A 144,179-nucleotide genomic window follows, 5' to 3' on the forward strand; every position below is an offset into this window, starting at 1 on the left:
AACATATAGTGTAGCATTATGGCTGGTACTGTTTAGAAGCTACAGCAAAAATGCATACCATTTTAAAGGCGATCAGAAAAACTGGTTTGAGCAATGAGATGAAGTTCCAGTCAAATTGGGCACCAAAAGCCCCTAGAGTGCAAGAGGCTGGAGGCCTCCTGTGCACACAGGGAGCTGCAACCCACCGCAAAATGGGACCACAGAGCTTTGATGCTTAACATCAAGTCTCTGAACACCTATTTACCTACATAAATAGAGGACATCACCCTTGGAAGAACTCAGTGCTCACAAAGCCTGTTGGAAGGCATTCAGACACCATGGTGACAAGCACCGTACTGAAAACCTCACTAACTGGAGTCAGAAAAGTGAGAGTGAGGGTGAACCCTTCCTGTTATTTACTCCTGTAGCAACCCTCCCATTGAGTTTGATGGCCTGGATTTCACCTCAGCTTCCTAACGTGATTCAACTTTTCCCTCGGAACAGCTGCCAGCTCAGCAGCCCAACCCTCCCAGGCCCCTGGCTCTTGATTTCTGCAGCGCTCCCTTCACATAAAGTTTCCTGCAGCCTTTAAACATCAGCCCTCCGGGTGCGTTTTGGCCCTACATGAAAAGGAGGGGGTTCACTCGGTCTAAAAGCACTATCTGTAGACAAGCTGGGATCCCAAACCCGCTTCGCAGCCTCCGACACCCTACTGATGCTGGCTGATGTTTGAATGGGACACAGGGAACTGATGTCATCACCTGGACCGACGCGACAGCCCCACGGGGAGCGCGCCAGGAGCCCACCTCCGCAAAGACCGGCAACGCGGAATCTACGTAAAGGTAAGGCCGCGTTCACTTTTAACAAATTCCTCTGCGGACAGTGAGTGAGCCCAGTATTTTCTAGGGTAAATTATGGAATTTTCAGTCCATTTGTCACCACTTGAAAGTAACTGAGAAAATCCCTCAGTGTCGCCTCCAGCAGCAGTTTTGGCCCAATCAGGCTCTCTCCGCCGCAGAAGAATCATAGAATGGTTTGGGTTGGAAGGGACCTTAAAGATCATCTAGTTCCAACCCCCCTGCCATGGGCAGGGACACCCTCCACTACACTAGGTTGCTCAAAGCCTCATCTAACCTGGCCTTGAACACTGCCAGGGATGGGGCACCTACAACTTCTCTGGGCAACCTGTGCCAGTGCCTCAGCACCCTCAGAGGGAAAAATTTCTTCCTTATATCTCATTTAAATCTGTCCTCTTTCAGCTTAAAGCCATTGCCCCTTGTCTTATCACTATATACCCTTGTAAAAAGTCCCTCTCCAGCTTTCCTGTAGGCCCCCTTTAAGTACTGGAAGGCTGCTATAAGATCACCCCGGAGCCTTCTCTTCTCCAGGCTGAACAGCCCCAACTCTCTCAGCCTGTCTTCATAGCAGAGGTGCTCCAGCCCTCGGATCATCTTCATAGTTCTCCTTTGGACTCGCTCCAGCAGCTCCATGTCCTTCTTGTGTTGAGGACTCAATCTTAGCTATTGACATGCACTTGTCTTAAAACATAAACCAGGAGTGAAAATGAGGAGTGGGAAATGAATCAGATCAGTACTGCAAAAAAATTAATTACAGCTAAAAGAAAACTGAGGCTTATGAATGAAAAGTCTTAGATGATCTACCTTCATTGTCATGAATCACAAGGAAGAACCCGTGCAAAGTGTCAAGTTCATCACCGAGGCGTTCGCTTTTTATTTGCTCAATGCAAAAAACCAAACAAATCCTCCTAACATCCTCTCAACATGGATGCGTGCATCCCGCCTAAGGAAACCCCCGGTGGAGGCGGGGAGGGAGGTGGCGGAGTGGGACCGCCCCGCGGCTTATTAAAGCGCCTTCGGGCCGCCGTGCCAACGGACAGACGGACGGACAGACACCCGTGGGTGTCATGGCGAGCCCCTGCGTGGAGCTGAGCAACAAGATGAAGATGCCGACCCTGGGGCTGGGCACTTGGCAGGTAGCGGGGCGGGCAGGGGGACGCTGCGAAGATGAAAAGGGGGAAAAAAAAAAAAGAAAAAAGAAAAGAAAGAACAATTGCAAGTGAAAACGGGGTTCCCGCAGTGCGGCGTGGGCTGCTGCGGAATCCACGTCCGTGCGGGGGGGTTTGGGGCAGGGGGGGTTCCGTCTCGGCGCCCGCCTGCAGCGTCCGTCACGATCGCGGCCGCTTGTGTAACCGGGCGGGCTGCCAGTCCGGGGAGGAGGGTGTGGAGGAAAGGGCTCAGGGAGCAAAAAGCCAGGAAAAAAAGGGCAAAAAATAAAACAGGAGCCAAAGAAGGTGGAGGGAGGCAAAATAAAACACAAAAACCATCTGAAACCGATGAGAAAGACCCAAATGCGGATGGGGAAAGGCTGCGTGGCCCGACACTGGCAGCCCTGGGACGGGGTCCCAGGCTGAGGGGAGTCCTGTGCCACGAAACTGCCTTTATGGGGAACGGTTTGGGGACAGTGAACTGGTAATACCACTCCAGGAACACTGAAACTAACTTAGGGGACAGGGTACTGGGCATTATGCTGCGGGAAACGGCAGAGTCGAAACATCTTGCAAAAACTAACTCTTTTCTGCTCTATTTCCTTTCCATGCAAAAATGCTGTTTGCCTGCAAATTTGAAACTGGGGTGACAAGGAAACACCAGCAGCAGCTGGAAAGGGAGACTTTGCAGAGCAGTCGCAGCAGCGAGCGCTGGCGGGAGGCCGTGGAAAAGCTCATGGTTTGGTCGTGTTTGCTTCCAGGCTCCTCCAGGAAAGGTGGAAGAGGTGGTGAAGTTTGCTATTGATGCAGGCTACCGCCTCATCGACTGTGCCTATTTCTACCAGAATGAAAATGAAATAGGGAACGCGGTCCGGCAGAAGATCAAGGAGGGGGCTGTGAAACGGCAAGACCTCTTCATTGTCACTAAGGTACAAGGGTGCAGGATCATTGGGGCACTTAGCTTTTCTCCAAGAGAAACCCTCATTCCATCTGTAAAGTAACCTAAGGACTTATGCCCTTCTATGATGCTCATTTCATGGTTGTCTTGTTATGCGCTATAAATTCCATTCTTTATTTGCAGTTTGAACTGAGCTTTACCTAAGCAACCATTGATGACTTTGGAAAGATAACAGCGTGGCTGTTGCCAATTCAATAATTTCTTTGCATCTATTAAGTCACTTATACAGAAGGTTTGTTTGCATGCACCCTAGAAGGATCAGAAAAATAAAAAGGCAAGATAGATGTCTGAATTCAGAGGTGCTGTGCTGTTTACACGTGTGCAAAACATTAGAAAGTTGTGCCATGTACAACACGTAAGCCTGAAAAGGAGTAATTAAAGTATGGGACTTCAGTCTGGAGTATTTTTCATGTATTTACTCCATTGCTTCACCTCATCCGCTTGTCTCAGGAACGCTCTTCAGCAAAAAGTGAGAACACTTCAATTAAAAGTTGTATGACTTCAGATTTTCACAACAAAACCAGAAAACATTGAGCATAACTAAGCTTTCCCATGTACTCTTCATTTCTGTTAAAGAACAGGTTTTAATTTGAATAATACTTGCAAGTTCTTCTATTTAGACAACTTGCTACTTCGTTTCAAAAATGAAGTAAAATTGACAACAGTTCTCACTGTGGCTGGCTAAAGGGGACAGAAGGAGGGCAGCTATGAGCCGCTCAAGACTCAAAATTTAGGCTGAAGAAAAAAAAAAATTCGAACACAAACAAGTTTGCTGTGTCAGATACGCCTGGCAGAGCGTTAACATTTAGTCCTGAGAATCTCTTTTTATAAGTAGGGATACTGGTTGTCCACCTTCACTACTGACTCCCTCATTCATGGTATGTTTGCCCCACCTCATCATTAAAATATTGACAGCCATTGGATTGGTGTCTATTCAGCGTGCACTGGGTAGATGGGCAGGGAATTGTCCTCCCAGAACACCAAGGGAGAAGCTTCTGTCCCCTGGTCTGGACTGTGGAAGCTCTAGAGTCATGGTTGGGCTTGGTTTCTTCCCACAGTTGTGGAACACATTTCATGAGAGGTCCCTGGTTAAGGTAGCGTGCAAGAAGAGCCTCGCTGCACTGCAACTGGACTACCTTGACCTCTACCTGGTACACTACCCTATGGGATTCAAGGTAATCCTGCTCTGCATTCCTTTTCTCCTTACCTGGCCAGAAGCACAGTGCATTCTCTCGTCTATCCTGTGATCATCTTCACTATGCAGCTGAGATATGCTATGGTTCACCTGGCTCTTCCCTGAACCTGGTGGTATCAAGCATTCCATCACTGACTAGGTAGTGGTACGTTTTAGCCTGTGGAGCTGGCTTTCCACCTCCGTTGAAGCGAGACAGTCGTAGGTACGAGCACTGCTAATGATCCCCCTGGGTCTTCAGGGAAACCGTAACCAACACGGGATGGTGCAGTCTGGGATTGTGGCCACAACAGTGTGGACATCTTAGGTTTTGGAGATGCTGGCTTGATCTGGAGTAGCCAACAGTGAAAAATGAAGCAGAGCCCTGAAAGAACATGCTGGGTTTTTTCCCCTCTGTCTACGCCTGTGTAAAACAGATAAAAACTCTAGAAAAAAAGGTAAGAGGGTGTCTGTTCCCTTCTCTCTAGATCTAAATTACGTAATTCCTACTAATCTCCACTCTTTGTATGCAGGGATTGATTTGTAGAAATATGGCCCTCGTCCAAAAGAGAATACTGATGAACACGCCTAATTTTTAGTAGCACAATATGTTTAACTAACTTACTAACATGCTGCCTGTAACTCCAGTCAGAAGTGCTAGTAACCAGGAGGAAATTCAACTTTTAAAAAAACTCCATGTATTATCTGCCTTGAAATCACAGGCTGGAGAAGAACTGCATCCCATGGATGAGAAGGGTATGAGTATTCCCAGTGATACCAATTTTCTGGACACGTGGGAGGTAAGTTAAGGTTTGGTCTTTTGAGCATGTGCCAGCACTAAAGACGGAGCAGAGATGTGTGTGCACGATGAAATTGGGGGATACGTTCGGGTAGGGAGGACAGTGACACAGAATTGTTATTTCATGACAAGGATGAGCAGAGCTGTTGCTCCCTCTTGGTTTGAGGAGGCGGCTTTAAGTCTAAAGAGGATTAAACTATCAGCACTGTAGGTGCTGTCACGAAAATAATATTTGAATATGCACAATGGTGGAACCAGAGCGTGAATTAATCCAGGCGTGGCTGTTGACTTAGTGGGTGTTTCATACAGATGGAGAATTCTCACACTTTTCTGCGTTGGGTGTCAGCACCTCAGGCTGTCCTTCAAACCTCCTTTCCTCGTGGCCTGAGAGGATTCAGGGTCTGCTCCTGCCACCTGTGCCTCTGTGGTGCCACAGCTCTGGGAATTAATAGTTTTCCCTACAATAGCAGAATCCAGTTGCAGGAAAGTATTTTGAGGTGGTTGAGTTTAAGCTAACATCCTCCCTGGTGTACTCTGCCAACTCAGAGGTAGTGTGCTGGCATGGGAGGAGGTGGAGGGCTCTTCCTCGCTTTTTTAGCTCTGGTAAAATGACCCCCAAAGCAAAAGAATTTCACTTCCCATTACAAAAGGGTTGGCTCAGCCATTCTTCTTATATTACTTTCCCATCTGCAATGGGACTTAAAGCATACAGGTAAAACAAGTTGCAAAGATTATTTTTTTCTTATGTGAGATACTGTTATTTAATCTAGTCTTGGGTTGTTTATTGGTTTGTCACTAGCTTTAGGGAAACAAAATAATGAAGTTGACAGTAATATCACCTCATAAATACACATTGGTTGTCCTTACTCATTAGGCCATGGAAGAGCTGGTGGACTGTGGGCTGGTAAAAGCCATTGGTATCTCCAACTTTAACCATGAGCAGATTGAAAGACTCTTGAACAAGCCAGGACTGAAATACAAGCCAGTAAATAACCAGGTAAGACTTTTATTTCCACTGATGTAAATTAACCTTAGAGTATTCCTAAATATTTCCATACGACGCATCAGCTCTAAAGCTGACTTTTGCCATGACCTTTAAACAGTTCTGGTGCCATGGAAAGTTCTTGCAAAGCAGTAGGTATCTCTGGTTGTCTGAAAGTTCCTTCAAGTCAGTACTGCCTGCAATATGCAAGGCTTTGGTACGGTGTCAGTGCTGATGGTTTTTAGCTGACAGGGATCTCACAGAAAACTTTTTTGTAGACTTGTGTGTATATATGGCAATGGAGATTTGAAAGCAAAGCCATACGAAAAAGCATAGGTTATTCATACCACAGTCATATGAAACAGATGAGAATATTTGCTTTTTAGACATTGGAAAACAGTGAAAATATCCATTACCTTGCGTAGGACCTTGCAACTTTTTGCTACATGTCCTCTTTAACACTCCAGTGTGACAACCCAAGTTGCTAGAGGCCCATTTCTGCCAGCCCTGGGGTAAGCAGCAAAATCCCCACTGCGAGCTGCTGCACAGGCATGGGAATGTACAGGAATGCTCTAACTCATTCCCTGGACTTACTTATTTTTCAACACACAATAAACCATTTCATGGAACTTCATTATAAAAAGGAGGTTTGAAGTTTACAATTACATAACAAGTTCTCTCCACGTCCCTCATGAATGAAACCACAGGACAGCAGGGGCATCAGGACCTTCTGACTTTCTTCCACATGTGACACCTTTCGCTCAGCTGAGGGTGCTGAATGCCCGTCTCTGCCGGCTTGGGAATATCCAGGGAGATTGTCACATTGGGTCCTGTTGCAGGCATGGTGCTGCCCATAATATAGCTGTAGCATTTAGAAACAGCTGGGTATGTGCATGGTGCCACATTATACAGCATAGACAGAGCCCTGTGATCATACTATAGCTTGTGGGACGCTGAGCACCATCCCCGTGAAGGCTTCTGTTGTTGTCCAGTTAAGGGATATCTTGCCTGAATGGCTGGTGGCAACATGATCAGAGCTAACCTAGGGAAGCTCATCTCTCCAGGCTTCTTCAGGAGTCGGGGAGACTCCTTGGGGAGAGGAGAGGTTGGGTGACTCAGAGCAGAAACTAAACCTCAGGTGTTCTGAACTGCTCTGAAGATACAATCCTGCTCTCTAGTAGTCCAGGGAGACCAATTTCCCCGATTCCTGACACAGAAAGCACTCTCACTCTTCTCATCTATTTCCCACTACCTTTGTGTAATATGTACTACTCTCTGTACTAGGCCACTAGATATTGCTGTGACATTAATAACTTTTGTATAAGATAGATTTTAATTATAGAATCATAGAATGGTTAGGGTTGGAAGGGACCTCAAAGATCATCTAGTTCCAATCCCCCTGCCATAGGAAGGGACACCCTCCACTACACCAGGTTGCTCAACACCTCATCCAACCTGGCCTTGAACACTGCCAGGGATGGGGCAGCCACAACTTTTCTGGGCAACCTGTTCCTGTGCCTCACCACCCTCAGAGTGAAGAATTTCTTCCTTATATCTAATCTAAATCTGCCCTCTTTCAGTTTAAAGCCATTGCCCCATGTCTTATCACTACACGTCCTTGTAAAAAGTCCCTCTCCAGCTTTCCTGTAGGCCCCCTTTAAGTACTGGAAGACTTCTATAAGATCACCCTGGAGCCTTCTCTTCTGCAGGCTGAAGAGGAATTTAATTCAATTATGATATTGAGAGTCTTTTCTTCATGTTTTCTGCCACTCAAGAAGAATTAAAATGTTATGCTCTGGAGCCCAGTGCAGTCTGCCTGTGTGTCAACCACCGTGTTTTTGTGCTTGCAGATCGAATGTCATCCATACCTCACCCAGGAGAAGCTGATTGAGTACTGTAAATCCAAAGGGATTGCTGTGACAGCGTACAGCCCCCTTGGCTCTCCTAACCGCCCCTGGTAAGAAAGCATTGCTGCCTTTCTGCACACAAAACAACGCGTTTGCAACTTGAATCTTTGAGGCAAACGATGTCAATAATGCAGGTATAATGAGAAGACTACTGCTGCTTTGTTGCAGATTGTTTCATGAAAAACATCAGGCTTCCAGCCAATTCCTTTCTACCATCAATATCCTGGCTTTTGTTTTTAACAGGGCCAAGCCAGGGGAACCTGTGCTGCTGGACGATCCCAAGATCAAAGAGATGGCAGTCAGGCATCACAAAACCCCTGCCCAGGTAAGTGGGATTGTCAGGACGAGCTATTCTTCTTCCTCAGACATTTTCACAGGCTGTTGGCCAGTCTTAGCAGATGCTGCCTTTCCTAGAGTTGCAGTAAAATGGGGTTGAACTGCACGTGACTCTTCACACTGCCCCAGTTCTTACCAGCAGGTAAGAACTTACCTTACTGAATATGAATTAGCAGGTATTTTCTAAGAGGTCTTAAGTTCTGAGCTTTGGGGGGGCGGATCAGCAGTGGTATGTGCTTACCTCCGGTGTCCCCCGTCCTAGAGAGACGTCTTCTGCTCCCAGAGAGAAGTGCTTGCTCCCCAAGAACCCCTTTCCTCTGAGGTTTACTTACAAATCATCAAGCCAACTTGTTATTCCTTTCTCCAGCTAAGTTGGTGAAGTTATTCTTCAGAGAAGACCTGTAATTTGCAGACTTACTTGATTGCTCGTTTGCTCGTGTTCACAAAGAATCATTGAAAGCTGCTTGATTATTCAAGATGAATTTTTTTTTTCTCTGTTAGTTGCTAGTCACACAAATGAGCTCTTGCCCAGGGTGTGCAGAAACGGCACTTCAAATAAACCCACATGTTCACAAGTGATCAACCACAGTCCTATTTTAAGACAGGCAGAGCAGGACAAAAAATTGTATGCAACAGTCCTCTTTTGAGGAGGGAAACTTAAAATCTTAATAGTTTTTTCCTTTTAAGGACTTCAAAAAGCTTAACTTAGGTGAGTACTTACCTGCGAGCCCAAAATAATCTGCAGTATCATTATGCTTGTTTGGTCTGAGCACCTGTATAATGCAAGCCAGAAACATCGTTGGTTTTCTTCCCTCCTCCTACCCTAAATGAAAACCAAACAAATCCTGGAGAAGACAGGATGTAGAAACAACATAGGACAGAAAAAAAATCCTAGTTTCTCAGTAGAATGCAAGCAAATGCTGGCACATCAAACTCCTGCGTGCAAAATGGTAGAGTCTTCCAAAGAGTCAACATGGTTGTAGAAACAGAAATTGATTCGTACGTGAAAAAAAAGGTAAGAGCAAACACAAAATGCATTTGAACACATTTCTTGGTACCCCTGTGTTGATGCTCCTCCTCGCCCTTTCCTAGGTTCTGATCCGGTTTCTTATCCAGAGAGGCTTGATTGTCATTCCCAAGTCTGACAAACCACAGCGTGTTGAGGAAAACATGAAGGTGAAGTTTTCATTAGGGCTGCTGCCACCTTTTTACACAGGATAGGCACCCCCACCTGGATCTCCTCCGTGTTTCCAAGCAGCACCTAAGAGGCACTGGAAGGGGAGCGCAGAGATGTAAAGACTGGGGCTCAGCACTACCTAACCATCCACTCTTGTTCTCTGGGGAGAAGCATTTTGTTCCTGCCAGGAGAGAAATGGGTTACACCAGGGTGATCCGAGCTCTGTTGCCCTAGAAAAGGAATCCCCAGTTTTGGGCTTGCCCTCTGGGAGATGTTTAGTGAGCCCCTCTTTAGGGTGTGAAGGAACAAACTGTGAACGCCAATCCCGTTGTGGTTTATGTCTCCCCTTGAGGCTGTAGTTCCCCTTGGCAGGGAGGTTTGGCTGGATGTTTGCTCAAAAGGCCCGGCATCTTAGACAACATCTCTGTGTTACTTTCCATTCATGGTGCAACATATTGGACTTACTTCTCCTATGAACCACCAGCAAGAATTCTCAGATAACTGATTAACTGTAAGACGACTATTTGCAGTTGGTACCCAGTAGTCCTCTGTGGTAGCAGAAATATTTATTGCTAGTTCCAGTATTTGTGACACATCGAGCAATCCATCCTTAGCACCTTTACTTTTCTGTCTGTGCATTACGACACACACCGCGGCGGTGCTTGCGTTCAACCACCCACAACTATAGGACATTGCTATGAACACCACCTCAGAGAGAAAAGGACTATCTTGACTACTTCAAGGGTAAATTGGTATTTGGCTGAGAATTAAGAGGATTTCTTAACTACACTTAGTGTGGATGCAGTATGTTCCTACCCCAAGTCATAAATGCATGAAGCGCACTTAGTAGCTAACTGCTCATGGACTTAACTAAAAAAGGGATTTCTCTTTTTTTTTCTTTTCCCTGCTAGGTGTTTGACTTTGAACTGTCTAAAAAGGAGATGGATGTCATCCTCAGCTTTAACAGGAACTGGAGGGCAGTTCCAGTACTCCAGTATGTTTCTTATTATCCTTATTATCCACTAGGTCTATCTCTATCTGTATTTTCATACCTGATATCTTGAAAATATACATGATCAAAACCAGGGAGAGCTCATATCTTACACCCAGATCCCAGGTAATGAGACGTCCTGGAACTGACGTCAGGAGGGAGGTTCATTCAGGGCATTCCCTTCAGCATCTTGGTGTTGCACGTGCTCGTTCACAAGCCTGTGTTCAAATTAACGACAGCAGCAAACCTGGAGTACCTTGGCAGTGGAGGAGGGAGACTGTAGTAGGGAAATGCTGCTGAAGATACTTTCTACAATACTTAAATAACCAGTTCTTTCTCTTCTCAGAGCTGTCAATCATAAGGACTACCCATTCAAAGCAGAATATTAATGCCAGTGGTTTCTGCGACACCTCCATGTAACTCCTTCCAGATTAGAACACGTATTCTGGAGCTTGGTCTTGATTTCTTCTTCTGTACTTGACAGTCATTATGAGCAGTTACTTGTCCTCCATTTTTAGGAGACCACCACCAGTTGGTATAAGAATGCAATAGGGATGGGTCTTTTGTAAAGATGGTTAGCAGAAATGTATTTTTGATTAATAGTAAAAAGACATTTTTGATTAATAGTAAAAAGACAATGTCTCTTCATTTCCTTTTTTCCTTGTCTTCCTTAATTAAAGACATATTTAGCAAAAAACTCTGGTTAGTTACAAGTTTTTTTTATATGTCATTTCCAGTGCGGTCAGTCATATTGGCTAATGAGTTGCTGTCAAGGAATGGTCTTTTTAATTCCTTTGCTTTTTACATATTTGTGATTTTCATAGTCTGAATCTCTAATGCTTTAAAATTTTACATGAATAAAGTTTGAATAACAACAAAACTTAATCACTGGAGTGCTTAAACTGTTTCATACAATTGGTTGTAAAAACATGTCAGAAGTCTGTTATTTTTTTTAAATTTTAACACAGCTAGAAATAAGCTTCTATGCTTCCTGTGTAAGGACAAGACATAGAGACTACTTTGTGGCTCATGCATCAAACAGGATCATGCTCTAGCTAGAACCTAAAGAACAAAGTTGTACCTATTACTCCACATAGCCCGCCCTCTGGACAACTAGAAATCAAATTCTTAGGTGATGAGAGGCGAAAAGGTGAAGGTAGCATCACAGGCAGTGATAACACACATCAAAATCCACGCAGCCAAACATAAGGGCTACCTACAGCATCAGACTGACTTGCTCTGGAAGTCTCAAATGCAAAATTAGATTTTGCAACTCTGCTGGCAGCATTCAGAACAATATATCCAGACAAGGGTTGGCTTCATCTAAGGAAATCATAGAAAAGATTTTATTTAAAGACACCAAAGTGAACCCTGAGGTAGAGTCACAATTGGTTTAAAAAAGTATTTTCAGATGGGTAACAGGCTAAGCCAAAGCAAAGGCAGGCTTGAAAAAGGTTGTTTTGTGGTGTTCTGCCTGCTGGCAAGAGTAAGTCTGGTGAGGATGAGGATGCCGAGCGAGCTGCAGGAAAGCATGATTAGAAGCTAAGGTGAAAATCTGGTATCGTCTGAAAAATCATCACTTCATATTGGTATCGAAACGCCAAAAAAACTCGCAGAGCTGCTGAGTCAGCCACTGGGATTTGTCTTTGGCGACTTCTGCCAGGAGGTGGTGCCAGCTGGTGGGATCAAACCGTTACAGAATGTCCGAAAAGTAAAACCAATTGTGCCCAGCACTCTTCCACTCTCTCAGAACAGGCAACAACCAGGAGGAAAAGAAACGTATCTGCCTTAAAAAAGCAAAGCATCACTTCAGCAAAGCTTGGAGAGAAAGGTAGCGGTGGAGCCGGTCAGCGCGAGGCAGGAGAACAGGCACGCTGTCAAGCACACAAGCTCTTTTTGGGTTAAATTAGGCAGCATTCAATTATTTCTCCCCCAGTAGTTCAGAAAGCTGAGCTTGCTGCAGCCTTCCCATTGCTTCCCATGGAGCAGGCAGCAGCCCGGGGAGCTCTTTTGGATGCCCATGACCTGGTTACAGCAGGGTGTTACGTGTTGTGCTGCCGTTAGAGCGAAACCGAAAGAGGTAGGAGGACAACAGGAAAGCCAGCAGCTCCCCAGACTTGGTCCCTGTGATCATCCAAGCCTGGAAGCACATCCCACCGAGGCAGACAGAAGAAACATGATGGCTCTCACACAGAAAACATTTTTCAAAGTAGGGAAGCAGACGGAGGTGCTGCTAGGTCGGAACCTACTTCGTTGAGTGTGCTGACTTCTGGATGATGCACAGCTCCTGTCTTGTACTGATAGGCATGACAATTAAGATTTTTTTTTCCTTCTTCCATTAGGAATACGTAGATTAAAGCTGCTGACTTTCTGACTTGGCTGGCCGCTGTAGGATAGTACATCAGGAGAGACATCCTTGGAGCTTCTTTGCAATCATACCTTATTTTACACAACCTTAGCTCGATTCCTATCCCAGTTACGACAACTGGCTCATTCCTGCTCATTAACAAACAGGGGGCTGCTCATGGAAATATTCCATTTATTGTGGATGCAGTTTCAGAATACATTGTTTGAACAAATCATCTTTATTGCAGCAATCGAACGTATTTGAAAGACTCCGAGGAGCGTTTACAAACCCCCCAAACAAAAAACATGACAAGTCACAGCCAATGTCAGGCACAGTTTCGCCCCCTACGGATAACTACGTGCACCTCTATACGTAAACAAGATGCTTCAGCCAAGCAGGGGAGCTCATCTTTGGGTTGAAATACAAGATAATTCTTCTTTAGGAAGAAGGCGGATGCTGTAGGAGAGGGGAGCGGTGAAAAGGGAGATCCTGGTAGTTCTGATGCACAACAAAGCTGTCAAGAATGTGCTCGGGGGCTACTTCAGTTGCCCAGTTAATGCCACCCATACACTGGAGGACGTAAATGCTAAACTTGTATGGCATGTAAATTCAAACCAAGCTGACGTCTTATAGCCATGTGTTTGCTATATACAAATCAAATCATCTGTAAATAAGATATTCGGGAGAGCGTGTTAAAAAGAAACAGTATAAAGACAGAGGTTTGCTTCATTTTAGGTGGACTTAGTGTACGGCACTGATGGATGGCAAGATTTAGTGTACAGTCATTTGAAACAAGCTCCAACTGTGTTTAGTTTTTTTCTTTTTTTTTTTTTTTCTTTTTAATTATGGTAGTTTTATATAAATTAAACTACAACGTTTTATACAAGTGACCTATTTTTGACCCTCTATACCCTTACCTTTTCCTCTTTAAAAACTATAACTTTCTTTTTAATTACCCATTACCGGGCAACTGACATTTAAAATTTTTTAATACTTATCTCACCATACCTCTAATGGCAATTATGAAATCTTACTATAGAAAAGTTGTGTGATTTTGTCTTTATTTTTTTAAGCTGTGATATTGGCTAATTATGTATGTTTATTACTAAATATAATACTCTAACACGTATTAAAGCATTCTACCATTAGTAGTGCCTTTAAGCTAAACTTTGTAAAGCTATGTGTGTATATATTCTAAATTGCATTCCATTACTAGTCACTAACAACAAAAAGAAATAACAGTACCGCTGTCAGCTAACATAACCACCCAAATTTAGGTATTAACTTAAACTAGAATGGAAAAGTTGATACTCAAAAAAAAGTATAAAACAAAAAAAAAAAAAAAACACGTTATTGATGCAGTATTTCTCATGACATGGGTAACTTACAGAAAATATTACATTGTCAACTAAAGATATTTCTTCCATGCCTTAAGTCTAAAGTGCAGAAAGAAAGACTTCTGTATTCCAAAAGTAATCGTTGTTTTTATAGGTTTACTGCACACCTTTCTTAAGCAACTTCACTTTACACATGCGTTTTGGGTTGACCTCTTATGCCAGCTGAAATCACTCTTCAGATACATAGTTATGACTATCAGTAGGAGAGTCTATATGTTTCACAGCATGGGTTTCTTTAGGAATAAAGGCTCTTGTGCAAAGGCAGTACTATTATGATGAATGTCTAGACTGATTATTAAATACAGTGCTAATATACATGGTTTTAACTGGGATAATGCAAAAAGACATTTTGGTAAATAAACATAAATATAAAAAGAACAATTTAGCACTTTTTCCTTTTTTTTTTTTTTTTTTTCTTTTCTGTTTGTTTTCCCCAACTGATTGGTCCAGCGTCTTTAGTGACCTTCTACGGTTCTTTCTCAAACTGTCTCAAACCTGCTGAGAGAGATAAAGATTACAGATGGCTCGAAATAACCTGAACGCACCTCTGAAGCAGAGGAGGCACGGCTCTAGATGAACACTGAGCGTGTAAGAAGGCAGGACACAAGCTGCACGCTGCTGTGCTCGCGTACTGGCATCACTCAGAGGTGGTCTCCAAGAGGATCTCACCTCTCTCTTGTCTCCGACAGCCCCGGGAAGCAGCTCAGGGAGAGCTTCCCACCCAGAAACACAGCAGGTGCTGCACCCAGCGCTCTCCTGCCTCACCTCTCCCCAGCCACATCTGGGCAGCTGCTGCGCTAAAGCCGGCTGTGCCGCAGCGCTCGGCACACGGGCTCGGAGTCCGCGGCAAGACGGAAAGCCTTTTTCTATATTTGATTATGTCTTTCTGAGTGAAGAGTTGAAGGATGTCATGAGGCAATGTAAAGCTATTAAACTGATCAGTGAACTTCCATTTTTCCCCACTGGCCCTTAGGCACGTATTTCCTTTCGTTGGTTTTATTTGGAGAGGTTCGGATCAAAATGAAAATTTAAGAAGCGCACAAAAGCTAGGAGGGGAATTTTGCTGATTTCTTTCTGTACAACTAGGCTGTGTTTCCCAAACTAGTATAGTTTCAAAATGACAGTAGTAAGACACTTTTTGCCTTGAGAAGACACCAATGCACAGCTCCAACCAAAAGCAGTGCTGCTGCTGAGCGCATCTGAAGTCCAGCCCAGTCTGGGTGTGCAGGAGCACGAGACTCACAACCAGCTAGAGGAATTATTTTTAAAAATCAACACTGTTGAATTTTCATCAGGCTTCACCATCATGTTTTGATGATATTGCAGTAGAGCTTTTGAAAGGCAAAAAAGTTTTTTTTGGTGTCAACTTTAACAGGTGTAGAATTTTAAAACTCAGACATGCCTACAGGAAAACGTAGCAAAGCTCCCATTTAATATGCAGGTTTATTATTAGAATTACTTACCATTAGTCTCTGATTTTTTCCCCATAGCTGATACCTGTTTGAAAAAGTAACAACCCATTATTAAAGTTGAATACAGGAAAACGCAGCTACTTATAACACGAAAAAAAAAAGTCAACTCCATGCAAAGGACAATTTTCCCCTCACAACACAGCTCTGCCAGATAGGAATATAAAAGTTACATGCTGCCCATGGCTTTCTGTGCCTCGTTTTCCTTTCTTTTACAGATAAGGAGGCAAGTTAGTAACAGAGATACTATGCTTTTAACAATGCACTGAAGTGTTACCTTAGAAGAAGCAGCTGGCTTTTCAACTGACTGCTTCTCCCAGAGATTACGTTTGCCGGATACATCTCCTGGTTTTAAATCCTGTATTTTAAAATTAACATCAGAGAACAGAAGCCAACATTAGTTCAGGTTTATTTTAATTTGCTAGAGAAAAAGTTAGAATGCAGCTTCCTCATAAGAAAAGTTGAGGAGCACACACCAGTGGTAAATATTACATTGTCTATCAGTTATGAACTTATTCAGAACGACACTTCACATAATCACTCCACACATATACGTGCTCTACAAAAAAATCCAATCCTCCTGCATCTATTTAGTGTTGCACAGATTGGCCATGACTTATTGCTTTCATCATAGGGAGCACAGTGAAAACTTACTGCACCACTGAGTTTTTAAGTAAGACAATTCCTACTTCTGGAAAAAAAAAAAAAATTTTTTTCAGAAATAGTATTTCCTTTAGGGAGGAATTCAAAAGTTGCTTGTCTAGGATATAATACATCAGAACCAAAATATTTCACTAAAAACTGTAGAAAGAGTAGAATAGGACTTCTAATACAACAGAAAAGAAGATCCTCCTCTGCATTCTTAAATACAGGCTTCAGGATTTAACACTGTAGTCCTTCATATGCATTTGAATTTCCATTGCATCCTTTAAAATCTTAATGTGGACCAACCACTAAAATGACAGAAAATCAGGTGAGGTAAAGTAATTTAAAAAATAATAATGCTCTCTGAAAAGGGATGTATATGGAGACTTTAAGCAAGACTCCATACAAATTTCAAGTTTCTCTTTGGGAAAAAAGGAGGGCAACAAAGAAGACACACGCTAGGCCAGTAACAATGCACGTGCTTAAGGACAGATGGATTCATATCTACCTCTGTGGTTGCCAAACAAAAGACTCTTGGAACAATTCAGGACACGACTACACTCCTTTTCAGAAAGTGTTCAAGTCCTGCACGTTTTCCAGAATCTTGTTCTTGCCATCCACAGATAGGTGGTTTTCTGCACATGAGAATTTCTAACTTGGGATAGAAAAATGTCCAGTGATGAACAGAAATGTCATTTCTGCAAGGGGTGTTTGCACCCAACGGAGATGCTCTAGAATATACTGTAACTTAGAACCAAAGAAGGCTGCTGATGGTGATGACTTTAAGTCTATTCTGTATTTCAAAAAGCGAGCTCACCAGTAACAAAGGATGGAAGAAGACAGTAAAATGGCAGTGAACCATCTGTGTGCCTGCTCTTGTCTGCAACACAGGACCACCAAACACAGAAAAGTCCTGCACCACCACAGGCAACGCTATCACAAAATCACTTCCAAATCCCTGGAATCATTTAGGATCTGTGATTTACATTCACCAGAAAGCTAATTGAGATCTTTGCTCCCTCTACTGCTAGCTGAATGTTGTTCCAAAACCCACAAGAATCTTGACAGTCAAAAGGTTCAAACGTTTCTTTACTTTGGTGGAATGTGACGAGGGTGGGAAGTTATTTGCTAACTAAGAAATTTTAGGTTTCCCTTTGATTTATCCTGGTAAAAAAAAAAAGTAAAGATCACACATTACAGATGTATATCATTCTTCATAGTCAATCATAAACAGGTTTACCTGACCAACTTAGCAAACAGACCCCAAAGAAGAAGGATAGGAGGACAGCAGGATCCGTCAAGCAGAGGTAATTGAAAGAAGAAAGAACAATCTATTGAGGAAGAGGGAAACGAAGACATAGATAGAAACAGTCAGCTGAGGGGAAAACAAGAGGTTAGTTTTGCATTATCCAAAAGTTGCAACTTAAAAGAAAGAGGGGAAAATTTGGAGGCGGATTCTGTGCCGGTTTTCAGCAGTTGTGATTCAATAGAGCGACCACCCTGACTTCTTTTGGTTTTATATTCATTTCCATAAGTGCACTACCTCCACGTGGCTACCAGTAAACACCAACGTTAGAGACAACGCTGCAAATTTCAAGTTCCTCTTTGTGACAAATAGAAGCGTGAATTGAGAAGGCGTATGTCGGGCTGCATCTTTTATAAAGGGCAAGTGGACCGGCAGAAAAACGTTACACAAGTTTACAGGAAGAAAACAGTTTTTTAATAAAGTCCCAAAGGTGGATCATTAACACCATGTGTGATGCTCTGCCATTCTCCAATACAGACACCTACAGCTCCAGTTCCTCATGCCTACCTCTCCCCACTCCTCAATTACCTGTTTCTGCTCTTTCCCACATCCACGCTGCTGCTTCCCACGCACCCAGCTTATTACTTGGACAGCACTTTCTGCTTTGATTCTTGCTGAAGTAAGAGGCAGGCTAAGGGGCGTTCATTAGAAATGACATTTAGGTCCTTAATGGATTAAAGTATTTCGATTTTATTTAAAAAAAATACTTGGAAGATTTTTACAAGACAGGGCCAAAGCACAAGTGTTTCATCCAAGGTCTGGTAATTTCTAAATTAATCGTAGGTCTTCCACGGGCGATAAATTAATGTCCTTCTCTACCACAGAAGCTCTTCTCTGAACACTGTCTTTTTAGAGCACTTCTAAGCTTTAAGGTTCCTCCAAAGACCATCAGCTGGCTGAGTAAGTACCTTCACCACCTCTGTCCCAGGAGAGAACCCACCTACTGAAGAGACAGTTGTTGCAGATTTACTTACAGAAGGTTTTGGAGCAGGTGATTTGTTGCTCTCTGGGGTTTTGGTTAACCACTCACTGATACGACTGGAGACACCAACTTTCAGCCCAGCAGTTTCCTGCAAAATAATACAATCTAGTCAGAAGACTTTGAGAATAGCTTTTGCTATGTTTTTCATGGTTTAGATTTAAAAATGAAGCCAAGCCTCTGTTTAATATAGAGATCTTCACTGAGACTATGGCTAGCTAAGATTCATCCTGTGTGCTCTGAAGATACTGTTCCTACAAACTACATAGTACTACTACCTTCTAGTTTTCTATAATAATAAGTATGGGCTGACATAATCCCACTTTTAAATTTCCACTTTAATGCTAATCCCAGAAAAAATTTTAGACAGAAACCTGCTGTGTCTGTCATAGCCCCAACGTCTAAGGAGAAAAAAAATCTTTAGCCTAAAAGGAGACACCAGTCTAAGTCTAGATTTTTGTTTTGTTAAACGAGATATTTTTTAAAAACCCACAAAATAAAGGAGTTAAGTGGCCTAAAATTTAAAACATTAAAATAAATCTTTAAAAGGTTAGAACAAATTACTGAAATTTCATGGCTGTTTGTAAAAACCTCCTTCCATCTACAGCTGAGTTTTCCAGCTAGGATGAATACTCGTCAGCTCACATCAATTTATAGAAAGGAAGTGTTGCCTTAAGGCTTACATAGAGAAGGCAAAAGTCTCACAAATGCTTCTATGCATGATCTATAAAACATCATCGTTATCTTGCCTATTTAATCCTCCTCTGCCCCCTAAAAGAATCTTTCCCAACACAAAGAATTTCTTTGCACTCTGCTTGAACTACCCAGATATATTTGTCTAATATATCTGACGTGCCTCTGGAATGTCTCATAACTTAGCTCAGTATGTCACTAAATTCTTCTGTTATACTCAGTATTGCAGTCACACCATTTTGTGCGTTTCTGAGGACCTCAGGATCCTTTGGGATATTCTTCACCAGTGATGTCAAGAGGAGCAGCCAGGCTTACTCACAGGAACATGAACGGCAAGGTCATAACATAATTCTTTATAATCACTATATAAAATTAAACACATACCTTATTTGGTGTTCCTGTCCCAGAGGGTGATGAAAAAACATTCCCTTTCTCCCACATGCTCTTGATATTACGGACGCCCTCAGCTGGAACAGGAAGATCCGAGGCTGCTGGCTTAGCTGGTCTTGCAGCCTTTGTGCCCTGCAGAAGAATTGAGGTCAGTTGGCATTTGGCATTGAGGTCAGTTGGCATTTGGCATTAAGAGCCAGAGTTGCAGGGTGGTTTGGCTCTGGGGGAGTGCTGGGGAACGCAGTAAGCTGCAAGTGGTTCTAGTGGTGGTCATGCAAAGACAGCGAGGAGTGCCCAGCTCAAAAGATGCCGCTCAGACTCCCTCCCTTTTGATTTGCAGTTGCACCCTTGACACGACAGGCTAGAAAAACTGCAGTCACTTAGATTTTGGCATTTGTTACATTTCTAAACTCTCCAGCGCTCAAAGGTTTCCTAACAGAAAGGTTAAACAGATGGCAGTCACGGAAAAAAGCCTTTGTTAACAGGTCTTTAATAAAGTTTCCTTTAGGTTAAAGGATAATAAATCCTAACCAATTAATATCTTAATGGAATATCGTGCTTAGACTCTATATGTGAACAAGGGGAGAAAAAATATCAGCAGGTAATGAAGAAGTGCTAGACCTTAATCACAGCTATCACGATAACATCTCTTTCTATACTATTCTCTTCCCATGACACTCACCAACCCCGTCCAGTTGGCCTGCTATATTAGCCAGTAGCTTTCACATTGCAAGTACTCAATGATTTATAACAACAGCTAAAAAAAACACCCAAAACAAAACAAAAACCAAACACATATTCTTCCTTAGACTATGAAAAGAAAAAGCCCTCAATTCTGCCTTCAAGGCACATTATTAGCCACTACTTGCCAAAATCCCCTGGGGTCAAATTCTGCATTGTATTTCAATTCCCTTTTTCCTTTGTCACTACTTAACTCCCTAGTTCACTGAAGTTCCTGCCTTTGCCAAGGAATTTCACTCTGAAGTGTCAGCCAGCAACACAAGCCCAGTTCCTCGCTCTCCTAAACAAGCTGCTAAGTCAGCTTTGCTCAGGATGACTATCAGCTCTCTGCCCATAGTAGTCTCATTAGCCAGGAAGAGGATGACTGTCGCTCAAGAGGTGCTGAGTCCTTCAAGAGCTACTCCAAGCTTACAAAGCAGACAGAGTAAATCGTAGAATGAAAGGGAAGACACGAACTTGAGGTTTTGTTTAGATATATGTATCTCTAGATGTTGGTTACAGGTGTGCCTCAAGCGTTTTGTTGTTGAAGTCGCATTAAAAAAGGGTTTGTGACCAAAAATCCCTGCAATTCTTGAACAGTAAAACGTGGGCGGATGAAAGTCCCAAAAGCCATGAGTAACTAGAGCCATCGTGACGTGGAATTAACTTACCTCAATTGCACTGGTGTATTGCTCAAGTCTACTGTCAATCTTTGAGACAACTGCTGTCGTGTGGGTGGGTTTCATACCACTGCAGGAAGTAGAAAAAAAAGAGAAAAATAGTGATTCCCTCCAATTAAATGCTGCTGTTTTGACTGAACCTACAGTTTTATTGCTTTACCTCTTCTGAGCGGATTTGTTCAAAAATTCTGCTCGCTCCTCTATCTAGAAAAGAGAAAAACAAGAACTGTAAGTTTAAAGCTAATAAGAAGGCAGTCTGCACAAGGCCAGGCTAAAATGTCATTTTAAATGTCAAAAGGTCAATCTGAAGGAGACACATTCCAACAGAAATCACCAGACACACACAGAGGTTTTATAGTTAGGAGCCTATTATGCTATAGATCCATAAGGGTGGACATATTTTCTGCATTAATGTTTGCATCCTGCGTATTTCTTTAGTGCCTCATTTGTAATAAGAGAATAAACCATCAATACAGAAAGAAGAAAAGGGAAGAAGTTTATCTAATGAAAGGAGTTGATATTCACAAAGCCTATGTCAAATTTCCTCATATCTCCCACATGAGAGCAAGCATGTGTCTCTTGAGACAGACAGCAAATTTGATGAAGTTTTTTCTGAGTTGAAACATCAGCCTAGGCCATGTTTGGAGCTCAGCCACGTACCCTATCTCAGGTATGTTTTTGCAAGACACTGACAATTTAATTTGAGCTCCAAGAAAACAATCAGACTGTACTCTGCTCATCTTCAGCAGGGTCACTGCTGAGTCAATATCCACCAGCTGTTATTATACAAACTGGTATCTTACATTTCATCATTATTTTCTACTCTGTGTGGAGGAAAATATCGTAATGTTTCCAAGGAAAAAAGCATCATGAAGGTTTCTTAAGACTTATGCTCAATAATTTGAAAACAAAAGACTCCATCCCTGAATAAAGTTTTAAAACATTTCGTGATGGGGGGGGAAGGGGAGGTCTTTGCGTTCTAGGTCAAGAAATACTTTAATCACCTTCCTCACATCTCTTCCACATTGCATTGTTCCACTTCTTGTCCCAGGCTCTACAGTTTCAGTTAAGAGTAAAATATACATGAGCAGCTCCAGGGAAGAGAAATGACTATTAATCAGCCTGGCTGGATTCCTGGGGATTCCCCGGATTCAGTACGGGTTGTCCATTTTCAAGTTTCTTTAACAGTGACCCGCTGTGGCATTCCTGCCTTTAAAACAAGGCAATGACAGCCATCCCTTTACATGGTTCTCCTCGGTGCCCTTAGCATCCAGGCTGTACCGGAATACTAAATCCCGCAGGAATCCCATCAAAGGGCATGCATGTTTTACTTCCCAAGTCCATACAAAGCAAAAACTCAGGCAGTTCACTTCAGTGCAGAATTTGCCAAAGCAGCTCACTGGAGGAACTCCAGCCAGCATCAGTCCAGCTCTCTAAAAAACATATATACCATTTACAGAGTAATTTACGTTAACAGTTTTAGTTGCCAATACGTGCTCTACACACAATCCTGAGCGTGGAAAGATGGGCTTTGCTCCGATGTGGACCAACTGTTTCAACGCGGTCTTGACACCAGGCGGCAGCAAGAGACCAGGCAGGAGCTGAATCATAGACTCGTCTGGTTGGAAGAGACCTTCAAGATCATCGAGTCCAACCATTCACCCTGCACTGTCAGGGTCCCTAAACCATGTTGCTCAACACCAAATCCACACGGTTTTTAAACACCTCCAGGGATGGGGACTCCACCACCTCCCTGGGCAGCCTGTTCCAGTACTTCACAGCCCTCTCTGTAAAGAAATTTTTCCTGATATCTAACCTAAATTTCCCCTGGCATAACTTGAGGCCATTCCCTCTCGTCCTGTCATTCATAACATGGGAGAAGAGACCGACCCCCATCTCCCTACAACTTCCTTTCAGGTAATTGTAGAGAGCAATAAGGTCCCCCCCTGAGCCTCCTCTTCTCCAGACTAAACAGTCCCAGCTCCCTCAGCTGCTCCTCATAGGACAAGTTCTCTAAACCCTTCACTAGTTTTGTTGCTCTTCTAAGAAAGAAGAGCCACCCAAAGCCGTTCCACTCTGCACCCACGGCCCTCCCACTGCCCGTAACGGTTCTCAGTTCAGTCACACCCAGAAGACACACAGTCGGCATCGCCATAAAGCGAGCAAGTAAATTATTTGATTAAAATTGTCTAAACAGATCTCCGATAGGAACTTAAAACATGTCGCTTCTCTTCAACTATGGTCCGGGAGGAAAATCCCGCTGAGCCGATTTCTGGGTCACGACCAGCAACGCATCAAAATGATGAGTTATACCAACACGAGACGCGGGTTTTTCCCATGCTCTGCATGAACCTGTAATTCCTCAACTGCATCGGTGACACCCTGGCTGGCAGCCAGGATGAACAACGTGGTCTATCTCAAAGAACCAGGACTCCAGGTAACCGCCTAATAATTCTTTTACAGCATCTTCTACTTCAGACGAACTGAGATTCCACTTGAAATCTTACAAAAGCAACAGATCTTAAAAGATAAGATCAGTAGCCTCTTTACAGTCTTCCTGTGCTCAGGAAGGAGAGGTGTTTCTACACAGCAGGAAAACCTGGCAGCAGTAGTTACTGGTGTAAGAGGGGGACAGGTTTGGGGGAAGACAGACACCTATGCTTGGGGCTGTAGTAAAAAGACATGGGGTCATTCTTTACCTGCTGGAAACAGCGGTTCTCAGAGCACCTGCTGTGGTATCAGGAATAAATCAAGGATTGTTCAGAACAGGAGAGTGAGGAAGCAAACCAGAAAATAAGTTAGAAAAGCAGAGTTAGGAAGCGACCCTCAGAGCTGAACATGCTCCTTCTCCCAAGGAAGCATGTGCCTTGTGCGGATGGATAACACGTTTTTGCACATTTGTATGAGAATTTGTTCTAGAGCATCTTCCTCCAAACACAGTATGTATAGAGGAGAAGCATACGTTGAATACACTTGGAGCAAACACACCTGTACACACATGTGTATTCAACATATAGGTCAAATGCCTTTAGACTGCACAGCAGCACCTAAAGGTCATTTATCCACTGCACACCACACAAACTCCATGCAAAGAATTTAAAATGTTTGGCACATACAGTAAACAGGATTACAAAATAGATCTGTAAGAGAAACAGGCAAAGCAAGGTGGTTAGCACAAAATGCAAGATATTTCCTCAGGAAATAAGAATAATCTTTTTGCTGCGCTCTTTTTAGCAAGGTCTTGTTAAATAGCTTGGACTATGTTTTGCCACCATGGAATACTTTCCAAGGCCTCTGACACAGAAAACACAAGTACTCCAAAAAGTCAACCTGTCAGCCTCTGAATAAATTATGACTGGAGAGAAAAAACACAGGATCTTCGGCTGCATTTGTCCCACTTAACCTCAGTTGCTTGAAAGTTGAGCGTTTAGTCAAAATTACTCATTTTGATTCCCTCTGTAGTCAGTGGAGAGGCAGAGGAGCTCACCTCGCCCTAGGAAAGGTGGGATTGCCTGTCCAATTGCTTGCATTCTCCAAGAACAGAAACAGAATGGAAGAGGAATGAGTTGACAACACAATTTGAGGAAATGACTTGGGAAACATAAACTGTCTAGATATTCCCAGAAAAACTTGTTCCATACAAAGATATTAAATGATTCTTAGGAATTGTAAACTGTGTATTAGATATTATGCGACAGTGTCATAAACTGATATATAGAAAAAGTCTTATCAAAAAACGGGTCAAGGAGGAAGGGTAATAAGAAATGCATGCAAAAACCAGAAATCCCTGTACTATAATGTTGCCTCATATCCAACAGGTGGAAGAACCTAGTGGAAATCCATTTGGCGTGGTAGTCCCTGGGAGTAAAGTGGCTTCTCCTTTTCCTCCCCGAGTGCCTCACACTGCCTTTTGCTTCATTAAGCACACTGAGGCTTTTCCCTGCTGTCAGCAGCATCTGTGCAGAGCACACCAGTTTACACCAGTTTACCTGCCAGACTAGAGTGCTGCCATCAGCATCAAGGATGGGGGAAAAACAAACGCCACGAACTGTTTTTACTGCTCTATCTTCCCTATGCTGCAAGAGTAGCTCATCTAGGAAGAACTGATGGTGTGGAGTCTAATTCTTTCCAGTCACTGCTCCAGCTGTCAGGTACTGAGAGCAATAATGAGACAGGACAAGACAGGTCCTTAAAGAAAGAAAAAAATAAATCTCATTTTCTGCAAAGACAGGAGATACCCCAGGCTCCCCGCCTCCTGCCATTGCTTCCTCCCCTCAATGCTTAACAGCTTTTGCATTTCTATAGTGGTGGTGATCACCCTCAAGAGGCGATTTAGCATTGAAATATCCTGTTCTCTCCTGATTAACTTAGAGAATGGTTACACAAAAAGTCGGTAACACTCCTTCCCAAAGAAAACATGAGGAATGAACACGTCTGAAAAGGAAAATGAACAAAGATTATGCAGGAAATCTCATTCTTCTACTGCAGCACCATTTTGTTTGAACTAAACTAGGGAAAGGATGAGCTAGAGAGGGATGGGAGAGAAGCAGAGGTTGTTCCAGTCTTTGTCCATATAAAAAAACCAGACACTAAAAACAAACAAACAAACAAGAGGGCAGAGACTGAACAGAGGTTTGGTACTGCTGCTACTGCCCACAGGGACTCCACCAGCCCTGAGACATCCAAGCTGCTTCTGTCCCTGAGCTAGTGATGAATTTAGCCTGTATTTACTTTGCATGCTGCCTCTTCACTGTCCCCTCGGAAAGGACCAGCACTGGTGCTGTCGGTGGGAGGACTCCATGCTGCAGTAGTAGTTTTGCTGAAGTAGTGTCTCAGGTTTCAGGGAAATACTGTATTTAACAGTTAAAACAACTGGAGTAGTCTACACAGTGTGTAGAGGCTAGACTAGATAATCACAGCAGTTCTTTCTAAATATAAGCAGGTATGTATATTATAATTGTGTTTCTATACATACATTTATATATGTGCATCCATGAGCCACATGATACATGGAGACGAGTTGCACACCTTGGTCTCTCGGTTCTGAGTCTGCATGTCATGCTAGTCCATGCCCTGCCTGATGGATAAATGCCGTGTCCATAAGATGGTAATATGCCACACTCCTTTTCAGTTTCTGTTCCCTCTTTCCTTTGTTCTTGTAGTTCACTTGATCAACAGCATACCCTACTTTCCTCATCTAAGTCACTCCCAGAAACCTCTTTTTTTATCCTAAATACTTATCATATCAGGAAGGACAAGGAAAGAGAAAAAGATGCTTTGCCAGATTGTGATCTTGGAGAAGTCAGAATGTGCACATGTATCATGTAGTATTTTGATACTGAGCCTCCATTTTTTCGTTATTAATTCTGACCACCCACCCACAAATGTGCATTTAGGGTTCTCACATGACTCATGACACATCTAACCAGATGATACACTAATCAAGGGAGAAAATATATGCCAGATGCTTTACAAGTCAAAAGATAACTTGGGCAGTGTACAACAGGCAATAAGATGTGTACCAACCAGGTTAGACCAGCCTGAGAAGTCTGTCCAAATGAAGGGTAACAAAATACACTGTCTTATAAAAACTGGAGTTTAACATAAAATCTGACATCACGTTACTAAAATGAGATTATTCTCTCCTCAGCTATTGACCACAGAAGGCCAAGAAACAGTTCAGAGTGTGAAGTTCAACAGCATTACATATCTAGTCTGGCCACCCACCAACACCAGCCTGGAATATGTACAGTACCACCAATTTCTCAGAGAGAGAAACAGAGAAAAATTTGTGTACAGAGTTGCATATATCCATTTTTGTAACAAACAGCTTCTACCTAACAAGCCATAAAAAACAGCAGCAATTATCATTAAAAAAAAAAAAAAAGACCTTGGATGCTTAATGACCTCAGGAAAATTCCAGCTTTCCTCTAAAAATACACTTAGTAGAATAGTGTAGCATCAGTCCAGAAGTTCTCTGAAAGCTATTAACCTTCTGCCAAATCCAGTGGTTTTTCCCGCTCTCCCTAAAATTATGATCTATATCTTTCTGTTATGAGTTTTCAAGTATAATTTTCTCTCTTCTGAGTCATCTGTGAATTAATGCTCCAAATGTATGTCATTAAAGGCATCTCAATAAACAGAAAGAAGAAAAAGACGCCCTCCCAGAAGGGCTGGGAGGAAGCTGTTGTCATGGTTTAACCCAGCAGCAACTAAACACCATGCAGCTGCTCGCTCACCCTCCTCCACCCCAGGGGAATGGGGAAGAGACTCAAAGGGCAAAAGGGAAGGAAACTCATGGGTTGAAATAAGAAAAATTAATAATTGGAATAAAATAAAAATAGAAGTAATAATGCTGATACTAATAACAATATGATTATACCTAAAAATAATAACATACACAAACAAGTGACGTACTTGTGAGTGTAATTGCTCACCCCTTGCTGACCAATGCCCAACCTATCTCAGCTAGCGATCCCGATAACAGAGAAGTTCCAAAACCCCAATCCTGGAAAAGCAAGAGCCCCAAAGAAAGATCCAAAGACAGACAGAGGGATCAAACTTCCCAGTCAACCCTCATCTATATACTGGGTATGGCGCTGCATGGTATGAAATAATTCCTTTGGCCAATTTGGACCTCAATCCTAAATCTAAACTCAAATCTTAAGCTAGGAGTTGTGGGTCCGTTGCTCCAGCTATTCTCCCTCCCAGCCTCTTGTGGATCTATTCACTGGCAAAACACGGGAAGCTGAAAAGTCCTTGACGTCTTAGCAACAACTATAAACATCAGTGTGTTATTAACATTCTTCTCATACTAAATCCAAAACACTGCACTATTCTACCTACAAAAAAGAAAACTCTGTCCCAGGCAAAACCAGGACAGCTGTACATTTATAGTGTCTGTTATTGACATGGACTTTTCCAACCGAAATGGCAAGACCAGGTTTATCTAATAGGAGCAAGTCGTGAAGCTTGGCAATGTTTGTTTACAGCTGTATGAATTCTGCCCTCGTATTTCAGGTTCACATGTGTCCGAGAAGACAAAGGCGAGCCCAGTCAAAAGCATTTGGACACTGTGTTTGCTAGAACTGGACCCAAAACAGTACAGGGCTGAAGCTCCAGATCGGTTCAAAGTGTAGCCCTCTGCAAGCAAAAACGTAATTTTGCCCCAATGCAGTTTGTCACTCAACAAATACAGTTTTTAAACCCATGGAGATCCACTTCACGGTCCAATGAGCTCCAATCTGATAACCTCCTGCCTGGTTCTTTTCTCTCCCAGTGCCCACTAAGAGGCCTTTTTTGACAAATACTTTGGACCCTTAAATGACTAAGACACAAAATGAGAAAAGGAAAAGATAGTTGAAAATGATTAAGAGATCTGTAGCTTGAGTTTGAGCTGAGAAAGCAACTGGACTGAACACCAAAACAAAGTTCCCAATAATTTCCATGGGGCCAGGACTCCTCTTCCATGCTGAAAGGCCTTTTAATTGATTTATCTGTCTTCCAGTATAATACAGGCCACAGAAGACCAGTTAGAAATTCCTGCAGCAGCAGAATGGGGTTTTTCCCCTGTTATGTAAGAAAAATGAAATCCAGCCCAGTACTTCTAGATGTTATTTTTAGGGGGATTAGACATAAGCTAGAACTCCTACATGGGGCAGTTTCAACTAATGATGATTAGGCTGAATATGCTTAAAAACAAAGTAATCTGGCAAGAAAGAAAGTAATTGTGGATGTGGAAGGAGAGAGAGAACATTTGTGATCTTTATCTACTCCAGTTCACAGAGCACTCCTGTAATAAATGAACACTGAAAATCAACACAGCTCTAAGTTTCCAAAAGAATTGTCTCTTGAAAGTGAAGGTCCTTCTTGGACATTTTTCATCAACAAGAACAGGTAACTCCCTTTCAGAAAGGATCTCTCATTTTCAAACATCACAATGAATGAAATCTGTCAGCTAAAGGTTTCAGGCTAAGGTCTGTTCCACAGCATTGTCCCAGGTCTGATTTCAAGTATTTCCACACTGCTTTGGTGTTTGGCTGTTGCTTTGGACTGCAACCCCCATTCCTTTTTATGTGCTATACAGATGCTAGTGGGGAGGTTTACCTTGAGAGATGAACCTTTAGGACTGAAACACTTAAATGGCTTCTTGTCATCAGATACACCATCTTCTGGCATCTTTTGACGTTTCTCAGCAGCTTCAGCCCTTCTCCTTTCAATTTCTTCCTTCATCCTCCTCTTTTCCTCCTTGAAAAAATATGAATGGTCACTTATTCTTTCAGAAACTACATTGCCATTACAGGGCTTTGCAGTCCTGCAAACATTTACCAAATTTTCTAAGAACAGATTTTTATGCCAGTCAAAAAAATTTAGTGACCTATATGAAATCTGGTAATGTATTGCTGCTAATCCATCATAGTGCTAAGGAAGCAGGGAAGACAGCTAGTCTGTGCTGCTTTAGTGTCTCCTCACAGTGAGGTCATGAGATTTATTGCCATATAGTGCTACGTAAAAAGACAAAAAAGCATACTTATAAAAATAACCAAATTCAGTTTCTCTGTATCCTCACGTATCATCTTTGTACTATTCTCTGTCAATCTACCCTGGCATTTGTTGTGCCAAGGTTATTATTTCACAAAAAAAAACCATTAGGTGCCCAAAAAAGTGAAGATTAAATGCTTCCAGTTTTCCCTCCAAAGAAATCACATGAGTTTTTACTTCACAAGCTCCAAGTCAAACCAGAAGCCCTCAAAGCACAACCATTGTGAGTTCTGGTCAGCAGGGTCTGACCAGCAAGGTATTGTGTGATCTCAGCATCTCTTGAGTTCTACTATAAAGAGCTTGGTATATCCAAGCATTCAGCAGCCAAACACTATGATTATTCATCTACCATTTGTTTTCCAAACAACTAAGTCTCCTAAATGATGCACAAGAGATTTGGACATCCTATTTATAGAGTCCCTTGGCAGAGGAAGTACAAGCAAACAGATGTACTTGGGTACTGAGGATTTAAATAGACAAGAATATCTTCCTAATGAGATCTACCCCGTCGTAACTATATATAACATTAGCATTCCATCTGCAGCAGACAAATTTTGACATGTGCTATGTAATTCAATTTGTGTAATGTCAAAAAGACACCCTGAATAAATAAAGAACTCTGTGGCTATAACACTGCCCCCAACATTTTGCACCTCCAAGAAGATAAATTCGCAACTATCGCAGATGAAATCCTGATTCATGAAGGTATTTATTAGAGCCCTGTCCTTCCCGGGGCTAGAACGGTAACATTTCTTTCTACCCTGGATGACTGCATGTTTTACCTGAGGACCTCACTGGAGCACCTATGTGACATGGTCACCTCGTGTCAAACACGGCAGGTTGGATGAGGCTTTGGGCAAACATAGGCCAGGTTGGATGAGGCTTTGGGCAACCTGGCGTAGTGGAGGATTTCCCTGCCCATGGCAGGGGGGTTGGAACTAGATGATCTTTGAGGCCCTTCCAACCCAAACCATTCTATGATTCTATGATTCTATGGCATACTTGCAGTTAAATCTGAAGACACTAAATCAGGCACTGCTGTGAAGAGTTATCAACTAATGCAACGCCAGTGGAAGTAGCATAGCAACAACAAGGGAATGAAAACGGCGTCCAGTACTTCGTGTTTTTCTCTTACCTCCTCTCTGGCTTTTCTCTCAGCCTCTTCCTGCTTCTTCTTCTGCTCCTCTTCCTCCAGGATTTTCCGGCGCTCCTCCCGCCTTTTCTTCAGTTCATCCAGCTCTGCCGCTGCCTCCTGCTGCTTCTCCTTCAGCTTCTCCAGCTCCTCGTTCTCACCTCGGCGGCGGCGCTGATCTTCTAGCCGTTTTCCAGCCTCGACCTGAGACCCTGGCTTCGCTTCCTCGGCGTTTGCGATCCCTTTCAAATTGGAGCGGCTGGGAAAGAAATGAAAGGGAAGGTGAAGCGCCGCAGGTTTTGCATTCCTGGCCAGAGCCACCCGCTGCTCACCAGCAACATGAGTGCCTGGCACTCAAAAATATCGCCTTATAAGACCTTTTGCTCCTTGCAGACTACAACAGGACCAAAACATTTTCATCAGGAGCCAGTAGGCTGGGATACAAGGAGCACCTCTCCCATCTGCTGCCAGTGAGGAAGAAGTCTCTCCTGTTCATGTGCACCACCTTGCCTGACAACTGAGGCCACCTCCGTTTTTAAGAGAATTCAGTAACTGAACTTGAAATATTTAGTATCTCATGTAACTTCAGCAAGAGGTATCATATCTCATCAGCATCTCTATGATATACAGTAAACTGTGGGGGTTTCACACCTCTACTCTGCAGTTTGTGTACAGAGGAAACGCTTCAAAAAGCATATCATACTTCATACAGAACACAAAGCAATGGAAAGCCACGACTAATTCCTCTCTGTTGATTTTAAATGAGATAAATTTACATATAAAAAACTCAGCAAAAATATGATGCTATGTTCTGTGTAATAAAAGATGCACTAATCCTTTACTTTTAAAGGCAAGTATTTTTTATAAACCCTCTAGAAAACCACAAGCATCTTTGGGGACAGAACAAATTACTTGACTTGGGGAAAAGAGGAGACAAGAGAGGCGAGAGAATTTTACAGTTTCAACAGTGTTTTAAAAACCTACAAAGTTTCCTATCTCATCTATAACACCTATCGCTTTCATTCTGCCAAGCCTGTATGAACAGAAAGGTTCATCAGATCTTCTGCTGACATTTTCCAGGGAAAGTATGACTTTTTATTAAGGAACTGGAAATTATTTATTAATGACAACTTTCCACAGGAGAAAACGAGAAGTTTTCCAACCAGCTGTAATATATGAGACAGAAAGAGAGAATACAAAAAAAGAAAAAACCCTCCAAACCTAAGAATTTGCATGGGTGCAGTGCATACTTTCAGCAGAGGCAGATAGCATCGCCTAGTTAAACAATCACCACACCAGTGTTTAGACAAATGTCTGCTCCCTGAGTGCATTTAATATTACTGCTGACAAGGAGATAGGCACCTAAGAGGTATCATTGGGCTATTCATAATGGACAGAAAGGGAACATACTTAGAGATTATACTTTTTTTTTAAAAAAAAAAACTTTCTGCTCTGTTCTGTTGGCATTTAAAAAAGATGGATCTTAATGACTTCATTAATGCAACTAGAGTGTTGCAGAGTACAATCACAGAATTATAAAATGGTTTAGGTTGGAAGAGACCTTAAAGATCATCTCATTCCAACCTCCCCGCCATGGGCAGAGACACCTTCCACTAGATGAGGTTGCTCAAAGCCTAATATCACAAGACAGTACAAATCAAGCATTCCAATAATAATTGTTAGAGATGATCAAATTAGAGATGACAACATGAAGAACAAATATCATATGAATTTGCAATCCAACTGATAACAGCCAAAGGTAGATTCTAGTCTTCACATTTTTGTTTGGAGACCTCAGGGGACTATTTTGTCCTCCTTACAAAGAAGGACATTAAAAGTTTCTAGCTTATTTTATTCTCATGCAGCTTACAGGACTTCCCCTACTGGTTCTGCACAATCCAAAATAGCAAACGATAAACTGGCAGTAATTCTCCTTATTTTCCTCCACCTTCCAAACTCCTCTGTTTTTAACAGATTCTGGGAATCTCTATTCCCTACTATCGACGTTGGGAAATTAGTATTGAGATGCTGGGTGGAGGAAGGGCTTCGTAAGCACCTCTCTGGTGCTAAGAAATGAAGTTGGTTGCCAGCTTTCAGACAAGGAGGTGGTTTGTGGGAGCCAAAAATTGTCAGAAAAACGTGAAAAACCACATTACATCATATTTAGAACTTTTGCAGTCCTGTATGAGAATAGGGAGGAAGGCAGGTGGGAGGGAAGATGGGAAGGGAAAGCTGTAAAATGGGGTTTTATTCTATATTTCTCTTACTGACTGACACAGACAAACAGACAGATTAGATTTTTCTTTAGCCTCTACTATTCTATTTTATTCTCAATCCTCACCACTGAGATTTAGCCAAGTTACATTCTTCCTAACTAGTATCTGATATGTTCATGTAAAAACACGAAGAAAGGTAGTTCCAAACAAAGCCTAACAGTGTGGGGGCAGTTCGTTAGAAAATAGGCCAAGAGCCTAAATTCATACCTAACAACCCAATGAACACTAGAGCCTCTGCTGATGTTGCCAACCCAAGTCTTCTACTTGGCTGATAAAAGGCTATTAAACAGGCTTCTTCCCATATTTGCGAAACAGTAGAAGAAAAAAGAAGTGGAAACTCGTATCTACATGTTGCCACTAAAGCCTGTCTCCCACAGGAAGCAAAGCAAATGAAAACACAACAAAAATATTTTTGGAAAACCATTCTCATGTTATTGATGATGTGACCCAAGTCATGAAGCAGGACAGTTCTAAGCAAGGCCGATTTCCTGCTATTCCATCGCCATCTCTGTCTGTCTTTTGGCCTTAGGTCAGAGTGTCTCCAGAGACTTTTGAACTGCATTTTATTTTGAGAAAGTTTAGTTTTCCCGGAAGAATCACGAGGGAAATGCTGAGATACAACAGCAAATCCCATCTGCCACGCACACACAGATTTCTCAAAGCGCCTGGAGAGCTTAACCTTTTCTTTGACTGTGTCAATGTAAAAGAGGAAGAAGTGCAGAAGCAAAAAAAAATTAGATTTCTAACCCATTCATTCCTGATCTTCTGCTAAAAGGAAGAACTTCTGCTCTGCTTGATGTATCCCCTCCTTTTAGCAGGCAGAATCCTTTTTTAATAAACTTTTCACTAGAAATTTGTTACCTTGATTGAGTTTCCCAATACAGCCATAAGGCCAATATTTTCTTGAAAAGAAAAATAAAAATCAAACTGTGATACAGCTTATAAAAAGACAAAAAATAAAACATTTTAGCTAGGGGAGGTTTTCATCTAACTGAAAAATCACTTTTACAGAGAAGTCATTAATTTCAAGGTTTGCCTTGAAATCTAGGGAGAAGCTCTTTCAAGAGTTACCAACAGTGCTCCATACTGATACGGAGAGTCTGATTAAAAGCAGGTGGGTAACTGCAAATAGGTTGAGCTCAGACTTAAAAAATTAGAGAATGCAAAAATCTGGGCTGTTGTCATCATTGGCCTCTGTGTAGATGTTAGAAATAAATGTCCTTCAAGGAACAAAAGCCCCAGCAGAGCAAAAATAAGGCACGTGTCTCTAGTGAGGGAGCAAGGCTATTTACATCTGCTTTCTTTACTTCACTTTATTACTACAACACCGTGGAGGCAGTTTGTTAGAAAACAGGCTAAGAGGCTTAGTTCATACCTACAACCCAACAAACGTTAGAGCCTCTGCTGATGTTGCCAATCCAAGTTTTCCACTCAGCTGCTACAAGGCTAGCAAGCAGAGACCCAGAGATGGGTCTAACACAAGCAAGCCCAGGGCTCGCTTCAACTTACCCAAAAACATTCTCAGTAGGTTTAAGTTTTGAGGGAGTGAGTTCACGTTCTCCATTCTGTGCCTTTTGTTCAGGAATGCCCTTCTTACGATCCCAGATACTTTTCATTTCATCTTTGGGTGCTTTTTCTTTATCCTTGTCATCTTTTACCTGCTCAGGAGATAACGTAAATCACAGAACAAAAACAAGAAACACACACACAAAAGAAAAGAAGTCACAATGAGGCACTCTAAATAACAGCTGAAGAACACAGATTTCTTGATATTAATGATTAACTTGATATTAATGATTAGCAATTGTCTTCAAAATCTTTACGTGCTTTATGGCAGAAGTAGTCTGTAAAGCTCTAAACTGTGACCAACCACTCTGCTGTCCTGATCTGAACTCAAGGTGAACACATTTTGAATAAAATTGTCAGTCTTCTGCAAAAGTTTGTTGCAGCCATAGGACTTTGCTACCACATTGCTTCATTCTGCAACTGCACCCCACCGAGGCACCCCAACCCTCTCCCCTTCCGCTGCAGCATTGTTCACCTATTGCCTGTTAAGATTCTGGGTTGCAAACTCTTTGGAACTAGGCTTGTTGATACGTTCTTGGTACAAGGTTTAGGGCATTGGAGCAATAAAAATGACACACAGCCTTCACCAATTGTCAAGTTTGCTCGACAAAGTTCACGGTCTTTCCAGTGTCATAGCAGATGGATATTTCAGTGTTGCAAGAATAATGGCCTAAAAACAAAATTATCTTTGGATCGGAATAAAACTTATTCTGACAAAAAGCACAATCCTACTGGGGCTAGTCGTGGATAGTGTTATCAGACACGAATGAATATTTGATCCTATGAAGAAGCAAATGATCTCTCCAGAAACACTAGAGCGAAAAATTCCCTCTTTCCTTACAAAGCCTTTTCCTGTAATTATTAATAGTAATCAAGTATATTTTGTGCATGGATTTCACTCTCCAGTATTCCTTCAGAGTTATGAGCTTGAAGTATTTATTGATATCACAGATGGCCTGATCCCAGCATGCTGAGTCGTTGCTCGATGCTGATAAGAGGAGGAGCATATAGGCTGATTTAAGTTCTTTATCCTCAGGTAGAATTATTCCCACTCAGTTAGTTAGACTACCAGCATAAACTTTAAACAGCAGCAGATGAAACATTTACCTCCAAATTATTACTATTTTTTTCCAGCTCTACCATGTCGGAGGAAGATTCTAGCTGGCAAACAAGAAATACCCTCTGTGAAAAATTCATATGAAGACATAAAAAAAATAAAAATACTTTTGTCCCTTGGAAGTCCATTGTCATCTCTTTTGCTAACTAAAAAGAAAAAGAACTTCCACAAGAGTCTTGTCTGCAACACAACTGGCTTTTAGGGCGCTCCAAGCTGCACCTTGAAATAAAAAACTAATATGCACACCCAAACCAAATAAAATTTCTATGCTTCCTCATCAAAGAAGAGCTTCTGACGATGTAATGTCTTTACCAATAAAGGATGAGTTCAGAGTCTTCAAAGTCAAGATCCTCCCTAAGGCATTGTATTAAGCTGCTGAGTGAAGTCCCAAAGTCAGCCTCTGATTTTACCTGAGACCAGTTTGCTCGCTCTCAGAAACCGACACGACTCACCACGCCAAGGTGGCACACGCTGCAGGTGAGTACCAACCGGGTGGTGAAACCACTCGGGCAAAGTTGCCGCCGGTGAGGGATGTTGGACACAACCCACAGAAGCATTCGCTCTGCCCTGACAGCAGACTTTCCTGACCCTCTCCTGCCAACGGGCTTTAGCCACGACCTGGCAGAAGCTCCCGGACGGACAAGAGGGGAGTTCAGTTTCCATGACCGTGCATTCTTTGGCCATGATGCTGTAACTGCTAGCAAACAAGGCTGTTATTATCGACAGCCTCAAGGAATGGTTTTCTGTTTTCTAGGAGTTGGGCTGAGACAACCAGGACTATTCATTGAGCCTAATGTAACATCTTTTGGGTGCTCCCAAATCTGGGTAAGATTGCAGCTAGTAATCACGTTTACAGGAGAAATCTCTGTTGCCTGTTAGCAGTCTCCTAACCCTTCAGTCCCAGCCAGGATGATAATGAAACCGGTGATGTGGATTGTTGCAAGATTTTGCGTGCCAGGATGTCTGTGTTGGGATTTTGAGAGCATAGGATTTCCTTTGCTGAGATTTTCATCAAGACCTTTCTAAGTCTCATTAGAAAACCAGTACTTCCATCTGCCTGATGTATTGAAGTCAGGCAATTGTATTGACCACTGGGGGGGGTCATATCTCTTAGATCTCTTAGATCTTAATTGAAATCATAGAATCATAGAATGGTTAGGGTTGGAAGGGACCTTAAAGATCATCTAGTTCCAACCCCCCTGCCACGGGCAGGGAAACCCTCCACTACACCAGGTTGCCCAAAGCCTCGTCCAACCTGGCCTTGAACACTGCCAGGGATGGGGCAGCCACAACTTCTCTGGGCAACCTGTTCCACTGCCCAAATCACTGAGAAAACTAATATTAAGACAATATAGTTTAAAAATTAACAGGTTAGGAAATAGCATTTCAGAAGCCAGTAGGATTTATGGTAATGCGTCTGCATTTGAGAGGACCATTAATATAGCTCGGGCTCTTTATTCAAAAGATGAGAAAACAAGATATTACAGAAACATTTCACAGCTTTTGGGCCCAATCTTTCTTCTACTAATTTTAACGCTAAACCAGAGACTGATTAGCACAGCAGCAGAAACCATTGTGTCTCATTCCAAAGGCAGGCAACAGAAAAAGTACTTTCCCTTGTCTCAGTGCTTCCCTAAATTACAGGCTAATTCATCTCCTGCTGAATTCAGTAAAAAGGACTGCACCGACTCCAGTTGGTATTACCTGAACTGAAAACAGTTCACATGCTCTCACAAATCTTAACTATCAAGTCAAGATAGAACACGACCAAAAGCATGTTTTGCTCATTTCCAGCCTTATTTATTTATATTTCAATCTTTTGCTGCTTCTTTCCTGTTAGGGTGTTACGCTAATATTTGAGAGTTAAGATCTTCAAATCTAGAGGTTAAGGCCATTTGGCAAATTTGATTCCTTATTTGGACTCAATTACTTGGTGACTTAAAAGCTGTGGGCATCTGGGTCTAGGGCTTCCATTTAGAGCTAACTACCATACCCAAACACCATGAGAAAAGCAACTGTTGCGGCACGTCTAGCCAAACTGGAAGCAGGAAATACCAGGAGTCTCACATCATGAGAAAGCTTGTTCTTAAACCAAAACTCGTCGGGCAATTCAGAAAAGGAGACAGATTTTGCTTGCTAATTTCATCAAAACCTGAACTTTAAGGGCCAGATTTTGGTCACATTAAGAAAGGACATGTGCTTGTGTTGCACAACTGCAAAAGAAAAATCTGATTACGCAGCCACACTGCATTCCTTCAGGATTTTATACATTATATACTGACATCCTCTTAAGTGCATATACGGTTCAGAAATAGGCATCATTGAATTTGTATGCCCTTGAAGGTGGGGCGGGAGGAGTGGAGATAGGAGTCTGATCTTGACTCAGTTTGGGGCCTGAGAGATCGTCATTTTCTCTTGACAAACCAAGAAACAGCAACTGAGATTTTCAAAACAGAAAAAAAACTTCGTATGCTCAGCTTCATACAATGCAAAAGATTTACCTTTCAGCAGATGGGTATTCAGCATCACACTAAAAGTGGGTCTCTCTTAAACGGTCTCAGCTTAAGCATCCAAAAATGGAAGCACTAAAATTGCAAGTCACTTTGGTAAGACTTAAACAATTTCCTGGAGTAATCTAGCCCTGTGGCTATGGTTTAAAAGTACGATGAGAGCTCCAGCGAGAGCTGACTGAGCTCCACATAAACATAAGCAGGATGATTGTGTCTCAAGTCTCCCCGCCAAATCAATAGGTATGGTCAGTTGGAGACTCCTTTTTATGTTTACTTGTAATATTCAAAGATTGTGTACAACAGTGAATACTACAAGCTGATTCTGTCTTATGAAGAGCTCTTAATATAATCCATCCCTTATTTGTAGTGCAGCTCTTTCCTCTGCTTTCGCAATCGGGTTACTTGAGAGTAGAGTGATTGTTTAGTTTTTCTAGTGCACTACTCTGAAGCGTCTCCATTAGGTCTCATTTAACTCTTCTCCTTTCTAGAGCAACTTAATCCAGTATTGCCAGTCCCTCTACCTGTTCATTAGGAACCTTTCTTCAAACCATCTTCATCACTTCATTTGCCTTTTCAATCTCACGTGTACCTCACTCAAAATATGATGCCTCCATTGATCAAGTCAGGCAACTGGACATAAAACCTCGCAACATGATTTGCCTTCATCACTCTCTGAGGGTGAGCTAAGCATCTACAGCATTTTTCAGACTAATCCAACACCTAAGGAACCTGGACCGGACCCTCTACAACTCTCAATGCTCCCAGACACTAAGTCTCTGTGCTGTGACTTCCTTTAAGCCACACAGACCTGGCTGAACCGAAATGAGTCCAAACCTCCAAGGCCCTGATCAGTCTCGACGTCTGACTGGAATCAGAGGGTATTTTGATACCCGCTGCACTGAACCAAAAGCACAGTCACCACACAACATTGAACATGGTTCCCTGTGTCCAGCTGTAAGCTGAAGAGTAAATGGTCCCCAAATCTTATCTACTTACCATACAGTAAAACACCATGGCACCAGCTCCTGTGTTTACAGTGGAAATGCAATGCAGTAAATTTTGTAGCTTTTTTTCTTTAAAAGAAAAGGAGAATTTTGGGTATGCACAGTTTATACCATGGGACAGTACAGCTTTGGGAAAATCATTAGTTAAGGCAGTCAGGTGATCAAATGGCCTAGATTATTATTATTATTATTGTAAGAGTAGGTCTCAGTCATAGGGAAAAAGTCCACAGTACAGTGGGAGGAAACCAGGGAAGGATGATTAGTTGATACAGTCCTAAAATATTCATCCCTAGGGTGCAAACCATCCTTGCATTATTGACCGAACTGAGTTTCCTGAAATATTTGTTCTGAGACAAGCAGGACTTGGTTCTAAAGCCCCACAAGAACAAAATACTTAAGCATTTACTTCATTTTAAGCACATAAGTAGCTTCATCCCTATTTATTTCATCAGGATTACCCACGTTCTTGAAGTGAAGCACATGCTTAAGTACTTTGCTGAACAAGCAACTTTCAGTTGTAGGTCCCTTATTTTCTTATCTCAAGTTTCCCTACAACATCTAAATCAATGGCTTACAAGTTACCTGATCTTTTTTGGAGGTAGGTCGGAGCTTCTCATCTGGTAACTTTTCCTTTTTAGCTTCCACTTTAACCTCTTTTTCTTCCCCCTTTGTTTTTGGGTTTTCAATAATTTTTTAATACGAAAGCATCGCATCTGTTTGCACTTTTGTTTCTCCACACCGTGTTCACATACCAATCCTGTGTGCAGCCACATCTCCGTCATAGGCAGCTGTGCCCACATCTCCGTGTGCAGTTGTGCTCCCTCCACCCTCTCCAAATATTCCCCTTCCCCCATCTGGGCCTTTCTCCCTTGCGTGGCATCATGCCCCCACGTCCCAGCAGTGAGCCCTCCCTTGTGATTGTGTTTAACACACACGTTACTCACACAGTTTACCAGGTGCTCACAATATTTTGTGCCAAGATGTGTCTGCCTCCGCCTCACGTGTTACTGCATTAGGCCAGTTTGTAGCAGCTGAGAAAAAAAGGCAGCAAAAAACCCGTGCAGAGGTCTGAACATGCAAGGTTGTCTTTGGATGATGGAGTGAGGTCAGGCACGCTGTGCACTGCATTACTGGTAAGCAGAAGTGAGGAGTTTTATTTTAAAAAAGAGAGAGCGCGCACACGAGTGTTAGTCATTTCAGTGCAGGAATAGATATGTGAGGAAATTCCAATTCAGTCTCTTTTTTTTTGTTCCTTGCATTACATTTCTCACAAACCACAGGTGTCTTATATTGGTGCAAAATGTTTACTGTACCTGTTTTCTTAGGAAAGCTGCTTGAGGTTTTTCCTCTTGTGCTTTCTTCTCTTTTACCTGTTTAGCTTCTATTTTCTTTTCTTCCATCTTTTGTTTTTCCTTTAATTTCTCTGCTTCTAGCTTAGCCTTTTCTTCAGCTAACCTCTTTTCCTCTTCTGCCTTAGCCCTCGCTCTTGCCTCAGCTGCCCTCTTCTCCTCTTCTGCTTTAGCCCTTTCTCTTTCCTCAGCTGCCCTCTTCTCCTCTTCTGCTTTAGCCCTTTCTCTTTCCTCAGCTGCCCTCTTCTCCTCTTCTGCTTTAGCCCTCTCTCTTTCCTCGGCTGCCCTCTTCTCCTCTTCTGCCTTAGCCCTCTCTCTTTCCTCAGCTGCTCTCTTTTCCTCCTCTGCTTTCTGTCTTTCCTCAGCTGCCTTCTTTTCTTCCTCTGCTTTTAACCTCTCCCTTTCTTCTGCCTCAAGTTTCTCCCTTTCTTCTGCTTTCTTCCTTTCTTCCTCAGCCTTTTCCTCATCCCTAAGCTTCTCTTTATCTACAGCATCAGTTATGCTCTGCTCCCCTTCTGGCACAGCATTTGTATCATTCTCTACTTTGTGTTCCTCTGCGTTTATAGCTAGAGTTTTTGTTTCTACTACCTCTTCTTTATCTGTGGATTTTTCTGCTGTCACATCTACCTGATTTTCCTCTACGGGGACCTCCTTTGGTTTCTCCTCCTGTACCTCCTCCTTGTCTTTTTCTTCTTTTTTTTCCTCCTCTTCCCCATCTTGCCTCCAGTTGTTCCTTTGGTACGATTTGGTAGCCGTTTCCGTTTCCTCAATCTCATAGCGTCCCCGGCGTGTTTCAGCCTTTTCCTCTTTCCCTGTGGTCTCGTTTTCTTCCACATTGTTTACTTCTCTCCTGCTGGGCAGTGACAAGCTCCCATCTGTGATCGTGGGGTCAAATTCTTTTTGACGTTCCAGGGCTTCCTGCAGACGTTTTTGGCGTCTCTCCTCCCGTCTTGCCAGTCTCTCCAGCAACGCAGCTTCGTCATCTGTTCCCCGTGTGGTCGTGGTACGCTTGGTTTCCTCTTCTGCCACACTACATAGAAGTGACAATTTTGCATTAAAAAAAAAAATATAAAGAAAAATCTTTCTAACAACATACACGCTTAGCTGTTTCTAGAAAAAAAAAAACTTGCTGTAACGTCATTCCATGATTTGAAAACACAACAGGTTGCATACTTCAAAATCTAGCCAAATGGTTCCGGGTATTAATTTTGGCATTTATACTTGTACAGGAATGCAGTGTTTCACAATGTCAGAGCCTGGAAAAGTTCCCTTCTAGGCGAGCTCCAACAGCCGCTCAAGTCCCCAGGAGTCTTACTGACCTCAGTGGGCACTGGAATGGGCCCAGATGCTTGGAGCAATTGAAATATGAACAGCCCTGAAAAATTTATCCTTCCCCTCTGCACCCTGCAGCAGAAGACTTGCAAGACCTTAACTTGCTTTAAGATCCCCTTCAGCTTGGCTTGAGGTGTACATGCCTTACACACAGTCTTCCCACCAGGCAAATTTTTGAAGGTGTTCCACAATCAAGATACTTTCTGGCTTCAGTGAACTTCTCTAGCAACAAGAAACTACTCCTGTTCAGCAACAACATCTACAAACACAGTCCATGCTGGGAGAGCCTGGCAATTGAGCCTGGCAATTGAAATGAGGTTGTGGATTGTCTGTACAGGGACAAGAATCTGTTAAAAAATTGAGTGAGCAGAGCACTCAATTTAAGACATGCTATTCAACACCTGTAGGTATCAGGACTGGATCTCATTCTCAGTCCCTAGAGGTTTTCTGCCTCCTTCAAAATTCAGCTGTTTAATTCTCCTGTGTGCAAGTTTCTTCCCTCTTTCTAGCTTTTTTTTTTTTTTCTTCTATTGTGGAAAAAGATTACAATCTACAATCAGAAATGATGCTGTTTTCCTATCTATATCCATTCCCCCTGTCTTTAATAGAATGCTACTTGTGCCCAGTAATTATTAGCATGGTATCACAGTGTTTATTTCTGGTCTCCTCTATCTATTGTGTTATGGCTACTGGAAATCTGGATATATTATTTGTGACTATGTGAAACTGAATGAATAATGGACAGACTGGAAGGTCAGCTCTGTCCACTCAGCTTGGGACGAGTGGCACCTCACTCCACAAGCTTTTCTGCTGTTTATAGCTGTATGACCTAACAATGCCAGATGAGGGCTGAGGTCTAGTGCTCACACTAAGCACCTTACAGGCTTTCCTTACAAGCAGGAAAAAAGATGTGGAGGTTTGTGAGGCCAGAGGCAGTCATGCCTGAGGGAATCTGACAGCAGGATTCATCAGAGGTATTTCCCTCCATGAGCTTCAGCTGAGTTATCCTATAGACAGCCCCTGGGAATGGGTCATGAGCATGGCCTCAAGCCCAGCTCCAGTGATGCTCCCACCCCACTGGGTAGATGCAGCCAGTGGTGCTCCTCACTCCTCATCAGAGCAAGGATGGCCAAACCTGGTGCTAAAATTAAAGCAGCAAAACAGGCCTCTTGAATATAACTTCTCTACTCCGAACAAAAATTACTGTTGACTTGTCAGTAAACATCAGACCTTTACCTGTTTTGGGCATTAGCTTCTGATTTGTCCGTGACTTCTCCTGAAAGATCTCCTTCCTCCTTTTGCCGCAGCCTCTCCTGTCGAGCCCGTCGGCGACGTTCTCTGGCGGCTTCTTCCTCATCGTCATCATTTCTCTGGTAGGAAAGCCTGCAACAGAGCATGGGGGATAGGGAATCAAAGGGGCTATAGCACATAGGACACTGGCTGAAAAATTGCAAAAAGCAGCTGATCAGAGCACGGTAAGCATGGCTGCCGTGGCTGCTCCATAGGCGGTTCAGAAAATAAGCTGTCAAGTTGAGACGCATAGTTTCAAAGCTTGGTTTTGTTCTCTTTTTTTGGAAGTGAACTTGACAAAACAGTCACAGCGAAGGCAGCAGCCACCCCACACTGTCAGTTTGGTCCTAGAAAACACCAAGACTACAAAAGCCCAGGTCTGTAGCTGAGCAAACGTCCTGCTAGACTGCACCACGATCCTGCCAGAACACACACAACAGCGTTTGGGCAGGCTATCACTCAAGCCCACGGAACTGAAACGGGACTTAGCCAAGCAGCTTTTCATTAGCCTCCTCTAAAAACAACATACTTAAAACGGTGACAGTATTCTAAAACTGAAAGACTAGAAAGCAGGGAGACCCAAGTATGACAATGGCTCTCAGTGCTCGGTTCTAAGTGCCAAACATCTGACACCTACACAATTTTGTGAGCTCTGCCAGGCCAAATCATACGAGATCGCTGCCGTGATGAAAGCCTACAGCTGGGAACCCATTGTGCTCATCCAACCCAACAGATGATCACATTTAGTTTCATCCAACTTGAAAAGGAAACCAAGACATTACAATCCTAGTAATCCTGCAGCCCATTCAAATCTTTGCTGGGGTGCATTATTACTGGGTGCGATAAAGGGAAAGGCCAGCATTCCTCGTATCTTTTTGTGCAGGGAAAGTGAAAGAGGAGGCTAACACGTGCCAGACCTGGTCAGGACATTCATTTACTTTGCTTCCAGCAGTGGTCTGATATATGATGGTGTGACGAAAAGAGAACAGATGGTTAAGAAGTCACCTTTCCTTATGCAGTCACCCATTTAAGTTAGCTGTACAGCAATGCACACAGAGAAGAAAGATCTCTGCACCAAGTAAAAACAAGCACAGTTAAATCTTGCATTTCAAGAAATATTTTAACATTAAAACCAACTAAAAAATTTTGGTTTAGTCATGAATCGGACTCTGATTCCCAGCCTTTCCCACATCCTCGTTCTAGCAGTGCTTTTTTCCTTTTCCGAAAGAAGGGTGAAAGCATAGGTTCAGCAGAGATTGAATTATCCCAATTCTCCTTTAAAAATTAAAAACCCAACACGGCTGAGCCACTTGCCAGACTTGGAAGAGCATTTTCATCCTGTGCAACTTTTCATGGCCTTGGTGCACTGAAGGATTTGATTTGCTATTTTCATGCTCCACTTCAAGAGCTTGCAATCTTTTCTTTGTAAAAACAGTTCCTCTCAAAGAGGGTAAAAACCACGAGCAGCACAGCCATGAAGGATCACAGGAAGAGGAAGAAAGGAAGGGGATGAATTGGAAGCACTAGAGGTGAAGCAGGGAAGGCAAAGAAAAACACTTCCTGTCATTTGTAAGCAATTTAAAGGGGGATCAGCATTTCATTTAGTGCTAGAACAGAAAGCATATGAATAAAATAATAATAAACCAATGGGGTCTCTGATTTGCAGAAGAAAGAGACTCTCTCTGGAAAAAAACTGCATTAGCAAACTGACCACAGAAAGCCCGCTTGTTAGTAAGATGTTCTGGCTGCAAGGAGCCTATGATCTTTTTAGCTCTGAACTCCAAATGTAAGGGCACAGGAGAGGGCATGCTGCTCTTAGCCTGTGGCAGCTGGATAATGGCCATGACTGAGTCGATTCCCAGGACCTATGGCTCAGGATTTGTCTTTGCAGTGAGACCACAGGAGGATGAAGTAGTTTATCCTGCTCTCTGTACCCACACAGCACACTCCTACACAGCGAGGAGAACAACCACTTTCAAAAGCCTCTTTAAAATGACTTTTTAAAAACACCAGTTGCTCAGAAAACTAAAATAGGAAAGAAAAAAAAAAATACCCCAAGGAAAAAACTCTCACAAAATGGTACCAGTTAAATAAGTCAGACAAACACAGTATTTCCTGTCCTTGGACACTTATCACATAGATCATCTGTTAAGAAAGCTGACAATCTTTCTCAATATCCTTTTAAGTATATCCACTGCCTCGCTGCATGTCACAGCAGATTCCTACAGCAAGCAAGTACTCCAGATACGGGCTCCACTCCTAAGGATTACCCAAAGTATTCAATTCTCTTCACCAGCATGGATGCATGAAACATCCCCATTAATTTGGAAAGAGTCATACCAACAGCTAACAGCAGTACTTTACAGATCTGTTTCATATTTTCTTTACAATTATGTTAACCTTACTTCCCAGATTGTACTTCCACGGGTTGTTTTACTTGTTTTGGAAATAGAAGCTTTGCTGGAGTGAACCTGAGTAGTCACCACAGACTGACAGTAGAGTAGGCTGAAAATGCAGGTTCAGGTTGGCTATGTTAATTAACAGGCTAATGACCACGCTGTGAGCAAACGACAGCAGAATCGTTTATGAAACAATACAACATAGTCACCCTGACTGCCATCGCTTCCCATGAGAAATTCAGTAATAGGAAAGATGATGAAAGTTATGACAAATGCCATTTCTGCCCATGAAAAATACGCTCTTCTAACTACAGTGTTCATCTCACCATTCTCTCAATCCTCATGCACTGAGCTCGTTTACCCTGACTCAGCTGGCACATCTCTCACCTTTCCTTAGTTACCTAAGCAGCCACCTCCTCCTCTGCTGCCAAGGGCATCAAACAAATTTCGCATAGACAGTAAACCACAGGCAGCCATCACGCACCCTCCGCTGGCAGTGGGAAGACTGACCCTCCCTCTCCCACTGTTACAGTTCTCCCTAGCTACCCGTCACAAGCAAAATCAATTTGGGAGCTCTTCAGAGCTTATCTTCCACTTGCCTACATCTTTTGAAATTATTTAGACCAAGAGTAAATATATAATAGAAAGTATGACTCCAAGATTTCAGCTCTGTATATCGACATATGGAAATCTGGCCTGTGTTGTTTCTCCACCCTCAGAGAACAGCCTTGCTGCCCAGCATGCCCACACACCCCATAACTGAATTGAACTGACCTTATATCCATTTGTCACCTTCTGTGTAACTGTTCAAAGCCTTTTCAGGCAAGCCTCTCCCTACAGTTAGCTGTTCCAGCCCTCTGATACGCAACACCTCTAATTGAATATTCAGATGAAAAGATGATGACTCGGAAACCCTCCTACACCTTGTCACCAAAGAAAACACACTCTTGATCTAAATGTCAACTAAAAGAAAAAAAAAAAAAAGCAGCACGCTGATTGCCTCTCGTGTTACCTTCTCCAGGTTTCTGACATGAGCAAAAGTCGTGTAACCTCTGTGCATTATTGCGAAGTCGTTCTAGGAAAGCATTAATGCTGAGTCGATCATACTTCCCACGCAGTACAACTCAAGAACAGGAGAGTGAGCATCTCATCCATGTTTCCCACCACGCTAGGTAGGGATAAATAACAAGTAGCAACAGACTTCCTGCCCTGTTGAGTGCGTTGGACAGATCTGTATCTCCAGGACTGAAATCCCAAACCTACCGAAGTCAACAACAAATCTCCTGATCACTTGAGTAAGTCTAAAACATTACCCTCTATGGCAACCAATCATTATTAGCCAGCTGGATTGAGTTGAAGATAATGAACTAATTAAGTAATCAACTCAAGGTACCGACCCTGCCTACAAGAGGCAGGCCATTTCCTCCTGGCTGTGGAAGATACAACAGCGTCCTTGGTACTGTAGCCCAGGCTGGTGAGCAACAACTGGTGACCCTGACGTGATACATCCGAGACCCTGGGAAGCCCTGACTCCCGAGCCGGGAGCCTGAGCGAGAGTCCTTCGGAGAAGAAGGTAAAGCCACAAGCCCTGATGTGGTATTTGCGGGAGGGAAGCGTGCTGGAGTTGGATGAATGGGCTGGGTCTCTGCTCACCTTAAAGCCTTTGTGAAAACAGAAAAAATGGTAAAACAAAAAGGAGGAATTATGGCAACCAATCATTATTAGCCAGCTGGATTGAGTTGAATATAATGAACTACTAATTAACTCAAGGTACTGACCCTGCCTACAAGAGGCAGGCCATTTCCTCCTGGCTGTGGAAGATGCAACAGTGTCCTTGGTGCCTCAGCTCAGGCTGGTGAGCAACAACCCTTGGACTGAATGAGGGGACTTGATAGTCTAGAGTGGAAAATAACTGCTGGATTGGGAATATAGGTGATGAGGCCATCTGCCTCAGAACTTCTCCAGAGGCAGCCTCTATTTTACAGCAAGTGCTTTATTTAAATAAAGTTATAACCCAGTAAGAAACTTGGTAATAGCTAGGATGATTATGGGGCTTAAACCATTTAATACAATCCAACTTAACTGGTCTCCGCTTGAAACTCCAAATCAGTTCAAACATTATCTGAAGCACTTTCAGTTTTAGAGTTTCTTGTCCAGTACTACTACATTATTGTCTGAATTATGACAGCACTGAAATTTCGGGATCAAGCTCGGGATTGCTACAGTATGCATTTTATAAAGACAGGAGAAGATCCAGTCCCTGTTCTAAACAGTGTGTATTCTGATTAAAGAGAAACTGAATGATTTGCAGCACTACCTGCCCTCAGTGAGTCCTAAACTCAATCTGATGAATCTAAATTCTTTTTTGTTTTTCACAGGAGCAGAAAAAAAAACCAATGCCTAATTTAAGCTGCATCACACTACTTCATTCTAGAGGAGGCAGGGAGAAAGAGCAGCTGTGGATCTGAGCTTTGACTCCACCTCAAGGCTGTCAGAAATAGGTGAAAAATTTCCAAACAGAACAAAAACCCTTAAGACTAGATTTTTAACTTAAACAGGCAGCTTAGATCTGCTGCTTCTTTCCACTGTGATTCACTCAAATGTCAGTCTGTCTTACCTTTCTCCTGCCTGCAAAAACACCTTGCATTTGTAGCCACTGCCCCCAACACGTATCTCAATTAGATGCAACTGTACCTATTGTACAAACACAACTTTGTTATCTAGACATCTTTGCATCTATTACAGATGGATTTTCTTTGTGGTTCACCCCAAGAAATGAGATCATTCATCCTGTTATCAAACTGCTGCACCTCCACTTGCAACATGACCTACTTCCAAGACCTTCACCCCTCATTACCTAACACCACAGCAGTTGAAGTGATATCTGTTGACTTGTGTATCTCCAAATCGATGACAGATGGAGGATGTCAGGAAAACTTCCTTGATTACAAACTTCACTGCCAGACAGTCTATAGAAGCTACATTTGTTGGCCTTCTGCACTCTTAGAAAGCCTTTCTATTTACTCAGGCTTTTCCTGAAAGGATGGGTGGTGTGAGGATGGACTCTGTAATAATACCCACTGGGGAGTACTCTTTGAGTCACTGTCGACATTTGGTCCCATTTTATTTATGGTTGCATGTGTTTTTAATTTTTTTATTGTTCAATTAATTTGTGTTATCATAGGCACTCTTCAAAATGTGAATATAAACAACTGATCAATCTTCACCTCAAAAAAACATAACAAACACATACACTTCCAGAGGGTTATTCCTCTGTCAAGCTTTGAATGTCAAATATCAGCTGTGTTTCATTCAAGTCGTATCTAAAAACGTGGTGTGTGGTGTATGGTGAGGGGCAGTTGTGGGGAAAACTGTTTCTTCCATAATTCAACAAGAGCTGCCAGTGTTCTGCTTAGACCTGCTCCAGAAGATTCATTTTTATGAAGGAACGAGCAGAATTTCAGTCCAAAATGCTCATGTTTCAAAAAGACGTAGTGAGTGAAAACAGGGGATTATGCTGGAGACGTGCAGACATGCCACCGCAGTTCTCAGTCCAATGTTGTGCATGAATGCTGTTATTAACACCCGTATTTTTCACATATTTCTCAATTTGACATGCACCATTTTTTTCCACACTGAATGTAGGAGAGACAAGTGGGTAAAATTAACCAACGTCTGGAAATTAAACCTAGACAAATTAAAACTGGAAATGAAGCACATGTTTTTAACAGTGGGGGTGATTAAATATAGGAGAAATGATGGAACACCCATCTCTTGCATGTCCACATTATGATTTATGCATTTCTGGAAGTTATACTACAGTAAAATACCAATTCTTGGGCTACAGACACAACTTGGTGAAATTCCATTATCTCTTAGGTATGGAAATTTAGACTAGATTAGACAGTGGCACCTGCTGGACTTAAACACCACAGTCTTCCATTTACAGAAGGTACATGCCTTCTCATTCTGCTCATAATTTCTCTCTCTCACACAAATATTTTCACTCTTTTCACCCACACATTCTCCAGAGCTATGCAACCTATACTCCTGAGCAGCCAAATTACCCAGATATTCATATAGTTCCCTGGCAAAAATAAATGACTGGCCAACCTTTGGATGTATTCCCTTCTCATTTACATCATTTTCATACTGTGTGTTTCTAATATCCTTTCATATTTTTCCACAGCTCCAAAGAGTTCAAGGACCATGATTTTTTGCTGGGTAACCACTTATTCAATGGGTTAGCAGAAGAATGTTCTTTCTGTCAGATCTGGCATCCTTAATTTCCTACCATACTTTTAGAAGCCTTCCTCGCACTTTAAACCTCGATCTAAAATACCTAAAAGATAAAACAATGTGCGTTGTAACAACATTTTTTTTGTTTCAGCTGAGGAAAATCTTTAGATTATTTACATTGGTTAAAGATCTGGCTGTGAGATTGTTATTTTGTTCGCATGACAAAACAGTTAAGTATGGGAAAGAAAAGGCCTTCTCAGAGGTCCAAGCTTGTGTACATTCTTCTTTATGTTTTCTTTCCTTTTGATGTTTTTGACATTTAGGTAAGGAAAAAATAGGTACACTCGTCTCTTTAATAGTTTGATTCTAAAAAACTAACATGCAAGCAATCCACATGGAAGAACGAAGTATAAAAAGTGATATGCAAGCCAGTAACCACAAGGGAAAATGACTCCACACTGATGACAAAAATACTTGGTGACTACCAAGTCACCCATGCCAAAAGTAACCAGGGATTTTATTTCATTGCTGAAGATGGCTCTGAAGCCTCTATGACGGATCCTGGCTTCCCAAATGACTGGTTTCTGGTTGAAGATGTAGGTCTCAGTTGCATAGACGCCCAAGAGTTCCAATGCCTTGTCTCATTTCTTGCCATTTTCTGCTCATAAAAACGCTGTTGCTTTGGGTTTAGATTCAAGACCTAAAACCTTAGAGCCAGTCTGTAACGTCACTGCATCGTTCTGCACAAAGGCAGAATGACTCATGCACTCGCCTGTTGGTTTTTTTTTTTCCTCTCTCTTTCCTCATGGCTGAAAACTGATGATCTGTTTCATAACATGAAATGCAAGCAGATTCTCCAACCACATCCAGATAACTCGGGTAAATCATCTCCAGCATAAATCGCAGGCAGGGCTGCTAACATGAAGGGTAAAAACCTTCCGCTACTGAAACGATGTCAAATTTGCCTCTGACATATATTACATTTAGATAAAAGCGCTTGTTGGAAATATCCCAGGGAAAGGCACGTAATTCTCTCAAGATGTGAAGTCTGTAACGTTCTGTAGTTTTACTTCATCCACAATAGACTTGACATTGACCTGTCAGTGAGCAGTGTGGTATATTTAACCTGTTTTCATTTAGAAGTTTCGCATGAAAGGGAAAAAAAAAAAAAAAGAGTAACTGGGCAGAAAACAATAATTGGCCAAATGCCTTCTAGCTGATAAGTATTGCTTTTTTACTGTTTTCCCTTTTTTACTGTTTTAGTGGAATACACCCAGCAATCTGTTTCCCTGGCAGATGACAAGCATGCAAAAAAGTGTACAAAACAAGCTTACTTTTTTAAACTTAAAAAAGTGGGAGCAAAACCCAACTGCTGTGCACGCCACTGCGGTTGAGGTGGTATTTGTTGACTCTGTAGCAAATTGCTTTCTGCTTGCTACCATCACCTCCAGTTTCTAGTGCTTTATTGCATATAAAATCCAAACTAATTTAAGCCACAGCCTTACCCAGTAATATTTCAGGCATATAACTTGAGAATAGTGGGCATTTTGCCTGGCTGAGGCATAAGTAAGGACTTACAGGATTCGCCCCAGAATATACAATCCACAATTGCTACAAAGCCAAATCATAAATTTTCTTTCTTGTGGTTTTGGGCCCCTGTGTTCTCTATGGCTTCCAGGGCACTTTTGTACCTCTAATTGCTACCTTACTGAATGCATACAAAGTTAAGATCTACCTCCTCCTCTTTTATATTTCATTGCAAATAAAACTCCAACTGACACGACTGAGATGTTTACTCAAGACAGGAGGAATTAAAAATGAAGACAGACATGAGCATTTGTAACTTAAAAGAGGTCCCCTGCATATTGAGAACTGCGGTCTTCCTAGAAAATAACCAAAAGATTTGAGGAATGAAACCTACATCTTCTTACAGGCAACTTTAGGCAAACTGATGTCTCCAATGTGTCATGCTCAAGCTACAAATCTCTGTATTTCCTCCAAACATCTTTTTGACTCATATAAAATTCATGTCATCACCTACAATATCATCAGAGATCTTTAAATGAAGGCAAGGGAGAGAAGGAAGGCCTGAGGAGGACTTTTGTTATTGGGCCATTTTCTCATCCTCCACAGTCATGTCATTAAACTCCCTTTAAATGCCAGAGAGTGCCTTTATTGAACAAAGCTGTATCTCCTCCAGCTTGGACTCCCAACACGTGACTCAAAGTCTCAGATTAAGCAGAACAGGGTCTGGTTTAGTCCTGTGCCTGGAGGATATACTTTGAGAGGGGTGAAGTGATGAATAAAGAGGAGGTAAAATACAACAGATTCATCTTATTTATTAGACTGATACAAGTACTTTCCAGTTGAATTTCACTTTGAGGTTTCTTATACTTGGGATTATGGTGTAACAGCAACTTCAACATTCTTTATGCCAGGCTTTTTACAGCATCCCAGTGTTTCTTCCTGATGGTTCAATCCTGAGGGCAGCGATGGCAAAAAGCAGACCTTTCAGACAAGCCTTGCTACTGTAAGCACCACCTCAGCTAGGTGAGCTACAACCAGACTTTCAGAACATGGTGCTCAAGTACAGACTGCCTCCATCTTAGTGTAGCTACAGCGCTGACAGAAACAAGGGACATTTTTAGCAAGGTTTTGCTACACAGACAAAGACAAAGAGACTGAATAGCAGGAGAATTGGCTTTCACTCTCCTCTGCTCAGTGTCTGGTTTACCCCTGTAACTGCATCAGGTAATGTTTTCTGAAGGAAAAAAAAAAAGTATGAACTTTTTTTTAAAAAAGGATTATTTCTGGTATTATTTGTTTTCTTCCAAAACAGTATGCTGCATCCTCCCAAATCAGCAAACAAGAACAAAGCTATGATTTCAGGAAAGCACAAGCTGAATTATTATAAATTATGTATGTATCGCTGACCTGGAAACTCAGCCTTCAATTCTCTCCGCTTCTCTACTTTCACTCTGTTTACCTGCTTTGAAGGTTTAACGCAGCACACTAGGAAACAGAGAGCTTCATAACAAACCAATGTTGGCATTTCATTCCCTCCACAAAGACAAATAGGATTGTTGATTTGAAGAGCACCCTATTTCAAAAGCAAGTGCAGGACCATGAGGATAGATCTTCTTTAGTTTAGATTACTTGCTCCACTGAGTATCATATCAGGACAAACACTAAAAATGTTAGCTTTGAGAATGATTGGATTCATTAACATCCAAACCAATCTCAGTTGCATGCTCTCCTCCTCCATCACCGTGCCCAAGCTACTCACAATCAACTTCCAGCATATTCACCATCCACCCTGCCAAAACAAGACTGTGAAATTTGAGAAGAAACCCAGCTTTGGTATTCAAAGATGACAAGTCTTCTCTACGAACAGAAAACCCTTTTGCACTTATGCTTTTCTTCACTTGCCTGCCGGATTTTGCAGGGTGTAATGAGGAACCAGGGGCCAGGACTCTACGGTGGGTGAATCCTGAAGGTGAGAGAGTTCATGGCATCACGTTCATTGATATCAGGGACAACTTCCACCAATAACCTTGGAAGGAGTTCTTTCCTCTGTCACTGAAATGTGACTGTGCCTAAGGTGTCAGCATGTAGGCTATGGCTATGGCTTTGTAACCAAAACATGGGTCTCTGATTTGGGACTGACCCTGGAATTGATCATGGATTTGAACAAGACTGGGACAGAGGACCAGTGGGGCAGGAAGGAGGAATGTGGAAGCAGGGATCAAACAGGGATCAAGGCTGTAGGAAGGGACCTGGAACGAGATGTTTCCCTGGGCTGGGGAGTGGTAGAGAGGAGAGACAGACAGCAGCCATGGATGAGGAGCCTCCGTCCCTGCAGGACATGAGATGGGGAATGGAGAAACATTGATGGAGAAATAGCGGGAGGACAGGGAAGAGGGAAAGAGATCTGTTGTGGAGTAGGCAAGGACAGAGGAAGCACCAGGACTGGGTAAGCGGCTCTGCCATTAACATCCAGCATCAAGCCAGATTCACATGACTGTCCAGAGTCTGGAAACCCAAAACTCACCATGACTGTATGGAATGGAAACTGTAAGATAGCAGATTGCGATTACCCAGACTATACATCGCTCAGCAACTCCTCTGGCCTTACCTGAAACGTTACGTGATCTGAAATGCCTACAAAGAGTCAGAACCCACTATTTTTATTGCTCGATTCATCAAAAGTAGAGGTGTCAGCATTAGCCTTCGCTCTGTGAAGCGTCAAAACCCCTCTATATTTCCCAAGGGACTAGAGGTTGTAACTAAATGACTAGTGCTCAGAGCCAGACAGGTCCCTGAAGATGTCTGCTGGAGCTTTCCGAAACACAGCAAAGTCCGTGCTGCACGAACAAAGTACAAGGCATGCATTTGCACAGAGGGAGCCTGGAAAAATAATTTTACCAGATAATCATTCAGATAATCATAGAATAATCTTTTTTTATCCACTCTTCCCGACACAAAATATGCAAGAGGAGGACACAGCCTTAACATACCACAGCAGACTAAATATCGAAATAAACGCCTCGAACGGGAAAGCAGCTGAAATGTAAGAGCAGAACACGCTCCAAGACAGAGCGGACTGTGAAGCTTTATGCTCACTGAAATAAACCACTTTAGGGGGGAGATATGGCAGCACAAATACATCCAGTGCTACAACATATGGTGAACAGGAGAAAAAAAAAAAAAGAATGAAAATCAGATGTTTCAAAGTTTCCTGGTACCGATTCCCCATGCACACAACTCACGGATGCTGTGCAGGTGCAGATTTGGTTTCAAGGGAAATTCACGGCTGTTCACTTTTAACACGGACAAGCATCTGTCTTTTTCTCAGGTGTTTAAGAAACCTCCTGTCAACAGCCAAGGTGATTAAGAGACATTTTCAGCGAGACAGCAGAGGAATTACGAGTGCAGATCCTGTCATTTGCTAACAGGATTAGGGGCAGATACATTCCATGCATCTCTCTCCAAAAGTTAATCCCAATGTGTCTTTCACCTTCATGAAAGGTAAAAAACCCTTCCATGAAACAGGTCTGTACAGATATGCAAGGTCACGTACCGCACTTTGAACAGCACACTAACATTCCAATGATTTGCAGACATGGAGTAACAGCGCTGCACAATTTAAACAGCTGGAAGTTTGAAATGCAGCCATTGCAACTACACCCGCTTAAACACAATAAAACGCCCTGGCTTTATCCTTTCAGTTAGATTTCCCTTAGATGTGTCTGTTCCCCTCACATTGCTCCACTGTGATCCTTATTCCAGGAGGAGTTACTCATAAGACACCATCAAACAACTCACTCGGTGCAAACTGCTGGACAAAGTCTGTGGAAAACAGACTTTAAGTTCATGAGAGATGATCAATCACACTGAAAATACGGATCTAAAAACCACTGTTCTTTAAAAAGGGTTAAAAAAAAAATACTTTTCACAGAACTCTAGGATCCAACAAAAACCTCTCCCATTTCAAAGGTTCACTAACAAATTATCTACAGGTTATAAGTTATTCATAGAAAACGCCCAGATAAAGACTAGGAAATGGAAGAAAATAACAATTTGCTTGCCCCAGAAGTGCCCACGGTCTGTGGGCACGGCTGTCAGAGGCATAAGGGTGCACCTAACACGGAGAAACTGCCCTGTGGAGGTACTGTGCCAGAGCAGGGGGCTTTTTGTGACATATACAGCAGGTTTCCAAATCACAGCAATTATTAGAGAGTTTTTTTTTTTTTTTTCCCATTCTGGAACAGCAGTTCCACGTAGGGAGCTAGTCTGCAATAGCTGTTGCAAAATGCTTTCTACTGAAACGTCCCCATACAGATGAGCTCTGCGTGGACAGGGGGAGCTGAGCGGTAGCAGCAGTTGTACACGCAACTACTTGATCAGATCCTGGTGGTTCTTTGGCAAATCTTCCACTGTCAGTTTCCCTCACCAAGAGGCAAAGCCTTTTTACAGATTCAACTGATGTATTTTAAGAAAAAGCAATCAAAAAATTCATCATTAAGCACACGCACACAAATGTTTAAGCCAAGGCTGCCGGTGTAATCCATTACATTCCAGGAGTGAATGCAAACCGATGGCCATTTTCCCCTTGTAGTTATATTAGTACTTGGCACTTGCTAAATTCTTTCCACCAGAAGATCTCAACATGCTTTACAAATGTTAATTAATCCTTGCAATCCCTTCTGACTTCTGCGTGGTGGGTATTATTACTACTATAATGCCAGTTTACGGAATGGAAAAACAGAGACATAGACAACTGCACTTCTTCAGCCTAAACCACGCAGCAGATAAGATTCTCGATTTGGCTGCACTACTTCATGCCTGCTCCAAAACCTGTTGAAGCTACCAGGAGCTTTTCCAGCGCTTCCAAAGGGAAGACTCCTTCCTCCAAGGCCCATCTCTAATGGTTGCACCGTGCTGACTTCCATCACTGTGCCTAAAAGCGTGTGAAAGCCACTGGCAGAATTGATTATCCTGGGACGTTTTTTTTGCTGGCATACTGAACAAAGAGACATCCTCCCCTGAGCGCTCTCCGAGCAAGTGATAGCCTGCCTCTGCTCTGCGTAATGCCTTCTCTTGCTAGGTACTTCCAAATCAGTAGTTTACATTTTAAAAAGAGTCGTGCCTGCTGGGAAATGGGGAAGGAAGGGCAAAAAGCTAGTTTAGCCCCGGGCTGTCACTGCAAAAGCACCTCAGGCTCTTCGCAGGGGTCAGCATGCCCCAACACAGCCTGGCACCTTATTCAAGCACTGGGTTGTGAACTGGGATACACTTAAGTGCCTGAAAGCATAGAAGATGGGGTGCAGGCTCCTCACCCTGCCATTGGCAAACGAGGAGTTGGCTTGCTGGCAAACCCTTCTGCTTCTCAAGCTTCAACAGGTGCAGAAAGCCAGCTTGGTGAGGTAGGACTCCCAGAAGGTGATCGAGTGAGAAAAAGTCAGCTCTGCACCAGAGAGATTTTAATCCTACAGAAACTGTAGGAGACATCACATGGGAAGGTTTCTGTGCACCATGGCTATCAACGCACCCTCTTCAGTTCAGTCCCACAGTGCAGATGGGACTGACCTGAATGTCAGCCAGCCCTTCCAACGCTGGCTCTTGCAGGACTTCGTCTTGATTCAAAGTCAAAGTGTTTCCTGTCTCACCTGCATTCAAAGACAGAAGAATGTTTTAGGAAGCCACTGGGACTCCTACAACAAGGCATTTGCACAGCAGATGGATCATTAGACGTAACACCACCAGAGAACAGACCTTAGGCTTGATCCAAACGTGCCATGGATCCAAGTATCCTCTTCTCAGCAATCCATAGTAACTACTCATATAGGCACACCAAGCCCATTGCAAGGGAGATGCAATTCAATTTACCCTTTTATGGAAGTTCTCACTGGATTTAAGTCATGCATCCTGAAAGGCACTGAAAGGGGCCAAAAACCAAGCACTGGCTAGCAAATCTATGTTTAATATGCTTTTGTGAAAATATAATATTTGGCAAGCAAGTATTTGGCAATGTAAATTGCAGAATGTTTGGGACAATAAAGAATTAGGACATGCATAATAGAATTTGAATTATTGCTCACAAAGAGCGTGGTCCAACCTGTTACCACAGCTCAATTGACTGAGATTACTGAGTAAATAAGAACACGGTAATCATCTGTCTGAAGATAAACTTTAGCAGCTATGAGGTAACAAAAGGGTCTGGGCATCAGCAATCCTCCAAATTCGAAAAATAAGTTAAGCCTGCTTTTAACTCAAGCTAGCATGCTGGTAGTTAAGATGCTAAACACGGGATTTAGAAGGCTTCACTTGGCCTCACTCTGCTACAAGCTCCTGCATGAGATGCTTAAACTTCCTTGTGCTTCAGTTCCCGTTTGACTAATGCACAGGAACATTCAGTAAAAAAATAATCCATTTGCGGGATCCAGAGGCTAGCACGATGGATGCTACCTCCATCCATAAGGTGTTGTAAGACCAGTTGGCCTAATGACAACACAGGCATAAAACTTAACTCGGGCACTAGCAATCCTCTGCCAAAGAGGTGATCTTGGATGTACTTACAGGTGCTTCTGCCAGCTCGAGATGATTATGAGACAGAGTAACTGTCAGTGTTAGTGCATAGCTATAAACATATACAAATAGGTTTTCTGGATCCTTGCCCAAATTTTGCTCAAAATACTCCCAAAAAATTACTAAGGATTTGGGAAGCTCCAAGGAAGGCCCTACTACCTACTTTTCTACATTATAGAAAAAACTTCCAAATCGTTTTCTCCTCTGTTTCAGCTCTCTAGAAGCTTTTCCAGTTCTTTCTCCAATTTCTTCTCACATTCCAGGCAGCCCCTGTCACTCCTCACCTAATGGCATTTTAATAGGTGTCTCCATCTTCTTCCTCCACATCTGTGAGCCCTGTACCTTAAATTCTCCCAAGCCTGAACCTCCTTACTGCCTACCCTTGCAACACTATCAGCCTTTTCAGGACTCAGGCTCTCACTGAAATGATATCATACATCTTGAGAAGTGCTAGAAGGGACTGAAAGCCAGGCAGCAAAATCTCTGCTTGCTAAAATCGTGTGAAAACCATAATTATAGCTTTTTAGGGGAGAGAAAACACTTTGGTATGATTGCCAGGGCAGATCAGCGTAAGTAACAACAAGCACACAGAATGTAACAGAAACAAATATCGTTTCACAAGTTCAGGGCATTCACCTTTCTAAGTTCAGGGGCTATAAGCATCGAGAGGTACCAAGCCAGACTTTGTCTCCTACCTGATCACTCCACAGTGTGTTGGGTGAGTTTGAAAGAGAGAGAAGAATCCAAGAAATCAAGAAGGAATTAACCCCATGGCTATTGCAAAACGACAAAGGATCAAATGCAGCTCTCAGATATGCACAATACAGGAATTTTTCTCCTCAACTGGATGGGCTGCAAAGTATTGTTAATGCACAAGCTGTCAGTGGGAAGCTTTCACAGCTGTATAGATAAGGACTGGTGGGAATACCGAGATAGCATTGCTACAGTGGTAAGAGAGCTTTTTAGCATGTTGGAAAGTCTTGAGGAAAAGCTTCATTTGCAGAGAACTTCAAAACTGCTTTGTTACCGCCTTTATGCAAATGTAACAGAGGAACTAGAAGAAAGTTAGTCCTCAGCCTTAATCTTTCTAACTAAAGTAAAAATTTAGCTAGCTTTGGAAGCAGATGTGACCTTGGCTAATCAGGCTTTGGGGCTTTTTCAAATTCTGAGAAAGAAAACTGCTGACACGATGTGTCTGACCACTCCTGTTCCAGGAGGAGGCAGATGACTAAGGCCAAGATGCACAACACCATGGTACACACCCAGAATCCATGCCAGTGATTTCCCTCCTGCGGGACAAGCACAATCCTAAAAATCTCCTGCTTCACAGAGGGAAGATGGGTGTTACACAAAATACATAAGGTTATTATTCAACACTGGTTTAAAAAAGGGGAGGCTACTTTTGAAGAAATTAGTATGCAAGAGAATACGGTATGGTTGCAATATGTTTCATTTGGGCTCTGCAAAATATCATTTAACCCGGTAGCAAAGAGAGCTGAAAGGGAAGAACAGCAGAAAGAGGGAAAGGAAACACATGGCAAAGGAGAGGCCAATGTAGCTCACTAGAGCTGGAAACCCAGGAACAACCTGAAAATGAACAAAGAGATCATAAAGGTTCCACCACGGCTATTTTGGTGCGTGATGATGGTCCAGATCACTTGTGGATGCTGAAACCTACAGTGTACTGAGCCTCGTGAGGCTCACCCATCCCATGATCCTACTGCTGAGTGAAAAACTCCACTAAAAAAAAAAAACAAACAACAACCAAAACCCCCAAACATAAAAAAAAAAATCAAAACCAAACAACAAACGCAAACAAAACACACACAAAAAAACCCTGATGAAAACCTGTAGTAAGGATCGTGCCAGGACAGCAACAGTTGTGATGGTAGAAGGCACTTGTGTAATTACACTGAAGCAACTCCAGTGTTGAACGTATTGCGGATGGAATTTGGCAGCCTAAAAATCTCCTGTTCAGAAACATGTAATATATTTTTATGGTTAAAAAACCTGCAGGCAATTTGGCTACGACAAACTAAACAGAAGCCAACATCTCACATCCTGTAGCAGCAAGTGCATCGGGCTTAAGGACACACCTCTAGGACAGGCGTCTGCGTTTCTTCGAGTGTTGGGGTGAGGAAAACAAGTGCACATGGACTGTGTCTGCGGGGGCTGCTTTCTCAAATTTTTGAAATGCACAGCACACCAGTTAGGAGCTATTTTCTGAATAAGGTTTTAAGCTGCCTGGAACAAGACTTATCTCTTTTTGTTCTGTAATACAGCAACCTTTACCTGGAGGACCCACAGCAGTATCAGATCCTCCTAAGCAGAAGTATAAAGCAGATCGAAAGTGATGTAAAAAAGAGCACTGCTTGCACAGAGTTGATCCTCTCCAGCTGGCATGCCAGGTTCTGCTGGAGTCACTCTTGCTTACGAGAATCTAAATGCTTCTCGCTGTTGCTTAGTCAAGGTATGTGGAAAAAGTAGTGGATGGCAATTAAAAAAAGACAACAAAGTCAGCCGAGTCCCTGATCTTCAAGAGAGATTCTGACTTTGAGGAAGAAGGCCAACCGTATCCTGGGCTGTATCAAAAGGAGTGTGGCCAGCAGGTCGAGGGAAGTGATTCTGCCCCTCTACTCAGCTCTCGTGAGACCCCACCTGGAATACTGTGTTCAGCTCTGGAGTCCCCAACACAAGAAGGACATGGAGCTACTGGAACGAGTCCAGAGGAGGGCCACGAAGATGATCAGAGGGCTGGAGCACCTTCGCTATCAAGATAGGCTGAGAGAGTTGGGGCTGTTCAGCCTGGAGAAGAGAAGGCTCTGGGGTGATCTTATAGCAGCTTTCCAGTACCTAAAGGGGGCCTGCAGGAAAGCTGGAGAGGGACTTTTTACAAGGGCATGTACTGATAGGACAAGGGGCAATGGCTTTAAACTGAAAGAGGGGAGATTTAGGTTAGATATAAGAAAGAAATTCTTTACATTGAGGGTGGTGAGGCACTGGCACAGGTTGCCCAGAGAAGCTGTGGCTGCCCCATCTCTGGAAGTGTTCAAGGCCAGGTTGGATGAGGCTTTGGGCAACCTGGTGTAGTGGAGGATTTCCCTGCCCATGGCAGGGGGGTTGGTACTAGATGATCTTTGAGGTCCCTTCCAACCCTAATCATTCTATGATTCTATGATTCTAAGGGTCTGAATACAAATAGGCATCCGATGAAAAACCTCTACGAAACCCAAAAAAAGTGGTTGTGGAGCAAGCTTCTGGGAGTAGCCTGCTCCTAATGGTGCATCTATATGTTCTGTTTAACATGAACTGGTGCATCTGATCCCTGCTACTAATATTGTTTATTTTTCTTTTCTGCTTTATTATCATCCAAGTTTATCTTTCACATCCTTTGCCTACAGTAAGCTAACCTCAACAATAACAGGATACGTACTCTAAAATTACTGGGGGGGGAGAGGAAAAAATTGCTTCACAAGTGACACAATCCAATTCATAACACTCAGAAGAAAATAAATAAGCGAGTGACAGAGAAAACTGGGCATTTAGTGACAAGGTTAACCATTATTCCTCCCACAGTCCTCCCACCTGAGCACTGGGTGGGAAGCGGGCAGCCACTTTACGTCCTTTTGGCCTCCTGGTGCAGCGCAGAGCGAATTTAAGCAGAGCCAATACTTGGCTTCATGTTTCAGTTACCAAGAGACAAACAGAGACTGAGGAAGGAAAGAATTTAAATAGCAGCTTCTGCCCTCACTTGAAACTTTACTCGTCGTAACTCAGTTTAAAACCCGAGGAACTATATTGACTTCAGATCCGAAGCCTGTATTTAAGCCTGGGATGCGTTACTCATGTCTGGAATTCAACATGAGCCTTCAAAGCCATTTTGAAGGAAAAGCAGCTGAGCAATTTAAAGCATCAACTAAACCTTGTCGTTAGTACTTTTCTTCAATGATGGATTTTTGAGAAGAGAGCAATTGGACCGTAACACCTTGGACTACAGCGTGGTTTTTCTGGTGACTTCACAAACCATTTCAATGCTTCAGATGTAGAGCAACCCACATGGAAAACTGTTCCGACGTGCCCGCTGTTCCCTAAAAAGGTGATTCCAGTATGGCACTGTTAGTTTTGCAAAAGCCTCTCATTACCACATCCAGTTTGTGTGTCAGGGTGAGTTTTCACGGCACTGCTGAGCACTTGTGAAAAAGAGAAGGAAGAAGGGAGGGAAAGGCAAAGGGGGGGCGCGGGGGAAGCCCTCCCTGTCTACTCTGCAAAGGATTGGAACGGTGGAGAAGAGGAACCATGTCAGCAAATGCCAAACCAATGTGATACCTGCCAAACCGCACCTTATCCTTCTCAATCAGCAAAAAAATTATCCGTTGCCTGATTTCTCTTACCTCACCAAAAAAAAGGCCAGGGTTTTTTTTCCCTTATTAGGATAGTCTCCATGCTGTAAAATTCTGGCTCTACTAAGTGGCTTTAACAATATGTGCTGCACATCAGCACAAAAAGAAAGCAACTAATAATAAAAAAAAAAAAAAAAAGCATGGGAGGATAATAAAAAGGCTGATTCCTAAATTAAAAGGGACGACATCAGCTTAGTTCAAGCTCCAAAATTTGATCACCGATTTGATGAAATGGAGAATTAAAACTGGAATGGCAAATGTATGAAGGCTAACATTATACAGATATATAATTATAAACTTGGCCCTGCAGCTACTTAAACATGTAAGCAGCCTTACTGAAGTTGAGGAGACTTTTTTACTACACTTAAGTGCTTATATGGCTGAAAATATAAATCAAATGTTAATACATGAAAATAGTGCAAAGAAAGCAGATTTTTATATTTTCTTTAATGAAATAAAATGCTGAAGGAGTGAGAAGTTACAAAGTCAGTTAAGTCTCCATGTTTCAATTATTTCAACGACGGGTGGAAGTGTTTGTCTTGGTTGGATTTTTAAATGTGTGGGTTTGGATTATCTGGTTTACTGCATCTGAATTATATGGATATATATGCATATATATGGATAGAAGATGCATATGTATTCATATATATATGATGTATATATATATATGCATATATGTGGACAGAAGAGCACTGAGGGACTAAAATAATCACCAGAGAGTTTCCCTGGTTCTTTTGAACCTTCTTGTTTTGCTCTGAATTGGGAACAGGGTGAATGGGGAGGCCTGGGACTGCAGGTTTGGCAGGAAAGGGAAAGGCAGAGGTATGAAGAAGCAGGATGAAGTTCTGCCACCCCCATCCCACACTGGTTGAACACCTATGCCAACAGTGTGGCCGTGGAGGAGCTATCTGGATTTAAGATCTGCACTAGCAATGAATTTTCTAATTTTGCTGAAGCAGAAGAAAAACCCCTTGTCCGAGTGAAGTGATATGGAAAATGTTCAGGGCTGTTTTATTTTAATTCAGCCTGAAACAAGAATGCAAAGCCTTCGCCTAATTTTTTGTTTGTTTGTTTTAACTTTGTTCTTTAAAATGTAGGTCAACTTGAACCAAAAGATTCAAAAAAAAGATGAGAATGTTTTATTTCAAAAAATTATTGTAAAGAAGCAGCTCAGTAATTTCTTGTTTAGAAAGTGTCAAAAATGAAAACATTTTAATTTTAAAAAGTATTTCCTCTTGCTTTCGTTTAGACAAAGCCAATCTCAGAAATCTGATGTGAGCTCCCAACCAGTTCTGCTCTGCCCAGAACTCCCAATTTTTCTTGTTTTTTTTTCTAAATTTATCTTTCATCAGAAACAATACTCACAGCTCATTTCAGGCATTGGTATTCTCAGAGTGCTGTACCAGGTTGAGTCTGACCTCTCTCACCTGGAGGATTGTGACCACAGTGTTTAACATAAATATGCAGGTGTACCCACAGATAAATATTTTTGCATCAAAAGCACTCACTGACCATCCCGAGTGCTTTGGACTTCATTCCCAGACATCAAGCACTGAAGCGAAACTTGGATATAAACAGTGCAGCTCACAAATGGACAAGACATTGTAAGAAAACTGCCTGTTTCTTGGCCCAGAGGCTGACCAGCATTCCTAGTTTTCAAAATGGAGACAAATAGGCTCACTACAGGCTAATATCTTTGTGCATCTTGTCTTTAGTTACATTATATTCATCTTGGTTTGCCTGAGTAACGTAAAAAGGTTTTTACAAATTAAGGATTCAGGCCATTGCCCACTAGAGAACAGGAATGAAAAGCATGGCCAACAGAGAAGACCAGAAGGAAGGAAAGAGGAAGCTTCAAGTGAGCATGAACAGCATTGATTTTTGGACCAGAATTAACCAGATAACATAATGCCACCAACACCGCTGCTGTCTGTGGAAAAGTGTCCTCTTCCATCCTCTTCCATCCTTCTCTTCTCTAACAAAACTACCTGATTATCTGTCTTGAACATCCAGCCAAGAAACAGAAAAGATAACCTACAATATGAAGAACCAACCAGAAAATGATGTGAGAGAGCGAACTTGCAACAACCCAACTGCCCATGAGTGATCTGTGAAGTTTGAAAAAAAGTTATAATTTACTGGAAGAAAACATTCTACCTGTTGGCAGGGAATACTTCTGCTTTCGTTGGAAATTTGCACAGTAAACACTTATTTTAGCGTCCAGCAAAGGGAGCCAACTCACTTCCTATACATTTACTAAGGAGTCTTTATATTTTCAGGCCAACCGGAATGATTTCTTGGCTACGATGAGAGCTTCTGCTTTTAATTTCTAGCGTATCAAATGCTAAAAGGATTATATTCAGCTATTTAGCAATTACGACATTTTCTACAAATACTACAAGTACACTGAGAACGTAGAGAGTGTCTTTAAACGACGTAGCTGAATCAAACATGCAAAGGGGCCATTAGAGGACGTTTGCAAGAGGTTAAAAATCACACTGTACCTCATTCAGAACAGCGCAGTAATAGCCATCTCCTTTTCCCTGGAGAGTCTCCAGGGAGTTAACTTATAAGGATTTTACTACTCCTGCTCTTTCCCATTGCAATCTCCTGAGAAGCCAGGAACACTTGGAATGATTACGTTATGCCTCAGCCTGGGAAGAGCAGTATTTCATCATGTATTTCACTGAGCAATGCTTTGAAGAAGCATTTGTGGGTAATGCTAAAGGTGCTTTCCCCACTTTTGGCCTGAGGTCACAGAGATGTTTGTTAAAAGGGAATAAATCCGTTTCCAAACTTTGGCCACGTGTTTGATTTCTCTTAAGAGTCATCACCAAAGAAAGCTTTGCTTTTCTTCCCCAAATATGCTACTGTGGGTCTTGACAAAAGAAAACCCATGTCTGGATGTCAAGCTGCGCCTGCTCTAGGAAGCAGATCTATATCTTCTAGATATAGGAAGCCAAAAGTATAGTAGCTAATCATGCTTCGAAAGAAAGGGATTGAATTGTCTTCACCCAGATATAATTTCACTGATTTCAGTGAACTCAAGTCACATAATTGCGCGTGCTGAAGGATACAAAAGCTAGGGCATTCCTCCTAGCACTTTCCCAATGCTTCAGAGATACACCAGGCATAAAGTTAGCACACTGCTGCTTCCCTCTCTCGCCCAAGAGGGAGTGGAGAAGAAACCCTCTCACCAAGGATCTCCAATGACTTCTAGTATTTTAAACCAAACAGCTGCACTCTGACATCTAGCTAAACTGGCCCCATCTAGCTAAACATGGCAGAACGGTGGCTGAAAGGGTCCAAAGGCCACCTGGGTCACTGCATTCAGGGCCAGCTCCCCACAGCAGGTATCGAGAGTCAAGATTTCTACTGGTTATATCAGCACTAAAGTGCCCAAATCTCACTCGCTCCTCCCTTTCCCCTCGAGCCGGTTGCAGAGAAACTGGTGCTCCGCCACGGCTGCTCCCCATTCCCGTACAGCAGGACGGGAGGGCTGGCTTCCACAGCTTGTGGCTGTATTCCACCATGGACCGACACAAAACAAATCAATTCGACACGCTCTTAGCTGAATTATTATTTATTGCCCAATTTCTGAAGTCACGATGAAGGATTTCAGATTCCTGGAAATGACTTCTTGGAGAGGCCAAGTTTCAGACATCCCTGAGCTCCCTCCCTCCAAGAGCACAGGATTTCATGCTGGAAATGCCAAGAAGGGGCACCCAGAAATCCCAGTTGATTTTCAAAACCTCTCCCAAACTTTAAACAAAAGCCCTGATATAAATCACAGTATTTTAGAAACATAGTAGTGTCCTGTGTGCCACCGCTCAACATATAAAGCAGACAAACAAAACAATAGCACAGGACCCAAATAAAGCAGATCTTCTTTGGTGATATTACACAGGCTAATTGATTTTCTTCTCTCACTTCCCTCCCACATTCAGGGATGAATGTGCCATGAGGACTTTATTTACTCAGTGAAGTAAGCAATCTGAGTTATGCGAAAGCTTTCACACAAACTATGAAACTTCTGTAAACTTCTCATTAACAGAACTCTGATTAGCAACCAGTCATTTTAGCATATTCTTCTGCCACTGAACAAAGTAATTTAAATTCTGCAATTCAGGCAAGAGAAATGCATAAATGCAAAGACTTTTCTTTTAGACAAGAGCACAATATAGCAAAAAGAGGAGTGAAAGAACCTGGTCTGCATCCAATGTTTCTTCCCCAGTTCCACTAGTTTCCCAACCTGTTACACCATTCTGTTCCCCTTTCCCAGCACCACCATCCAGCACTTCCTACACAACACTAAAAAGCTAAATCCATGCAGATATCATAATAAATCGGCAACTCACTTGGAAAGGCTTGACAAGTTCTGCCTGCAGTATGATCTGCTGATCATGTCTGCAGCGTATGAATCAGTGCAAACTGCTGCCAGCTCCAGGGAGCAAATGGACGGATGATCAGGGCGTGGAATGAGATAATAAAAATGCCATTATCCTTTTAGGCATGCGAGACTCATTGGATGCTCTTTCCACCCCACGGGTTAACCATTTGGTCGGTCTTGTAGCTCCTGTAATGACACTATTTGCCTATTGTCAAGCTCATTATCTATCTCCTATCCTCCTCTCCTCCCTTCACCCCCCCTCTGCTCTGTGATCATATGATTTTTTTTTTTTTTTTTTTTTTACTGTATTCTCTCTAATAGATCCTCTTTGCTAAGTTTGGGCCCCCAGTTGCAGAAATTCCTGCAGATTTCTCAGCTGCTCAGCTTGACTGACAAATGCTTGCTTCCCATTCAGCTTTCACAAGAAATGCTTCTGTTGGGCGAGCTTGGCTGAGCACCGAGCACTGCACCGAGGTGCTTTCACAAGTGTTTGCTTGCAGGAAAGTCACATTCCAGCCTGCCAAGAGATGATGAGGGGAGAGGACCCAAATATAAAACAATGGTCCAGGAAACAGTCCTCCCTTTTGATCGTAAATCATTGCCTAAGCAGTTTGCCGGCACTTGCAACCAGTCTAACTTGCGAAAGGTCAAGCTGGATCAGATAGCTCAAAAGACTGGAGGGTGACTGCCAAACAGGAACAAATTTGGGGAGCTGGGAAGTCGTGGCTAGCTCAACTGCAGTAAGGGTAAGATCATCTTGTGTTTAGCAAAAGGATTAAAAACAGGACTGGAGTTAAATCCAACCTAACTGACTCTCTTCAATGTTCTTCCATCTAATCCAGTGAATAAGGCAGGAAATAGAAATGCAAACAGAGTGATTTAAATGGAGGCACCATCACTCACCATGATTTCCCATGCTTGGCTCTCATACCCCTTTAAGCCCACATATATGAGTAAACCAAAACAGCTTACTGTGCAGTCCTGCAGCCGCTCCACCCCAGGCTCCGGTCTCGTTAAACCTCATAAATCGCAAGGGTGGGTGTGGATGGATTAGTGCTCTGAAAGGAAACCTCTGCTGCAAGCTCACCCTTCTGTGGGAAGGAGTGCGTGGGTTCAGTAGGTGGCACTCTTACCTTGGAGTGAGCACCGAGTCAAGCCCTCTCTTCATGGAGCCATGGAGGATGCTGGATGTCCAAGGAGGCATCAACCTTGACAGTTTTTTTTTTTTTCCTCAGAGCTTGCAAGAAACCAACGACTGCACTTTGCCTGAGGCACTCATACGCATTTACATTCTGCTCAAATCCTGCAGTCAATAACTGTAGGGTTTTTTCCTCCCAAAAGCTCCCTCTATGGTTTCAAGGAGATCGATTTTTCTGAAAAGGCAACAATTCTGTGCTTTATAGATAGGTGAATGATTTCTGTGCAAGAACTTACAAGCTCAGGCTCTTTGTACACTCAGAAACAGGTCTGCCATACCCCAAGAAGCTGCTATTTCTTCTGCAGACCCAGCCTCTTGTTCTAAAGTACAGCTAAAACCCCCATCTTTTAGTGCATAAAACATACTGGAATTCTGGTCTGGAGCAAGGAAAGGCCAATAGCGCTGACTGCAAAGGGAGAAAAACACAGGTTCCATTTCTGTGGTTGCAGAGAGATCTGCAAATGAGATGAGAGTGCAGCAGGCAAGCCATCTCCGTTTCTTTTACTCTGTCCTCAAGAGAAAGAGGGCATGTAAGGCAGTGTGAATGCGTAGAGCCCTTAAAAAATGCTGGTGAGACGCAACTCATATTTACTCTTCCTGGAAAAGGCATTTCTATTACTGGGGAATTACAGAAGCAGAGTTCTTCCCTCTGGAAGAGCATTAGTTAGACAGAGATTGTATCGCTGTTCTGCCAAAATACACATTTTAATCAGATACCAGATATAATAGGTGATGTTTATGAAACTATAAACCAGGTTCCAAGGCAGCCCTACAGATTTCTGATACAGGTCTGTATTTACTACTGTGTCACAGAAACTTTTCCCCCCCCAGTTGACTGAGTTCAACCACCCTTTTCAATTCATCCTGGAACAGTTAGGTTATCTCAGTGCTCTCAAACAAAACTGTTTCCATGCAGGATAAAGATAAAAATAAAAGCAAACTGACTGTCATCTAAAACTTTACACTCTACATCTTCAAAGAATAGTTCCAGATTTTTCAAAAATCTGCTCCTACTGTCCTGCAGATTGTGGCTCTAGATGGCAAATCTGACCTATTTGTTGGGTCATTAGGAACAGGGGAAGCCACTTGCACTTGTAGAAGCCCCAGAACTGTTTTAAAATATCCCCCTTAGACGAGAACAGTCAGAAGAATCCCAATTTCTTTTCTTTGCTTTTCCAAGCAACGTTTTGAATTATAAAAGTCTGGAGGAGAACTTCACTCTGGATGAAACACAGTTATTTACATCGTCAGCCTATTTTTTATTTGGAGCAAGATTTCTAACACCAGTTTGCATGTTTTTGCCCATACCTCTACAGCACTACTGAGAATAGATGTCATTTGTCTACTGATTGAGCAATAAGCAATGCTGGCCACACGATCTGTCCTCAAGTCATGTGCCATCTGTCATGGTTTGATGTGGAGGGGGGGGGGGTTCTGGTGGCAGGAGAGGGGTTTTGCTCCCTGCGACCTCCCCGGTTTTGGATCCGGGTTAGGCTTAGTTCTGGCCACCGGATCAGACTGCCATCCCCCTCGGGGTTGAGCCAATAGGGCGCCTCTGCGAATTGCCCTATTTAAGTCAGGACAAGGGAACCGGAAAAGGTGCTTCGCCCAGGATCGACCAGAGAAGGGAGGAGGGCACTGCCCCCGCTCCCTGGCTCCCGGCCGGGCGGCTGCCTGCGTCGGGCCGGCGCCGCCCACGGAGAATGGCGGCGGCGGAGCCAGCTGGGGAACTCGGGGGCACCCCACTCCCAGGGTGCCCACTGGGCTGAGTTCACCTGGAGAGGACTGAGATCTGAGAGAAACAGCTGCATCGACAGCAGGTCAGTGAGGATGGAGCGGGAGGAGGTGTGCCGGAGCCGAGTTTCCCCTGCGGCTGATGGTGAGATAGCAGGCTGCCCCCCTGCAACCAGGACGGCCTCGGTGGAGCAGCGACCCACTCGCAGCCCGTGGGGAGAAGATGCCTGAGCCCGAGGATGGTCGTGTTGGGGGCACGGCAAGGCAGAAAGGCATCTGGAGTCTTCGTGACGACCCACGCCGGAGCGAGTGGCTGCAGCTCCCTAAGTACCCGAGACTGTGGTATAGCCCACACCGGAGCAATCTGTGGGGAAGGATTGTTTCCAGTGGGCTGGACTCACGTTGGAGAAGTTTGTGGATTTTTCCTCGTGGGTAGGGGATCCATTGGAGCAGGGGAAAAGGGTGTAAGGACTCCTTCTCCTTTAAGAAAGAAGCAGCAGTAACAGCACGGAATGAACTGACCTGCACTCCCCCAGTCCCTGCCCCCTGTGCTGCTGGGGGAGGAGGTAGAGCCGGGAGGAAAAGGAAGGTGGGGGGGGGGGAAGGTGTCGGTTTTAAGATCTGGTTTTGTTTCTTTCTGTCCTCTCAAGTAATCGGTTTTTATTTCCCTTTGTCCTTCTAAGTAATCATTAATAAACTGTTTTGCTTTGAGAAAAGCGCTGCCTGTTTTGCCCAGGACCATGGTTGGTGGGTGCTCCCTCTGTTCTTGCCTCAACCCTCAGTCCTTTTGGTTTTTTTTTTTTCTCTCCTCTCTACTTTATTGGAGAAGGAGAGGCTGTGTGAGTTTTAGTTGCTGGATCAGCCTAAAACCACGACACCATCTTTGCCTGTAAATGAAGAACTGAAGATAGATAAGGTGAGGAAATCCCACTTCCAAACAGTATCAGTCTCTCGACCCAACTATCTGTAGTGTTCATCTGTGAGAGGTATCCTTGCCAACAACTGCTTGAAACACTCTGCAGGTTTGCGTTCCACATTAATTTTTAATATGACAGCACTAGTCTTGTGTTATTTTTTTTTTCCCCCCATCCAGAAATTGCTGCAACCATGATTTGTTGCACTTGCAAAGCTGAAAGATCAAATATGCCATTCTGGACACGGGCATGTTAATCCACCGTGTACACGCAACGAGCACACTGCCAAGTGGACCTGGTCTGTCTCCCATGAGCAGCGTACTGCTGCACTGGTGAGTGCCCAGCGGGCTTCACCTTCAGCTGTCCTCGGAGCCATGCCCATCACTTAAGTCCTAAGGCCCACTCAGCTGAGGAACATCATTGTTTTAACAAGAGCTACAGGGACATTTCGTGATTCAGTTTGCAACACAAAGGAGGGCTCCACCAAGGCCAACGCGTGCAATGCCAAGTGTTCCCATTGAGTTGGGTGCGGACCCAGCAGCTCTGTAAGTTTACAGCAATGCAGAACTGGTTCCCCTGAAAGCAGCTGACACAGCCAAGATTTTGCCATGCTTGCAACCCCTTTAAAAAGAAGTGGGAGGAGGATCTGAGTCAGTTATAGATCCTTGCACTTAATAATCTCTTTATTATTCCGAAGCCAAACGTTTGTTCTTTACTTTCTTCAGTACCTTAACTGAGAGGGACACTCTCAGTACACCGTGGCCCTGAGGTGAAGATCTTGCATATGGAGCAGCAAGAGGCAAATCATCTTCCTCTAGATCATTTCAAAAATTCACATGGGCATCTAAAGCATGAAAAATGATGAGAGCAGGAGATGCGTATCTCACAACCTGCTTTCCTTGTACGTTCTGATGCTTCAGAGATTATTACTTGGCTCTAGGACACCAAGATCCCTAAGGAAGACACTAGAAAGAGGAAAAAACTAAGTAAACAAACACTAATTAAACTAGAGCACTTGAGAGGTGTCATTCATGCCAATGAACTCAAGTCAAATGGCTCTGAGTGTAAGCTCATTTATTATGACAATGAAAGGAACTACAGAGCCTTTCCTAGCTTCTCAACATTAAATGCAGCCAAATGAGGAGGAGGAAGGAGATGTGAGAGCTTTCCAAAAGGAAATTATTACTGGGAGGTTCCAATGTCTACTGATACTAACAATAGGAATGTCCAGAGGTCATCCAGAGAGCCACTTAATATTTTGTTTATTTTCACTTCAGCCGTTCCTGCATGCAAGGCAGAGATTTCAGTGAGCTGATCACAATAGCCTGGGAATCTTTATTCTTTTGAAATTATAGTGAATTTACAACCTGACAGAGTCACACGCACTGTCCAGACCATGCCTTTCCATATGTAGCCTATTCCTTTCTGTACCTGTTGGTCAACAGCAGGTTTGCTGTGCTGCTCACTGTTCTTGTCCTGTTATTCAAATACCTTCAATGTTGCTTTAGCTCTTTGTTTAGTCCTTTTCCAAGTTGAGGCAGTTTTAAAATGAGCAGGCAGATAACTTACAGAAATGTACAGTAAAGAGCTCACCCTGCACTGCCTCTCCTCTGTGCCACTAGTCTGAAAAGAGTAGGCAGACTTGTAGAGAACTTTGTAAAACTACTGGCATTTTGCAAGAGAAACAGAACTCTGTTTTTTATGGAAATGCATTCTAATGACATTAACATCTGCTCCTTGTTTGAAGAATATTTTTAACTGTTCCCTCCCTGGGAAAATGAAAGATGCCACAGTCTCTTTCACGTTCTCACGGAGTAGACAAACTCTGTTGGTTTTTTTAAGGTCTGCTCTGAAATGCTCCGATACATTTCACGGCAGGGAACTCGGTGTATGCATCTCATAGGGCAAAAAGCATCTGCATTCACCCTGCTATGAGATGTCACTCCAGGACACCGGCACATGAGCAGGGACTTCATTTCACGGATGACCAAAGCTTGGTGTATTAAATCATATGCAGTAGGTAAAGTCTGGCAACCTATACATAAAGTCTTGGAGTGAACCTCTTGAGTAGTCATAAAAACAAAGCTATGTACTTCATCATCAAATAACACTGAACTGTCTCTTACTATGTATTTTTTCTTCCAGTTCAGTTTCAAATATCTCAAGTAATAGAGATTCTGCCATTTCACAGCGGTAAGACTTCTGTGCTCTTCCAGGATTCGGTACTAAGAAGTGATTCTACAGCTATGACATCTATTCCTCCCCTTATTTTTTAACTGTAACCTGTAGTTATGGATGCCTATAAACAGCAACAATGTGAAAAATCTTAACATGTTCAGTGAAACCTGTGAGGAGTACTTACCCAGCCATGTAAGTGGATATATGTATTAAAATACATACTCGGCTTGGAATATGAAGTTTGGGGTTTAGACATATGCATGTGCAAATCAAGGAGACACATGCAGACAGAGTTTGCATGCCCACGTGGACGTATTATCCTGTAGCTAATGCCTCAGCAGACGATAGAACTATTTGCAAAGACAAGATCCGCAGGATTGGGAACACAGCCCTGTGCATCAAAACGCAAGAGCCTGAAGCCTGAAATTGTACACACTTGTAATGATGTATTCCCAAATACTGAAGACCCATACAGAGCCCATGCAACACTCAATCCCATCTGATGCCTGCTTTACTGGGACAGGCTGGCCTTGGATAGCACAGGCAGGAGTTTGGTTCTCTGCAGGGAAGATAATTTTGTTTTCTCTGACTCTCCTCAGTTCTTGAGATATTAATATTATCCTGCTTCTCACATGGAAAAGTTACTGACTGCATGTATGGCTGTAGCAGTAAACAAAAACTCCAAGACAAGTGTTAAAATGATATTCTGAGGAGAACTTCCACTGTAAATCGAAACTTGATTAGGAAAACATACTTGCTGTTTGCATTCTCTATCAGTTACTTCTGGTGCAACACACAATCCAGAAATCAAGCAGCATAATATTTCACGGGTGTGAGAGACTATTTCCACCAAAGCATAGCTTTTGTTTTATGGCATGTTTTCACTGCTTTCAAATAAACACTAAGATCCAAACAATAGCCTCCATATAACAGCCAGGGTATAACTACCTGCTGGTCATGTGAACAACTGAAATGGTGGAAACTATATGAGGGAACATTCCTAAAGGCTCTCCCTACCCTCCTCCCCCCCGTGCCCTGGCACTGTCACCAGCAAGGGACGGGCTCGGGTCACCTCCTGCTCTAAGCAGGAGCCCGTTCCTCTCCAGCCTCCAGCAGCAGAGAGGGATGGGCCACCGGTTCCCCATCCACTTCCACACCCGTTCTTTTGTGCTTTATGCATTTCAGGAACACGTGCCAGTTCTCACAGCAATAAAAAGCAACCTGTTATTTGGGCTGGCAAATTTCAAAATTTGCTGTCTCTCATTTATCCCTGAGCTGCAGCTTGCTAGGAGCAGTAACTGCTATGAATACATGTCAGCTTTAGCAGTCAGAAGGACACTACTCCAAGCCCACAAACCTTTGGTTGGACTTGTAGGACCCACGCTTACAGCCATGTAGGATAATAACTTGCAGAGTCCACAAACCAGCAACCTGCCAATAACAGAGATGCGAGTTGTCGCTGCCACAACGGCTTCTGGTGAGTTATTTTCACCAGCACTTTCAACAACAGGGTTTTTTATTAAATTATTAATGTTATTTTTAACATATTAACGGGCATGCTTCAAACATTACTACTCACTTCAAACTTAGCCACCAGAGAAAGAGCCACAATGTGGCAGATGTGATACAAACACAGAGGATAGGTGCATCTCTAGTCAAAACAAGTTATGCCCTGATCTAACTGCTGAATGGGCATGGGTGGAAGCCCAAGCCAAAGCCCAAGCCCAAGTGTCCAAAGAACAGACACCCCAGTAAACAACAGTAAACTCATAAAGCGTGAAGCACGGCATCTCTTCAGCCTTGTGTGCCACCACACACCAGTGAGAGCATCCACTGCCTTGCTTCGGTCTGAAGCCATGGTCCGGGTCCAGGCTTCATATCCAGCTTGATCCTTCTCTGCTGGAAGTTTATATAACGTGTGCAGAGGCTCACACGCACGCAGCTCTGGTAAGAGAAGAACATTTCCTGCTGGGCCAATTTATGGAGACATTGCTGTACCAAAAGCTACTATCTTATGATACTCTGAATCTTCCCGATGAACGACATCCAAGCCCTGGTTGGGATCTCAACTTCACAAACAACCCAATAAACTCAGCCAGCAAAAGCCATCCGAATTCCACCGAAGGCAGCGACTGTTCAACAGCTTATGTCACTTGAACAGCTCAGAGGTATTCGAAATGCAAACCTGGACCAGAAACACTCAGTTTGGGTCTTTCTTATCCCTGAACTTAGCTTAAAAACATGACCAGGACCCTGTCTCCTGCAGGTTAATGATCAGTTATACCCCTGTCTAACTGGACCTCTCATTTTCAGTATCTGGTAAGGGCCCTTAGGTGTTTTGGAAGCAGCTTTATTTCACTAACTGCACAGGGATTACCGACTAACCGGATGCTCACGAGAACTTTCGGAGAGCAAACAGTGTCAGTTTATTTAATAACTTTCAAAGTGAAACTAAAATCTTGTCCAAATCATGTCTCCTCTGATTTAATTAAAACGCACCACACATACTGCACTGCTCTGGTAATCGTTAACAAATTTAATTGAAGACAGAAGATGGGTCTTTTCTTCTCTTTCCTTCAAAAGCCTCCAGCCAGTGGAAAACTTGAAAAAACACTCCAAAAAAAGACTAGTACAGTATGATTTTTGTTAGAATGGTCACCATGTCGGTATGTTTTTTTTCCCCTTCTTCTGTATTTCCGATTCCTATAGGAATGCATGTTAAAAGAGAGGGTTTGGGCTATTTTCTCACTTGGCAAAATACCTTTCCCGAATTTTCTAAATATCGCCTGGTATTTGCGTCAATATGACAGCCATTGGGTTTGACAGGAATCAGATTGCTAAACCCACACAAAAATACTTTGGAAATTAGGGGCTAGTTATACATTCAATTTCATTCAAATCCACTTTAGCAAACTAGCAAGGAATGGATCTGAACCGTCTCCATTATCCCTTCACTTCTGTGGTTCCCAACAGAGGTTTCTTCAGCACTTTAATCCCCATCCTAACTTTTAGACTCACTCACAACTCCTGCTCTCTGATAAATCTCCTTAGCACTCCTGTCCCAATCCATTTTCACTTTCCAGGATGACCTAGCAACTCATGAAACATTCCCCCTGTGCAGCAAGCCTTTCCAGCTTCTTCCAGGGAGGAATCGAATAGGAAATTAAAGTGTTAGAAGTGTAACACTTTATGAACTATTAAAAAACCAGGATACATCCAACACCTATTTTTCCAACAGTTCTCCTTTTTTGAAGGAGATCAAAAAAAAACCCAAAAAACCCCCCATAAACCCAAACCAAAACAAAATAGAAGAGGTTTATTTCTTCACTTTCTTCAGGTCCCGAAGTCTTCCAGTCCCATCAGTCCAGTTGTTATCTAATGGGATTTCCCTCTTGAAAGCAACAAAGGGTCAAGGCTGAACACTTCCACAAGGCCTGCCACATCGGATCAGGACAGCACTCCATCAAGGCTGGATTCTTGCCTCCAGCCATGGCTCACGCCTAATGTTTTAGAGGAAAGCAACGGGAAAAGAAAAAAGGCAAACCACACTGCACCTGGTCCATGGAGCAAAGCTCTCCCTGCACAGCAAAATTCCTCTCTGCCTCCTGCAGGCAGGCAGCTGGGGCTCTGCCACGTACAGGCAGCGCTGCCTGCGCCGCAGGGTCTTTAAAAAAAAAAAAAAGTAATTTACTGCAGGGTAATAGACATAAAAGGGTATCAAAAAGTTAATATGACATCACCAGAAATGTTCAGTATTTGCATTGCAGCATGTGCATCAGGACATAATGATCTGGGGACCTAAATGACTCCAATGTAATAAAAGACCCAGTTCTATTTTTCTTTGTTCTCTCCCTGCTCACCCAAGTGCCAATATGTGTTTCTGCACTGCAGCAGCTGAAATCTCTTGTAATTTAGAAACAACTTCACGTGAACAACTCTTTGAGGCACCGTGTATCTGTTTCCCAGCTTCTCCTGGAAAACGTTGCTCTCTGGCCACACCTAATGCTATTGGGATAGGCCAAGTCTGAGCAAACTCCCAAGACTCTGATTTCTTCCCATCTGCACTGTACGTCCTCGCATCCATGTTAAAGAGGCCCAACCTGCGTGCAAAAGGACAGCGTTCGGAGCTGCAGGATGGGCTCCAGACCTCATCCACGCTACTCGGACAGCCTGGGTAAGTCCCCAAGCTGCAAGACTGCAACCCGGGCACGTTTCCCTGTCACAGCAGGGCCACGTCCTTCCTTCAAAACCTACCCATCATCACAACACTCTCAAGATTTCCAAGCATGGCTTGGAGAGACGGGTCATGCGATGAGGGTAACCTCAGAGACACCTGAGCAGGGATGGAGTGACTTGCAGTCTCCACCTCTTCTCTTCTGTGGGCATCACACGGGAGCTTGCACAAGGACTTTAACTGGTCATTGTGCCTCGGTAAGCATCCAAGCAGCTTGTCAGCCAGCTGGGTAACAGAGTGAGAAAAGCCTCATAGATCTGATAGTACAAAAAGTAAATGTAAGTGTTCACATATGTCTGCCAACCCTTGTAGCTTATGACTGCATTCCGTAAGTACTTTACTATCAAAATACGGCTGTGTGGTAGCTTTTTTAGGGGAAACTAACAAATATGGAGTTATTTCCTTCCCACAGTCTTTAAAACTACTGGACCGCTCTCACAAGGACCCTTTGCAATTCTGCCAGATCTTCCATGTCACTGCACAGTGGTTTTGGGGACTCGATTTGAGTACAAAAATACACCTTTCCCAAACTTGCCCCAGGCAGTAAAGTTTTTTGGCATGCTGCAAGATGGTGAAGAAAGGGCCTGAACCTCAGCTGTTCTTTTGCTAGGCAGAGAACAGGCAAATCCCTTTGCCACTACCGGATGTAAAAGAAGCCCTCATCAGCCCTCACGGGATGAGACAGTCTTGCATCCTCTGCAATCTTTCACTACCCAATAGTCTTCCCTTTCCCATTCAATTCCTCATATTAAGATGGAAAAAACTGTCAATAAGTGGGTTAACAGAAATGCAATCTTTTCCCAAAAACAGCTGACAGACTTGTCTTCAAGGAGATATAAATTGGCTCAATGGCCGTACTCAGAGAGTAGTGGTCAACGGCTTGATGTCCATGTGGAGACCGGTCACGAGTGGCGTCCCTCAGGGGTCCGTGTTGGGCCCGGCCCTCTTCAACATCTTTGTCGGTGACGTGGACAGTGGCATGGAATGCACCCTCAGCAAGTTCGCCGATGACACCAAGCTGTGTGGTGCCGTCGACACGCTGGAAGGGAGGGATGCCATCCAGAGGGACCTCGACAGGCTGGAGAGGTGGGCCCGTACCAACCTCATGAAGTTTAACCAGGCCAAGTGCAAGGTCCTACATCTGGGTCATGGCAATCCCAGGCACAAATACAGACTGGGCGGAGAACGGATCGTGAGCAGCCCTGAGGAGAAGGACTTGGGAGTACTGGTGGACGAGAAGCTCAATATGAGCCGGCAATGTGCTCTTGCGGCCCAGAAGGCCAACCGCGTCCTGGGCTGCATCAAGAGGAGCGTGGCCAGCAGGTCAAGGGAGGTGATTCTCCCCCTCTACTCTGCCCTCGTGAGACCTCACTTGGAGTATTGCGTCCAGTTCTGGAGTCCCCAACATAAGAAGGACATGGACCAGTTGGAGAGGGTCCAGAGGAGGGCCACGAAGATGATAAGAGGGCTGGAGCACCTTTCCTATGAGGACAGGCTGAAAGAGTTGGGGCTGTTCAGCCTGGAGAAGAGGAGGCTCCGGGGTGACCTTATAGTGGTCTTCCAGTACCTCAAGGGGGCCTACAAGAAAGATGGGGAGAGGCTGTTCAAGAGGGCCAGTTGTGATAGGACAAGGGGTAATGGTTTTAAAATAGAGGGAGGTAGATTCAGGTTGGATATTAGGAAAAAATTTTTTACCATGAGAGTTGTAGAACACTGGAACAGGTTGCCCAGAGAGGTGGTGGATGCTCCATCCCTGGAGACGTTCAAGGCCCGGTTGGATGAGGCCCTGAGCAACCTGATCTAGTTGGAGATATCCCTGTTCCTTGCAGGGGGGTTGGACTAGATGACCTTTGAAGGTCCCTTCCAGCCCTAACGATTCTATGATTCTATGATTCTATGAAATAATGTAGCTATCAAAAGAGTCAGTAGCAGTCCAACTTGCATAGAGAAAAATCGACCACCAGCTAAAAAAAAATTAAAAAAATTTCATTTTCAAATGGCAAACCTCCCCTCCAGATCTGCCAAAAGCTGCAGCCTGTGCTCTAGAGCTATGGCTACAGTTTCATAACGATATTTTGTGCCGTTATTCATGTTTTATGAATAAACTTCATGGATGGGAAGGATTCCAGGAACTCCTCCTACACGGGCTCTTACAGGATTTAGAGATTCTGGAGAGATTAGTGTGTATGCAGTATTACAACCTTCCTCCTAAAAAAAGTCATTATAACAGGAACTTACCCTTCTAGTCTAAACAACTTACGTTTGGAAAGTGAGCATTTTCTATCACTTCAAAGCACAGGCAGCAAACCCGTTCTTAGACCACCATCTTTGCACTTCCACAGCTTCTTACCAATATTTCAAGGTACTCATAGTAATAATTAGCAACATATCTCACTAAAATGGCCACTAGAAATTTAATTCACTAAAACTCTCCAGAACGATTAAAATCATGTTTCCAATAAACATTTCAGAAAGGTATGAAAGAAAGAAATCAGAAGCATTTTCGGAAACTCGGCAGAGTTTCAAACACTTCTTAATACTTGAGAACAATCTTTTTTTTTTTTCCTCTTTCTAAAAAGGTTTGCAGCTTTTTCATCAGCGTTCATTCATTTGTATTGAAACTTCTGTGAAATTCTGACCTTTAAATTAAGCAAGGACTTCAGGAATTGGCCCTGTAGAAGGCAGAAAAATCCTATCAGCTCCAAATGCCAAGGTAGAGCCTAAAAGCAGAATGGAAGCATTAAACTGAATTCGTCGCGCTCTGCCAACAAGTAAGCTAACCAACTATCGATGAGATGATCTGCTATAAAACTTAGCTCTTCTTTTAACGTTGAAGCTCTTGAAAAGACTGTTTCAGGCTCTGATGAGCCAGATGCTATCTCAGCCAGGGCTTCTAAAGCCTCCAAAGAGCTCTGACACCAATCAAGGATCTCTGGGCTTTCCCAGTGTGTTTAGAAAGAAGGGGAGCCAAGATACGTACTTCTCATATGCTCATTAAAACCTCCACAGACACCAATACTTGTGCAAAGTACACTGCATAATCAAAGCCAAACAGATCTTGGGATAACGGGTTTATGGCTAGCTTTGTGCTGGCATGGGATACGTAAGGAGCAAGCAGGCTCCTTCCCCACAGCCAGGATGGGCAGCCTGTCCGAGGGCAATGGCATAACTGAGGTGGTGATCCTGAGAAATGCTGCCCACAGGACATCCTTCTCCCTTCCTCCTCACCCATGTGTCCCAGCCACCCTTCCTCACACGCAAGGAGGACCTGGGAGCGGTGTGTGCAGCCCACAGGGCAGAAAAGCAACACCCTGATCCCACATGGTGGGAGCTAAGGTGTTCATGCAACCAAGGCAGCTGGAGGAAACATTTCTGGCTGCGTGGGCTTCTCACCTTGCACTGCAAATCCACCAGCCTTGAGCAAGCCCCAGTGGAGATACCACCTGGCAATGGGGAAGGGGCAAACAGCCGGTCTTGCCTCTTCAAACACCATCATGGACAGACTTCTTCTGCATCACTTGATGAGCTTTAAATGAATGTCTGCAATACTTGGGATCTTATACAAAACCAGTTGGCCTCGACCAGTTCTGAACCCAAAGAATAGTACATAGCAGACATTTTGGGAGTATAAGAAACTGCACAGAAAAGAAACAAGCATAGCGTGATCCTTCACTGGTATTTTATTCCTATCAAAATTATTTAAACATGCATTCCCCTTAAACACAATCCCTTTCCAAAACCCAACTTTGTAACTCTGTCTACACCCTTCTATTTGAATCCCAAATACATTTTTTAAAAATGTGCTTCTCAAAAACCAAAACCTAGACAATATACCTCTCAAATAACCCAATCAAATTATGGAATGTTTTCTTTCTCTATTCTTCCTTAGGAGGAAAAATATGAATCATAGTAATCCCTAGACATGAGAATCTTTTTATATTTACATTTTTATAATTTACAAAATCACAATACAGACACTTTTTGAAACATCATAACCTTTTTTGTTATTTTTTTTCCTCCAAGATCTTCCAGAAAAAACTCATCTGTGATAAGACATGACATGCAAAATTTCAGGGGATACAAAATTCTTTGGAGAAAGTCAAGGGAAATTTATTCAACTGGGAAGACAAGCCTGATCCTTAACTGTGACCTGGCTACTCCTGATGCACATGACAAGGCTTAAGAGGTTAAAACGTGCTTCTGAGAGGAGTAGGGTGCATTTTTGTTTTAGAAACTACATTTAATTGAAACAAGAGATAAAGAAAACGATCCTTTGATGAACAGGGTCTGGCTTCAGGCATTTTCTTATCAAGATGGCCACGTCCAGAACCCACCCACCAACATACCAGAAACCACAGTTGGCAAATGCTACTCCAAAGGCATTTCCTGCGTTCTGACTTTCTAGCTGAGGGCCAGATGCTTCAGGATCCTTCCTTAAAAGCACAGTTAAAGGAGTGGGCGTACAGAGCGTTGCCCGATCTTGCATGGTCTGTGTAAAGACCAGGTGGCATCCCAGCCGTATGCTCAGCAATCAAACAGGCAGTGGTCTCTTCCCTTACTCTCAGGAGTTCCCTTCCTCAGTGAAGAGAGGGTCAAAATGTTGCTTTTTCTACTCCATCACCTTATAAGCTACAGTTTATAACCTAAACCTGCTAAATTAAGAAGTAATTATTGTGGTACCTATCCATGTGATGTGCCAAAACATCACAGCAAAAGGAAGAGCAAACATTATTAAAAAAAGCAAACAGCAGCTGAAGGGCCTAGAGAGCATTGTGGTTTACTTCAGCCTACAGCATGCACTACTTACACCACTTCCAACAAGTTACTTGCAGCTTTCTCTCCTATTATCATTAATATATAACGGGATAATTACTTATGTCAAATTCTCCAAAAGCACTTACCACACTTAGAAGTGAAAGGCTGCTTCAAAAGTAGGAGTTAGAACCTTATAAAAAGGTCCAAGAACTTCTACAGGCACAAATTCTGAAAGTTATAAAAAATATTCAATCCCTGCCCAATGAAACAACCAAAACAAGCACAGGCTAGTAATTTCGAGCCTGGTAATAATGAATAAAGAAAGGTAGCTTTCATCCAGAGGTGAAACACACAAAGCTCAAGTGCAATTTGCATGTGCAACTATCAGACAGAGCAGAAATAATGGCACAGTGTGGTTGGCTAGAGGTATAACAAGCTCTTTTCCTGTACATATACATGGTCTGCGCTTACAATAGTAGCCCCTGCACATACAATCCATATTATTTTGTGTCAGTTGGGAATATGTCATTGTACACGCCTGTCCACAAAAATCAAACACAGAGCAAAGAACTCGTTATGGTAAGAATATACCTTCGACATGCCAAAAATCAGATTCCCAGAGCATCCTCAATTCTGCAGTCTTGGGCCTATGCATTACAGTCCTTTGCTACCTGATGAACCCAGATGTAGGCAACAGGATGGACTGGAAGAATCAGTAATAAAGGAAAGTCACAGCTGCAGACATAGTTCCTCTATCTATTGCCTTTCTATGGCCACGTCATTTAGGGAAGTTCTCTCACAGAAGTTATCCCAAAGCAACCGTTTTTTTCCTATAAACATTAAGACAACACTGGGATCAGAAAATAATGCACTCTAAACAGTGGCAGACAGAGATCTTCAAACCAAATGAGGAAAGCCTATCAAACTCTTTAATTAAGCTTCTGGAAAGGAAACTAGGAGCTCTGCATGGAAAAAAACTGATTTATTCCCATCCTTTGAATGCATCAAAATCCCAATCTTGGCTTCATATTGTAACAGACAAGCAGAGGTCTCTAAGTCAACTGCCTGCAATGAAGAGTTCACTTAATCTTTACTTATTTTAGTGTTCTCAGTTGTGGGAATTGTGCCCCTGAAGCAGGATTAAAGGAGACAGGAACAAGATCTAAACAATAAGCACAATCTTTGCTACCTTATGTTAAGTCACTCTGTCTGCTTTCTCATAAAAGGCTCAGACACATCATATAAATTCAGAAAAGGTCCATTTTTCAAAACAAGGTTAAACATTTCATTTCTCTATATTCTGCTTTACCTTTCTTCATTTGTGAACAGCTTTACTCACAAATACGTGTTGGAATAGAGAGACTGCTTGAGTAAATCAAAATAAATTCAGGGTGGTGAGGCACTGGAACAGGTTGCCCAGAGAAGCTGTGGCTGCCCCATCCCTGGCAGTGTTCAAGGCCAGGTTGGATGAGGCTTTGGGCAACCTGGTGTAGTGGAGGGTGTCCCTGCCCATGGCAGGGGGGTTGAGACTAGATGATCTTTGAGGTCCCTTTCAACCCAAACCATTCTGTGATTCTGTGATTCTAAATTACCAGTTATCCCATTCCACGTGATGTGGTTCTTCCCTAAACAGTAGGCTGGATAACGGCATTTCCAATCCACCTCTCCACAAAATGATGGTAGTCAGTCAGACTCCGTGCCTTATTTCTACACGTGTGCACTACTGTATCTGACAACAGCCTCTTTCAAGAACATCATACCTCGTGCAAGTGGAAAGAAAACAACGGATACGTCTCACAACTTAGAACACAACGTTTGTTTGGACTATTTACCAGTTGAATAAATTGATGACACTAAAGGGTTAGGATAGCTACACACACACACATTTTCTTCCAATTAGTCCCATATCAGTCCCATGTTTAGAGTCCACTACCCACTTCACAGTCTCAGACTAAGACCTAAGAGCAGCAACTGAGTTTCTCTGGCCCTTTGTGCTCATGGCAGGAAGAACAATGCTGCCAGCTGCAGCAGAAGAAAGCAGCGGGATGGCCTCATCACCCACAAACACGCACATCAGCTCAAACGCCACCAGCAAGGGTTAGGCTGAGAGCAGTCCTCGATGGATCAAGTTGTTCTGTGTTGGGTGGTAGCTTTTATCACCTTCCCAACAGCCAGCCTGGAAAAGCACACAAAGGATTTTATTAATTCTGTAACTTCCCTTTATTCCGCCGAATGCAGCAATGTCTCTTGGTCTGTTTTAAGAGGTGTTATTAATGGTGAAGAGCAACAGTGAAGAAATTTACTCTGGTTTGGTCTATACTCCACACCCAGTGGTGTCAAATCACCTTGCAGTAATCACATGCTCCAGCTCTTGTCTATGGGTCTATTTTAGTCCCAGTTCAGACCAACTGTGTTCCTCTAACTATATATCCAGGCAATCAGATGCAGTCCATACACCCAGCACACGTGATTGCTACCTCCAAATGGTATTCTCAGCAACAAGCATCACCTGCTGTCTCTATTCCCCCTGAAGGTGGATAACAAATGTACCCAGAGTAGATGTTCTGAGAAGCGCACCCAAAGCTGGGATCTCAAATAGCTGGTTGCGTTCATTCGCTTTTCTCTATCTGCAGCAGAAAGAAAATCGTCCTTCCTCTTGCTGCTTTGGCTCTTTTTTTGGCTAAACTACTAGCCAGGCAAACAGAGCAGGTTATGATGGACAGGCAGACATTATTATTTCATCATTCGTTTTTGCCTACATCTGCCCTACACCAATCTCGGCTTCAGTCATACTGTAGCATGAAAAAAAAAAAAAAAAAAGAAGCAGAAGTTAAACAAAGATTCTTTAAATACTAGGAAAACATTTGCATTCAGGCTCTCATTCGTGTCCTTTAAAGGCATTATTTTAAAAAATGTTTATGCAGCAGGGGCATTTCTCCAACACATAAAATTCTTGAAAAACAGGAAAAGGAAATTAATGCTTCCTTCGAAATTAACCACTGTTGGCACAGTCTTGAGTCTGTTACTCTGATACTTTACTGTGCCTTTACCTTTGTCCACATTTACATGATCCTGCCCTTAATTTTGAAGTTAAGCTACTGATAAGTTTCAAAGAGAGAATAAATCCAAGCATTTTTACTGATATCAAACACGTTTTTAAAATAATTTTTAAATCGCCATCGAATTACACAAAACATTATCAACAAATGCAATCACCAGGATTGTATTTTCAGAATTTAACTCAGAATTTTAAGAAATTTGCAATGTCTCACCAATGCATTAGGATCACATAGCCAGGCATCCCTTCAACACAGACCAGTCAATAAGATTTCTTTTGTCCTATTGTTTCTATTCTTTAGCAATTTCTACTCACTGCATAGCATCCCATCACCTAGCTGCATTATGGAGAAGACGACTCCCTATGCCTTACACCTCTTATAGCACACCTATGCAGTACCAAAAACCACTTGCCTCCCAGAGTTTCATCAGTGGAATTAAATAGTGTCTGGTTTGATCACAACCTGCTGAACGGATTAAAATTTGACTGTAATCTTGTGCAGATTTCCTGCAGAAATACAAGCAGCACTTCAAAACCATTCAGGCCCCAACACAGCACAGCTCTTCAAAACCTCCTTGAATCCTGCTGACAGCGATGAGTGTGTACATGTCCAAGCGTCGCAGCCCCCACATAGGTGGTTTAGAAGCCACCACATAAATTTCGAAGGTGCCCTTGCCCAGAGAAAACCTGGTAATGACACAGACATTTCACAACACACTGCAATCCAAAGATGCACACATATACGTCCGCTATTAAAGCGCTGGTGTTTTTACAAGAGTAGAAGGTTCAGTCTGGATTAGCAACAGCAGTGGAAGACTTCTTACAGACTTCTAGACTGTGCCGACGGGACCACTGCCATGTTGGCAGTTGGAACGCAAAGGATTGCAGGGAGAACCCCACAAGCTATTGCAGCTCATCCTAAAGAGACAGCAGTAACCAGGACTTCCCCTTCCCCACACAGACGAATACCTGTAGCACAAATTCTTATCTCACAACTGTTTTATCAACCATTACCAGCCCTAATTGCTCTTGAAGGCTCTAAACAAAAGGTTCGATCAAGCAGCGGCTACATTTTGTGAGCTTCTGTGTGTCTGCTGAAGTCAGCTTTAGCAAGGAGCTATGCAAGACCGTTCCTGACAAAGATCAAGCCAAATTCAACCTTTGTGTGGCTTCACTGATGACACCATCCACAGGCAATGAGGTCCTGTGTTTACCTTGGGGAGAGGAAACCACCCACAGCAAGTGAGCAGACATGACTCTTTGTTTGCAATGCACTTTCCAATACTAAGGACTTAGTTGTCTTTTCATGTCCAGAGGACCATGTCTCACTTGAACAGGAGGTCAAATTTAGATAGATAGATAGAAATTGAGCAATAGGTTCTTCTTTCAGTGAAACTGCACCAAATTTGTTGCCCTAACATTCTCTGAAAATAGTCATGTATGGCCTCACAATTTTCAAAGGCAAAATACATTCCCAGCCTTCCTGGATAGAAGACAAAGAATATCAGATATAGAAAAATATGAATGAAGAAAACACCATGAGTTTCACAGCTGGTCAGTTTTCCCCTAGATTGCCATTCCTCCACCCACAGTGAAGCCACCAAAGGCACATTAAAGCTTTTCCTCTGACATGAATTATTCCTGGAAGGACGATTATGAGCTAGAGATGGAAGACTGTGGGGAGGAAATAGAGGGAACGCAAGGAATGAAAACACAAAACATCTCTGAGAAGACCCTGTAACCCTTATAAGATATGCTCATTTTTAATTTCATGTCACTTTGGATTCAAAGTCCCTAAGAATCTATGCAGAACAGCAGTACCAAAGAAATCCTGCAGTTACAATGTTGTCCCCTGCTTTATGCTCTGAGAACAGCCCAAATGTCCTTTACTTCTACTTCCCAACTAGAATATTTAAGATACAAACAGCTTAATGCAATGGGCCTACAAATGGCATCATCTTTCACGGCTCAAGTCTCACAAATTATGTGATCCGTAGCAAAATCCTGCAAAAAAATCCTGCTGGGGCATTTTCATTTCCATGAGCGCAGTCCTATTAAGCGAGACGGATTCTGTTATGATTACTGTGACCTTGAATATTATGTAACTGCAGTCTGGGAGAGCTTTTACTGTTGAAAAAAACTTCATGTAAAAAAAAAAAAATTAAGCTACTAATGTTCATGACAGAAGGGGGAAATTTGATCTAGTCACATTCTAGACAACAGAGAAAGGAGAAAAATACTAAGATTGAATAAAACCACAGTTTCATCAGATAAGAAAGGCAAGGTAACTGCAAAAGAAATCATTTGACTAAATCCCATAAACTGAGAATGTGAGAAACTTGGTGATCTCCAGCCAGGTTTTAGTGGACACATTGCACCGGGCACCCTTGCAAGCTGACTCAGCAAAGCTGCCTCTCAGTCAAGGCCATGGCACATGCAGAAAACTTCCATTCATGAGGCTGCCTGCTGGCCTTGACTCGAGAATCAAGACATCAACGTGGCTGCCATCCATCACCTTTCTTCTTGCTGAGCTCCAATGGTTTCTGACTTCCCTGCTGGAATAGCATGGCCTGTATTGACCCTTGGCCAAGGCATGAAACTGAGTCCTGCATCCGTTTGGTTGCTGCTGTTCCCCCTGGGTTTTGTGTGCCCAGGGCAGGAGTCCCCCTAGGGCAGCTGTTCCCCTAGGGCAGCTGAGCTTACTGCCTGCTCCTTATTGTACTCCTCAGGGCTCCTCCCCAGGTGGATCTTTGATGATTTTCAGCAAAGACCTTCCAAGACTACAAAAATCTGCTTGGGTTAGGTCAGCTGCTTTTGGGCAGAAGACCTCAGTCCTTTTGCCGGTCTACTTGACCTGTACCACAAACAGTTTCTCCAGCAAGGCATGTATCTGACCACTCAGCCTCTTCCCAGACACCAAGCAGCAAGCATGCTTCCCTAATATTTACATGCTCTTGAAGGTCAAATTTTCTATCTAGTAGTAATGCTTAATAATGTGTGATCTTTGGGCAAACAACATTACAGATGGAAAATTAAACCCTGATCTTTGTGAACGTGACATTGCTCACTCAACAGGTCAAATTCAAGGTGCACTCTGTACCAAAAAGGGTTTGTGTGAGTTTTCCTGTCCTCCCAATTTCTTCTCTCATCGTTACCATGGCGAGATGGCTGTGTGGCCACCAGCTCTTGCCCCAGACAGAGCCGCGTTTCAAAATGGCAGGGTACCTGTGTACATCTGCCTACGTATTTGTGCAACAAACGTGAATATAGTGGCCAAATGAACAGTAACATGAAATGTCAAAAACACAAACACAATTCCCACAAAGTCAATAGCACCTGGTTTACCAACTGTGAAGCCCTGGATGTGGATGAGAAGCTCAACGTGAGCCTGCAATGCGCGCTGGCAGCCCAGAAAGCCAGCCGTGTCCTGGGCTGCATCCCAAACAGCGTGGGCAGCAGGTCGAGGGAGGAGATTCTGTCCCTCTGCTCTGCTCTCGTGAGACCCCACCTGGAATACTGCGTTCAGCTCTGGAGTCCCCAACACAAGAAGGACATGGAGCTGCTGGAGCAGGTCCAGAGGAGGGCCACGAAGATGACCCGAGGGCTGGAGCACCTCTGCTATGAAGACAGGCTGAGAGAGTTGGGGCCGTTCAGCCTGGAGAAGAGAAGGCTCCGGGGGGATCTTATAGCAGCTTTCCAGTACTTAAAGGGGGCCTACAGGAAAGCTGGGGAAGGACTTTTTACAAGGGCATGTAGTGATAGGACAAGGGGCAATGGCTTTAAACTGAAAGAGGGGAGATTTAGATTAGATCTAAGGAAGAAATTTTTCACTCAGAGGGTGGTGAGGTACTGGAACAGGTTGCCCAGAGAAGTTGTGGCTGCCCATCCCTGGCAGTGTTCAAGGCCAGGCTGGATGAGGCTTTGGGCAACCTGGTGTAGTGGAGGGTGTCCCTGCCCATGGCAGGGGGGTTGGAACTAGATGATCTTTGAGGTCCCTACCAACCCTAACCATTCTATGATTCTATGATTCTTCAATCTCTTTTAAGATTTAAAAAAAAAATCTTAAAAAAAAAATTAAAGGCCTGACTACATTGTACATCTGTTCACGGGTCAACTGTAAACTTCTCTTACAGGCTACATTTTAAATTATGTCAGCCTTTACATGCTCTGAATTTGGCCCACAGTCTACGCAGCACTTTCTCCCAAGTTCACACAATTTTCGACTCTTTTGAGGTTACATATATTTATTGACTTGTGTGGGAACAGGCTTTGCTGGAGACTATATTTTGAAGTGACAAGTATGGTTCAGCACAATATCTTTTTTTTTTTAAGTCCAGCATTAACTTGAGTATTGGTACAAGTAGCAGCTCTCGCAAACTTGCCAAAAAAAGTGGAATACGTTCTGTGGGAGTATAAAATAGATTGGCCACTGTTATTCTATCAAGAGCATTAGTTCCATGTGCAAGAGAAATAAAGTGCTCATTCATTACCCAATTTGCGGTGACAGCCTAGTGAGATATCTCGTTTACATTCTGATACTCCCATGAAATGAACTGAATTCCCACACAGTCACAAAAGGCCAAAGTTAGCATTTTCCTTAAAAAAAAAAAAAAAAATAAAATAAACTGAAGTCTGCCTCTGGAGCAGATTGGCTGTAACCTTGAACCTGAAAGGAAATGAGAGGGAGAAAGAAAGAGCAAGGCATACATCATAAGAGGGGGTGGGGAAAAGCTAATGACACCAAGAATGGAAAATGTGGGCATTAAAAGAATTTCCTATTCTAAACAATGTGCAAAGTTAAAAATACTTTCTCCTGAGATTATCCTCAGCATAAATACTCACGACGGCTATTTATAGCTGTCTGGTAGCCTCCAACAAAGATTTTTATTCCAACAAAGGAGCTGTATACGAATGCAGGACCTGTTTAAAGAACGATTAAAATGGAAAATAAACCCCTCTTGCGTCAGCCAGCCATATTGGAACCTGTTTCCAACGCAGTCTAAACACTGCTTTCCTGGACGCTGATAATTGAGCATTAAATACTAAAGGGAGGGAAGGAAAAAACCCCTTGGTTCATTTATCACAAGCCAAATACCCATTGTCATAAAGGCCAACACCCAAGCGCCTGCCAGGCGAGGTGCTGAGCTGAAATAAAGAGCCTGCAAGTTGCTCAGCATCTCTGTGGGTGCCCGGAGGCTCCTGTGCAGCAAGATCCCAGAACCAGGATTGCCTGGGACAACCCAGGGAGGGACTGAGCCAGGCACCATGGCTACAACCGTGCGCCACTGGGAAACCACCTAGGGCAGAGCCATGTGGCACAAGTTTGCCGTGAACCCATCACGTGGGAGAGGCTTCAAAAATTTATTGGTTTTCCTAGTCTGTTCTTCCACTTCTAAATCTTTCCACTAGGGTTGGTCTTTGGAGGTGAGGGGACTGAGAAATACGTGGAACATGTTTAATTTAGAAGAGAACAGAACCCAAAGCATCACACATCTTCAGAAAGGTCAAGATGGCTGTGTAAAAGTAAGCAGTTACTGGCTCACATGGAGGGCTTCGACCCCAATTCCTGGGAGTCCTGAGTGTTTTTGATGTTCAAACAGAACTGGGACAGAGAGGAAAGGAAGGATAGGGATCACATGCAAAGCTTGAAAGAAAGAGGGAGCCGACCACTCCGAGTACTCGCCAACATACAGTCCTACCGTTTTGGTTGCCTTCAGCTTGGAACTAGGAAAAAAAAATAATTATAAACAATTTATTTGTGAATATACTTTTGAAATCCATGGGAGGCTTTGCCAAGATACGTCATGATATCAGATTGCAGGTACTGCTGGTGGGGTATGGTACAGGGTACACCTGTGATAGGAATAGGGGAAGGAGCCCGTACTCCCATCACCTGTACGTGATAAAAGTACGTGTCCCATGAGATGGGTCTAACAGGGTGACCAACTCCCCCCAGGAACTATATCCTCTCTTTTTATCTCCTGGTCGCAGGTAAGCAGTTGCATCTTGGGGTGCAGAGGTAGGTGAGAGAGATCCTGCTTTGTCCCTTTTCAGATCTCCCTCTAAAACTTGCCTTTCAGTGCAATCACTGTGCCTGGGTCACGTTTGCTAATGACTTCACAGTTAATTAGCTAAGTTGTGACCACAGTTTGTGTTATCGGTAATTGCCTGACTGTATGGCCTGCCACTTTGCTGTCGATCAGCCGTGCACACCCTGTGTTAATTAAGACTGTAAGGATTTCAGAGCAGAGGCACTGAGGATGCATCAGGGACTTTGCAGTACGGTTCTGATCATAAAGTTCTACTAACGTATATTTTTCAGCTCAGCTTTGGTTTGGCTTCAGTTTGGCTCCTTCAATTCGAGTTAAGATTTGAATTAAAAAGAAGCTTTTTAAAGTAATGACTTGGACTGAGTCGAAGTTCAAGAGAAGAGTAACAGCTCAAACAAGTTCTGAGTTCACGTTCAGTTTAAATCTTCGGTGCCGGTTTGTGATCTGTGGCTCCAACCAGTACCGAAACACCGCTGATTTGAAGTTAAGTACACCTAGGAGCAAAAAAGGAGTTGCTAAGCACGATTTAGCTAACGCAGAGGAGAGAAGCCAAGCAGCAAAGCAGTTCCACAGTGATAACATTGACGCTGTCCCCTCCACCAGAAACAGAGAGCTTTTTGCCCTGCTCCCCAGCCCTCTCGGGACACGCTGCTCAGTACTAGGATGCAAAGCCTCTACCCTTATTTCTTAATGGAACAATTTACCACTTCAGAGAGTTTTCTCCATCTGGAGAAAACCAGAGCTGCTCATTGTTGCTTTGCAGGAAATGTAGAATTTTCCCTCCTCCCCAATTTCATTTGTAAAAAAGGGTTTGGGATAAACTTCCCCAGTTTTCAGAACTTTTCTTCTAGCTCCCGGTCACCAAAAGTTTCTACCAATACAGGTTTTAATGACAAACAAGCATACAAGCATTTCATCCATTTTTTGTAAGGATTAAATCAGTAAGAATTTTGCCCACAGAGGGAATAACAAACGGGAACCTTTGACTGCCTGAATGATAAGACTCTCTTCACTTGCATGCAACTCTGCGTGGAAGCAGAGGAAAGTTAGCGCAGCAAAACAAGCTGTTTTGAGACATGGAATTTTAATGGCAGTTTAATCTATTGCACACAGTTTAGCGACGTAACGAGGAGCCTATAAACCACACAAGTGCTACAGACTGACATCCACATTTCAGTCATAGTATATGGTTTTAGGCACGGCAACCACCATAGCTGGATAGTACAGCACATTCTGTTCTACCAATGGCAACTCAACAGCATCATCTACATCTGACTCTCATTCTTTCTGGTATCCAGTATTATGGCTTTTGGAACAGGATAATAACTATTATCCCACCCCCTCCCCACTTCTGTGGTCGGCATCTCACTACTCCTACCATATTTAGTTGATAAATAATGGGGAGTGGGGCTAGGGAGGAGAAAGCAAATGGAGCTGAGTTACATAAGTGACTTTTTTTTTTTTTTTCCCTAAAAGTCTTAATTTATTATCTATTCACAACGTTCACTAAATGTACAGGCTCAACTGCCACGTTCCCCTCCTCTGCGCAAACAAGGTTGCAGGCAGTTCTGTGTCTTTTGAGACTCATACTGCTCTTTATTAAAAGGTGAAGTTGTGTTTGCCCTAGTTCATGAGATGCCCAAAATACAACTTTTGCAAGCACACTGCAGAGCAGGCTGCTCCGCAAGAAAGCTCACAGCTGTGAGAGACGATGCGGTCCTGTGGCTGAGACGTGGTTTCTATTCCCAGGTCTGCCACTAAACGATTAAAGATGGAGCTTGAGGTAAAATGTGTTATGACAGCCTAAACCAGTGATGACAAAGGCACATTTACAAGAAACAGGAACATGGCTCTCATTTAAGAAAGAGAAAAAAAGAAGAGGAAGACAAAAACAGGGGGGAAAAAAAAATAATCTGATATGGCCATAGCTGCTATTCCAGATGGCGAATCCAGCTCACAAATGGCAGAAAAGTACCTTCAGTCAAAGGGTCTGGTATTGCTCCTGCCCTATTTTCTGATTGCTTTCCCAAAAAATCAGCATCATATTTGTTAGTTTTGGCCAGAACAAGTCTCCAGATGTCTTCCACGTCCTTCTCTTACACAGATGCTCAGCAACACATGCCCTATCCACTGACCAGTCAAGATGTGACTCTCAAGCTTGCACAGGCATTTGAAAGACTTTTCAGCCTACCGCTAAACAAAAGCTATACCAGCTGAAATCACACAAAATCTGGTGGAAAAGGGCTACAAGGAGGTGCTGTTGCTCCTCTCCAGCTTCTGGAAGTGTTTACTGAATTAAGAACAGAGCAGCTCCACAAAAACCCTGTGGGCTATGCAAATCAGCTCATGCCATCTCAGTGCCAGCCACCCAATGGCTAACAAGTCTACTATTATCAGGCTGTCAACCTAATCATCCTCCCTTGCCAGGGGAAATCATCAGCACACACACTGCAATATCTCCATATCGACATCCCAGAGTCAACAGTAAGCGAGTGGCAGAGGAAAACAAAGGCTTTGCATCCAGTTTTCCATACAAAGAAACACACATGCAGTTGTTATTAGATGTCACGGGCAGAGGTGGGCCAACCTCCAATCTAAAGACCTTAAAACTTACAGAGGAAGATTCTCGAAGCCTATTTCCAAAGCTGCTTTTCATGGCTTCTCCTTCTAAAAATGGTCCATACCAAAAGGATGGTGACAAAAACTGTTGGCCTGGGTGATTGCTACATCGGTCTCCAAATTCCATAGTTGCAGGTTGGAGAAGATCTAATAAACAAATAGGCAAGCAAAAAGGATTCGTACATCCCCTCTGAGAGGCTTTTGGCTGTGCCAGAATCCTCCTTCACTCCCTATTAGCAAAGCTAAAGGAATAGCACTGCCACGTTACAAGGATGATGCAGGGATATATACGTTTAGTAAATAATTGACAACATCTCAGATGCTTTGGTTATGGGGATGTAGGAAGTAGCTTGGATTATGAGAGAGACACTACAGTGCTAATGGAAGAAGTGAAGATAGTTAAAATAGCATTATTATTGCCAACAGAAGAAATCACTTTCAGCTACCTTTCAAGCAATCCCCTCTGGCCAAATTTCTTTATGTTTATGCCCTTATGCTTACATCCTTACTCCATCTAATTAAGTACTTCAGGTTTAAAAAGTCTGAATTTTGACTAGTAAACAGATTGTCCTATTTCGAAAGTCTTCATTTTAAATCCCTCCTGCAGCTCTGTTTGTCCTGCCTTGCAGAAGAACTTGAAGGCACTATAGAAGTGGGCCACGAACCTGCAACCCATCTCCTGTAAAAGATGACAGTTCAGGTGACCACGACTTACATGTACAGAAGCATCTTTCATATCAAAAGTGCTTTACAAATTATGGAGACGCACATCTCTAGCAAAACGCAGTTACTGCTTGAGTAAAAGGTGGCAGCCTACAAAATCACGCACTCCAGTGGGACAAGGAGACATTTTAGCTAAGAACACTCAATGTTGCCCATAAAAATGACACATTCTTTACCTCAGAGCAGTGAAGACCTCAACATTTACCATATGTAATCCAAATAAAGACAACATTCAGAATATTTTATTAAAAACAATTGCCTTGAACACAAACGGCCCAATTTACAGTATGTTGGGTAGCTGCCGGACGTCGATAGAAAATGAACACATGCTGTAAATCCAGGGCTTGGTAATTAGGAAAACGTGCATGTTTCCCAAGTCTGCTTCTCTGTAGGTAGGACTAAAGGGCAACATTATGTCATTTCCCTTTGCGCAGGACTCCCTATTGACTTCCATAAAGAATTTGGCTTAAAAACTGATGACAGGGTACAGCCCAAGTTGAGGGAAGAGCAACCAATAAATAAAGGAAGACGGGTTGGTGACGGAAAAGTCATTCCTAGTCAACAAGACATCTTACCAATATTTTCTTCCAGCAGTATAATGAGGACAGGACAGATGATCTCTGCTCGTCCCTTAAACTCGTCCCTTACACTTAAGCTCGTCCCTTACACTCGTCCCTTAAATCCAGAGTAACTGCAGAACACGCATAATCACTGAAAACGGGATTCAGACTGAAATGAGTGAAAGTAAGCCTTAAAACACTGAATGTAACACAAAACAGAACAGCTATGAAGGTAAGACACAGCCTGCTAAACAAGTCCTCTGAGATTAACTGGGGGCCAGCCCTTTCCTCCTAGATCTATCCTGCTTTAAAACTATCAATAATAGTTTCTGTTTCAGAATTCTTCTGTTATCAGCAAGCACTGACGAGACTTTAAAAGTGTTCATCAACCAAACTGCATGTTTTGTGATCTTTGCTCCACTTCTGTACGTTTATGCCTTTATTTCCTCAAAGCAAAATATTATATCCAGGAAAACCACGCAGCCAACAGACCGAGAAGTTGCATTCCCTCCAAAGCCAGAAAACCACAAGCATGCAAGACCTATAATGGTATCAAAGTCGGTGCATCAGGACCTCATTGTAAGTATGATGTGAGCACGATAGGTGAAATCAGGATGGAGCCAGCGAAGCAACAGGGAAACAGATGAAGAAAGTTAGACTTTTAAGACGTGAGTCACCAAAACAACACCTTCAAGCGCTTCTCTTTTCTCAAACAGTGTCAGAGCTGGTGACATAAAGTCTTTCATTGTCTTCATGGTTTATTAGGTACTGTATTAGTCCATCTGACAATAATCAGTAAATGAAAAAATTAGATTACAGACCCATTGAATATGCCTAAACATTTCTGGTTTGCCTTCAAGATATATTTTCTTCATTCAGTTTATGTATATCCTGTACATATATTCGGGACTGACAAAACATGATGAGATTTTCATTACTTGGTAGGGGTTTTTCTCATATTAAATTAATCACCAACATATTCCTTCTCTTTAGGATATTGAAATGACTCATCCATTCCATGAAAAATTTTGGTGAGAAATAAGACAACAGCCCTGAAGGAACTTATGCAACCCTCCAGTATAAGAAGATGATTACAGGCTAATGAAAGGAAATACTCACTAGCTTGTACAAAAGAGAAAGGAGGGGGGGAAATTAAACCTTTTGCTTCAACAAATTCATCTTGTGGCATTCCAGTACAGACAACCCCTGCAGTCATCACAACTCACTGGTTTGAAAAGGTCATTAGTACTCCATCGCATTTTGTCGGGAAAATGAAAAGCCAAATTCATGGGCACGTCAGGAAAATTCGCCATTGCTATTGCTGTGGGACGACCTGAAGCCCTACTGAAGAGTTTATTGGTGGGGGTTCTACAAAACATCAGCCCAGCACACGGACGCACGTTCTGTACACGGTATTCACCCTGCAGCTACCGTGAGCACAGCAACAGCATCAATACAAAACACACAGAACAACCCTCTGCTTTATTCCCCTCTTTCTACAGTTCCCTACCCAACTATTTCCTTCTCCTCCTGCTCAGAGCGGGCTGACACCAGGCACATGATGCTTGCACTCAGAAAGCAAGCTGCAGTGGGAAGCACTTTGTTATCCGTGTGGCTGACCTTCAGAGGAATACCCCACTGTGCAAGCTGGACCATAAAAGGAATCCATGTGTAGGCAGTGTTTAGAAAAGCCATCTCCTTGTCTTTCCCAGCTATGGTGCTGCCTTATTAAGACACTGAAGTAATAACTGCTGGAGAATCTCGGGAATGTTCTGAGCGACAGAGCCCAGAAAAAGCTTGTCATTTTGCATGGGCTGAAGACAAACTTGAAAAAGCTGTGAGGACTCAAAAACTGTGAGCAGTTGCAGGCTACTAAAAGAAACCTATTCCAAAGAAACTACAGTCATGCTATTCCTGTGGAAATGGACGATCTTTTTTTTTTTTTTCTTTCAATCCAGTCATAAAAGTTTTCTGCATAGGGTAAAAGGTAGAAAACCAGACTGGATGTTGAGAACTTCATCTCGAAGGATGGCATGGTGTGCCATATGAATGCAACGGTCTAGTCGTCTCATGAGGGGGCATAAAGCCAAAAATCATCTGAATATGGATAATCAGAAGGGCTTTCGTTTCCAGTCTCTGCGGTGCTCTGGTCCTCTCATAAGATGATAAGCACTAAGTGGGAGGAGAGGAAATAGTCTTTTGTGGTCATTGACTTTCAAACTGTAAGCATTTTTGTGAAAACCTGATAGCTAGTTTTTGCTGAAAAAAAAATTAATTCATATGAAGGCCACAAACAAATTTATGAAGTTTCTTTTTTGTTTTCCACCAAAAGGTCCATTTCACTAAAAGCCGTTTATACCACCTCCTTCCTTTTCTCTAGTCAAAAATAGAGATGGGAAAAGTTTTATTCTCTATCTTAGGGAGGCAATTTGCTCCAGGGCCAACTTCATCCTTGTATCTTTCTCACCTCTGTATTGTAACGATGCCTATCGGAAATGCCCAGGATTGATTGATACATCTGATTTTCTCCTTATCTCTAGAGGGCTGGCAATTTTGTAAAAGAAACCAGCTTGCTCCCATCAACACTGTCTGCTGGCTCAGAAGTTTGCTCAACAAACACACACACACACACCCCTCCCCAACCCAAAAGACATTTCTGAGAATTAAGCTATTACACATAGGACCCCCTTTTGTGGTACAACGCTGTGTCTTGTGAACAAGCGTATATGTTCTCAGCCACTCCTGCAGTGCTTTTCTCACTTTAAAAGTGATGTTCAGATTTTTCTTTCTAGTCTCTATTCATCTTTGCAGGATACTACTTTGAAACAGTTAGCTATAACAGTCCAAGCTATTGCAGGAATCCAGCTGCCAGGATCAGGAATAGCTGTAGCAGTTTGGTGACTCTGCAGTGGCTTGCAGCGAGCCCCTGAGCTCTCCGTTTCTTGACATGTGGTCAGTAGCTGTTGATGGATGTGCGTAACAGATGATTCACTGTGTAATACCAGCCTTACCCTGATCTGTACCTGACCTCATACAACATGGTAACGTGAAGGGGTTGGAGGTAGGTCAGTGTCTGAGCTTCCCCGTCTGTAGTCACCCGTGCCACCCAACTCTCCGCAGAGCCACGTTAAGAGCAGAAACAAGCAGCTGTAAGAAAAGGCAGGATTGGCATGGAAAAAGAACATCAACAGAGATTCCTCAGCCGGGAGTCCGGCACCAGTACACCTCACTGCAGTCACAAAGGCCTTGTCTGTGCACAGAAGTTGCAGAAGTTTACCTCAAACCTGGTTTGAAAGTGAGTGCATTCAATCTATGCAAACCTCCCAGTCCAAGTGTAAATGGGCTTCCCATCCCACACTGTTTCACAAGAAGATATCTTCCTTGCAAGAGGCTCAGCTGATGAGCAGTAAATCGAGTCATGGTACTTTGGTTACTTTCTACTGTGTGCACCTAATTGACTTAAAAGTTTACCATGACATACATGAGGTTTAAATCATACAAAGAGGGCTCACAAAGAAGAGAGTGCTTGTTCAAGGGAATCACTTTAGACACCAGTAGACAAGATATTGTCTTGTGCTGGTGGAAGAGGGAAGTACTAGTATAGAGACGTAACTTAACAAAACCTTTGAAGAAGTCCTGCTTTTGAGTACCGATGGTCAGCATCTCCCTTATGGCTTCAGCACAAGAAGAACATAATCTGCCGAGAATCACAGAATGGTTTCGTTTGGAAGGGACCTCAAAGATCATCTAGTTCCAACCCCCCTGCCATGGGCAGGGACACCCTCCACTACACCAGGTTGCCCAAAGCCTCGTCCAACCTGGCCTTGAACACTTCCAGGGATGGGGCATCTACAGCTTCTCTGGGCAACCTGTTCCAGTGCCTCACCGCCCTCAGAGTGAAAAATTTCTTCCTTATATCCAATTTAAATCTCCCCTCTTTCACGTTAAAGCCATTGCCCCTTGTCCTATCACTATACACCTGTGTCAAAAGTCCCTCTCCAGCTTTCTTGTAGCCCCTTCAGAAGATAACCTCTTGCTAGAGCAGTCCTTGTTGTTGGCTTAAATAATGTCCACATTGAAAATGGATCACAAGCTACCTTAAAGGAAACCGAGGCATATTTTCAGCAAATGTCAGAGGAAAAAGAACCACCAATAAATATATTTTTTAAAAAACACAAAAAGACAGTCACAAGTAGCTGTTGAGCTTGATTTTCTATGTCAGTAGGACAAACTTCCTGGCCTTTTTTCAACAGACTACCCAGCAAAGACTATTAATAAGCAAGTTCATTTAGTCCAACCAACAGGTTTTGACACAGAAGAGAGAAAAACAACGTCTATTCGCATTTTATTAATGTCCACCAAGATGAGCCTAACCTTTAACTGTCAAATACACTACCAACTGGTTTATACTTTCCAATAAACAAAAAAAAAAAAGCATCCTGCTCACTTTTCCACTTCGTATCGCCCTCGCTGCTTCCCAGGAAGAGGAGGGCAGCAAGGCTGACACAACTACTGCTTCTTCTCATCTGTATCTGTATCAAGAAGCACAGCCACCTGATGTCTCCGTTTTATGAAAGACCTTGATCGCTCAAGGACAACCTGCTGGTGAGAAGGATTTTCTCTGTTTAGCACAAGCTACTAAGTAGGTTATGATAAGAGAAATAAAGCTGCTTATAAACATTTATCTTCAGTAATTAAAGCTTTTTGTTTAAAGACACAAAGCCAAAAATGCAGGAGTTAATTGGCCAAATGAGATGCTTCTGCAAGTTGAAATCAGTCTGGAGTTTCATTTGCAAATCACATTTTTCCTCTATAGCTCTCTGAACTGAGCTGTGAAAGGGTAACTTTGCCCAGGCTGCCAGCAATTCGATCGTGTTTATGTACTACGCTTATTCGTGTGTAAAGCTTGTTAGCATTTGACTTCATTTAATTATCCCTGCAAACAACTCTGCCTCGGCTTTTTAAAGGGAAATCTAATCTTCCAATTATCTGGTTTCATTTTAGATATTAGATCATAAAGATGTTAATAAAATGCAAACTCACACTGAGAAGCAGACGTTCCTAGAAATCCACTGGCTAAACTCATATTTTCATGTCACTCCTTAAGGTAATAACTGCAGTTTCTATCATGCCTAACAACTTTTACCATTCTGAGCCCAGAATGCCCTCAAGAATAGTAAGACAATTAAGCAAGAAGTTCAACAATGTTCTTATTCACTAAAAAGAAGGCATTGCAATCATACCCATCCAAGTCCGGAAATTTGCAGTTTTAGAGGCTGCTTTCAGTTACTCCCATCTGTTTAGAGCAAAAGAGCAAATTAACCACCACCAATGCTGTCCCTTCCACAGCAGCTTCTACCCAACACCTCCTCCAGACAACAATGAGCATTTTCAGACAACTCATCTGTGAGCACACACATCTGTGTGATGAGGTGTGCACCATCCTCTGGCCTTAGAAGGCTTTCTACAATGAATTAAATTAACCCTGCCCCACACGTGACTCGTGGATATCAGGCACGTGGGAAGTGACTAAGCAGCTGAGAGCTCAATCGTTTCTTTACTGACTGGAAAGAAATACAGATCAACTGGTTTTATTTATGAAGAGGGACCGGGTCATGAATCTAACAAGACTTAGCAATGGTTCATGTGGGTTTTTCTGATGACTGACACTTCATCCAGATGGATGAAGACAGGGGATTGCTCTGCCTAAGAAACAGTCTGACAAAAGCAGACTCAGGAACTAAGAACTGAACCTCCTTTACTTTGGGTTGTTATAGGATGTCTGTGGTCTCTGCCATACTGAGTTAACTGAAGGTAACCTACAAGACGGGCTGATGCACTTGCCAAGGGACAGAAAACGCTGCTGGGGAAACTGAGGTGCGATGTCTGCCTCCAAGGGACAGACATACCTATAGTCACAAGCACCACACTGCTCAGCTTTGGCAGTTACAAGAAGTTTGAAGGCTCTGTGCCTTCACAAACCTTAGGCCAATGTTCAGTGAATGCACCTTTTTGCATTTCAAGTTTCTGAAGTCTTTTGCATCAGAAAATTCTGATGCCAGATATGATTTACACTGTTTGAAGGTACAATAACAGGCGCACAGAGCTGCAAGAACACTCTAGGTTACCCTAGTTTAATTGACTGTCTACTGCCAATTTGCACAAAAGATACTAAAGAGATGTTATTTTTCAACATAAACCTGGCAGGACAGCCATTGACAATTATTTTTACTATACCAACTATCTTCCTTCAGCCGCATGATTTTCTTTGTGCAGTGCCTATGCTTCAGACTAATTCTGCAAATTTTGATAAAATACCATACTATATTACTCCTCATATGGTGCCTTTTGAGATATACATGCTAAAATTGTCAATAATGAGCACCAAAAGCTGTGCCTCAATGCCCATATTTTATTAGGCATTTAAATAAGATCCAGTTCATCAAGGACTTTGGTCTAGTTAAAGCTGATAAAAATGCAGTAGGAAACAGAAGGGCAGACTTCGCTTTGGTGGTAGGTGAATTACTTGGTTATAGGCTCGGGGGGAGTGCTTTTCACCCAAATGTTTCCCAAACTCCTTGGTGCTTCCAAGAAAGCCTGCCACTCTGTTGAAAGAGGTGAAAGACAGGGCATTTTGCCAGCTGTCTGGGTGCTGGATTTGGGCACTCCTCCTAAAAGCCTGGCTGATATAGAAGATGTAGTACAGAGATTACAGAATGATCTTAACATACATGTGGGATTAATATCTGTAATACAAAGGAGCTGATTTTGTTGTCTGCTTAGGAATTGCAGTGGGGTTAGCTCAGTAAAATTTATATTCTGTATGTCTAGCTATTTGGAAGAACAAAGCTTCTTTTATAAACATTTCTCCATAAGGACTTTAAAGAAAATATAATCTGCAAAACACACAATGGCTGTAAAATTAAGTGGTAGAGTCATACTCAGCTTTGCATATGTTTGGTTGTTTCCTCCAAGGCATCTGAAATGTTACAATAGCAAAGATTTGTCTGGAATTCACCCTCACTTGAGAGTGACAGCAGTGGGATGTGCTTTAACGAGCCACTGGGTCATGGTTTTCTGCCTGGATTAAGAATGAGCTCCAAGACCTGTAGGAACAGTGATCGATGCAATGTGAAGGACCAAACTCGACAATCCCGTTACGTCCTGTCAGTCCTGGAATTCAAGGCAGCTGTGAAGACAGGTTAACAGCTGGAGCGCTGTGCCTCAATTTGTTCTCAACCCTCATGCACTTCTAATCTTATTTATTCATTGTCTTAATATTTAACCCCTGGGCAGAAGATGTCCTATCTCAGCTCTACCAGAAGGCAAGTATTTTACAGAAAGACAAGCAGAAACCCCCAAAGTATTTGGGAACTTCAGGATATATGAAGTTCACGGAGAGATAAAATCACTGTAGCTCTTGTTTTAGTAGCAAAAGAGGCTTGGATCAGACAAAGGCACAGCCCTCAAGAGGGCAAAGGCTGAACCATTTTGGAAGTACTGTTCTGAAATAAATCATGAACATCGGGAAATGACATGTTAGGCATATTCAGCCAGCTTCTCTTATGTTTAAACATGCACTTCTTGAAAACTTGTATTAAAATCATATTCTTCATTCCATTATACAAGCCTGAATCGAAGCATGGTCTCTTAAAACTCTGAATATAAATGTAACCAAACATTGGGGAACAAGACATGGGCAAGTCCTAGTGTTCCAAGAAGTAGGGGATAATTAAAAAGGAACCGTCTCCGTTCATTCCTAAACTCTCAACACTGTTTGACATTTGCCCCTGATGTACACTCTATAGCAGAGATAACTCCACTGCAGAAACGAGGAGCAGTTTCAAAAGCTATTTGTGGTCATTCAATGTTGATCTACACTCATTTATCCTCACTGTCCTGGACAGGAGAATGGAAAATTGTCCACTTTCTGTGGCTGACAAGGATGACCTTTCGTTTTTTCCAGAAGCATTCAGGTGCTGTGGCAACAAACGTGTCTTGGTCCTACCCATCCAGAACATAAACAACATGCTTCCAATTACGTCCTCTAAAGATGTACCCTGTCTGATCCTGCTGGTTTTACTTTCTTAGTAAATTTACTTAGTGAATCAGCCCTTTGTATGTTTATCTGATTTACCTGAGCTACACCAGCCTCAACAGGAGCACTAGAACAGTAAAAGGCATGTTAAATGCCTTGCTCGCTCTGTACTTACCTTCACAGGTCTGGACCAAAATTTACTTGACTTCTTTTTCAGTTGTACCAAGACAAGTTTTGGGATTGACCATTGTCCCGGTGGGACATGGTTATTTTTTCTTTCTGGCAGCTAGAAGAGCTCTGTGTTTTGGATTTAGTCTGGGATTCGCTGTGAGAAGAATGTTGACAGCGCACTGATGGTTATAGTTGGCACTGAATCAGCAAGGACCTTTCAGCTTCCCATGTTCTTGCCAGCGTGCAGGAGCACAACGGGGGAGCACGGCCAGGACAGAGGGTCCACAACTTCCCTTATGATTTGAACTTAGACTTAGGATTGAGGGCCAAATTGGCCAAAGGAGTATTCTGTATCATGCAACATCATGCCCAGTATATAGATGAGTATTGACTGGGGAAGTCGGGATTGCTCTTCTAATGGTGCTCTCAGACTCCTGGTCACTCAGAGTTCGCTCTCGCTCTCTTTTCAGACTTCTCATTCATCCAGGCTTAGTGTCGGGACTTATCTATTTCAGTATCATTTGCTGGGACAAGACAGGAGTTTGTCACTGGGTGTGAGCAATTACACTGTGCATCACTGATTTGTATATATTATTATCATTATATATTTTTTACTATATTATTATTATTTTGTCACTATTACTTTAAATTTTATATTATTACTAAATTGTTCTTATCTCAACCCATGAGTCTTCTTCCCTTTTCCCTTTTAAATCTCTTCCTCATTCCCCAGGGGTGGGGAAGGGTGAGCGAGCGGCTGCATGGCATTTAGTTGCCGGCTGGGTTAAACCATGACAGTCCTCTTTGGTGTCCAAAGTGGCTGCCACCACCCCCGGCCTGCAAGCTGGGTTATTTCTATGAGCATTCCCCAACCTATGTCCATGAACATGAGCCACACTGCCTCATAAAACTGTTAAAATGAGAGGCTGGAGAGAGTCTGTGATTGAACTATCGTATGCTTTTTTACTAAAAAAGAATGTTTACCTACTGCTTTTAGTAATTAATGCTATTAGGAACCATAAAGCTTAATGGCAGTGTTTTTCTGTATACCTTACCCACTTATCCTTTCAGGGTATGTTTAGTTATATCTTACTGATCTGTAAGGAGATGAGCCCTTCAGCCAGGACAGCTGTGGCCCCTGTCAGGAGATCCTACACAGCCCACAAAGTAATATGGCAGTTTTAGAGAGTCTTTTTAGTGACTAGATGCTAGATAGCCACTTCTCTTTGCTGTATTTTTACAACAGGACAACCAATACCTCTCCTTCTCTGTGAAATGACCTGCAATCCCTTAGAGAAGAGCATTACACCGGGCAAAGCTGTGGTTCAAACTCAAAGTTAAGCTTCAGCTAAATGGAGACCAATCTGACAACCACCTTAAGACCTTCCTGAGGTCTGCAGTAGTGATGGTATGGCAACGAAGTATACTGGATCCACTTCCTAGTATAATTTTTAAAAGAGTCCCAACACCAGGAAGAGGTGAGAACATGTCGCTGGTGCAACGGCAAGTCAGCCAGTCGTAAAATTGTGGCTTAAGTTCTAAATAGATGAACCAAGAGCTATTCTTTAGGGAGTTCAAGGGGCTGAGTTTTGCTCTCAATTATGCTGAAGTCGAGGAAGCAGGTCTACTGTCACTTCGAGAAGCTATTTCACCTCAATTTTTCCCTGCAGCTGTGAGGGACCAAAGTGCATTAGCAAGGTATTCACAAAGCACTGCCCCTCCAGACACACCACACACACCCCCTCTACCCAGCCCCAGGCTTAATTCTTCCAGTGTCAGTTACAACATCAAAATGACAAAACCTGATGGTTTTGTTCAAGGGAACATCTTTTACTGCCCAAGAAGAGGCACAAAGCAGCAGGTGGCATTTGGTTTTTCCCTTGTTGAAAGAAGTCAACCCCCGTGCTTCAAGTACATGTGGGATTTTTCCCATCGGTTAAATGCAACTCCTTCCTGTGACAGTCCCGATACTCCAGCATGGTATGTTCCCTGTGGATGCGAAGGTAAAGCGTTCATCCAGTTCCTTCAACGCTGCCACTGAGACTGGCTGGAACAACTCAGGTAGGGCTTAATCCAAAGCCCATTGCAATCAGTGGAAAGCTTCCCACTGACTTCAGCCAGCTCTGGACTGGGACCTCGGGGCTTTATACAACCACTGTCTCAGGCGCAGGACTCCCTGAGGACTCCCTGCCATGCTTTGTCCTGGCTTTCCCAGCCTATGCCTGGAAAGCCTTGTTCCCCTAAGAGGTACCAGAGCTGCTGGACCCCCGCCAGCCTGAGCACACACGCAGTAAACCTGGCAGCTGGGGGAAAAGCTGGACAAAGCCCCACACTCCTGTCGTTGGCCACATGCCCTCTAGACAGGTCTGCACTGCTACTCCAAACATGCTGATAGGCCTCCAGAGATCCTAGACAAATACAAATGGCCAAAAATTCTGGCTGGGCAAAATTTCTGGGTGGGTGCAGCGAGCCTCTGTGGGGAAACGTGGGATATCCTGAAATGATAAGAGCTTAAAATATCAAAAAACCACTAGCTTTCTGAGTTGTTGGCAATCTATGTTTGAGTTGCCACAGCATGAACTACTAGCCAAACTGCATGCCGGGGAGAACCGCACTGTTGGTCTTTAAAAGACAAAGCCAGGCTCTCCTCAGGATCAATCCTAACCATTATCAACCAGATATGCCACAGCTACACAGCACAACAAAGCATCACTTTCAACAGCTTTCTAAGGGAAAAAAAATCCAAAATATAAAGCCTAACATCAGCCCTCAAGGATCAAACTTGCACTAAGAATCTCCAAAGATTAGACATAAGTGGCTGGATATCAGTGGCTCCAGCATGACAGACAATTGGGAAGCTGATGAAACACGTCTATCGAGCAGTTCTCACACGACCTCTGGCCCCTGGGGAAGACACAATAAGGTCAAGCAACTCCTTCTCGGGCACGGGGTGCATGAGCCCATGCTGCTACAAGGCATCTTCACCTCTCGGTCTCCCTTGGGCATGGGCATCGGGCTGGGAAGACAGGCTTTCCATGTACCTTTATCCCAGGAAATGGTAAAATGCATCACTGGGGCTGGCTGAGTTACAAATACTGTGGTTTGATATGGTTGCTTGCACTTCTGGGTTTACTGTTCAACTCAAAGAAGCCTAAACAGCATCTGAGAGACCTAGCAAACAAGTTACAGCCTACACATAACCATCCATCTGTCCATCTCTCAGAGGAAATGCTTACAACCAGTGGTGGTTTCCCCATAGCAAAGCTACAGCCCACTGATGGGAGGGCGCAGGCAAATGCCCTGTGTCCAAGCAGCATGTTCCAGTGTTCTGAGCTCGGCATTTCCAGCCTCCGTGCCGCTCTTCAGGCCTGAACAATTCACTTGATAAAACACCTGAAAGTGTTCAGACAATTGGCAAGCAGATTGCTGTGGCTTAAGACGTGTACACGAACACATTGTAGTCGTATTTTTAAAAGTAAAGATCACAGAATCATTAACGCTGGAAAGGACTTCTAAGATCATCAAGTCCAATTGTCAACCCCATACCACCATGCCCACGAAACGATGTCCTGAAGTGCTATGTCTACACGTTTCTTGAACACTTCCAGGCATGGTGATTGCACCGCTTCCCTTTGCAACCTGTTCCAATGTTTGACCACTCTTTCAGTAAAGAAATTTTTCCTAATATCTAATCTAAACCTTCCCTGGCACAATGTGAGGCCATTTCCTCTTGTCCTCTCGCTGGTTACCTGGGAGAAGAGACCAACACCGACCTCGTGACAGCCTCTTTTCAGGTAGTTGTAGAGAGCGATGAGGTCTCCCCTCAGCCTCCTTTTCTCCAGGCTAAACAACCCCGTTCCCTCAGCTGCTCCTCATAACACTTGTGCTCCAGACCCTTCACCAGCTTTGTTGCCCTTCTCTGGACAAGCTCCAACAGCTCAATGTCCTTCTTGTGACCATCCCCAAATCCCTAAAAATCTGAATTCACCAAAAACAATCCAGTGTGACATATTCATTTGTTAATAACCACCCAAATGTGCTGCCCTTAGCTCGACCTGAGCGGTGCAATGCAACAGGGAGGAAGGAATTCTCAGCTCCTCCCTGGCACTGCCCCTGCTGGGGCAGGTTTTGGGAGGTCTCAGCTCCCGGAGTCACATCTGAACTTGAGAACCAGGCTCTGTTATTGTTAAGGCAAACCAAAAATAAAAAGGCCAGACTAAATTATTTTTAAGATCTCAAGATTTTTAAAGCAGTCTTGTGACTTTTCAGGGGTCTGACTCATGAGACTTGAATGCTGGAAGTTGGCAGCAGCAGAGGGAGCATGGCGAGGTTTAGTGTACAGCAATTTATTGCTAAAAGCCTTCAAAACGTGTGGGAAAGGGCACGGAGCGCTTCTGCCACCCACGGCCTCTATTAGCAACAAACTCTGAAGCCTCAGCCTTTCCTTAAAAAGGTTTTCTTAAAGCAGAAGTACACTAGAAGTGTATAAATAGAATCATAGAATGGTTTGGGTTGGAAGGGACCTCAAAGATCATCTAGTTCCAACCCCCCTGCCATGGTGGTACAACCTCCTGATGGTGGTTGTATAAAGCCCCAAGGTCCCTGCCATACTGTGTGCTATACAGTGCACTGGCACAAGCTCTGCAATCCCTCCCACGCTGCCCAATGAAAACATATTGCCTGAGGCCTGGGGGGAAACCTTATGGGAGGAGAAAGGAGCTCAGTGCCACAGCACATTTGCTCCTCTGCCTTTTGGGGAGGTCACTGGCCAGGTGACGGCTGTGTTTTGCAAAGGGAGGCTTGCCACCTCATTTGCCTTTGACCATCACGCTTCACGCGAGTTTATTTGCAGGCAATGCTGCTGCTGTTTTCCAGAGCTCATACATCCACTTCTGCACAGCAACACTTCCTTCAGCAAGAAAAGTGGCCGTTGCATCTCATCTACTTGGCGTTCCCCCCCCCACATACCATCAACGTCCATCACAGAGCCCTACGTAAGCAGGGCCTTATTAAAAAGCTCAAAGCAGGTACCCAAAATACATTTGGTATTGCATTCTGCTGGCTTCCATTTAAAACCACTCTAAAAATGTGTTTTCTCCTACAGCATTCAGAACCCAAAGCACCATGATTTTGTCAGCACGTGGAAAGACCAGAAACAAAAATGAAGTCCACATTCAAAATTAAATACAAAAATGAGAACAAAACCGGCTTAAATCTAAGTTACATTTTTAAAAGTCATTGCAGTATTATGAAACTAAATCAAATCTTTGCATCAAAGACGACATCACAAAAATAAAGGGAGCCTGACTTTCTCCCTGTTTACTCCAGCGTAGATCATGGGAAATTCCATTACCGCAAATGGAACTGTACAGGTGTAAAATAGGGTTAGTTAATGAAACGTCATTCCCAGTATTTCCATGCTGCTTCTTTCATAAATTGACATCACTGTACCCATGTCAAATCCTGTTCTCAGTTGCACCAAAGAAAATCTGTAATAACTGACAGCACATGCTGCCCTTGCTGCCCACATAAAGCTGTTGTAAGTGAATAATGAATGACAAGCACTACAAATACAATAGCAACTACACAGTAACAGCAGACAATTCACAGACACACTATACTACGTATACCAAAGGTATCTCAGCTTCCTATTGTTATCTTAAAATTTTAGCTCATAAAAGACAACACAATCCCTTCTGTACAGCACTCACTCGCATGGCACCTGAGCATGAGTTTTCCTGCCATTAATTTCACGAGGCCATAGCCTACCTTCACCGTTTACATACATCCATATAACAAAATAACTAGAAGCAAGTGGATTCCTAAAGGAATTAGGCACTAGACATCCCTGACTTCCAGCCTCTCCCACAATAACTGTTAACTAAAATTATTTTACAGCACATATCGTTAGCAGGGACGCTCTGGCTAGCTATAGCATATTTTGGAATTTAAGACAGAAACCCTCAAAGCCACTGCTAACCAAAGGCAAACCACCGGCACCGTTTTCCATACGTAAAACCTCACCTCTCTGCTTCAAGGCGCATTTCCTCACGCTTTTGCCTCCTGAGCTCTCTGCGGCGTTCAAAGTCATCCATGGCGGGTGTTCAACTGCTCAGAGCTCTGGAAAGATCCAAATCTAAAAAGAGAGATGACCACTTAGACGAGAGAGAAAGCACAGTGGATGCGTTTAACCAACTGAGTCCATTCAGTTTGGTTTTGCTTTCTTAACTTTGCTGTAACTATTTTCTTTTTCCATCAAAAAAATTTAACTTCCTCAGTATTGTTGAGATAAACAAGATTAATGAAATGCCTTGTAGGATAAACACAGCCCATGCCTGCATTTAGTTTCCTAGTTAAAATTAAATCAACATGCTTTAAGTAAGGACTGTATACATCTGCTAGCCGCAGACTAGCTATTTGTAACGTCACAGGTCTTTTCTACAAACAAAAGCCACAATTCAGCAAGATCTAGACTTCAAGCTTCCCATTTTTACTGGAAGCAGTGAAAACACTGCACGAGAGATTTCTTTTTTTCTTTAGTCGCGCAGATAATTAACAGTTTTGCAGAAGTTAGTCCCCAGTGTTCGTCCCCAGCCCCCCTTTCAAAAAAATGGAAAAGAAAAGGAGAAAAAAAGAGAAGGAAAAGAGAAAAGAAAAAGAGAAAAGAAAAGCAAATTGGAAAAGAAGAGAAGGAAAATAAGCCAGAGCTTTTAAATACCACCCAGGAGGAGCCAAGCTATGTATAAATCCTGCTCAAAGAACCAAAAGCAGCAATATTTTTTTTTTTTGCAGTTGAATCCACGCGTTTTCCCCGTGCCCTACCTTCCTCTTTATGATTTAGTCCATGAAATATTTTCCTCTTTACAGTTCTTCATATACAAAGCCTTTCCAGCCTTGGTTTATATCCCATCAAGCCGAGTATTACAGAATTCCCCTGCAGCCCCCAAACCAAAAATGACTACCAGAAAAGGGAAAGCTGTTCTCTTTTTGTCCCTGCTTTGTTTACAGAGCTGTCAGTGGTTAGTTAAACTCTGCCTGGAATCTGGCATTTAAGGGCTGCTCTAAGATTGCTTCCTGTGCAGGGCTGGAGGCCTCAGCTTCCTCTGCAATCCTAGCCTAGGAGCTGCACTCAGAGGATTTCCACCCCCCCACCCCCCCAAAAAAAAAACACCCACCCTATTTTCCACCCCGTTAGCACAAGACCAGCCATTTACACCGCAGCGAAAGCCAGCGTGCAGATGCAGACTAAAATTCCAAGGTGGCTTCTGCACCGCTTGCAGTTTGAAGGGAAACAAAGCCAAGGTGCGTTTGTAAATTATTGGAAGTGCTCTGGTTGCAGATGGAGTTCTGCCTTGCGGCTTTCTATCCGTGCCCGTCGGTGCCGCATCCAAGCGCCCTCCCCATAAAACCACTGGCAAGAGCAAAGCCTCTCATGACTTCAGGGAATCCGTGGCTTTTTCTGCCTCTTTTTTTTTTTTTTTTTTCCGGATTCAAACACTGCTGAGGGCAGGGGTTTTGGGAAGGTTATTTTATTAGTTTATTTTTCCTGGGGGTGTTTTTCTTTCTGATTTGTTCCTGGATTGGGGGATTTAGAATTTTGTTGTTGTTGTTGTTGTTGTTGTGACTTTCTTCGTGTTTGGCTGGCTGGGGTTGTTTCGTGGAGGTTCAAAGGGAAAGCGACTTTTGCAAATCTAGTAGTGACTTTACAGTTCCTGCTGCTTGGTTTTTTTTTTTTAATGTGCAATTAGACGATATATTTAAAAAGTAAGCTGGAACAAGAAATTTTTTCAAATCCTGTGTTTGTTTCCTCTTTCCACCACGTAACCCTTGAAGAACTCAGAACAGCAAATTTGCTGTTTTCTCCCATCTCAGCCTACACGTGCGGCTAAATCCGGCCTCAGCTCCTTTGCCGGAGGGCCCGTGAGTTGCAGGACCGCTGTGGTCCCCCTTGGCCAGGAGATAAGGCTCAAAGGAGGACCGGAACGCTCCAGAGAGCCAGTCTGAAGCAGCAGGCTGGGTTTCTGCGCACAGAGGGCGGGTGATGGTGTCCACAGGAACGAAGGGTGCACCAGGCACCAGCACTCAGTCCGTGTGGTACAGTCACCATCAGGGAGTGAAAATATAAAAAGCTGACTTAGGCTGACACCTCGTGTGCTGGAACCGAGAACCCCGAAGTCGTTTTCCCACTCTACCTCCCCAAAGCAGACATGCTTTTATATCTGATTTATTTGCACCTTCATCACTTCTTACCCAGGCAGGGACATCCCTCTTCACACCTCTCCTAAGGTACACTCCTTCCCTCCCCATAGCTCCAGACTCTGCACACCCACATTTCCCCCATCCCCTCTCCAAATGTCCCAGCCAATACTTCCACCCCTTCCCTTCCTACGTGGTCCTCGGCACCATCTCTCATCTCCAAAAGCTCAAGCTCTCTTCCCCGTGAGGAAAGCTGACGAGGATAATAACAACCCAGAACTATTTTCTGTTCTTCCTTCCCTCTTTCCTTCCCAGGAGCATCGGGGCGATTGAACAGCAGTCAGGAGAAGTTCCCTGATGCAACAACCCTTCTCCATCTACTTGGTGCTTTCCTGTTGTTCGATGAAGATCAGGTGGGTGGACATCTTGGGAGGATATCTAGGGTCTATTAGAGTGCCACGTCTCCACTGAGGTCCAGCCACTTCATGGCATTCAGATGACTTGCAAGCCAAATCCCTTTTTCAAAAAATGAAAAGCGTTTTTGGGAAACTGAGGTCAGGTCAACAGTGCGACCTTTGGTTAGCCATACCAGTGCAAGAAAATGAGTCATCGGCTAGAAGATCCACTTGAAGAAGTCAACTGTTCAGTGCCCTTCACTGTCTTCCTCAAAACGATTTGCTATCTTTCTGAAAACTACTAGACAATAACTTTGTCAATCTCTCTAAAAATGTTTCCTATTTCCACAAAAAGAGAGTATAAAATCAGATTTTCCCTGAGTGTTCTTGCCTCTCAGAAGATTTGAAAAGTGCTTTGCTTATAGATGAAGGTACCAATTATTTGAGGTACTATCTACAAACCATTTTTGGGAGCAGGCACATTTTCATAATTATTTTTTTTTAATTAAAATTGTTTGTGAGTGAAAACGTCCTGTGCCAAAATATAACACTCCACCCAAATCCACTCCAGAGCCTATCTTCAGAGCCAAATGTGAAAATCTCTGTGACACCTTCCCAGGTGTGTAAGGAAATTTATTTTTTTTTACTCTTTGATTGTATCTTTTTTATTATTTTTCCTGTTACACGTTTTTAATAATTTGGTGTCAGATCAAAAAAGTTTAATTGTTCTGAAGAAGAAAACTGTCCCAAATCAAAAATAAAGTTTCATTCAACCTCAAAAAAAAGTTCTTTGGTTTTATTTAAGTATAAAAAATTTTGTTTTCAAAGTATGACGGAAAATGTTTTGATATCTCAATTTTTTTTCTCTGAATTATTTCTGGGTGTGTTTTTCACCTAATTCAACCAGAAGTCATCAATAAATTTTAAATAAGCAGAAACATATTATTTAATTTTTTTTTAGCAAACAGAAGTAGATGTCAAACTATTTGACCAGTTCCATTCCCCTGACATCCACACACATAGGCAAATTGCTGGAATACAGGCTACTCTTAAACTGTGAAAGGGCACGCCAGAAAAATTATAGTTTTGTTCCTTCTACCTCAAAGCAAGACCCTCAGCACCTTTTCAGCCTTTACACAACTGAAATAATACTGAAAGAATCTGATGTGAACTCTCAGGAATTCACTACCACCAGACACAGAAGAGGAACTTAAGTGAGAAAATCACAAAGATCTTTGACCTTGGTCGTTTTTTTTTTCTAAAATACCTCTCAAACTACTGAAGACAATTCTTGCTCAGGACCTCAGATTTTCCACAGCTTGACATACAAGGGTCTTCTCAGGGTTCCTATCTCTTTTGATTCTGAGATTGAAACTTTAGATCACAGGATGCCTGATGAACTCTGTGGTCTTCCTGAAGACATGCCAAGACTAAGAGAAGACAGGTAAGCAAAGTAACTTACCTACAACGTTTACCAGCATCGCCACGTTACTTCAATCAGAATCATAGCAAAGTATGTGCCCTGCAAATACCATCTCGCCACAAAAGCACTCTTTTGTCTCAAAAGCAGTACCAGTCTCTCTCTCCTTTTCATCTCTGCACTTCACTTAATGCCTTTGATTTTCAGTTGACTACGGTTTATTGCTAAGATTTGTTGAGTTTTTCATTGCCTTGCTAAAAAGTGCCTCCTCCAAGGACAGCCAAGTTTAATCCCTCCTGGCCCAAAGCACATGCATGCAAATCCCACTCCCCTTTATGTCTCATCAATGAGAGAGTTTAAAATTTTGTCCTCTTTCAGCTTTCATCAAGGTGGAAAAATCAGAGGAACGCACAGTAACTGTAAATATATGACAAAATATTTGAATAGACATTAACAGGAATATGCTCTTTGAAAGTGAACAATAAATTAGCTAGGTAGAAATACACACACCCCCACATATCTGTACAATTCCAGTACAGAGAGCAAAATAACTCCTGCTCTGGCTCAGATTTAATACTGTCCTCACCCTATTCCCAGCACTAAATTCAGAGACAACTCGGCACCCAGGGGACCTTAAAAACAGACGAGCTAGATTGGTAACAAGCAAGGGAAAATGCAAACTACTACTCAGGTCTTTAACAAACAGAAATGTCTTTCTCTCAAGACCTGCCCATCACCTTTCCGTGACACTGAAGGAGCTCCCAGACCACGATGGTTATGCTGAGCTCCTGCACCAGCTTCGACCTAGTTGAGCCAAGAAATGTCAAGCCAGAGCATATTCCCTAAATTAGCACGGCTGTGCATTGCACAAGGCTCTACGTTGGCCGCATCTGGTGACAGCATTGTGCAAGCACATGCCATCTTCTTTCCCTCCCAGTACAATGAAACAATTGCAGATTTCCTCTTGGTGACCTTCAGGCCCAAACAGCCTGGAAGTCATGCCTGTTTCCTTAACACAGGATCGCCCACGGCAAGCTTCACACCAACAACTGCTGGGCAGATTGCGAGCTGTGATGACCACCCGTGCAGGAGAGCATGGATCAGAGCTCTTGCCAGACCCCCTCTCCATCGTTTGGCCTGTTCTTCATTAAAGAACGGAAGCAGAAGGCAGCTTCATTCACCTGAAAGGGAGGCAAGGGGATCTGCCCTTCAGTTTCAGAAATTTTCTGCTAAATGTCCTTTCTTACCTAGCTAAAGACACCTGCATGCACTGTATCTCCCCTTTCTTCCTTAGCCCAACAAGCCTCTCACATTGGTGACTGAAGTGGGGTACTGGCACAGACCCATCCTGCACTGGGGTAATACCCCAGTTCTGTGGGAGCTGGTAGAAATTTTAGGACCTACAGGAAGCACAGGAAAGGGCTAGAGCAGTGAAAAGGACAATATCGGTTTTCTTCATGAAAGAAACCACGACCAGTCTCTAGCCTTTCCTTTCTCCCTCCCTAATCCCAAGTAGCAGGAGCCAGGAACAGTGCAAAGAGAAACGGCCTCAGGATTTCCAGCAGAGCTCAAGCAACACAGTGCAGAACGAGGCCAACGAGGTATCATGGCATTCGGAGTGAACCCAGAAATTGGGGATACTCCTGCTTGGTTCTACCTCTGATTTACTTTGTGGCCTTAGGGACTGAGCCTTTAGCCAATTTTGTGGCTCTTGGTCCTTACGTTATCTCCACCAGTTGCAAATTCTTCTCACTGTGGGTTTGTAGAAGGCTAAAGCACAACCAGGCCCTGAGTTTGGTCCCGGTCACTGGATGTAACTGTAACATCGGTACTCTGCCCTCGTGAGACCTCACTTGGAGTATTGCGTCCAGTTCTGGAGTCCCCAACATAAGAAGGACATGGACCAGTTGGAGAGGGTCCAGAGGAGGGCCACGAAGATGATAAGAGGGCTGGAGCACCTTTCCTATGAGGACAGGCTGAAAGAGTTGGGGCTGTTCAGCCTGGAGAAGAGGAGGCTCCGGGGTGACCTTATAGCGGTCTTCCAGTACCGCAAGGGGGCCTACAAGAAAGATGGGGAGAGGCTGTTCAGGAGGGCCAGTTGTGATAGGACAAGGGGTAATGGTTTTAAAATAGAGGGAGGTAGATTCAGGTTGGATATTAGGAAAAAATTTTTTACCATGAGAGTTGTAGAACACTGGAACAGGTTGATCAGAGAGGTGGTGGATGCTCCATCCCTGGAGACGTTCAAGGCCAGGTTGGACGAGGCCCTGAGCAACCTGATCTAGTTGGAGATATCCCTGTTCCTTGCAGGGGGCTTGGACTAGATGACCTTTGAAGGTCCCTTCCAACCCTAACGATTCTATGATTCTATGATTCTATACTAAAAAAGCTGTATCCTACAAATAGAAACGTCTGCTGAAGAGAAAGGCTGAACAAAAGTAATAAAGGGAAATTAGTTCTGAACCTTTCCTACAGAGGGGTAGTAAAAGGAAGGCTTCCAAGTTCAACTACACAAAGGTTTTCTACATGCATACAGCTGGACCTCTGACTTCTGACCTGTCCGTTGCTGAAGGATCAGGTGGTAACACAAGACCTAGTTATTCTGTCATTGCTCTTTCTTTTTTTTTTTTTTTCCAAGTATCTCGTTAAAGCTTGACATAAACTGAGACTGCAAACAGCTTTGTGAGTTGTACCCCATTAATCCGATACCCCATATACTCATCTGTCTCCACTTCAGTTGTCCCAAAAGTCTGGTGTGGAAGTGTGGACTTTTCAGCTGTCAGTAAAGGACTGGTCAGCAAGAAGCACAAAGAACATTTTGCTTCAGCTAGATACATGCCATGACATCCACTGTATCCCTAGGACCACCATTGCCCTTTCTTTCTACCTCCTCCACCTCAGAAGTGAAAACAGAGCTTTACTGCCCCTTTCGCAGCTGAGAGCAACTCAGCAACGCTCATTGTCCAAGTGTGACTTGTTTAATCTGGCACCCATGAAATGCAGGCATGACAAGCATTCTATTGCAATATTTTGAGAATTAGAGTTCCTTAATCTATCTTCAGTTGAAACAAATAAATCTGCTCCCCTTTTAATTCTGCATTAGAAGCATTCGGTGACACTCAAATCTTTCAGAAACAGGCACAGCTTCATTGCGGTCAAAGGGTGGAGTTCAACAGATCGATTTGTCCTTTGTAACACCTCATACATGCTCCTTCTTTAATCTGAGATGTTGGATATCACTGGCAATCATATATTACCAACAGTAAAGCTTATGTTTAAAGAGGCTCCATAAATTTGTTTTTAATGTTCCTTTCATGCAAAACCACATCTGCTACCGTCAACTTGGCCAAACATTCATGTAAAACCACATCCTGCTACCGTCAAGTTGGTCAAATATTCATGTTGACTGCAGATAACGAGCTCTTGTACATATACATACACACACATATATACTTGCATCAAGAAGCTTTATTCCTTCCCAAATAGAATAGCTCATTTGGGACTTAAGGCAAAATAAGTGTATTGGATCATGTGAACACACAGTTTTATTCCAAGCTAGCCTATGCCTTGTTTCATCTGACCATGGTTCTTAGGACTTCCAAGGAGAATTCATCAATGACAAACCAACCAAGTGCAGCTCATACTTAACATCAGAAAATCAAACTTCAGAGGTTTCGTTCTGAGAACATTTCACTTCCATCTACATGCGTATGTCCAGACCACTGATTCTACGAGGAGGCAGAGAATTACCTAGAATTTTGGCAAGGAAATCAAAAAATGCTTCTGTTAAAATCTCTGCTTGTGACATAAGGTACATTTTCCATCTCTTCTTTCACAGGAGTAAAAGAAGCTTATGTACATGATTCTATGATACATTGGTGAGGCATTTTTAAACCTGATTCACATATTAGCTAGCATCTTTGTGGCATCTTGAGCAAAACTACGTAGTGATTATGTAGAATAGAGCTTCCCAGCTGGTGCTCTGCACACTACTGATGGCCCAGAGGACCAGACCATGGTCCAGGTGCCTAATTCAAACAGGAGCTGAGCAGGTTTCACCCAACCTGGCTACAGCGTAGGTCACCGCAGTGAGTGCACACATGTACTTGCAGGTGCCAGGCCCTGTGTCAGCTCCTGCTACTGCAGTGTGAACCACATGAAAGTGTTGACGTGGAGCTTTTGCCCGTGCCATGGGCATGATATTGCTCCTGCCACAGAGTTCAGTCCTTGGGTCAGCAACTAAATGATCCATGGCTTTAAACACCTGCTCATGTCCATCTCTCGTATCCATGATCTAATTCAGCTCTGGGGAAGGAACGTTACAGAGCTGCACCATCCCAGAGGTGCTAGCAAACATCTAGCATGCTGCTGCTAACACTGCAATACGCTTCTAAGTATGCAGCAGTAGGACCTGTCATCTCAGAGGCTGTCAGTTGCAATGGAAAGTCCCCATTTGTCTTTATTCCCTTGGGTAGGTTGAGCATGAGTATGCCATTTCCACTCCTCCCACTTCCTTCCTCATCTTTCTCCTAGTGCACATTGACAAAAGGGCCAGGCAGCGCTTTCTCTTGACATTTGGATTTGCATATACTGGTCCCACCCCTGATCTCGGTGACATTTGTCTATCATTTCCCATTAGCAGACAAAGGAAGAAACAAGCATAGCTGGAAGCTGCTGGCACAGCCACTGGTTCTCATGTCAGAAGGATTGACCCTTGACTCTCCTCTTCAAGTGTCCTCTGAAGTATTTCAAAAATGTTGTCCCCGAAGATCAGAAGATACTGAAATATTATTCGTATACAGACTAGAGTTGAAATCCTGGTCCTGTCGGAATCCCTGGCAGACTTCCCAGAGACTTCAATCAGGACTGGATTCCACTCACAGGCCAAATTCATCCAATATACACTACGGAAGATCAGTGAGCTTACCCTGCATGTCAGAAACTGCTGTGATCTCAGATAATGCCAATAGAGGCTACTTTGTCCTCTCATACCTCTGTGCACACACACGTAAAGGCAGATTTTTTTTTTACTTTTGCAATGCTTACTTGTGGCAAACAAATCATTTTTACTCGTATCATTATCACTGAGGAAATACTTCGCCTTTGCTGCAGATACAAAGGGCAGTTGAAAATTGCATTGCCCTTTATTACTCTCTAATCATAAATGAAGATAACCCAGGTAATGACAATGAGGTCTCCATCTTGAAGGACACCACACACTGGAATTGAAAGGATTTTTATAGTCCACAAAACAGTTTGTAAAAGTGCTTAGTTGCAAAAGGAGCTCTGACTTGCATTCACTTTTTCTCTGCATTCAAACACTGGGAAGCAGGCTCACGGGATGTCAGTTACTAGTTACCCTTGTCTTTCACCTGCTTCTACCTTCAGCTTCACCATGTCAATCTAATCACCAGAATGCCCACATCTTACATTTAGTCCTCCTGCATGCTTTGTCAAAAATCTGTGGCCTGACTGTCGAAACTCATGGCAATGCCCTGGCTGCTGGCCAGCTTCATCACTCACTGAAACCTCTTAAGAGCAGAAAACCAGTGCCCATGTCAACATCTTCCAGTCAGGAGACATTTGTTCCTTAACAAAAGGAAAGAACAGACAAGTATCACTAAGAAACAGATGAGGTCCAGCTCAGATGATCAAACCATACTAAAGAGGAGAATGCATTTCCTCTTGCCCTATAAATGGCAATATCAATTCTGCCATTGATTTCTATTAGGAAAAAAAAATAAAATCAGAGTATGGGAAAGAACATCATATAGGCAGAAGAAGCTGCCACAACTATAGAAAAGCCAGTCTTCAGTTTCTGGCCTACACAAATAGAACTGCCACATTACGTTCATTCAATTTTTGTCTTTAAAGCCATAGGGAAAAGGAAAAATTACTTATTCTTGTCAATGCTCTCTCATCTGACTTCACATCCTCTAGAGACTTCTGCTACTCTGCTCTTGTCTCTCTCATTTGGTGCTCCCCTCTTGTCCTACCCTTGCACCACCCTCGCTGACCTTCATGCTCACACACAATGTTTCAACAATACGTTGTCTGAACTTATTTGTGCCCAAGCAGGTTTTATGAATGTTTTAGCAGTCTGTTCATGCTCTTCCTCTGCATCTCTCAGGTCCTGAATTAAAAAGGTAAGGTAATGCTGTAAAAATAATAAAATGTTCGAGCAAGTCTAAGGTAAGTTTCCAACAGCAACATTCACTCAGCCAGACTTCAAACTCCACAAGTTTTCTGGAAAGTATTTCTTTCAAAATACAAAATCATGATATATTAAGCTACATAGTCATAAAAAAGTAATAGAAAATAATATGAAGATACAATGCAGCCAGCTTACTGTGGCTTCGTTTTTGTATTTTCAATCCTTTTCCTGTTAAAAGGTGCTGCCCTAGGATCCAGCTCTACCTAGTGCTGAGCATCATAAACTCTCATTAGAGTTGAGAGGTCTCTGTTGCTTGCTCTATTGAACCAGCAATAAGCAACAAGGCTAAGGTTTAGTCGTCACCTCTGCATTTTTAAAGAAAAAAGAAAAACTACAAAAAAAAAAGACCTCTAAAGTTCTTTGGTTTGCTGATCTTACTAGTTGTGCCCTAAGAGACACTAAGTGTTTTGAATCCAACCAGTTCCTCAGAAGAAATGAATGATAAATTTTCAAGGTCTCGCTTGTTGCTCTTGAACTTTAATTAATTCATCTTCCCTCCCAGTACCTGGACTCTTACTTTGCACAGGCACAACGTATGTCACTGTGATAGACACATTGCAGCTGAAAGTCCCATTACTCAACGGCAGAGAATCATGGGAATCGGTGAAATTCCACCAGGAATGGATCCAGCTGCAGAAATTTCTACTGGGCTTTTCCAGCCCACACTTTTAAAGTCATCTTTACAAGTGAAACTCACATTGTTTCTTGCTGAGTAGCTCTATCAATTGATCTCTAATGAGCAGCAATTCTGTGTCATTTTGGTTGAAAACTGAAGCGTGAGTGAGGTCAGTGCCAGCTTTAAAGAGGTAAAGGAGTGCAGCAAAAACACAAAGCCTTTCGACAGGACAACTCAGGGCACCGCAGAAGAGATGCCCCTCAAACCATTTGCCATATTTGAAGTTTATATCACAGACCCCACTTTATGCTGAGAATAAGAAAACACTGACACGACAACGTCATCAAACCAGAAGACCCAACAACACTGAGGCTTTGTTAGAGCAAAAAAAACCCCAAACGATAGGCAAGATGACACGCTTGCATGCTGTGCATGAGGCAGCATAAAACCTGACATGGAAAGATTATGATATTGCCAGCTCCCTTCGTTAAGATTCACACTGAGAAGCTGTTAAATAATCTTGACAGTAATCTGACTGCTATTCTAGACACTCAGGCACAAACACTCATTGTCAGCAAACGCATCGGTACATCAGTAACGCCGCCTGCAGCGGCGCGCTGCTTTGGTCTGCAAGGGAACAGCATCGCCGAAACTTTCACCAGAGCCTGGCTCAGAGTCACTTAAACAAGACAGGTGAGGCCTGACAGTGTCCTGTGCACTTAAATACTGACAGCACACAGACGTATGCACTGACTTTGTATTAATGTGACAAAGGAAAGTTACACTTGAGCGCTGCGTCAAGCCAATAAATTTTACAGTTGTTTAATTTTTTTAGGAACACTGCCTCAGACAATGTCTGTGTGGTCTAGAAAAGAAAATGTTTAATATTCCTTCAAAAAATAAATGGGGAAAAAAATAAACATCTCTGTACTGAGCATTATCTGCTTACTTTTCCCTAAGTCCTCTTCTGTAAGGATCTCAAACCCCTATGGTGTCTCCTGCAGCCTTCCTGGTTGCCATGCTTGGTCCACCCAGCTCACAATGAGACACAGAGCACACGTGGCTGGTCACAGTCTAAGCTCTGGACACGGAAGGCACGTGAAGCTCACTTTTCACAGTCAACCCACAGAGCAGGGTTGTACGTGTACAAAGTGTTGGCCAAAACCAGAAATACGAAGGTGAAAGGGGAGGGAAGGGAGGACAACTTCCAATCTGTAAATGCTCTACAAATAAAAAAGCAGCCTATGTTTACTAAGCAAGTTGTTTTTCGTAACTCAGTCACCTCGTCTTTAGTTATGGGCAAGCAGGGAAAAAAATTGTTGAGCTCAGCCTTCAGATCTGCCTTCTTCAAAATGAAGAAAGAAGGAATAATTGCACCTATGACTGACATTTGTGCACTGAAGCCTCCTGATGGTGGATCTCTCACAACTCACCAGATCTGATGACTCTACAGGAGTGGAGTACAGCTAGAAAGGCAATCTCTGCAAGGAGACTCTATTGGAAAAAGGCATTAGGAAAGTAAAGGAACAGAGGCAAGAATGGGAAAAGAGGTCTGAAAAAAAGAAAGAGACTCTGGAAAAGATGTACAGAGAAGGATCAAACTAAAATCCCAGATCATAATACTTGCAAACTTGGAGGATTTTTACAATCCATACTCCAGACATAAAACCTGAAAATGGCTCGCATCTTTAAGGTGAACAAAGAAAATAAAAGCCAGATCTGAAATTCATAAATAAACATGAATAAACTAGCCAGATTTTTCAGTGCTTACCTGGACCAAATAAAACCTTTACAACTTGTAAATACTGACAAGCATCACTTCAGATATTATTAGATTCTCTGAATACAAAAGACATGTTGGTCTGCAGTTAAATCTGTTCTCCTTCACTTTTCCAGTGTTGAAGGTAATTGGAAACAGAAGACATGCTTCTTGATGTAGCCTAACTTTTTAGGAACAAAAAGTATAAATGTTATTTATATAGCTGACACTGCACTTCAAGTTTGCACTCAGTTGCACCTATATCCTTTCAAACAAAGCCAGGTAAAAACAAAAGCATGAACACACAGTCATATAAAACATGTGTGCGATATACCCTAGAGCACCTATCAAGCAATACCGCTTGCAAGACACCCTAAATAAAAATCCACATGAAGATGGCACCTGTTGTTCTCCTGGCCAAGCAGCACTGGAGAAGACACAAACTCATGAGGTACTTCTTTCAAACAAAACGGTGTCACAAATGACATTAGAAAAACTCTGCCCAAAGCAAAGTGTTGTATAGGGAATACATATGATAGCAAAGTCTGAAAGATGCGCGTGTACTTCGACGAGGACACTTATCAGGAACAGATCTGCATTTTTACTATCTTTGCTACTGCTTTAAGGCCATATCATTTTGGTATTTACATTAAAAAGAAGACAGAAATATCTTTGGAGATGACTAAGCAGTTTCTCAATTTCTATTAAGTCCCAAAAAGCAGTCCTGCCAATTTATTAATATTTGAGTTTCTACAACTTAATATAAACTTGATTCCAAAAACTACATAGGTCTCCTTAAAGTATGTGTAGCAAGAAGTCAACGCTGTGCCAGCTGGCAGATTAAACAAGTCATTAAAGTAGGCTCCTACTGAATTTAAAGGATTGTTTTTCATCTTTTCCCTCTCTACTCCTCTACATCCAGATGTATTATTTAGGGAATATTTTCCAGTCCCAGTAAGAAGAGTAAAAGAAATGCCCTTGGCACTTAATGAGTTTTTCCTCCGATGTGGTCTCCTGCTGCAGTTGGAATTTATTCCATTACTGTATGGCTTGCAGCGGTCCCAAAATACCTCTGACTACATGAAAAGGTGGGGAAAGTGTGTTTGGAGTAGGTATGATTCTTCGTTCAGAAGCAGTTGATTGATCTTAGAGGATGACCTCACGCAGACCATGGTTATCCCGACACGCCACCCCACAGCCCTTGCCCTGCCGCCCCTCGCGCAGGAGCCCAGCACTCTCACCTGCACGTTACAGTTGGGACAAGCAGAGCACACTAGGATTAAGAACAGGGCCAGCACCAGCCTGGAGCAGGCTGGCAGAGAAGCTCATTTCTCTGCAGCCCCTGCAGGACTTGGGTGATGAGGGAATAAAAAACCCATAACTGCAGTAAAGCCCTGTGCCTTCACAGGGCAGAGGCCTCCAGCGTATCACTTTTATCCTTCAGAGGTTCAAACGCTTATTTGGATTTTGTTATAACTATCTGAACTCCATCACCTAGCAGAATTGAAAGGAAGAACGAGCCTAGAGTAAATTCTGGTATTAAACCAGACCTAGAGTCATCTGTAAGAGTTCCACAATTATAGAACGGTATTTCTGGTTAAAATGCCCTTTATAACAGTATTCCAGATAAAACCTTCAAAAATCAGAGTTGTATCTGCTCCCTGTGAGTATTTCAGACTGACTGGAACTACAGGCAACTGAAGATGGAGCGCTGGCTTTTGAAATGCTGGGGAAATAATTTGATAAAAATTGAAATAGAAAAAAAAAAAAACAACACATCACCTAGTCCTCCCACAGGATTACAGTTCCTGGGTAGTAAAATAAGTTCAGCCCCATAAACTTGCTACTGAACTAGAAAACAAGGCAGCCTTAAAACCACGAACAGGCACACGGCCAGAGGCTGAGATAGCCAGCTTCAGAGCTTGACCATGACTCGGAGCATCTCCTTCCACAGGAGCAAGAAGCCCCTCCAGGCTCCTGCTCAGACTGTCTGGTCCCACAGGGTGAGTGGGCCCCTTTCTCCCAGGCAGACCCAGCAACCATCCTGGCCCATGCAACAACTTCCGAATTCGGCTCAGAGTTCGGTTTGCCAAAATTGCTCTGGGGGCCACAAGTTCCCTACTCCATTCTTAAAGGGCAGTTTAATTCTTAATTGTATAAAGCTAAAGTGTGAAAACTGTATTTTGCATGTATTCTTTGTCTCTAATACCCGGTATCCGTAAGGGGACTCCCCTGCTTGGCCAGCAGTCGGGATTCATTAGACCTTTTATGATGATTCTTTCTGGTGTGCAGATACATGATGAATCTCAGATGTTTAAATAGCATATAACAGTGCTCCATTGACCTTGCTGAGTACAGTTGGAGGGAAAGAAAGGTAATTTTCCTCAAAGAAATGTTAAAAATGTGTCTCCACTATGGCACAGATGCAGAGGATAAAGAAACTCCAGAGGGATTAAAATATTTTAGATTAATTTGGAAGAAGGCCACGTTGTGTAAAGCCTGGTTAGTTTGGGCCTTTCCAATTCCACGCCATATAAACAAACCCCTTTAAACTGCATTTGTTAGAAGGAATGTTTTAAAAAAGAAAAAATAAAATAAAAACCTAAAGTAGTTGTAACTCAAATGACCTCCAGTTCTGTTTTCTCTTCTTACTGCCTAAAGAACAAACACATGTAAAATATATTCTAGCCAGAGTTTGTGCAGTTGCTGCATGATTCATACTCCTTGAAAATCAAGTTATTTAAGTAAAGGGATTCTGGCTCCCTCAAGCAAGGTTTTAAAGCTGAGGCAAGGTTAGATCTGGTTGGTTTTGAAGCCGGCTTCCATACCTTGAACAAGACCATTACTTGGAAATCTTTGCTTTGGGCTGTGCGGAAGGAAGTAAAAGAAGAAAGAAAATTGAAAGGACGAGACAGAAAGAAAGGAAAAGAATCACAGAACAGTTAGGATTGGAAAGGACCTCAAAGATCATCTAGTTCCAACCCCTCTGTCATGGGCAGGGAAAAAACAGAGGGGAAAAAGAACCTGTACCACCAACACAACTGTGTAAGGACTAACCTAATGTTCAATGTGTCACTGTCTGGCAGAAGCAAGTCCTTCATCTTTACTCACTTTCGAGGTCAAATTTTGCCCCTTTTACTCACACAGAACAGAGTTTTTGCCTGCGGAGTCTTCCAAAGAGACAAGTCACACAGTGTGGTACTAAATAACCATAAAAAATAAACGCTTTCTGATCCTTATGGGTTAATGGAGCTGAGACATAAAGGACTATGAGGGCAGCAGTGAGCCAGCCAGAGCATGAAACACACAGTGAGTCGTTTTGCATGATTAGCATCTACAAAACATCGAACACTTAAAGTAAAGGGACTTTCCTTATCATAAAAAAATAAATCCCAGACCAACTCAACATGAGGAACGCCCTCCTATCTGCCACATGGTTGAAGAGAGTTCTCCAGCAAACTTCCTCTCCTTCAGAGGACATGAGGCAGCTGGCCCAGATGAGGACAATGTGTTGGCTGCTTTCTCCAAAGCACCCAAAGGAGCCACCATCGTTTCACCACTGAATGTAGCCATCTTGCAGAGGAATACGGCAACCTGACTGAAGTTCAGAACAACAGAACTCAACAGTTTAGGCTACAAAATGAGGAAAAATGTCATTTTCATTACAAGTAATGTACTTTCAGAGAACAAAAAGACTAATTTAAATTCTAGGATTTGAGGGCTAGCATCTCTTCTCTTGTCAAAGTTATTATGAGATGTTCTGAATACGATATTGCAAGAGGCTAAGATGGTTCCAACATCATGGCTGCAAAATTCAACTGGCTTCTGCACCTATCATACATTTAATAGTACACCATTTGCTTGCTACAATGCTACCAACTTAAGTTTTCCATATGATCTTTTTCCTCTTGATGGTTACTGCACGTTAGCAATAAACATGTTCTCCAGCATCTCCTGCGCACTTTCACTTTGATTGCATCTATAACCAGCCCTGTGCTCCCATATTCAGCCTGGTTGCATGAATGGAAGGGATACATTAAACTCTCTTTGGAGATACTCCAGGTTTTGCAGGGATATAACCATAACCAGAAAGCTGGCCAAGGGGATTTTTACATCATCAAAAAATCAATTCAGAATGTAGAACTTCTTGTGGTTGGGTTTTGTTCTTTGAATGTCATGTATGGACCTTTGTTGACATACCACTCCATACATTCATGAAAACAAGATGTTCTGTAGTCACTTGGACTATCATGGTAAAACATTTTAAATAAATACCTCACATAATTTCAGAAACATACGCTAGATAGTAAATTACATGTTTGCAACAGAAATGGCCAAGACTTATTTATTAGTGCTTGGAATTTTCTATTTTGTGCTTCACATTATCACCAGCAATGCACGAAAAACACAACAGCTATTACATCCTAAACTTTCCTTTTGAAATGTATTTATTTTTTAAATTTGCTCCAAGAAGTTTATGGAGTAGAAGTTAGTATTTTTCATCCATCTTAACTCTGCCCGTTGGTTCATATGCCTGCCACAATTCTACGTCCACACAATTTTTCTTTTCTCCTTCTTCAGTAGGATTTGGATTTGTCTGCTCTACCATCTCACATAGTGGCTTATAGAGAGGCTTCTCTACTCCATGTAGAAAGACGTGCAGGACTCGTGTGATAGTTTTTGCCATGGTCAAAATATCATCAAGTCGTTCTAACTTCCACCTGTCTGAAATAGAAGTTATCCTCTGCAGAGTAGTTTCCCACCTTCACCTTAGCAGTGGTATCCTTTCTTTGTGGAGTACCACTTAAAATTTGGAAGGGGCAATGCCCTTCACACTGCTCATAGTTCTAAACTCACTGCACGGCCCCTTAAAAAAAAAAAAAAAATCCAGTACTGAAAGGTACCCCTTTTGAGATGCTTTCTTTTTCATTTTAGCATCAGCACTGATAACCATTAGTCTAAGAAAGTTCATAAGATATTCAGCCTAAATTTTGCTTCTCTTAGTAGTTCTAGCCTAAACTCTGTCCCTCGTAGTACTCCTAGTTAGACACCAGTATACTGAAAACATAACTCCATTCTTAATATTGCCCCTTTCCTGATTGATTCAAATGGAGTAGGTCTGTTACCTGTAGTAATAAATTTTGAATTCTTACTGGCTCTTAGTCAAGTGGCAGAAGTAAGACTAATTTGATTGCTTAATAAATCACATTGTTTCAGTTCAGTTACACGCTACAGCCAACTTTACGTTGCCTGAGGTGGTCAGGGGATGCGTTAAGGTCGTACAGACACACAGCAGGGACGCAGATGTACAGGGATGTGAAGTCACCCAAATGGCTTTGCTCAGCGCCGTTTCAGTTTATAAGAAAGCTTTATGGGCTCTGGTAACAAGGGAGCCCCCCAGCCACTTCCACGCACAGCTCCTCAGGTGTGTCAGCTCTGCATTTCCATCCCTCAGGTGCTGGACACAACAGGGAAGCTGCACACAGCCACCCAGCACCAGGAGTGAGTCAAGATCCAAGTCGTGACTGCGTTGAGCTGGCTCTGGGGTCCCTGCATCCGAGTCGGGACTAAGCCACTGCCTCCATCAACTATACTCAGTTAACACTGATTGTTAGTTAAAGACTATGTAAGACTTAATTTTATGGAATAAAACCCCCTGAAAAGCCTGGTAAGAAGAAAATAGCTGGAGGAAATCAATGAATAAAATAATTAATGGAATTAAATTTTGAGATTTGCACTTTCTTTTTTGCTTCTTCGAAGCAAAAACTCTTCTCTCGAGTTTTGCTGTTTGGTATTTTTCTCTGCACTTGTAAGGAAAATAGCACTTAGACTATCCTCAGTTTTAACACAAGGCGAAAACATGACAGAGATTTGTCTTTCAGTGATAAAACTAGTGAAAATAGAATACTTATGATAACCCTGCCTTTGAAAAGCATCAGTAAAAAGCCCCCCCCGAGCTCCATGAACATGTTGCAGACTGCACATGTCACATAACTAAGGACTACGACTTTTTGCCTGAGGCTCCCACATTTAACAAAGGGAAACACTGCTTTCAACAAAAGATGCTATTCTAGTTATGTGCCCTTTTCCCCTGTCAGAGAAGCAGCTGGTATCATAAAGTCACAGCTAATTTGTATCATGTCTGCACTAACAGTCAGTTTCAGTTTGTATCAAGCTTTCAAAGTTGGACTTAATACCAGTTGATGGATGACAGCTTTTCTTGCCTCCCCCTCTTCTCAAAACATATTTAAACATTGCCTCCCACAATTAAAAAAAAACAACACAAGATTCAGAATACAAATGGAAGATTTAACATGTTTTTCATAACCAGAATATATGAAAGTGTCTGAAATTAGTAAATGAAAAAAAAAATAATCCTAAAGAAGGGTGAGAAAATTACACCAGCAGTTCTGAAGTTCTGTGACAAATAAATAGCACTTTAAGGCAGACATGTAGCTACCAAGTGTCACAGAAAAGAATTTTCTCCTAAAAAGAAAAAAAAAAGCCAACAAAAGCAAAACCTCACTTGCCTCAGGTAATCTCTTGCAGTTTGGGGTATCCGTTCTCCTAAAAAAATGTCAGTATGCCTGCAGAGACTTTAAGGGCTTTTTCAAGGTCAGCACTCAACAACACAGGGAAGGCAAATTTCACTTTTTTTTTTTTTTTTTTTTAGGGACCTGCTTCTCATTAATGCTATTAAATATCATCTACTCTCATTTTAAGATCCCTGCAGAGGAATGCCTGAGCTGTGCAAAGGGACATAGTGAGAGTCAGGCCAAAGACCTAACAGCTCCAAACCTGCTGTACTCACGTGAGAAAGAGCTGCAGAAAGATCAAGCTCTTCTTGGAAAACAGGCATGGAGGGACTTCCAGAGATTGGGAGTTCAAGCACAGTTCAGATAAACATCTGACAGTGCTGGCGTGCTTCTGAGGGCACCCTCCGCAGCACCTGAGTCTACAACATTAGCTGGAGACAAGATATTCTTTTGAGGTCTCAGCTACTTCTCACTTCTGGATAATCTGGAAGTATTTGACCAAGGCTCTTGTGTCAGCGATCATCACTGAATGTCCCATCATCATCACTGAAATGTACGCAAGGACAATCTCACAACATTCTGAGGAGGAGGGAATTTTTCTTTTTTTTTTGGTTTTTTTTTTTTCTTTTTGTTTGTTTGTTTGTTTGTTTTTGTTTTTTTTTTTAGTGCTGTACAGTATAATGATTACCAGTGCTCTGAACAATTTGCCCTATGTCCTGAAGGGAGATGGTCTGCTTCATAAACTTAAGTATTCCAAGCGAACAAGGTCCCTGGGAAGTTCAAAGCAGCAGTATCAGCAATGTAGTTTTAAAGTGACAGGAGAGCTTATGGTGATGGAACTGGGAAAGAGCAGTTGTCAATGGAGGCTGAAGAATCCCAGCTCCCAGCCTATCTTTCCCTCAGTGCATGCATTTCCTGCCTTAGAAAGTTAATATTGTGCAGAAGACAGCAAGATACAGTTTCTGCTGTGCCTAAGCTGTGCTTGGCACTGCTCTCTGGTGGACTCCTTGCCAGCGAACAGAGCCAAAGCTCAGCGTGATCCTGCCACGTCCTCTCCAGCGAGCTATATCTGCTCTCTACCTACTGGGAAGATCCAGATAATCAACTCCACTCCCTTCGCTCCGAGTGCAGCAGTGACTCTGCCCCTAAGTATGATCCTTGTGCTTGTTCAGATTTTTTTTTTTTTAATATTCTTAAACCTCTGTCTGGCAAGGCATGGTTTATTAGAAGCAGCTTTCACTTCAACTAGTCAATGTGTCAGTTTTACAATTCCTAGGTGGTGTAATTCCTGGAAAATGAAAAATACTCTTCATCCAAAATTTTGGTTTACTTGTTTTGGTTCACCTTTAAATTAAGCATAACTTTCTCTATCTAAACCATAGATTTTCTGGTTTTCTTTGTCTCAGCTGCTTACTAGTTCCAAATTCCTCACAAGCAGTAAGACTTTTCTAGCAAATGATGCCCACAAATTGGGCTTGGCCACCGAAGGCAGCCATCACATTTTCGTGGGACTGTGAATCGCATCAGGAAGAATGACACCATTCCTTCCCGAGCTTGATCCCTTGGCATTAAATTAAACAAGACTCCCAAGAGTTGGGTTTAACACCTCTTCAGGAATGCAACACAACACAAAAATCACCAGGTTCTCATCTCTTGTAAAAGAGCTTTTATCAGTATGTGCCCTGGCCGCAAGTAGAGATGAGGAAGAAGACGATGACCCAGAAGCTACAGGGAAACTCAGACAGAACTGGGTGCTGCATGTCCTCTTCCAAGCAGCAGAGAGGACTGATGAGGGAAAACCCTATGCTCATCTCAGTATAATTCATCACAATAAAGCCATAGAAAAATAAGTTTTGAGAGACTCTACGGAAATGCTTTCTGTCTTGAACATCTAAGAGAAAAAGCTGACCAAAACCTCTCTTACACAATGTTTCCTAACGGCAAACATCTTGACTTCTAACAAAATGTACATTCCCGAGGAAGATACACACCAACCATTGCTAGCCAGTGACTTTGAACCTTACCCGTGTAAGGTATCTCTTCTTTTGGAAATAATTTATACAGGCATCTCTCAGATTGTCTTCCAAAGTCAGATTTGGCAGTATTCAAGGACTAACAGAGGAGTTACAAGACTGTCATGTCAATACTAAGCTATATTACTGCCTTTTATAATCAGATAAAGAGATGTGCCTTGCTCCCAGTACTTTTTTTCCCTTTCCAAATGGGTGTATTGGTCCACAACATTTGCTTTAATGATTTTCTAAAGGCAACTAATAGCATTTTTCATGGTATTTTCATTCATGTCCCCTAAAGACTATCCTCCTATTCAGCCAGCTTTACAATGAGAAACAAGAGGTTAAGTGTGGAAAGTATTGTCAGATTTTGCCTTTCCTTCTTTGTGACAGAATTCTTCCACCACTTTGACAAGTGCCATGCAAGCACCATGGGGACTTCAGCACGAGACAGACGACACTCCCCTTGCATCCTATTCTTGGAGTAGATGAATGAGTCGCCGAAAGACCGATTTTCAGATGCAATTTATGCATCAAAATAAGTCACTAGCACCAGCTCAAAAACACACTGAAGCACAGATCTCTAGTTTTGAGGAACCAAAGTGACTTGTTTCAACACCACAGTCTGCATGCTCAGACACATCTACAAGTACAACTCCAGTTGCTGAGGTGTCAGAAAAACTCTGGAGGGCAGTCACTGCTCTTTTTGAATATCCTATCCTGAGCACAGCAGGAGAGCATTAGCGTTTCTGACCCTATTTGCTCTTGGACAGTATGGCCTGCCTTTCCTTGGGTCAAATTTTTAAGGAATTTAGGTACCTCATAAATGCACCACCCAAGGAGGCACATGGGAACTTAAATTCAGTGATCTTACTGGAAGAAGTGTGTCATGGGAAATTTTAGAATATTTAGGCAGGTTCTGAATCAGCAAGAAATCCTAATTTTGGAATATCAAGATTGCCTACAAACTGGAAATCCCTGATTGTAACTGGCTTCAGTCCTAAATATTCCACCCACAAGAGCTTGAAAGTAATGCAGAACTCTGAAACAGCAACCAGGGCAGAGAACAGCCTGCAACAATTATCAGCCCATTCAGCACTTGCACAAACCTTCTCAGAAGCGTAGACAAAGCTGCGTTTGCTTCCCCAAGGACAATGACAAAAACAGCTAAAATGGGCCCAGACCCAGCATTCCTGATGTGAGGGAGAAGGCTGCTGGAGATGAAAGGCAATGCAACCAGTGCTCAGCCTGCCACCATATCTCTCTCCTCCTCCACGATGCTCTTGCCAAGAAGAGGGGGAAGGGAGCAGAGTTACAGAGGAGGTCCAGGCACGCAGAGAACATGGTCACTCATCAGTGAGGATAAGCAGCTCGCTCTATGTACCCTGAATTAGCTGAAGATGATGGTATTTAAGGGCGCTGCCTTGACCCTGGTGCAGTACTTCCAATCCCATCAGTCTGCTGTTGTAGGCACTGCTTAAACTTAGAGTCAGTCCTCGGTTTGTCTCCAGACTGGAATTTCCATATATTGAGGGGCTGAAGTTTATATTATAGACACTTCCTTTAAGTGCTTTGTGAGCCCTCACCTGTTCTGACAGTGAAAGGACAATGTTTGTTAAAAATGTCTGTCTTACACGTTGTATATAGTCAGTAAATATGATTACTTGGACTCCTCAGAGCCTGCTTGCTCTAAAAAGAACAGAAAACACAACAGGACAGTAACACCAGCAGTGCACGATCTTAACACAAGTAAATATGATTTAAGACTCTCATTGCAAACAAAAAACTTGCTGAAATCCAGTGGAGAAATAAATAGAGCTATTAAAAGAATGGCCATACACCCACAAAATGATTACTGTAAAATTGAAGGATTTTGATTTAAAGATAAAATTCAAGATAAAATCCTTTCAATCTACTATCAGTTCTGAAGAAAGTAATCTCTGGTAACAGTAGTCCAGAGGAATAGGAGTCAAGGGTCTGACTGCAGAGCTGTCCACTGATTTTCAGTGGGATTTGGATCAGCCTCCGAAGCAAGTAAGCACACGAAGTAAAAAAAAAAAAAAAAAAAATCCAATATAAAAGACTCAATACAAAAAAAAAAGATACAGAAAAACCTTCTGAATACCACAGGCAAGGAAATCAAGGTAACTACTTTGATCATACTCACAGGAAGGCAAGCAGAGGAAATATCCTGAGGTTTTCAGGAACAAACCAGCTGCTGATGAATTCAAAATGATGACTCCAGAAAACAGAGGTGATCACTGTACAGAAATAAAAAATAAAGAACATCGTTTAACAATGGCATAGTTATTGCGTGCTCTTAATTTTTCTTTGGTAAAGTCTTCTTTAACAACACCCTTACAAAGATTTTTTAAAGTATGGAATAAAAGAGAAAAATTTTGCAAGAGACCAACAAAACCCACTATCAACAGCTTTATGAATTAGAGTTTGACAAAGCAGACTTCGGTTTCCCAAAATCTCTCAAAGTCACTCACTAAAACCTCTTTAAGAAGCGAAGCTAATGCAGGCTAAGCTGAACATTCTTTTGTAATTTATTAATAAGAGACGAAACAAAGCATCAGACTAGTGGTGAGTTTTCACAACAGAGCAAGGTTTCCAGCATACCTCCCAAGGACCTATATTGAGACCTGTAGTATTCAACATATTCATAGAAATCACTCTGCAGAAGCAGATGAACAGTGAGAAGACAAAAGTCTGTAGACAATACAAAACTATTAATTATAATAAAATCTAAAGTCAGTACAAATAGCTGGGAAAAGAGTTGATAGTAATGAATTTCTATGGGCAGACTGAATTCAGTGTTCATAAGTAAAGGCACAGGGGAAAAATCCTTACATCTGTATACACACAGCGATCAACTCTAAATGAGCCAATAACAATCAGCAAAGACATCTCGGAGTTTGAGGAAGAGCTCTCTGAAAAATGTTAGTTGACTAGCCAGCAGTTGCCAAAAGACAAGTTAGGAATCATTAGGGAAAAATCTCAATTCTCTCTAGGTCACATATATAAAAATATGGTATACCTATGTTTTCAGCTTTGCATGAAGTTCTGGTTACCCTTTCTCAAGAAAAGTCTCAAGAAGGGACACCGATAACGATAAGAGCCATGGCACAGTTCCCACCTAGGAGACTATCTAGAGCACGACTCTTCCATTTGAAAGAGATGATTGAGGCAGAAACAATATGGTTTTTAAACACTAAATGTTGCTTATTGTCATACAAGAACTATGATTCAAGAAGGAATCAAAAAAAAAATTATTGAGGACAGTCTCATTAGCTATGAGATACAATATTCTGGATGTAACCTCTAGGTTTGAAAGTCCTGAAGCAAAGATTGCCACAGCCTGAGAGAGCACATAAAAAGAAGAGCCATTCCACACCCATCCGCTTTCTTTTCCTTTCCTGTAAGTGACTGTCCCAGCGGCTCAGTTAGCGATGGGATACTAACATTGTTGTGGTTTAACCAGTCAAAATCAGGACAAACATGGATGGACCTTTGCTCTGACCTGGCATGATAACAATTCTATCAATGCCAATTCAGAGAGCAGAACAAACGAGCTGCCATCCTTATACAAGGAGAACACAGCAATTTGTGGGTGATCTAGTAGAAACTCGTAATGGATACCAGGAAATATAGTAAGAACGAGCTTCATTGAAATGGAGCATTTTTTCCCCTGAAGACTCACTCTGCATTCAGGTACCACTTGGTAGTGTACAAACACACCAGAGTAAAAATAAAAACTAAGTTTTTTTCAGAAAGACTTACATGGTCCATCCTCTTTAGACCTCAGGACCTTCATACAGAACATTCTGGTGCCAATAGAAGATGATTTAAAAATCACTGAAATCTATTTTTAGCAATTTAAGATCAGAATGTGAGGCCACTACTTGTATTAATTTCTGGTTATTCACTGGAAACTTACAGACTTTTGAGGACTCGATGTAAATGACTTCAGCAATTTAAGAAATGGTTTTACAGAATGGTCTCTGGGGCTTATAGACACCTGTGATTTATATTATTGAAAACTTTGGGATGGTCAAAGCCAAGATTTTTATTCATTCCATTAGAAGTTTCAGTATTAGATTCAAGAGAGATCTGAATTCCCTTCTGATGCTTAGTGTTACTATACATACATCTCGTAGCAGAAAAGGGCAATATAAGAGGACATCTTGTATCATCAAGGTCTGAAGAGAGCAACCAAGAACTTCAGGCCATCTTCTGCTCACCGGATACTCCTCCTTACAGTGAGAGTAGACTGTGCTCCATCAGTCCACAGAGCTCCAACTCCCAAATACAATGAAAGTCCTTCCAGGTCATTGAATTCATGCAAACTTTTTCATTAACCCAAAAAGCTGACTTTTCCCATTTCTACTGCTTAGTGTCCCGCACTTGACTGCAGTAGGCATAACCACATGACATTCAGACCATGCATTAGGAGGAACCTGGGTCTAAAAGTCTTTTTCTGCTTCAGACCATTTGCTCTCTTTCAATCTCTTCAAGGTGTTTCTTAAAAATAGAGACAACCCACGAAAGATTTTTCTTGTCTTTCCCACAGTCACAAAACCTTCTTCTGCTGTTCTCTTTATATTTGCTCTGTCCTAAAGCAACATTTTTCTGAATTGAGCTCAACATAATTTGTAACATGAATAAAATGACTGAAATATGCTCTTTCACTCTTTGCTATCCAAAAGAACCTCTAACACACCACAATTCCATTGTGAGCTGACTATGAAAGGCTAAGAACAATTTAGCAAACAGGAAATTTCCATACAACTTAAGCATGAAGGAAGTTCATGTCCAGGTCGAAAACCAGACTTCAGAAATCTAAGAACCCTCCAAAATCTTCAGAAATCCTTCCAGAAATCTTCCAAACCCTTCCAGAAATCTTCAGAACCCTCCAAACCAAGAAACATCACTAAGGTTTGGACACATTTTGGGCTGTAAGCTTCAGTGGTAAAATTGGCACAATTTTTACTGATTCTTCAGTTCTTTGAATTCCGGTGATTATTGGGTTCTTGTTCTGCTCTCATTCACACCACTTATAAATTGCTTTTATAGCATTTTATAACATTATATATATAACAGTGGCATTAACAGCATTGCAGACTGAGGCACACACGCAGCACTGCACGTTCAAGCACGCGGTGGAACTCGATTCCCAGCTAACACAGGTACCAGATTCTCAGCTAACATAGGTCAGTACCCATTAAATGCAATTTTAATAACAGAAATGCTTTTATTCAGAAGTTCTTGAAAATGCTTTTATCGGAAATATTTTGTGGCTTAAGAAATGAGGAAGTCGTTACTATCTTGATTATGGAAACTAGGGAAACCAAATCACATCCAAGGTCATTCAGAAGTTGATCTGTGACATTTAAATGTGGAGTTTTTGGAATAAAAGTATATGTGTGCACACAAAGAAAAGCATGGTTTCACTCTCCTCTACTCTGTTAATGAATTTGGTTCCATTATACCAGGTAGCTTTGAATGGAAATAAAGTTATGGAGCTCAGTTACCAAAACTATGTGCTGCAGGTGCTCCTTTTATCCAATAGCTCAACAGTGAGGGCCATCATAGGGTTCAGACCACATCTCTTCTTGCAGGGATTTTAGCCTACATCTTCCAAAGGACACTCTAGCACTAGGATGTTCTTCCACAGTTCTTTCCTAGCAGTCCTAGTACAGAGTATAAGGGGATCTGTAACACAGCAGGCTATAGGTCTGACTAGCTCTGAATCCTGTCTCTGGCAGCTGCCAATGCCGGGTGTTCAGAGTAGAATACAAGAACAGGGAAAGCATGTAATGATGCTTCCCACAAATACTCTACAAATAGCTTGTGACTTCCAAAATGCCCGAGTCAAAGGTGGAATCTGTGTATTTACTGATCTCCATGGCAGCTTTTTTCCATTATTATTTCCAGTAGCTGCCAACATTCAGCAAAATCCTATAACAGAGAGTCCTACAACATAATTATGTGCTATGTGAAGATATAGTTCACTTTGGACAAGTAATTAAACCTTCAGACTGACACTAGGACTCAGCTGTGCCACTTGCCAGCTGAAGGCTCACTCACCTAATGCATAGTTAGGTGTGGTATGCACATAGGAAGTATTCCTCATTGCGTTACGTATAATGGAGCAATCCCAAATTACCCAACAGCAAAGTGGTTAAGAAGCTGTTTTGAAAATAGCACACCTGGGTTTCATTCCCAATTACATATTTAATCATTTAGGAAAGCATCAGTAGGAGAGAGTAGGAGCATGATAAAGAATAGCTGGAGAGTGCACTTTACAGTTCTTTTTGGACAAAGGAGGTAACCCAGTCTATGGGGTTCTGAGTTTGTAATCTATTAGAGAAAAGAAGGATTCCTCCTCCAATCTTTAAATTTCATTTCACAGAATAACAGGACAGTTCAGGTTGAAAGGCACTTCTGGAGATCAAGTCCAATTGCCTGCTCAAAGGATGTTGCCCAGGATCATGTCCCAGTTGGTGTGATTATCTCCAAGGATGGAGGCTCCACAGCCACTCTGGGAAGTCTGTTCTAGTGTTGATCACTTACAGTTTTTAAAAAAAAAAAAAAAAAGTGCTTTGTTTAAATGGAATTTTCTGTATTTCCATTCTTATCCCTTTCCTCATGTCCTTTCACTGGCTACCATTGAGAATAGTCTGGCTCTGTCTTTTTTGTCATCATCCCACCTCCTTCCCAGAGCCGCAGTGTATGACAGCCATGGAATGGCTGTCAAACCTGCATCTCATTCCAGTTACAGCTTGTGCAAATTAATTTTTTCCCCTCAAGTTGTGAAAACGAGAGCAGGAAACCACCTTTTAGGAAAAACAGCTAGGTGAAGTATTGCTTTGCTTACCCATTTCATCCAGATCTCCTTTTCTCCTTTTGATTTTTATGCCGGGATTGCCATGTAGTTTATTTACTTATGAAGACATTACAGAAGGAGCACTTAAATAAAACTTTTCAACTTTTCCTCGAATGTGCTATGTGCACAAAGAAGGCTTTTCATTACAGTGTTTCGCAAACAAGTGTTGCCAACAGAAGCAGGGAACAGAAATCCTCACGCTCACCCATTACTATCTGAACAGGTACCCAAGGAATTTGTTTTCTAGGATGACCTAAAAAGGGGAGGCGTGTTGTCTCCTGCGAACGGCTCACCCAACCTCTTACGAGCAGCTTATTAGTACAAAACATCAGCACTCAAAGTAAATAAAAGCACCTATTAACTCTCATGCAGCCATACACTTAAGTGAGAGTTTAGTTTAGAAAACATAGTCAAAGCCCATCGACTCCAGGCTAAGGACACATCTACGTGCTCTGCTGAACAAGGACAGTTTGCTGTACCTGAACTCTATTTCCCAGAGGGCTGCAACCACCTCCTAGCTATCAATTTTTCTCTCAGTGTTAGGACTGTCAGTGTTGGGAGTGCCGTAGTACCACCACTACACACACAGTAAGACAAAAAGGTAGTTCTTACTCCCAAAGAGTTTATTATCCAGGTACGAGAGGGATGAAACTACATATTGGAAATTTCTGATCTAATAGCTATTCTCAATGAACTTAATATTGTGTATAGAATCATAGTATGTTCATATATTATTAAAGAAAGGGTTTAGAGATGAAGTGTCATCTTAATCTCAGCTAAAGAATGACCATTAAGGCACAGCCCATAGTTCTTCAAGGAAATAATTTCATCTTTCAAACATGTAGCTACATGTATATACTATTATCAGTTTTAGTTTTCAAATGTTTTGAAACATTCAGTCCCTTACAGTTTCATCTTTCTGTGGCCTCATCTGAAGAGGATTTCAGTGATGCAAGTATTTATAAGTACAGATTCATAGGGAGAATGTGAGCTGTAGAAAAGTTTCCCACCTCACCATATTTTCTGGTTGAACCAAACGGGCTACATTATATATGGGGTCTGATAGTCCTGATTGTCCAGATGCATTCAGGTAAAGAGTCAGGGACAGAAAAAGCATGCCATCAGCAGTGCCTCTTCCAGCCCAGCTTCAGAATATACTGGAGATCTGAAGAGAAGGGAGGAAATAAATCCTTCTCCAACATCCACTCATCGTTTGCAGTTCAACTTCTTGAGAGCCCACTGGACCTCGCTTTCAATCCACTCCCAATGCCATAGGCATAGCTGTACACAGAAAGGTTCTCCAGAGCAGGACTCAAGAGCACCCTGAACGCACCCCATCCAGGTACTAAGCTGCTCCATGAATGCTCTTAATCACAAATTTGAATCAGAGCCTACAATCATGATTAGTCTTTAAAATAATGCCTGTCAGTCACACACATTAGGGGAGAAAGTGTGCGAAGGAGAAAGATCTGTATCTTCCCTTCGGTCAAGCTGCTAATATCCTTTTAAACAACAACTCAGACCTACAAGGTTTCAGAAAATACCATATTTCTTCTCCACCATCTGAAAATGCCAGTCTCCTTACACTGACCTCAGCAGCAGAGGACAGTCACTCCTCTCACACGCACAATGATGCTCCCTCAATACAAGTGAACGTCTTTTGGATACAATGACTGCCCTACATAGAGGTTTTCAGCCTGCATGTCTTGGCACGAGACAGGAAAGAGAGAAAGCTGCTTCCTGAGGTTAAACACAATCAAGAGGACAAGTCAAAGTAGACTGCAAGATATTTGCACGGTTATTCTTGAAAGTAGAGGCTAACAAATAAGCAAAGTATGCATGAATCTGAACAGATGTGGGCTGGAACATCATCCTCAGCCATGCAAATATAGCACTTGCTTCCTTCTTTGGCCACGTTCATGCTACTAAGCAGAAACCATTTGCTAACCACACAGCAGTGGCATTCACATTAGCAGAAAACCAGACTCCTTGTCTCTTCCTGCTTTGATCAGCAGATACTGCCCACAGGAATAAACAGAGGGTTGTGTTCTTTACTTGCTCCACACAGGGTCTGCTGTTCTCACATGGACATCAGTGGCAACAAGAACAGGCCAAGCATGTTCCAGAATAGCCATTTGTCCTCAAGTAAACCTGTCTCCCTAATAGAACAGCAACAGGCACAGCAAGGAAAAGACAATTCAAGGAGGGTTTTCTCCTTTCAAATTGTGACCTGGAAGGAGAAACATTCTAAAATTTAAAAATCAAAGCTTGCCATGTCTCTTTTTGATCGTCTGGAGATTGAACATAAGCTCCCCTACATCACCAGCAGTGGTACATCTGCTATAGAACATGCTACTGAGTGGAACCATTTACTGCTAATAAGAAGTCCCAAATTCCTTGCCAATTCATAGTCCCTTTCAGAAAAGAGTTACACAAAGCTTAGAGCTCTAATCCAAATTATTAATAATCCATAAAGAATCCTGCATAACGATTCATAAAATAGTCACTTGCAACAGACAGCAAATGGAAACTGGCTGCTTTAAAGCATATTTTGACAGCTGCTAGCATCATTCAACACGACAAATGAAAGAATTTGCTCAAAACAAGCAGAGTAGGGCAGCTAAAATAAGTCTGTAATAACAAAAAACTTGTCTCTTCTGAAAGCTCTGATTTTCTTCTCTCCTGTGTCTTCTTCAGTTATTGAACATAAACACACTGCTAGGACAGACGTCAGTAGAAACGGAGCTGCAGGGAAAATTCTGCGAGCTGTATCCTTTTCAGGGAAGTTTAATTAATGGTGTTTCTGAGAAGATTTCTGATTGACAGGATTAATGTCAGCACTGAAAGTTACTATTTGTGGATCCTGGAGCTCGCAGCTCCCATAAAAATAAAGCAGTTCAGAAAAGAGCTTTGTGCAAATGAACGTATTCCCTCAGCAGGGAAGGTTCATGTGAACTTCTTCTGCAGCTTGCCTTCACATGGGTTTTTCCATGGAGATGAGACAGAAGAAAGTCCCTGGAGAACACTCTCCACTGGGTGCAGAAGGTTTGATTCAAGTTTTCTAGTTTAGTCCTTGGGGAATATTTCTTTAATGAGTCAAAATGAAACTCAAAGAATGAACATTCCCAAACTTTATGGAGGAAAACATTTGGTTCCATTTGCTTGGGATTTGTATCAGGTTTGTACTGAAGACCTTTCTCTTGTAGTTTTCCAGTTCACACCACCGTCCTATTAAGATAATCTTCTAGTATTCTAGAAGAATTTCCCTGCTCTAATCTCTTACAAAAACTTGGGACAAATCATTCAATTTAACACAAGCATTGCCTTTTATTTGATTATTGTCCAATTTTTAAGTACTAACCCAAATAAACCATCTTTTAGAAGAGGTAGAGCATTAGATGCCAAAACAAGAAATTGGAAATAAGCAAACGCTGCTTCCATTGCAAAAGCAAGGGAAGGACCACAGCATCCCAGTTAACACAGGACGCACCTACCAGTTTGTAAAACCATCTCCCATAAACTGTGAAATGGACAGAACAAAAAAGGTGATTCTTCCCTCTTACTCCATCCCTTCTCAATCACCTTCCTCAGGCCCGTATCCTGGGCTGCATCAAAAGGAGCGTGGCCAGCAGGTTGAGGGAGGTGATTGTCCCTCTGCTCTGCTCTCGTGAGACCCCACCTGCAGTGCTGCATTCAGCTCTGGAGTCTCCAGCACAAGAAGGACATGGAGCTGCTGGGGCAGGTCCAGAGGAGGCCACGAAGATGATCTGAGGGCTGGAGCACCTCTGCTATGGAGACAGGCTGAGACAGTTGGGGCTGTCCAGCCTGGAGAAGAGAAGGCTCCGGGGTGATCTTATTGCAGCCTTCCAGTACCTAAAGGGGGCCTACAGGAAAGCTGGAGAGGGACTTTTTACAAGGGCATGTAGTGACAGGACAAGGGGCAATGGCTTTAAACTGAAAGAGGGGAGATTTACATTAGATCTAAGGAAGAAATTTTTCACTCTGAGGGTGGTGAGGCACTGGACCAGGTTGCCCAGAGAAGTTGTAGATGCCCCATCCCTGGAAGTGTTCAAGGCCAGGTTGGATGAGGCTTTGGGCAACCTGGTGTAGTGGAGGGTTTCTCTGCCCATGGCAGGGGGGTTTGGAACCAGATGATCTTTGAGGTCCCTTCCAACCCAAACCATTCTATGATTCTATGATAACAAAGCAGTTCACATACCTGAAAATTGCTGGGGAGAAACTGCTGTATCTCATTTACATCGTATCTTCACTTTCCTGCCTCATATTTTCCCTGCTTTTCTCCTGCTTTCATATCCATTGTGCTACCTCCCGCCCCGCCCCGTACTGTCCTCCAGTCTCTTTGTTTCTTGCTCCTGCTCACATTCTTTCTACATCAGACTTCGACATCAATTTCTTGCCCTAGATCCTATTGCCCTGCTTCCTCCTACTCCTCATTGCTAGCCTCCTGACATCTGCTACCTCTCAGTTTCTTGTCCTGATCCCATAGTTCATCACAACAACAAACTTTATCACCTATGAAAGGTTAACATGGCAAGCACTTTTTCATAGGATACGTGCTCAGTTCCACGATGGTCATTTTGGATCGGGGAAAATATTTGCAAACACTACGAGGTAGAAATCAGAAATTTATGAGAAGGCTTGAATCATTTCTTAAGAACTCTCAGAAGAAACATCGTAAGGCTCACAGTAGCATCACAACAGATGTCGACTATTCCATGTATTATGATAGATCCACCATAGCCCAGACTGGCATATACCATCTTATTTATATTTCACCTGTTTATGCATTTCTCAAGAAGTATATAATGAGGGAAGAGCAAACTGGTTCAGATAAAATAAGAGTCATCACAGAATTTTTTTCAGAAATTCCAAATCTCCCTCAAATCCTTTTTAGGCCCTAAGAATGCTTGGGTAACATAATTCTTCAGATTATAACAGTTCAAATACATTTGCCCTTGCCTTTCTGACTTCTGAGGCAAGATGAGCAACGCTGAATTTCCACAGAGGAGAAATATCATAGGACACCAGAGTGCTGCAAATAACTGGTTTTTGAAGTAGCTATATTATATATGGAAAGGCTGCAAATCACGCATCGCAAAGACCGTCCCAGTAGTAACATTATTGGTCATTAATACATACAGTTACACCTCCTTCCATGGTCTGATTCCAGTGACCCCACAAACCACTGCTTTTACTCTAGCTACTACATTTCTGTCTGGGAATAGCTGCAGCTTTGATGCTGTCAGCCCCCACTGGTGCTGGCAAAGTCATACTGTCAATGACTGGTACGTGAACCTTTAAGGCCACAGCCAACTTTCATTAGCTTAAAAACGCCCACAGAAAGTACCAGATACTCCTGAATGCTCAAGGGCCTCTAAATGTCCGCACAAAAATTTTAGTCCACTCGGGAAACCAAACTGGTTGTTACAGATGGACACCGTCTTCTCCGCCATACAAGTAATCAGCTCTGTAACAACACGCTGCGAAATGGATCATCACCATGTCTTCAGCCTGTTCCACACCATGGATGGAGGAAATGAAGCTGCTGGAGAAGGCACAGCGAACATGTCTATTTTCTAACTTTTCACCTAATGTGGAAACACAAAAACTGGCAGTTTGCAATCTATCATCTAAAGAAAAACCACCAGAGCTGCTTGTCGACCTTCAAGCACTACCTGCGTGCTCAGCGATACCTGAGCTTTGCCAAACCCACTCCATTTATTTTAATGAACTACAACTCATAAATTCAACATGCAGTTTAAATCTCTCCTCGTTTGGCAGCAGTAAAAACAGCAAGGAATGTGCCCATTAAAAAAAAAAAAAAGAAGTTATCCTGGTCACACCTATTACTTTTCCAAAAGGAAGGGCATGCTCAGGTACTGCAGATGAGAATCCAGATCACTGCGCCCCAGCTACTTGTTTAGACTGTTAGTCTTGTTTTCAATGGTAGGAAATATTACATAAAATCCATATAACACATACAAGCTAAGTGCAAATGATGAAAGAAATCACCAAGGGAAAAGAGGCCAGAGAGCTGTTGTGATGGAAGAATAGCAGCTGGGAAAACTGAAGTCAACCCAGCTATGTTATTTTTTAATTAAAAATAAACATGCTCTTTGTTGCCAAGGGGTTGGTTAGCATTCCACTTAAAAAGGGGGGAAAAAAAAAAAGAAAAGGAATTTTGTTTTACTTCATTCTCATTTCCCTCCTAACCTCCTCCCCTCTTCTCCTCCCTTTCCCCCTCAAAAAAAATTATTTCTAGATTTTGCAGAAGAAACATGGTCATAAAATGTAAGTCAGTATGCAGTACTACAGAGAGTCACCTATTTTTAAGGTATTCTCTTTCTCTCACATTAATACCTCCTTGATTAAAAACAGTCCGATACTGTAATTTATTTTTTTTTTAATTATTTCATTTGCACTGCTGACTTCTTTGATAGCTGTGCAAGTATAAATGACTGCACTGCCTGGGACTGCACGTGTGTAAATGATAAAGGCCCTCTTTGGGCAGCCTTTTTAATGAAGGTTTCAGCAGACCCACGGTAATCTTTCCAAGTTCAGCCCTGTTTCTCTTCAATCAAATGCTAAAGCAGCTTTTATTCATGCCTGGATAGGGGTTTGTCTTACTTTATTTTAATGGAATTTGCTTGGGTGCAAGAGCAGAAGAAAATTGGTCACTATAGGTCTTACACTGTTTCTTTGCAGTCCTTGCTTCACAGACAGGAGTTTGCCCACCAGCAGAGAACAACTGAAGAATCCAAAGATTCGATTCGGGCTTTTCACACATTCCAAGGCTGACTGCATCATTAGCCTCTCTCCCCTACGTTTTTCATTCACCTATTTTATACATTTCTTGTGTGCTTTTATTATGCCTGAACTCAGAGCAACTTTCTCCTACTGAGGTCTTAGCCACAGACCAGCCTTATCACAATTATTTCTCCATCCTGCTTCTACACCACCTTTCAAAATCTTATCTTGCTTAATCAACACTCACTTTCTCTGTCCCCATCTGCTTTACTACTTATTTACATTTTAAGATGTTTTATGCCATAATTCATATGAAATACATGACTAGAGGCAGTTGCAACTGTTCTGATAAAACATGTAGGAGTTGATGGGGCAACCCTCTCCCAAAACAGATCACTGAAAACTAAATTTTGTATAGAAATATTCATCTTCAACGAAGTAAAGGTATCAGTCCTGGTTGAATCCAAGAAAGAGCTATCTAATGATTAGTCATTGAGCTGACTGGTGAGAAAATAGAATTCAGGTGAAGTAGAAATAGTTGCATCTACCTCCTGCATCTCAAATAAGTACCATCA

At 42.7% G+C, this 144,179-nt stretch overlaps 2 protein-coding genes across 2 annotated transcripts; one reads left to right on the forward strand and one right to left on the reverse strand.

The window, feature by feature from the left end:
* Nucleotides 1–1,903: 1,903 nt before the first annotated feature.
* On the forward strand, nucleotides 1,904–10,694 carry LOC104372573 (aldo-keto reductase family 1 member B1). Its single transcript, XM_086610607.1, has 10 exons — nucleotides 1,904–1,972; nucleotides 2,746–2,913; nucleotides 4,001–4,117; nucleotides 4,836–4,913; nucleotides 5,787–5,909; nucleotides 7,745–7,851; nucleotides 8,045–8,126; nucleotides 9,230–9,313; nucleotides 10,226–10,308; nucleotides 10,652–10,694. Exons 1-10 carry the CDS (start codon nucleotides 1,904–1,906, stop codon nucleotides 10,692–10,694), a joined length of 954 nt encoding a protein of 317 aa, XP_086466733.1.
* Nucleotides 10,695–14,515: 3,821 nt separating this feature from the next.
* Nucleotides 14,516–108,891, reverse strand: CALD1 (caldesmon 1). The gene is made up of 15 exons (XM_086610608.1): nucleotides 108,821–108,891; nucleotides 42,995–43,141; nucleotides 40,391–41,456; nucleotides 39,660–39,743; nucleotides 34,390–34,538; nucleotides 30,809–30,863; nucleotides 30,608–30,745; nucleotides 29,038–29,178; nucleotides 21,092–21,135; nucleotides 20,923–21,001; nucleotides 19,526–19,663; nucleotides 18,444–18,539; nucleotides 15,796–15,876; nucleotides 15,513–15,546; nucleotides 14,516–14,544 (listed from the first exon to the last, which is right to left on the reverse strand). Exons 1-15 carry the CDS (start codon nucleotides 108,889–108,891, stop codon nucleotides 14,516–14,518), a joined length of 2,352 nt encoding a protein of 783 aa, XP_086466734.1.
* Nucleotides 108,892–144,179: the final 35,288 nt, after the last annotated feature.

The sequence above is a fragment of the Tauraco erythrolophus genome, chromosome 4 (assembly GCF_009769465.1).
Source record: "Tauraco erythrolophus isolate bTauEry1 chromosome 4, bTauEry1.pri, whole genome shotgun sequence".
Lineage (NCBI taxonomy): Eukaryota > Metazoa > Chordata > Aves > Musophagiformes > Musophagidae > Tauraco > Tauraco erythrolophus.

Coding starts and splice junctions, on each gene's coding strand:
- LOC104372573 (XM_086610607.1), top strand. CDS start 1,904: ATGGCGAGCCCCTGCGTGGAGCTGAGCAACAAGATGAAGATGCCGACC. Junction 2,914..4,000: donor ACCTCTTCATTGTCACTAAG/GTACAAGGGTGC, acceptor TTCTTCCCACAG/TTGTGGAACACATTTCATGA. Junction 4,914..5,786: donor ATTTTCTGGACACGTGGGAG/GTAAGTTAAGGT, acceptor CTTACTCATTAG/GCCATGGAAGAGCTGGTGGA.
- CALD1 (XM_086610608.1), bottom strand. CDS start 108,891: ATGGATGACTTTGAACGCCGCAGAGAGCTCAGGAGGCAAAAGCGTGAG. Junction 39,744..40,390: donor CAGCTTTCCTAAGAAAACAG/GTACAGTAAACA, acceptor CCAAAAACAAAG/GGGGAAGAAAAAGAGGTTAA. Junction 30,746..30,808: donor AAGCGAAGCCAGGGTCTCAG/GTCGAGGCTGGA, acceptor GAGGAGCTGGAG/AAGCTGAAGGAGAAGCAGCA.